Source organism: Arvicola amphibius, chromosome 7, assembly GCF_903992535.2.
Source record: "Arvicola amphibius chromosome 7, mArvAmp1.2, whole genome shotgun sequence".
Classification (NCBI taxonomy): Eukaryota; Metazoa; Chordata; class Mammalia; order Rodentia; family Cricetidae; genus Arvicola; species Arvicola amphibius.
Genome location: NC_052053.1, coordinates 128,146,812 through 128,290,990, shown reverse-complemented (window position 1 = coordinate 128,290,990; position 144,179 = coordinate 128,146,812). Strand labels below are relative to the sequence as shown.

Below are 144,179 nucleotides of genomic sequence, written 5' to 3'. Positions count from 1 at the left end.
ATTTTTTTCCTCCTGCCAGGAGCTAATCAATAAATCCTTTAATTATAATTGATTGAGTCTATGGTATTTTACTAGGGGTAACAAACTCCATGGCATTTGGAGGCCTCAGTGGGATCTCTAGCAGACCCTGGACTTTGGGTCTAGGGTTCAGCGACAGGCCACAGAGGAAGCAAGCCCAAAGTGGACTTGGCAGGCTCCAGGGAGCCAAGACTGCAACTTCCCCAAATTTGCCAGTTGAAAGCAAAATGAAAGTAAGATTGCTGGTCAACATGCTTCTCACACTTGGATCATCAATGAGTTGTTTCAGAGTCCAGATATTTGTAGAGAAAAAAAGGTAAGATCCAACAGGATCATAAACCCAGTCTCTCAGGCCAAGCGAATGCCTTACTTTCCTTCTGGTTTTGGGATATGAATGAAGATGGCCATCACATGTCTGAGTTCATCTTGTCTTTCCCGACTGTGTTTCTGTGCTGTCTTTTTCCATTGCTCTCTGTTGTCTGTTGGATTTATGTTATCAAGCTTTGTTGCAGAGATGGGGTTACGCTGAGCACAGCCAAACTGCCCCCAAGCTGCAAGCCACGTTTTCAGGATGCCTGGCTTCCTCCAAGGGAGCTCCTCACTGGATCTTGCTCTATTCTCTGTCCCTCTCATTGGCTCCTATAAGCCTGCTATGTAAGTCCCACAGGTACATTGGGTACTTCTTGATGCCCATCTATATACAATCCTTTTCCCTCACCCTGCTTCTGAAAGATATCTCTTTTTTTCCTGCTTGTTCTATCTCCCAGCTGGCTTCTGTCTCTGACCATTGAGTTCTGACTGCCAGCAATCCCTGAGCTCTGAGGCTGAGGGAACGTGGTCACTCCCGGGGCACAGCCCTCTCAGGCACTGTAAGGCCTCTATTCTGCTCCCTACTGTTTTGATGCACTACTGCAGTTGAGCTGCACACAGGATTTCTTTTCTCTATGTCTGCTTGTACTTAACTTGCTCTGGTAGCTCCCTTTGATCAATGGCTTCAGTTTTGCAGGGACTCGGATGTCTTTGGCATATGGACAATATTGCTATCAAAAAGTTAGCTCTGGAATTAGGGAATGGTCCCCTTCTCCTGACCTAGGCATCTTTGTTTAAAAACTTCCTTCCAAATCTCTGTCCTGGGTCAAAAGGTCATCTGATTCTAGGACAAGACCAAAAAAGGGAGCTATGTGCTTTACAGCTTCTAAAATATATGCTTTCTAAACCTTTAAAGTTCTGAGTTTATTGAATATGTTTAAAAATTTGTAAAGAAAACAGAAACAACCTGATACTAACAATTTCTGAGTTCCTATAGACATCTGCTTTATATAATTTTCTGTTTAATGGCTTCTAGGTTAAAGGTGCTTAAATTATTCTTCAACTTAATGAATATATATATAAACTTATTAAACTTTTCAGGTTGTCTTCTCCCATCTACAAACACAAACTGGTTATAAAATACACCTTCTGTCTAAAATCTCTCAGTAATAACTCAAGGTGTTCCTGTGTAAAGTTACAGTAGTTAGACTTGTTAAAAGTTAATATTCCTTCCAAAGAGGAGATAGGCAAGGTCACTGAAGCTTCCCCTAAGCATCCAGCCACTCCTCCCATCTGTTGATATGTAATTAGGCCCTATTTATATGAGGCCTCCACATTTTCTGGATAAACTGGGGTATACAGGCTAAAAACTAAAAATAAGGATGGGGTCCGACTATGCAGCAATGAGAAAGCTGCCATATTTGCTGGCAAAGGTTCAGGTATCATATAACACCACCATAAAAAATGTTTTGTTATAACAAATGGTAAATTTATTTGTTATTGCTACATCTCATGCATTTAAATCTGTTAATCAAAAAAGTATTTATATACAACATTTAGATGGCTAAATGTTGTTATGATTTCAGTCACAATAAGGCTCACTCTTCTGGGTTCTAGGGCCATACATGTGCAGACAAGTCCTCAGGCAGAAGTGCCTAATGGCCCCGGGAATCTTAAAGGACCCTCCATGTGACCCATGTGCATGTGTGATTGCATCATCCACGTATGACTCAGCTAAGCCCTTGCGTGCATGTGTGAGCCCCAACATCTGCATATGACATAGCACAGCAACCCCCTTTGCACATGCGCTAGGCAGCTTTTAAAAACTGGAATTGCCATCTTCCTCCCTCTCTCTCTGTACACTGACTTCCCCAGGCCTGTACACGCCCCCTCTAATAAACTCCTAAGCGGGTTTGTTGCATGTTCTGTGTTTCCTTCTCTCATGCACCAGGTAATTTCAAATGTAATCACAGATGTCTAGTTCTTTGACTTCTTCCCTCTTTTTTGGTTCCTGTTTACAAAACTGTTCCTCCATTCAAGGTCATGAATATTCAAAACTCTTTCTGGAATGCAAATTTGTTCCTCTCAGAATCTGTAATATCATTGTGGGGAAGGGGCTCTAAAATTAAAAGCAAAAAAAAAGTTAGTTTAAAGCTTGTAACAAAAACGCTAATAGTTAAAAAAAAACCTTTTTTTTTAATGTGTTACTACATGCTTAAATGTATGTAACTTTAAATCAACTCTTGTTATTTCCCCTTAAGACTAAAGCTGCAACAGGTCTCCAAGATATTTTAGATCAATTTTTTTCAGGATATATTTTTCTATGATGACTTTTGTCTTAAAATTTTTAAACAAAAATAATCCATATATCTAATAAATAAAAAATATTTGATAAATAAGGTTTATAAATCCCTAAGGTCTACTCAGGTAACAATATCTGACTAAAAGATGAATGTATAGCCTCTTTATCTTTACTAAATTCATTCAGTTTTAATTCATTAAGCTTTGGATAAACTGAGTCATACAAGAAACTGTGATATTCTGTAATGGTGAAAAATAAAAGGATAAAAATATTATTAAAATAATGAAAAAAAAAATAAGTTTCCAGTCTCTCTGTGGACTATCATGGTAAATACTGTTATGCCCAGTCCATGGGGGTCCCAAGAGAACCAGGGAGACCAACTCACCAAAATGCAAACAAGGCTCATTGTGTGCACAGTATAAGCCAGCAGGGCCCTCATCAACACAATTGGCACAGCAGCAGCAAGAGGAAGTGCCCTGACCTTCTAGAGGGCATTATTTAAAGGCAAAAACCAGAAAGGTTACATTAGCAGGGTGATGGGTTCAATCCAGATTGGCTTGTATCTAAGGACTTTTCAGAAATTTTATTTTCAAACCTGACCTGTTGTTTTTCAAGTTTTCTTATCGGCTGACCTATGGGTGGGGACATTCTGTGGTTATCTGTACTTTCAAGATGGCTACCCTGTTACTTTTGCCCCTAGCCATTTCTGAGGACTGGAATGTTTTGAGGGAAATAGCTCACACAAGACACAAGATGGAGGCGGAGAACAAAATGGAGGAATTTGGTTCTTCAATACAAATGTAATTCCTTTTCAGAACAAGCTTTAATTAGCTTTCTGTGTATATTTTCAAGGTTAACCCTGACCCAAGCCACTAAAAGTAAATTAACTTTGTTTAAAATCAGGTATACTTAATAAATTAAATGTTGACCTTCAACTCCTACGAGTTCTGTGTTTAATTAAATAACGCTTCCCCTGACAAAACTGTCAGCTCCTAGAGGCAGCCCTAAAGTCTCCTCTAAAGAAGATGGGTGGCACAGACAACTTCACCTCAATTACGGTAACACTAGACACTAGCAGAGAATAGCCCCGTGCCTTTCCCACCACCAGGACCCTGCTCAAGCTGCGGTCAAGCAGGACACTAAGAACTGACTGCTCCTCTTTGCCTCCCATGGTAGGTCAACCTCTCAAATGTCCCACCCACAATTTAAAAAAAAAAGACTTAAAGAGTTTCCCAGATCCTCTTTCTGGGCCTAGCAGTTGAGTCTGATGCTGCTTGTGTAGCTGTGAAAGACTTAATATTGTCCTGTGTAACCGCGGAAAACCAATGACCTCGCCCCCAAAACAACCATACAGGGTCCCAAAGGAAGCTTCTAGGTAAGTCTCTGTCATTTTCATTGATACAGAGGCCATTTAATTATACTTCTTGCTCAGATTTATCATCAGATCTCTGAAGATGTTGACGGGTTGAACAAAAGCATGCAAGCAGCTCTCTGATCAGTCCATTTCATAAGTAGAAACCCAGGCCTTGCTTTTTCCCGAGCTACTAGAACGTTTTTCCTCCTGAAAAAGTAGATTCATCCAGTTTACTTGCCAACAGGCTTCACATTAAAAGATGTAAACTCAAAAAACAGGTTTCAATGTAACTTTTCCTATTATTTTATTTTATTTTTTTTAAAAAAATTGCTTTTCAATGACTGGTCTCAATAATCTTCCCAGGCTTTGACTGCATTCCAGCCTGACTAGGCCTGACAGTAATATCCTAGCTCAGCTGAGAAGCAGTTACAGAAGAGACTACATCAGCCCTTATCATTAGCCAAAGGCTGAAACATTAGGTCCAAAGGAAACTAGTTTCCCTCTACCAAAAGGAGTCACTTCTCTCCTCTCTAGCATAAATCTCTTTATGACACCTATTTGCAAAGGAAGGCTCCTGCTGGTCTCCAGCTTCCTTCAGATTCCTACAAATACCTGTTAAAATCAGAGAGTCACAAAAATGATTACTCAGGATGGGGGCTGGGATCTGAGTAGATGACTTAATTGAGATATCAACCTTTAGCCCTACATAAACATGAATCAATGATTTGATTGATGTGACCTAAAGACAGTGGAGAATGTGACGGCTAAAGAAACTCCATTTTATGCTTGACATCCTAGTACTCACTAGCCATTTGTCTCTGACTCCAGTCCTTGGAAGATCAGTTCTCAGAAACCCCAACTCAGTGACCCCCACCTAGAACTGTACAGCCATAACCATGTACTTGTCATTATATGACTGTCTTTTTGGCTTCTGTAACTTGCTTACGTAGACACCCAAAGATTGTTTTGAGTAACCTTAACCACTTGAACTTGGCAGATCAGAACAGATTCTGCTTGCTTGAGTAGATATTGAAGATCTTCTTGTGGCTTTCCACTTTAAAAACCTCTTCCCCATACCTCTTTCTTCACAGCAATATCATATTTGACTTAGAGATTGTTCCTCCTGCTAGCAGCTAATCAAAAAATCTTTTCACTATAATTGGATTGAGTCTATGGTCTTTTCCCAGGGGTCACAAACTCCATAACACCTAAACTACTCAATAGCAGAAAAGCTTGTCCTCTCCCAAGTACCACTTATGAGGTACTGTGTTTAAATCTCTGCTATTAAACTGCAGCAAAGGACAAGTGTTTTCTGAAATATTTCAAAAAGAACAAAAAGACCTAAACTCAACAGCGCCCACCCCTTGGATCTGTGATTCTATGTCACCTTCCTACAGTGCAAATGGAGGCTTGTAAAAAGAGAAAGGTGAGAGAAGAGGCAAAAGGAAGTGCCAAGACCTTTTGTTTAATGAAATGCAAATGAAGCAGTTACTAGGTCACCAAGCACCAAGGATGCAAATTCTACAGTGTTCCTTGAATCTGCTCTTCTCATCCCAGATGGAGGAAGTTTTATATTGAGTGAGATGTAATATCAGCTCGGAGTTGGGCAAATCTAGCTTCTGCCTCTGACTCCACTCACTGATTACAAGTTCTATGAGCCTGAGAAAAATACCTAGTGTCTCTGCGCCCAGGTTCTGCTCACCGGCAAAACTCAGAACAATGCTGGCTGTTTCAGGCTCAAGAAAGCGGGGATGCTCTGATTATCTCAGAATCTTATAAAGCATTTTACAGGGTGTCATAAAAATTACAAAAGGGAGGTGCAGAAAGCAAAGGAAGCCTCTCAGGACACTGTTGACGATGTTTTGATGTCCATCGACTCAGACTCACGCTTTCAAAGACAAGCATTCACTATATCCATCCTAAGGACTATGTCAACACCGTGACCGGCTCCCTCTTCCTCTGATTCCTGTTTTCTATCCACTGTAGTCTGTTCTACATCAACTGCCTTCTCCTATTCATTGCATGTAATGCCTCCCGCTTTCCTATGGATATTTCTCTCTTTGCCATCCCACTGATCCCGCTTGCTTCTTTCATTTTTAAGCTGCTCAAGAGGAAGGGTCAGATGGAATTACTGCCTCAGAATAATCAGAGGAGAACCTGAGGCGCAATCTTTACAGGCCATAGACCATCAGCCTGTGGACAGCGGCCTGAGAACCTGGTGATCTTCCTCAAAGAGCTCAACTCTAGACAAAGGGGACATCTGCATATGGGACTTTAAAGAAGAAAAGGCTCACAAGCAAATCCTTAGAGGTTCCTTAGCTAGGATGGTGTAACATGCCATGGCCTGCCCGATAAGATGTGTGTGTGGATAGACAAGATGAATAGCTGCTTGCCCAGGGCCTGGCATAAGACAAATGGTCAATAAATCTTTACCCTGCCCTAGTTTGGTACCCATTCTTACTACCTTATCACAACCTGAATCCTCTCTAACAACCACATTGACTTTCCTTACATCTTATTTCTAGTCTTGTCACTCAAATCTGTCTCTCCTCTACTATCGTTAGATAGTATTGTCACCATCTAGTTGTTTAACATAAACTGAGTTGTTGCTATGTGCTAGGCATTTGCTTAGATGACAGAAAAGCAGAAATTAATGAAGTATTTATTCTACCCCTAAGGGACTCAAAGAACAGTGAGGATCCAATCACTGTAAATATATACTATAAAGGTTCATCAGAGTCAGAGAAGACAAACAGAATAGCAAATTCTTCCCTGATCTGCAAAAAAAAAAGAGGGGGGAGACCAGGTGGATCTAAAGCAATGTAACTAATCAGAAAATGCTGAGAAAGTTTGTTTCACAGACAGGACCAGGTCAGGAAGAATTTATAGTTCTCATGTAAGGAACTGGGGCACTGTAAATAGGAGAATCAAAACAGTACTTTTAGGTTAGTTTAAATTATTTTATTTTAAAAAGGGCTCCATAAATCACTGCTGAAAATCTGCTGTGTTAAGTAACCAATGATCCAGATTTTTTACAATAGAACTTTTTAAAATTTCTAATATGCAAACATAAATTGGTGACACAGCATTGGATACAAGACTTACCATTCAGCTTTTTATCATAAAGTTCTGACATGGAGTATATACAGAGAAAAACATTTCCTTAAGTTCATAGTTTGGGGAAAATAGGGACACTCAGTTCTGGCAAGGACCCCGTGACAAATGGCAGATTATGGAATGTACTCAAGAGCAAGCAAGTAATATGTCTTTCTTGAATCAGAAACAAAAAGAACAGGAGGGAAGAGGCTTTCTGTTTTTATAACAATTTTCTGAGAAACTAAAGGACGAGATGACTATGAGAACTATCTTCTAAGAGTAGGCCATCCAAAATCTATCGACCTCTCATGAGGCCTCACCCCGTAAAGGCTGCACTACCCAAAGAGGACCACCCTGAGCTTCAGGCCATGAATCACAGCAGACTCTGGCAGCAGACTTTGACCAATCCAACCTGTTTCAGTTACTTTCCTGTCTCAGAAGAGGCACCATGACAAAGACGACTTATAAAACATTTCATCTGGGGCTTGCTTACAGTTTCAAAGGGTGAGAGTATAACCAGCATGGAAGAGAGTATGGCAGCAGGCAAGTAGGCATGGGAGTTCACATGTTAAAACAACAACCACCAAACAGAGAAAAAAGAGAGAACAGGAACGATGGGACACTGGCCGTGTCACGTCTCTCCCAACAAGGCTACAAGGCCACCCCTCTTCCAGCTTCACCAAACACTTCCACCGACTGAGCACCAAGCATTTGTGCCTACAACAGCGTTTCTAGTACATCCATCACACAACCTCTAACACAGGACATTTTCCGAACTTATATGACCTGGGACATCCTTCTCCATGGTACACCTGAGATTATTATTTGACACCTAGAACATGAAGCTATTGTCCAGTGAAGTCATTGAGGGGTATCCGCAGAAGAGCAATGGGAACGACATCCACATGCAGGTCCCTGTGTCCTCCGGAATACAGTGGAACTCTGCGCCATGCTTCCGTCTTTGTCTTATCCTTCCCTTCACATTCTATGCACCACAGAGTCTGGAAGTGTGCGTACCTGTGTCTGTTGTTCTGAGATCTTCAACAAGCTTCTTGGAAGTTGTTGTCACTCACCCATATTTCATGGCACATCCCGAATTATTTCTTCAACATAGTCTTTCGTGATGTCCTGAGCAGTGCTAAGTGATTTTTCTGTGTGTTCCTTATGTTTGGCTTACAGTTTTGGTGACCTCATTTCCCATTCTAGTTTTTCTGACCAACAACTATGTTCACATACAGTGGAATTCGGTTAGTATCGAGATCACTGGCCACTGGTTACCAGAACCACCCAAATATATGCCCCGGTTTCCCCTTTCCTGTCAATACTACCTCTACATTTTTAGATAAAATTTTTTTCATATCTATCTTTCCTATTCTCTCTGTCTCTCTGTTTCTCTGTTTTTCTGTCTCTCTGTTTCTCTCTCTGTCTCTCTCTCACACACATGCACACACACACACACACACACACACACACAAAGTATACAGCAGAGGTTTCCAAAGCTTTTCTCACCACACAAATGTGCAGGGAAAAAAATTACCTTCTTTATTTTGTCTGTAACAATTTAATTTTCCTCATTAGCACCCACCTGCTGCGGGTATTAAGAACTGAGTTCACTCCTCTCTTGTAAATGAATCTAGTTCTCTCTGGAGACTGCTGTCTTTTTTTTAAAAAAAAATAAATGTCCAGCTTGCTCTCCTTTTCTTCCTCAAAAGGACAGCTAGATCTAATTATGTTTTCTGTTTTCCCCCTCCCTAAGCAGGAAAGCAAGACCTCATATTTATATTCTCAATCAGTGCTTTTCTTCGGACTAGCAATCATAGAGAGATTAGATACTCTTGAAATGTTGCTCTTCAACAGCTTCCACGGCTCTCAGTGTCTGAGAGTGAGCTGACACTGAGCAGCAGGAGGAGACGCCGCAAATAGCACCCTCTAATATCATAGCTCTTGGGCCAGTTTCAGGATCCTTGACCCTGTGTCACAATCTCCACGTGGCCCTTGGATATCAAGACCCTCAGCCCTACAAATGATATAGTCCCCTGTGCATGTCTAAGATATCAGAAACCTTAGCTTGACAAGTGTCACAGTCACCCTGAGACGTCTTAAATATCAATATCCTATGCCCTCGACAGTTAAAGCTCACCTGGGCACTAAGAACCTTGATCTTAGAAATTCGAAGCTCTCTGAAATTTTTCTGGTAACCAGAAACTGTGTTTTTTCTTCTCTTACTCCTTACAGCCTTTGCCTATTCAAGTGCTAACCTGATTGATTTCCAAGATCATATGAGGCCTGGCATGTCCAGGTTGGTATGACCGTAGACTCTCTATAGCCTTCTAGAAGCTCTCTGTCTTCTTAGCATCTCTCTGCTTCTACATCTCTTCTCCCTGCCCTAGTCTAGAGCTGTTCTGGTTCTCCTTCAGCTGTCAGTGGCAAGTCCAGAATGACTGACTCTATGACCTGCCTCTGTCAGGACAGCATTCAGGAGGCAGAACTGCAGGAGGGATGTTCAGGAATTGGGCACCTGTGAGCAAAGGGTATCAGTGCATATATTCCTTCCCTGTAGAGGAGTATCTTGTGTGGACGGCATCAGTGGGCAATCCATGGTAGAGGTGGAACACCGTCACCACCAGCAGATTCAGGCATGGGAAGACGACTAGTTCACAGACCAAAGTCTCCACCTAAGTTCAACTACTTCCTTAACTGTGAAGTAGCCACAGGTAATTGTTTTGGTGTGGGAAACCAGAAGCTAGGATCTAGGAACCCAGTGCCACTACAAGCTGTTCCATATCTCAACTTCAGTATCCCTGGGTATCAGAAGTCAACATCAGCTTCTGGGATCAACCTCCAAGGCCACCACACTCTTAGCTATCAGAAAGAGTTCCAAAAGGTTCCATCCAGGGGAATGAAGGATGGTTTTTCCAGACCACCAGACACATTGACATGGCACCCAAGTGATCTTCAGCTGTCAAGCTGATGGGTAATACACACTACAACTGAGATATCAGGTCACCTTAGCACCAGCGAGATCTTTAGCTGTGAGCCACAGCCAAACCCCATCTGCACAAAGTGGTCACTCATTCTGCTGCTATGATGCCTCCTCTGCACTTGCCTGCTACACTGCTGTCACCACCCTCTGATGTGCCTTTCTCAATTTCCAGCACAGCCCAGGCTATTCAGAACAGGCAAGAAAATACCAGCCCAGAAGTCATTATTCAACCTGCTAGTGCAAGACTAACAGAGGAAGCACAAACGGCTGTCACTGAGCCTTCATTGAGAAGCCTGGTTATAAAGCCAGGAAGGAGTGTTTGGATGACCACACTCATTTGGACAATTACAGCCATTCCTTGCAGATCAATCACAATCATTAAGGCTTGTGAGTTAGACCAACCAATCAAAGCTTTGCTGATAATCACAGCAGGTTCAGTGAGGTGTGTGATCTCTGAGAAGATGATAACAATCATCTGGTCCTGTGTGGGACTGTGTCTTCAGGAACCTGGGCAAACTGCTGCAATCATTGGCATCATTGTCGCAAGGCACCCATGGTTCAAGATGGCTTGCTGTCAGGCTGAGAACGCTTTTGTTCAAGGCTTTTGGCCCAGAAAGAGAGAGTAAAAGTGGTGATTTTTAAACTGATTTCCAGCAATGTTTTAGCAACATAATGCTTGCCCTGTGATCAGGGAAAGGTGAGTCTCCTGGTCTGACTGAAATGTGCCAAGAGATCTATTCCTGGGCATTTTCTGGCACCTGCTGTTAAATTCAGCATATGGTGGGATTTGTAGCTAGACCTCTTTTGTTTTTGTTAGTGCTCTGTTGTCTGACTTCAGATCATCATCGCTGTTGTTAAGGTGGTTGGTCCTGACTCTGGTGACTTATTCTGCCACTCTGAGCTATAGAGCCACCCCTACTCTGTCATAGCAACCCTCCATATTCAGAACTCTCCAAGTGATTTTCCATCCTCCCTCCTTCCAGGGACTGCAGGAAAATCTGGGGCTCTATCCAAGTGGAACCAGAATGAAAAACACAACCTGGAAGAGCTATGTCATGGTAAAGCACCCCTAGATACTCAATAAGAATTCCAAGATGAAAATAATGTTTTGAGGTCTTTTGTTGTGGGTTCTTTGTTTTGCTTTACAAATTAAGTTCTGTCAACACATAGGTATTGTTTTTAAGAATTTCTTCCAAAAATGGTAATGTAATATAAACTCTGCTCAAGCATTATGGCCACTCAATATAAACAAATTTGATTTTTTTCCTTTAACTTTTCATCATCACTAACTGGGAATATCATGTTAGCAAAAATAAAATTAAATAAAATAAAAGTCTGAAGTCTACTTTTAGAAATCTTAAATTCTAAGAGAAATAATTGTGGTTTAGATAAAAGTGTGAGTCAACAAAAATACCTGAAGTAAATACTTCTTTAGAGGGGAAAACGACTTACGATGTCATGGGAAATCAGTGAGAAGCAGAGTTTGTTGTGGGATATCTGTGCAATGTGAGAAGGTCTGTTGCTAAGACTGGTTTAATAAAGAACTAAACAGCCAATCGCTAGGCAGCAAGCATGGGCAGGACTTCTGTGGAGAGAAAGGAAGAGGAGGGGGGATCTAGGCACACAGGGGATTTCAAGAGACACAAAGAAGAAACAGGAGGTACAAGATGGAAGAGAGATAACACCATGTGATAGAACATATATTGATAAAAATAGATTAATTTAAGTTATAAGAGCTAGTTAGGAACAAACATAAGCTAAGGCCAAGCTTTCATAATTAATTAGAAGTCTCCATGTCATTATTTTGAAGCTGGCTGGTGAGAAAGAAAAAGACTTGTTACAAGAGTTATATAGTGAGAATATACCCAGAGGATGCTCAATCATACCCAAGAACACTTGCTCAACTCTGCTCATAGCAGCATTATGCGTAATATCCAGAACCTGGAAATAACCTAGATGCCCCTCAGTCAAAGAGTGGATAAGGAAAAGATGGTACAGTTACACAATGGAGTATTACTCAGTGGAAAAACAAACAATGATGTCATGAAATTTGCAGGCAAATAGATGGAACTAGAAAAGAACATCCTTAATGAGGTAACCTGGACCCAGAAAGACAAACGTGGTATATATGTACTTACTCATAAGTGGATATTAGATGTAAAGCAAAAGATAACCAGGCTACAATCCCACATTCTAACAAGAAGGACCCTAAGAGGGACACATAGATCTCCCTGGGAAGAGGAAATAAATGAGATGTCTTGGGCAAACTGGGGACAGGGGGTAGAGGAGAGGGGATGAGGAAAGGGAACAAGGGATTAGCTTAGTTGAATCTTGGGGGCAAGACAGAGAATAATGAGAGAGTAATGAAAGAGATATCTTGATAGAGGGGGCCATTATAGGGTTAAGAAAAAAAACCTAGTACCAGGAAAACTCTCAGGAACCCACAAGGTTGACCCCAGATAAGACTCCTAGCAATAGTGGAGAGGGTGCCTGAACTGACTTCCATCCAGTAACTGAGGGAAGCAGATGTAGAAATCCACAACCAAGCACTGGACCAAGCTCCAGGAGTTCAGTTGAAGAGAGGGAGGAGGAATTATGTGAGCAAGGGGGGTTCAAGATCATGATGAGGAAACCCACAGAGACAGCTGACCTGAGCTTGTGAGAGTTCACAGACTCTGGATCGACAGCTGGGGAGCCAGCATGGGACCAACCTAGGCATGTGGGTGACAGTGTGTAGCTTGGTCCTTTGTGGGGCCCCTAGCCGTGGGACCAGGACCTGTCCCTGACACATGATCTGGCTCTTTGGAACTTATTCCTTTTGGTAGGATGCCTTGTCAAGGCTTGATGCAAGAGGGAGGAGCTTGTTCCTGCCTCAGTTTGATATTCCATGCTTTGTTCATTCCCATGGGAGACCTTACCCCTTCTGAATGGAGACAGAGAAGTGTATTGGGGGGTGGGGGTAGAAGGGAGGTGGGGGAGGAAACCAAAGGAGAAGGGAGAGGTGAAACTGTGGTTGATATATAAAATAGATTTATAAATTAATTAATTAATTTTTTTAAAAAAGTTAGCTTTTGAGATGGTGGAACACAGGTATTTGAGAACAGGAGAATGTAGACAGTGTAGAATCAGAAAAGTCCTCTCAGGACTTATCCTCCATGAAGGCAACAGAACTATGTTTGCAAATAAAGTATTTCTAAGAGTCACATTAAACCCATTTCTAAGTACAAAACTATCCAAATGGCCTCATGCTGATAGACTCTTAAATAGGTTGAGAATAAGGTAATTTAAACACAAACACCAGTGGACTGGTCGCACCTGTTGCGTTCTCCATGTGGTCTCTACAGCTCCCTGGGCAGACGTCGGCCCCCAGTGTCCTTTTCATTTCTGGGCAGAATGTCATGACTGTTGTTAGCATGAATGCAGGCAGTGGTTAGCGTGTGAGTAACCAATGCTTGGGTGGGGTGGGACTGTTTCCTCTGGGGGAAGTGGATGAGGTTTCACTTAGTAAGCTGTCAAAAGCAGGCAGAAGCTGTATCATCTTCCTTCTTAGAAATAAACACTATGAAAATCTTGCTTCTTAAAAAGAACACTTTATATCTAACAGAGAGTCGGGAGTTCATTGGTTTATTTCTTTTATTTCCCATAAGAAAAGTCTTCCCAGAAGAATGCTGTACCATGTATGTAAGTAGCCAGGCATGAACCACTCCATCACATCAAATACCTTATTTCCTCTGCAAGGTATTGAAAGGCTCATTTAATCCAATGACTCAATTGGAACCTTTATAATGCATTTTATGTGACACACAATTTGTCTAGGTTTTAAAAGGCACTGGAAGAATACCTTTGTACATTTCAATGACCCTAAGAGAGTCCCCATTACTTTAGATTATATGGATATTGTGCTACAACCTGCCTGCCTAACTATAAACTTTTATCTCCAATTAACTTTTGCTTATGATGTGTTTAAGGCCTCAGAGAAGGTGGCAGGAGAGGGAATCACAGTGAGGCAAAGATTCCTTCTTATAATACAGCTGCTCTCAATAGTTTATAGATCTCAAAGGGCAAGGAGGCCAACAAAAGATGCACAAAGCAGGGGATCCTAACCTCATGTGGCCCCCACTGAGCCTGGGTGAGTACAAGCTAGCAAATTGAACTAAAAAAATAGAAACATTCCAGGTAAGCAAGGCAACAAAGAAAAGAGTGAACCTTGTTTCTCACATGCAGCAAGCACTGGCTCCATGTGCCCACCAAGAGAAGACCAAAATCTCCCAACCGCAGAGGGACATTCATTCGCACAGATGTGAATAGATGCAGAAATATAGTCCTAGAGTGTATACTAGTGTGGGCAATGGTGTGGGGGTGAAAAGGCAAGAAATAGCCAATCCAATAGTCAGGTAGCTGAGGTCAGCTTCATGTGAGGCTACAGAAACAGTAGGTAACGAGGCGCAACTTTTCAAAGAGAGCTGTGTGCACGGCACTTGTAACTCAGTGTTGCCTATTCAGGAAAGGGGTGCCCTTCTCTTAGTGTGGCTATCATGTGTGCCTCGCACCGCGCCCCTGTGTCTGCGCTCTGTGCGCTTAAACCCAGTTTGCGAGCTTTGGGCAAGGGGCTGGAGGTTAAAATACACAGACACACAGACAGACAGACAGACAGCGACATGGGTCATCCTTGAATTCCCCAAGAATACCCCCTTTATTGTGTTCAGGGGCAGACTATATAGGGGGAGCCACGCCCCAGCCAAACCCACCAGAAACCACTCTCCTGCCATCAGGAACTCCTGAAGGTCTCGTGCCCAGAGCAGCTGTAGGCACTCAGATCAGGGGATTACAAGAAATTCAGGATCTGGGGTCTCACTGCTCCCAACAATGTGAGCCCTCTTTCTTTTTTTAAAAAAGCATATCTTCCTGATGAGATAGAAATTCACAATATGCTAAGTTCTACAGGAATTTTAATTAGCACCTAGAGCCATGAATCAGCTTTCCAAATAGATGTTAGCCTCCATTGAGGGCTTGTTTTGCATAGTCTGATAATACAACTTGGAAGTATGATGATTCACTGCCCAACTGTAAGACACACCATGAATTCCCTTTTGTGGTGACAAGAGGTTCTTTGAATCCTAGACTATTTCTTATGATTTACATAAAGAGGATATCTAGCTAGTTCAGACCATCAGCAAGTTCACAGGGAATGAACGATTACTGAATTTGGAACCTTAAAAAGCACATTAGAATAAGCTGTGACTACTTGCAAACCACATAGGAATTACCTGGGGCTACATGCAAACCAACTAGGGTCTAGGATCCTTCATATACAAACATACTTCAGATATTTGCTTGAAGGGTCTAAGGTGTAGCCAGGGTTGTCCAGCTGAGGACATTACATAAAAACAGCAAACAGAAGCAACACAAAATAGAACAATTCATCTTACTTTTCAAATCCAAACCAAGTTAGCAAGCAGGATACATATAGCCTTCTAAACCAATATTCAGGATGTGTCTGGAGTCTCTTGTTTTTTTTTTCAAAGATACCCACAACAAATAAAGACCCAAGTCGTCTGCAGCCTTTGTTCTCAATGTATGTCACTGAAAACAGTGACTCACATCTCATTGCTATTTCCTCCTGCTATTCCTAAGTCCTGGTTGTTAGAAATGGGGCTTTCTTCTCAACAGTGCATGTACTTCATCTTGTTGACTGAGGCGAATTTTCATTATCCTAGGAGTTAAAACATTATTACTGCCAATTGCACCCTATGTGGTTCAGCTTTCCTATTAGTTTGCTATGCATAAACAAAAGATATTGCTCATCATTCAGCATCTCTTAGAACTACATAATCACTAATAAAATATGAAAAATATGCCTGATGGTCCAAGCTCATATATACACATACAATATACTTGGAGTGATGTCACCAAAACATCACAAGTACGGCAGTACTTGTTAGACCAAAATGATGTCATCTTGGAAAGAGAAAATAAAATAGGTGGGAAAAAATGGGAACTAGGTGTCAGTTAATTTCAAGTATTCATTAATCCTATAGGGTCTTAAAGTTTTAAAGATTTTGATTCCGTTCCTTAGCTGGATAATGGGAATAATCCCTTTTTCTAGGAAATTTATGCATCATAAATGTTAATCATGCATATTATCACCCAGGTCATTTCTCCCAACTCATAACTAAAGTATCCTAAGATGAGAAAAAAGTTGCAACACACTTCCAGAGACAACTGTGCCACATGAAATACTTTGGAGTTGCTTCAAACTTCATCCTTATATAAATTTTTAAACATGATGGCTGTTGGGGGAAGAGGTCATTCTTCTGGATGTGGCTAGTAGCACACATTGTAGCACATTGTCCATGTGTCTTTGGATGGCCCCACACCCATGTACAAGCAGGCAACACCCATTGGGCTCTTTCAGGTATAAAAGAAATAAGACCAAGCAAGTTGGTGCATGCATTTGATCCCAGCACTTGGTGGGCAGAGACAGACATAGCTCTGTATGTTTGAGGCCACCTTGGTCTACAGAGCGAATTCCAGAATGGAGTAACCAGGGCTACACAAGAAAACCTGTCTTGAAAAACAAAAGAAAATAAAAATAAAAAACCAAAATAACAAAAAGCAGAAGAAGAAATAAAAGCAGAAGTAGAAGAAATAAGATATTAAGATGAGAAGAGATCTTATTGGAAAGTTTAGGGTACCTATGATCAAGACACGCCGCACACATGTGAAGTCATTAAAGAATAAATTAGAGATATTCTAAAATAGTTAATTCAAAGTCAAGTTTTGTGAATAATGTACCCTTGAAGGATGATAACATGTATACCAAGGTATAATTCGCAATCAATAAAGAGACAGACCAAAAACTAACTCTGAGGCTATTTTAATGGAGGAATCTAAAGTAATTTCGAGAACTAATACATTTTTCAAATTAATTCGGCACTTCCCAAAGTAAACCTTTTGAAATAATAATATAATTTCAGTGGCTGTATCAATGTCCATTAAAATAAAAATAAGAAAAACCACCTTTATTCTCATTTTTCTCAAATAAATCATTGTCTAATTTCAGGCATCAACTTTAATATTCTACTCATCACATACACTTAAAAGCACCCTGATACATCCACAAAGCAAAGTTGAGAATTATTTCCTGTTATGTAAATGCTTTCAGGTTTTTATAACAAAGAATAAGGTTGCCGGGCGGCGGTGGCGCACGCCTTTAATCCCAGCACTCGGGAGGCAGAGGCAGGCGGATCTCTGTGAGTTCGAGGCCAGCCTGGTCTACAAGAGCTAGTTCCAGGACAGGCTCCAAAGCTACAGAGAAACCCTGTCTCGAAAAACCAAAAAAAAAAAAAAAAAAAAAAACAAAAAAAAAAAAAAAAACAACAAAGAATAAGGTTACATTGTTAAACATACAGATCCCACACAGATGGCTACATGGAGGGTATATTTCCACAGTGTAATGAAGACTAAGATACACATTTCACATTCTGACATTAGGATAAAACACTCACATAAGTTGGATTTTAAAAAAACACTTGGGTGGGCTGGAAAGACAGATGAGTGGTTAAGAGCACTGTCTGTTCTTCCAGAGGACCCTGATTCAATTCTCAGCATCCACATGGCAGCTCACAATTGTCTGTAACCAGTTCTAGGGGACCCTACACACACGGCAAAATACCAATACACATAAAATAAAAAACAAATTTTAAAAAAGAAAATTCAAAAAGTCATTTGGTTTCAGCATGATTAAATATGTCCACATTAATATCTGTCTATTCACTTTGCTGTGAACTCTTGGCCCCAAGTGCATTAACAAAAACAGTAGATGTGATACTCAGCTCTCTTTTTTATTTTCAGAAAGGTTTTCCCATGAGTACCAACCATACAACTGTCTTGAAGGGAAAAAAAAGGTCTCAGTCAGAAAGTTAAATTATAGAAGAATTTTTTTAAAAAAAAGTTAGGTTTACTGATTTAAGAGGCACTTGGTGAGCTTTCAGACCTCAATTAAGGCTGTGATTTGAGAAAAAGAAAATGAATTTTCCAAGCAATTAGGTGGTAATAGATCTAATGGCTTTGGAGGGAAAAGAATGGGTATATTTAACTTTGACAAGTGGCTGCCATGCATGCGTTATAGAACCTCTTTTGAAAAGTATTTTTGCTCCACAGACCAAAACACCTTTTTTAATTATCTGAAAATGTCTTTTTCAGGGGATTAGAAAGAGTACCGACCACAAAGGAGAAAGGCATTCTGCCGTACTGAGTCAACAGAGTCCATTTTTCTGAAAACGTCTCACGCTAATTTCATAATACTCATTTTAAAAGGCCCAAAAATATGTGCCTAACAATAAAGCACATCATCTCCAGAGGATATTTTACAAGAAAATGTGTCGGCCTTCATAAACTTCCACAGGGGACCCTTCTCCTTTTCAAAGAGAAAAAGCTGACATTGAAAACACAGTGGAATTTGGACATGAAAAGACGTTTTAGCAGCATAAGGATGCAACACAATCCACCGTATTCATGTATTTCATATGAGTGTAATGCCCTATCTACAGCTCATTCATGGGACAGAAGCGCAAACCCTAGTTACAGTAGTGCAGCACAGGGATTCCGAATTCATGGAGCCTTGTGTTCCTCATTTACATCCCTAAAGGACAGGCTAGGATTAGTTCATCTAAAAATAAACTGGATTTCTATGTGTTATTCCATAAGGAAAAACCATTTTTAACTGTTGTCTGTTCAGGGTACATTTGCCTGACTATTTAACTGAATCTGCCATGTAACCCCAGCTCCTCATAGCACCCAAATGCATGCTTCAAATCATGCAAGGGAAGAAACCCTCTATTTACCTATTCTGTATGACTGAGAAATAGCTTCTCTGGCTTTTGTGGCCTCTGGCCCTCATCTCCCAGAAGTCAGACTTATACCCACAAGATGGCAAAACTATTTAGCTTTGAGAGATGAGGGTGTATCTAGTACTAGGGTCCTTACATCATACATATGAAGTCTTTTTCTTCGGGGTGACTAAGTACAGCAACCTATTTAACTAAGTGAGAATGGCCTACAAAGAGGACTTCACATCTGGACAAGTGGTTATTCTACTAGAAACATAGCTAAAGAAAAAAAAAAAAAACAGAAGCTGGATGACTGTATTTCTGGCCTTTAACCGCCCATAGAGTGAGAACAGAGGAAACATCTTCAATTAATCAATGATTAATGAGTAGAACTTGCTACAGGATGCGGCGCTTCTCAACGGTTCCAATGAGAAATATTGATTTCTGGAGCCAAATCGTTCCAGACGTCGTCTATAGAATATGCTCAGCGGACAAAAACAACGGGTCACTTCTCTTGCCAGTCCAGCTGAAGAGTTTGCTGCTGTCTGTTACTAGTGGTGACAATGGTAGTGCTCAAGAAGTAGAAACTCCCTCACCCTCCACCAACAGAGGAGGCCAGAGGCTCTCAGGGAAGAAGAGTTTGCAGGAACCCTGGATCAAGGGAGCACTGCAGAATCAGGCAGGAGAACGTCATAGCAGGGCAGAGGGCCACAGCCATATAAAACACTGAGCAAAAACTTAATCAGCAGCAACAGCTGACTTGCTGAACATGGACATTTGTCAAGAATTGGACTTAATGAATCTTGACAACAATCCTTGTGGTGGTTTCTGTTCTTGTTTCCAGGTAATCCCCATTCAGAGACCAAGGGAGGAGGAAAAGGACTCAGACAGGAAGTGGTAGAACAGCAGTTGACTTCTGGCAATCTGACCTCAGGATCTGTGCTTTCTCCAGAACCCATAGAGAGCACTGGCTAGAGGATGGGGAACACCAAAAGAGAAAGCAAAGAAGGCAAGCTGGGAGAGAGATCAAATGGAGAAGTTCTCAAAGAGGCACAGTAGTGCTGCCAAGGTAAGCAGGTGAGTGTGTGTGCACACCTGTAATAGCCTGTGCTCCGCAGCTACCATTGTCTGTCTTTCTGCAACTGCAATTATACACAGTCCAGGCAGTAACCTGAACCAACTAGAAACACCCGTCTAACTAGTGTGGATAATTGCCAGCAAATTCAGAGTCACAGCTGCACGTACTTGAAGTCTGTACCCCAGTTCCTGCTCCAAACCTAGGAATCAGGAGCTCTACCACTAGGGCCCACCTGTCTGTGTTTACACAACTTCTCTAGAGGTTGTCTCGGGTGGATGAGACAGGCAATGTCTCCTGAAGAGAATCTTGGGTCAGACTTGGTAAAAAGTTGATTTACCTGATTTTCTCTTCTAATAAAAGGCCCAGGACGCAAGGCTAGAGGTTCAGGTTAAATATTTTCCACTTGAAAGAAGTTTACTCTACACATGGGCCAGCATAAGCAAGTTTTTGGAGCGATCTCTTTTCTACTTAGTACAGCCTCTGAAATAATTACTTCCCTGCCAGCCAGCCAGTCAATCTGACAAACCATAACCAACTCCAAATGCTTAAGATTCCATGTTATCATTCAACATAAAATACAGCATTATTTCCCTTCACTCACAGTTGGTATTCCTTCAGTTTGTCTGCTTTATAAACTACTTATTTAGTTTGAAGGCAAAATTTGCAAGAAATTTACCAACTATAAAGCAGCAAAAATTAGTGTGATGCAGAGCCACAAGGATTACTAGATTTAAGTTGACTCTTTCTATAATTTTCTTATTTCTCGCTTCAGAATGTGTTTTTCTTATCATAAATACGTTTTACACATGCCTTTTCATTGGGCTTCATTTTATACTCTTCTGGGGCTCTACTCCCACCTGGTGGTGAAAGTCAGAACTGACACCTTCAAACCACCAGAGCCTCACATCCAGAGATATGTTTAAACAGAAATTCACGTCATTTGATAGTCTACTAAGTCATTCACACATGGGTCTTTTTGAAAAGATCAATGGATCATAGAATTTTTTTCCTTTCTCACACACGTATGTGACACCACTCTCTATATCCCCACAAGAATACTCAACGGAAGTAGCCATTTTTTCAACATTAAACTCTTCATTATTTTTCTTGGGATGCCTGACAATAGAAATTAAATACAGGAAGAAAACACAACCATTACTATTAAATATAGAGTTGGTGATAACTACACAGAATTTGTGGTTGTGTTCCCACCATTTATTTTCTAATTACTGTGCTAGTTTACAAAATAAATGACACTAGGGAAAAGGCCCAGTTTAATCAAAATTTCATTACAAAATCTAAAACTTATAGCTCTAAGTTGACTTCTCACTGGACCCAAATTAAGTGTCACCATGGTGATAAATTTTAGTCATTCATCAGAACACACTTAGGGCTGTACTACCGGCTTATAAACATGATGTCAAGGTCCCAAGCCTGAAAATATAAAACCCTCATAAAGAAAAAATACAGGAGAGATGACAATTTCAACAACTAATTTGGCACTTGTGATATGTCAAGTTTCCCTCCTATCTATCATCTGTACATGATCTCAAGGATATTAGTTATTCATATGAGTCAAATGATGCCATGTTAGAACCATGTCTGATCAGTGTAGACCACTGGGGGCAATAATTGACTCACGCTTCAAGAAATCCTATTTTCATTTATCTGAGAGTATTAGGCATCAGCATTTTTTTCAGTGTTTGCTATATTAAGGATAACAACCTAATGAGATACTGAGAAACTGTCTTGTCCTTCAAGGCCAACCTCAAATTCCCGTCTCCAAAACCAGACGCACCAAATTTCCCCTTCCTCATTGATAGGATAGTGCTTGATTCCTAGAACAGAAATGTACATCATTATTAGGATTACCACGTGTGCATCTGTCTTTCCTATTAGGTTCTGACTTCTTTAAGAGAAGAATCATACCCTAATCATTTATGATCTCTAGCATCTAGCATAGCACCTATATCAGATGTCCCCTAAAAAAATGTTTGCTCAAAGATTGAGTAAATTAAGGTGAATGGTAGTATGTACAACATTGAACACATAATTAGAACTTCCAATCAGTTTGTAGTTTATCTAAAATTGCTCCTGGGTGAATTTGTTTCTTGTCTTAAACTCTCTGTGTGTAGTGCTTGGTTTGGAGCTTTATAGAGTTACCAAGAAAGAAAGACCATGCTTCCCAACTCCTGTGGTAAAGGAGAGCTGGGTGGCCTGTTAGCTCAATGCCCTTTGATTCTGCTTTTCAGTGGGTCCTTCCCCAGTCCTTCCCAGAAGGCACAGAACATACTGTGCAGCCAAATGAAGCTTGGCCCCTTTTCTTGCTTGACTTTATTTTCCCTTCTCCATGATAGCTTGGAAATGCCCAAAGCAAGGTTGGACATGGGCAGAATCTGGAAGTGGTCAACACACTGAGTTCCTTAAGGATATAAAGAAAACCTTCATGGTCCCAGGATATTTTCCTACCCTATAATAATAAGAAAATTCCCACTTCAACATTAGGGAAGTATAATTCATAACATAGCAATGAAATACATGCAAATGAGAATAAGAGGGTGGTGAGGGATTGACAGGTAATGACATAGAATGCCAGGTCAGACCCCGGGAGTCTCCAAGCTGCCAGTGCTGGGAGAGAGACTCGTGGTACAATGTTCTTGGGTTTGGATAAGGAACTTACAGATACCGTGCCTTTGTGTGTGTGAGATGAATGTAGCAGCTCTAATGGAGAGACCTCAGGCCAGAAAAGATAAATCAGAAAACCACAGCAGCACAGTCAGAAATCATTACCTCAACAGGACTCATGGATTCCTCCGACACACAGTCATGGGGACACCAACCAATAAGATTCTGAAAAGGCAAAGGGTCACACCAGGGAAACCAGTATTTTTAATATAAAATTTTAGCAATTCCTTGAGCATTTCCTACATGCATACAAATAAATTTTGATCATATCCACTCCTGTCAGATTCAGGGCCCCACTTCCAGTTCCTCCCAACTTCATATCCTCTTTTTTATTAGGTAATTTTTTTTATTTTTATTTTATGCATATAGGCTTTGTTTTGTCGGTTTTTTATGGCAGTTTTGTTTTGTTTTGGTTTTGACAAGGTGATATAGATATGAATAATTTGCATTGGTATGGATTTTAAGGTCAATTTTGTTATATGTATATGTATTTCTAATAATGATTAAGGTATTGTGATTGTGTAGTTAATTTTAAAAATGTAATGTATAAATAGGAAATATAGGTTAATGAATAATCATTGATAATAGTCAAGCTTATAGTCATGTTAGTTAGATTTTCTAGATATAGAGAGATATATTTCAGTTAGATGGGCATTTCTAATATCTTTCAAAGACTACAGAATATTCCACTTAAATGTTTTAATAACAAGGCTTTTCATGACAATGAGACACGTCTGCTCCTGGTAGCACCAATCTACTTCAAGAGGAAGATGGGCATCGAAGAGGATCCTGATGGAGTTTGATAGCCATTTGGGCAAGAAAGTGCTCTTGCCTGGACTGTTGCATAAACTGAACACAAAGAACCAGCAGAGAGAGGACTGCTGAACTTGCCTAAATGTGAGATGATCTTTCGGTGTTCCTGATTCAAGAAAGAGTCTGTGAGACATTCTGAAGGACACAACAGATAGTGACTGAATTGCCTTCGAAATTTCCTGCTGCATAGAAATGTCTGCTGGATACTTATGGGCCTATAGGCCGAAGATGGATGCCCCAATGGTACAAAAGAACTTTGGGTGACTGTCCAGGTAGCAAGATGTCTCTGTGATTTCTAGAGTTTGGAAGTTGATTATTTCTTGTTTACTTAGGTAATATTATATCCTTCTGGAGTCTTTGATGGAGTTGAAGAATAGATAGATATAGTTTTCCTTAGTTATGATAAAAGAAAGTAGATATAAATATTGTAACTGTAATTCTTACTTGATAACTGTTTTGTTATATGTAATTTTACTATGTTAAAGTGAAAGCTTTTCTTTTTTGTTTAAACAGAAAAAGGGAAAATGATGCAGGTGTGTCTTCTATCTATCTGATGATTTCATTGGATAATTAATAAAGAAACTGCTGGCCCATCTGATAGACCGGCCCTTAGGTGGGTGGAGTAGACAGAACAGGAAGAAGGAAGTGAGGTAGATGGCTCAGTCAGATGCCACGCCTCTCTTAAGTTAGGCAGACTGCCGTGCCTCTCCTCAGGGAGACAGACGCGATGAAGCTGCAGCCTAAGATGGACATATGCTAGAATCTTTCCGGTAAGACACCACTCCGTGGTGCTACACAGATTATTAGAAATGGGTTAAAGCAAGAGAAGTGAGAATAAGCTAATAGGAGGCTGGAAATAATGGGCCAGGCAGTCTTTAAAAGAATACAGTTTCCGTGTAATTATTTTGGGGCATAGGGCGGCGGGAAGCCAGCCCACAGCTAATCACTACAACAAGGTATTGCTGTAACTTTGGAACCTGTCCTGGAACTAGCTCTTGTAGACCAGGCTGGCCTCAAACTCACAGAGATCCACCTGTCTCTGCCTCCCGAGTGCTGGTATTAAAGGCATGTGCCATCACCACCGAAAGTATATGTATGAGCACCACATGCATACCTAGAGCCCAAGGAACTCAGAAGACATCAGATCCCCTGAGATGGGAATTATGGATGGCTGTGAGGCAGCATATGAATGCTGGGACCTGAACCTGGGTCCTCTGCAAGAGCAACAAGAGCTCTTAACTGCGGGGCCATCTCCCCAGCCCCTCTGCCCTTTTCATAACCCACTGAGTCCAAATTATGCTGCCCATATGTTCACGAGCAGGGACCATACATGCATCTCTGTTTCAGAAAGGCCATCAACTATCAATAACTTTTCAGTTAAGGGTTGGGGCTCATAAGCTCCTCCCTTCCTTTATGCTAGAATGTTGACTGGCTTGATCTTGCACAGGCCTTCAGTAAACAACCATAGCTGCTATGGGTTCATGAATATAATGGTTCTGCCATTCCAGAAGACACTGAAAATCCAACATTTTATACATAACATATATCTGCATATATTATTATATTATTGATTGTAGTTATTTTAAGCAGTCTCTTAAGATTAACTATAGATCTCAGATACAATGCCATGGGGATCCTGAGATGGTTGCAGGCTCCAGGAAGTTTCATCTCATCCCGTTTTTCAAGGGCCAATGAGGCTCAATAGACCAAAGCCCACAAAAGTCCAGGGACAGAAGCCACAAGAAAAAACCTAGATCCCATATGCAACAGGCCTCAGTTTACCCTTGGAAGGAAACTAGCTCTTTGAAGCTGAGGTGATGGCAGAATATTCTGGGAAAACAGTAAAGGCTAGAAATGTGTTATTGGTTTTTCTGACCTCATTCACAGAAGACGTTTATCTGCCAAATTGTAGAGAACTATCTAGTTAACCTCCTTTTCTTCCTACTTGGAAAGATGAAGGCATCACTGAAGAGGCACAAAGTAAGGAAGGCATTTGTGTGGGTTTGGATCCCCAAACCACCCTTTACTTAAAGCATGATCTTGGGGAGGACATTAGGCTGTCTACAACTCAGTTTTCCCATCTGTTCATGTAGACAAGAGTTTGTTGCAAATATTTAATGGTTCAAATAGATGAAGTGTTTTATAACCCTGTCAGGCACATACTACATCCTACCATTAAATGATTCCTTCAAGAGCTGACAATTAGTTTGCTAATGGCAAGTTCCTGTCGGTTTGTTCAATTAGGAATGATAAGGGGGCAGAAGTACCGCCTCGTGTGCACCTTCGCCTACTTCAGAATGTATTCTCCAATGCAGATGAGATTCATTCACTGCAGAAATGTAGCGAGGACCTTATTCTGCTTGTAAAGAGGGCCATGAATGCCTTTGTCGGTGTCTCCTAATGAGGCAGCTCTGCGCCTGAAACCCCAAGAGGGAAGACTCGCCTTCCGTAGCTGTTGTAATACCTTGCAATCCAGAGAGAATTCACTGGCTGCTTTCACTCCGATTGAGGCTTTACACATTTTCTTTCCCCAGTTGGGTCTCTTTATTCAAAATTATTTGCTCCAGATGTGTGTGTATGTGTGTGTGTGTGTGTGTGTGTGTGTGTGTGTGTGTGTTTGCTTTTCTTTTGAATCATGTTTTGTTAGGCTTTTTCCCCATCAGATCTCCTAGTTCCCTTAAGCCTTTGTAAAGCATCTCAGTCGATAGGGGCTGCATGGTGAGCCCCACTGGTACACCGGTTCATCTCTCCCTGTCAGGGAGCTTTTAACACTTAGAGCCACAACTTCTCTGTCTTTTCCTTCAATCCCATATTTCTTTCACTAGACCATGTGATTGGCTAGTATTCCCCTCCTTTGTCCTTCTCTCTCTGTCTCTCTCCCTCCCTTCCTCCATCTCTTTCCACCACTTTTCCCTTCCTCCCTCTCCCTCTTCTTTCCCTTTCCTCCCTCTTTCCCCCCCACTCTCTCTCTCTCCTCTCTCTCTTTCTCTCTCTCTCTCTCTCTCTCTCTCTCTCTCTCTCTCTCTCTCTCTCTCTCTCTCTCTCTCTCTCTCTCTCACACACACACACACACACACACGCTCTTTTCCCCCTCTTTCTCCCCCCAAACAGAATCTGTTATTCCAAGACCACCTTTCTTGGTGTATTCATTGCACTATATATTGCAATGAGAGCAGTAGTTTCATAAATTGCAGCCATAGGTTCATCTGCCCTTGTGTGCTTTTTCTTCTTCTGCTTAGTGTCTCCGGTAATCAGATTCACCCTGTTGCTTATATTGACTCCCTTTTGTTCTTGGGATATGTAACATCTGTTACTGTACCTATTGTACAGTACTGAAGTCCTATCCACTGGCACCTAAACAGCTACCAGATGTAACAATTAAAGCATCAATAACACACACCTGCATGAGTTCGAGCTCTTGTACTAACTTAGTAACACAAGTTGCCGCAACCTTACAGATTTACTCTCTGGCTTTGCAATAGCCATCTATATTTAGAGGACTTGAATTTTTCTTCCTGTGGTGATGTTGGAAACAAATAAACAAACGTTTTAGTGTAATTATCTGTATTTGGGGAGAAGTGAGTCTTTTGCACGCTTCTAAAACTCAACATTGAACTCAGCATTCAGGACATAGCGGCATTCCCCCTGCTGTTTCCTTATTGCAGCGACTGCCTTCCTACTTGAATAGCTTTTACAACATCAGGTATGACTCATTGGCAAACATTGCTGATATAAATTCATTTGCCTGGGTGCTTCCTCCTGAAGGTAATGATTTGCATTTCTGTAAAGGTTTGAAAGAATAGGAGAGGTTTAATATCTGTTATGATTTCCTGACTACCTAGAGGACTCAGATGAGGTCCAGGAGAGAAAGGTCAGCTCTTTAAAAATGAGCATGTAACTAGCTCCAGTCACTAGATGCACCTAAGTAGCACATTAATTAGCACCTTTAGACCCTAGAAGGCTTTCCAATCTCTACTCCCAGCTGCGGAAGCTGTCACTTCACAGGCTCATGAGATGAGAGCTGCCAGACAACAGCTGTGGATGGATTCTCTCTGTTTCTGTGAAACACAGTGTCTAATTCCATCTTACCTCTGTTAGTACATCTCGAGATGAGAAGGCTGCATGGGTCACACAGACATCTGCTGGTTCCGCGCAAATGCTCTACATGCTCATTTTTCCTCGGGACAACAGTAATGAAGGAAGGGTGACCTGGATTTAGCGATGAAGGAGTGGTGCCTCTGTGGATTATACAATGAAGGCCAGATCCAATGGATCACTGAGGGAGAACCCTGCAGGGTTCCTGGGATAGCAAAGTCAGGTTGGAGCCCTCAAGTCATAGTGAATAAAACTAATCATCAAAGAGAGAATAAAGCAACTGTTCTCCTTTTGCCAAAACAAAAACATAGCTTCACCACTAACAGTGGTGTGTTTATTTAGGACATTTTACATTTTTCTCTAAACATCTTTCAAATATTTGTAAACAGCAGAAGATGAGGTCACTGTCTTGTCTATTTGTTTACTTGGAGAGATGAGTATGCAAATTAAACGGGCCATATATAAACTATGTTTTCAAATTACAAAAAAAAATCAACTGCCAATAACTTATCTCCAAATGTGAGGTCAAAAGAAACTCTGAACACATGGCTATGTATAGTGCCTTAATTAGCATACAAGCACACGCTGGTCTCCAGGCTCTCTCAATACCACAACTACCTGTGGTTCTTCTCGGCTCTTCTTACCGCACCCCACCCTGAATTTCTCCAGCTCATGAACTTCCCTTCACCCAGTTTCTCATTCCTGTAGAAGCCTACTATTTAAGCTATTTCTCTTCATCTCTCTGTCTCTCCTCTCCCCCCCTACAATAAAAACTTTCCCCTCAACCATACCTTAGAGCTGTCATGTCCTCAGTTTATACACTAATAGAAGGGTTAGAAAGGAATTCAGTTACTGCATTTTTCTTTTTCCAAGATTTTCATGTGTATGAGTGTTTGCCTATATGTGTGCACATGCACCACATGAATGTCTGTTGCCTGCCAGAGCCAGAAGAGGTCATCTGATTTGTTGGAACTGGAGTTACAGATGGTTGTAAGTCACTATATGAATGCTGGAAATTGAACCAGGGTCCTCTGTAAGAGTAGTACATGCTGTTACCTGCTAAAACACTTTCTCACTCTTTTTTTTTAAATTCGACCATTCCAAGATGAATGTGTTTTACTACAAAAATTAGAAAGCAAATGTTTTCAATACCTAGCCCATGAAGAGATAATGCAACAAAACAGACGTTAATTTGTGTGATATAAATGTGCAGTTTAGTAATAATTTATCTTTCTGAAAAGTATCTTCCATTAGAATTTTGAAAACACTCAAAGCTACTATATTAGAAATATACCTCACAATACATTTTGGACAAGGGATATAGATTACATAATCCTTTTTAGTTGCTTCTATAAATTAATGCATTTTAAAATATCTCTTTGTTTTTTAGTTTTATATTTTGTGTCGGAGACTCAAACCAACTTGTTCGCAGTCATCTGGTGCTTTTGGCAGGATATATAGCCTCTGGTGGTTACAAACCGGTGTGGCATTTTGTCTCTTTGTTCCCAACTGAAAACAAATTTCAGATGAATTTTTTTAACCTTTTATTTGTTCTTTGTGGATTTCACATCCTGCATCCCAATGAAGCAGAGACAAAGACTCCCCAGTAGGTAGTTACATACACAGTCATGCTGTCTATTTCGAAGAAGTGAAGATTCTCTTTTGGTACTGCAGACAACCTTGAAGGAAAAGCATCTCCAGAGGAATATGTAACATTTCACTGTAGGATTTGGGAATGACAAGGTTTCCCTTTCTACCACACGGAACACAAAAGCACCCTTGGCCTCTGGTGCGAGGCATCAGGGATAATACTGAACTTACTTAGATGCTTGCTTCCTGCCCCTCCAGAGAACCTGTGCAGTACTGCAAGACACCTCACAGGCTTCATAAGGGTAAAATATTACCGACACACATTATAAGAACAAAACAAATCATTTTTAAACAAATTTCAGCAGTTCTCGAACGTAGCTTTCAAGCCAGTTCACCAGTGTTGATCGTCTCTGAGGTGAGTGAAAGCTAACTGATCAATACTGTGCTGCTGATTAAAGATGGAACAGGCTGCTTAAAAATATCCGTATTTTATAAGAAGTTATAATCTATATGACAGTGTGCACTTTTATTCTGAAAACAATACATGCATTATTAGCATATGTCTAACAGAAGGAAATTGGAGAGGGGACATTTTTCTTCACACTCCTGTGTCATTTGGAGAGTCTACAAAGGCAAGTACTTTGCTGTTTATACTTACATCAATAAAACTTTTGAAAGGATAATATAAATAATTAGCAGAAGTCTGTGCGAATTAAATGTGTGCTGTACCCACCTGCAGCAGCGCAAACAGTGGCAGCAGGCGGGGAGCTATATGGGGTGCTGGGTGAATGGGGCCCATCCTCCTATGGCAAATGTTGCTGGGTATTTTGAAAATTCTAAAGCATTAAGTAATATAAATGATAAGCAACCTGAGACAGATTTTGAAAGAAGTTTCCCTCCGGCGTTCCTTTTGCCTGGCCCAGCTCCCCTGCTTTCCAACCCCCATCTCTATGCCTCTTCATGACATTCTTGCTTTCTCTATCGTTAAAGGATTTTAATTGGAATTCTCAGTGAGTTGTACCCTATGTTATTGTTATCTACTAACACCTGTTATGAATCAGGGTATCGGAGCATCAGAAATCATCATCAAACAATCACCTGTAAGCACAGAAAGATAACTGTGCACCGGTCGTGTGTGGGTGAGTTAAGGCAATGTAGTACTCATAGAGATAAATCAAAATAGGGATACCAGGAACCCAGGGGCAGCCGAGCCATCATCATTCCTCTAGGAGCTCTGACAAAGACTGTCTTAAGGGACTTGTGGGGGGCAGAGAATGAGAAGTCAGAACATTAGCAGCAATTAATTAAAGTTCATAGCTGTATCTCTTCCCAGAAGAGCTAGAGATGTATATTTAGCAACAGACAGGGCCATGTCCCTCACAAGATTTCCTGCCAATGGCATACATCTGCCGGCTCATTTGCATATAGCAAAAAAAAAAGCTGAAGCTACAATTTGTGTTCGTGATAAATGGAGATTTGGAAGACATTTGCTATATCCTGCCTTTTGCTTACTTAGGCACTGGCCAAATACAAAAGAGACTACCAGAATTTGCTTAGGCAACATTGAACATAGGGGTGGGAGTGAGAAGCGGGCAGTGAGTGTGAAATATTGCCATTTCTATTGCAATCCTGGAACCATCATCATTTTAAATTGTGTGGTTGTTGCACACCAAGGCGTAGGAGCCTTTCCCAATCTGAAGGCGCTGGCAGGAGGCATCGTTTGTCAGGGAAGGAAAACACATAATTCAAAATGAAAGTCACCTGGCCTGAGAACGCGAAACAAATGAAACAAAACCTCGCCCTTTGGTTCGGGGCCAGGGAACCACTCCTGTCGCTCCAGTTACAGCAAATTGCCCTCACCATTTCTCACTTCTACCTCACGTCTAAGGTACCACACGTCTAAGAAAAGAACGGTATTAGGAGAAGGTGGCCACAGAACATTGTCGGGGCAGGTTTTGTGTGTTGATTGCCTCTTGTGCAGCCTGTGGTGGCCTCCAAAAGAGAACCTCTCTTCTCAGTCACCTTGCTGACTTTCTCTCCCGGATCCCAGGTTGCTGTGCAAAAGTGCCTTAGTGAGCATGAAGCACTCGGGAATGCCTGCTTGCTTCTCTCTCCTGACATCCTCAGCTACTTCTTTGCTGCACTTTCTGCCCTAGCTCCTCTCCGCACACACCCGAAGACTAATCCAGGCACCTACCACATGATAATGAGTTACCCATCCAGCCGTTCCCCCATCTTTTTGACAAATATTAATTTACAGCCTGTGGTGCATGAGAGATCTGAGAAGGAAGAAAACCCACTCTGCCCTGCATCTTTCTACTGTTCATATGCCTAAGAAATCCCACAACCTCTGTTCCTAAAGCAACCATATACTGATTGTAGCTCTTATCCGGATAGATATAGAAAGAGAAGGTATTCCACGGAAATTACAAATCTATTCTAACAATGCTCAGGGAGCGCTGCCTGGGTGCTACCCTCTTAGTCGCTAAGCAAAATGAACTAGCAGAGCAAATAGAATCTGGTGCCCATGGCAACCTGCACCAGTGCTTTGAACTTGTCAATCCGCCACAAGGAAATCACATTAATGGGATGTTTTTCTGCTACAAATAGCTTTTGCTTTCACGTTTTAATTACAGAGCTAGATTTTTTTTTCTTGATCTCTAAATTCTTCAAAAACATGTGCAAAAGAGGGGGGGGGGGGGTACTAATATTGTTCCCAAAATGTTATCTAGGTTCTGCATAGCTTCTGGGTGGAGGAAGGGGAGTAGATAGAAAAAGAAAGGCAAGGCATTTGTCTGTTTTTCCCACTACATATGACTGGGGCAAGACAAAGTCTTAGGTAAATACCATTTTAGCATTTTGCTTTATAATTTTCAAAGATAATTTTCTCGTTGGTAAAAAAAGGTGACAACATCTGCTCCACTGAAGTGTCAGAGGGTTAATGTCTGCAAAGTGGTAAAGACAACAATACAGATGATTGGTATGGACAGTTGATATGCCAGGTAGGGGAGCCTGGCTTTCACCTTTGACCCATGCTACCTCACTAAGTTAGCGTTGGCCTGCAAAATTCCCTGTAGCTATCTTTAATTGCTTGAGAGTGGACCAGGTCTGGACTGTTTATGAACAAATGAATAAGTTCATAAAAACGGCTAAATTCAAGCTAATTTCCACCACCAAGAGAGTGGCAAAAATAGGAGATGGCCACTATGTACCACTGCGTGCCCAAAAGAGAGTCCAGGGAAGAAATACCTAGGCAAGAAGAAAGAAAGAAATTACATGACTTCTTAAGCTATTCCTTAACTTCTTTCATTCTAACTGAACTGAAACTGGGCTTATGACACGGGGGTCAGAAACCACTCTGGTGAGAGTGCTGGCCCTACCTCTGTGCTCTTACATATTATGTTCCTAATTTTTAGAAGGATGGAAAAAACAAATCTATGCAACCCTTACAAGCTCACGTCCATGCTCTGACTTTACTCCCTTTGTAAGCTATGGTTGAGTGTAGAGGTTATAAACATAGACTACAATGCGGTACTGGACCCCTAGCTCTTAATTCTTAAGAAGGAAGACTCAGAGTCTTAGGAATTGGTTGCTTTGTTTGCTGGCTTGTTTTTTTTTTTTTTTTGAACCAATTTTATTAAGGTATCGTGGATACCCAAAGAACTGCTAAATGTGTGCAGTGTGATGAAGCTGAATATATCCCAGCTCACCTGGTTGTCATGGTAATTGTCCATTACTTCCTGGAAGTTTTCCTAGGGCATCAACGACTGGAGACTTAGACTAGCCTCAGCAGCTTCCCAACAGTCAGTGACACCTTCTCAGTGGAACCATTCTGTTAGACAAACCAGAGCCCAGAGAGCACAGGGTACAAGCAGAAGAGTTATCCTTACCCCTCATCAGTTCATAAAGCTTGTTCTTTCCTGCCATTTAGAAAAACTATGGACAGGCCCTATAGTCTTTCAAACCAACTTCATACCACAGAAAGTTCTCTGCGTGCTGGAGGCAATCAAACCTCTGACCACATTTAACCCTGAGCAGTTTTATCTCTGCTTCCGCCCTCAGGCAGAGACCTTGGATAGAAAAGAATGAGTTCTTTGTTCACCTTGGTAGGTCACTCAACTGACAGCTGCAGGTCAGGCTGAGAGGGGAAAGAAGTGCTGGGAGGCAGCCATTTTGCCTTGGTTCCTACTGGGCTGAACAGATGGAGAGAGTTTTTTTTTGCGGAGGACTCAGGCTGGCCTGCAGAAGGCACTTCTCAGGCAAATGCTGACATAAAGGCTCTCCTCTGCTACCCTTAGATGCTGGTGTCCTCCTGTAGAACTGTTCAGTTTTCTGCCTGGGACCCTAATCCCATAGGGCTGTCTACTCTTAGGATGGCGCCATTTGACTTTGTGAGAATCTTCCTCAAACAACCCATCCAGCTGCCTTCCACGGTGCCTATCTCTAACAAAATAGTGTTACGATCCTTCCCCAATTCCCTGTGTCATCCCTCTCTTTCCACACAGCCCAGGAAGCAGGCTTACAGATCCCCACAGGTTGGGAGGCACACACCAATCCACTAATACTTGGACATTCCCCTGAGACACATCGTGGAAAGGCTGGGTAGTGGAACGCAGCATTGAGGATGTCTTCTCAGGGGAACTGAGAATAGGTATAGGAGTAGCTAGGGGAGCACTGGGCCGGCTGCAGGGAGAACAGACTCCCATGTCTAGCCCGTTAAGATTATGGCACGACCTGGCACTTACTATGTGGCTCTCAGCGGACTGTTTTCCCCTGAGACAAACGGCGGCTGCATTTGACCTCCTGTTACAAAAGGGTCTCAGCTCTGTTTTAGGTTCTTGATGCTATGTAATAATGCATAAATGTAATAAATAATATTCATATTGGGCTGTTGCTGTCACAGCAAGATTAACTAGGAAAGGTGGCGGGAGCAAGCCAAGGGATTTACAGAAGTGGCGCAGAAGCCTCCTGGGAAAGAAGAAACCAAACCCCCAACCCTATGGCTCAAGATTTAGGGTTGATATCTGTGGAATGCCATAGTCCGGAGGTAGCTAAGACCAAAAGGTTCTTGACTGAAAGAATCACTGAGAGAAAAAGATCCATTGACCGAGGCCCAGCAGCAGTCAACTGTGTCATTGAGTGGCTTTGAGTGTGTCATTGAGTGTGTCATTGAGTGTGTCATTGAGGCAAGTCTGAGGGTGACGCATTCTTCTCAGAGCAGAGCTCTATGGACCCTTGTCTTTGCCAAACTAGGAAGTTCACAGCTTCATTCCCCCCTTGTCTACCACCACACAGGGCAGCGGGACGTCTGACTGGCTTATGACTCTTTCACTGTAAGCAAGAAAGTATGCACCAATACCCATAATCTTACAGCTCCTTTCCATCATGGGTTCTGAGGTTCCAACTCAGAAGGTCAGGATTAGCAGTAATCACTTTTACCCACGGAGCCAACTTGCTGACCCGGCCATTAGATTTGAAACAACTGAGAGCCGTAATCCACGATCTAGGAATTGTTGGAAAAGAATGCTCCAAGCAGTGCTAGTCATTAGATCAGATAAAGTGCCAGAAGCTACCAACCCCCTCCTAAGTGACAAAAGTCACTTCCATTTTACTTCCTGCCAGAAAGGCTGCCTGTTCATCTCCCTCCTGGAGATTTTGTTAGCTCCTGATCTGCTCTGCCTCCCAATTGTAATAGAGAAGGAAGCTGGAACTCACAGACCTAACTCACCTCCCCAAGTCTATGAGTGCAGGCATGTGCCACCACTCCCAGCCTGAGTGTCAGCCTAATGGAAATGATTGGTCCTATTAAGAATATATCCATATCGAGAGATTCATAGTTAGGATGGAGGATGAAGATTTTTGAATACTCAGATTGTTATTAGTGAGAATGTTCCACAACCAAAAGCCACTATGGAAGACTCATAGAAGTCTAAAAAAAAAAAAAAAAAACTTAGTAAGGATGTCCATGATTAGGTAATCTAAATTTATTAGACCACAATATTAAAAAAAATCTTATCAGATCGCCATCTCGGCTGGCTGACTCTACACAAGCCGAGGGACGATCCCTCTGTCCTGAACTGTTGTGAATATAAATGGTTGCTGTGATCAAGCCTGACTAATGAGGAATGAAAGCTGCTCCTAAAGGCTGTACCGGGTGGGGTTACAAATACAAGCCTGAATCTCAAGAAGAAAAAGGTCATATGTTTTTATGCAGATCAAGAACGGCCAAAGAAGAGAAGTCCTGTGCAGTCATGCATAAGTAGGAATACAAGAGCTTGGCAGGGACCACACATTAGGATACTGAAGAACTAAAAAGCCTCCGTCTCTCTCAGAACGACCCGACTAGCTGACCCTGTGGCTTCCCCGGCCTTTGCTGGAGGAAGTTCTGATTTGATCCTCCTTTACTTTTATGGCTCCCGTCCGAAGGGAAAAGGTGCCCACAAACCAACAGCAGAAACAGAGCAATGGACCAGAAAAGGAAAGGGGAATGTCAGTAGAATCTTCTCTTACACCGCACTGCAGTACCCTGACTGTAGGTAACTTTAAACTAAAGCAACACCTCCACCTAGTGGTGAAGCTGAGGTGGCAAACGCCCGTGTTTGCCTCCTCCCAGTCCCACATTAAACTTGGCAGCTGTTCCAAGGCTATACGCCAACTAAATCATGCTTGACTTGACACTCATATTTGTTTCTGGCTACTTCATTCATTCATTTAGTCCAGTAATAGATATTAACAACATTATATTCCCTCCAGCAATGCAAACAATTACAGACATTTGTAACATTCCAGCGTCTGCCGTGTCACAAGTGCTAATGCAACCAGCGACACTAAATGAAGAAAATTTCCATCCTTCAGGCAGTCGGCTGGATAGAATAAACTTCCCTCCGAGCCAGAGTGGTGAAAATGAAGAACATAGCCATTTTTCAGGAAAAAAAAAAAAAAACCATTAACAGCCTGGAGCAATATGTGTAGTATCCTCTCTGATTAAAACAAATGTTAAATTAAATGTGCAATTCAACCAATATACAGCAAGCGATTTTTTTTACAAGAAATGAAGACAGCATCAAAGTCTATGAAGTCACACTCTCTGCTGTGGTTTATTACAGAAGACTCTTCAAGTTGTAAGAAACATTTCACACTATCACCCAGTCACACTTAAAACTCGATGTCTGAGAGTTCAGGCTCCAGCTTCTTGTGACCATTGAGAGAAGCTTGGGAAAGAGAAAAAAGATGGTTTGGCAGAAAGGGGGGGGGAATAAAGTGACCTTAATATGCTGTTTCTATTTGGACTGAAATCAAATTTAGTGTTTCTGTACTTCAATTACATAAGAAACTGTATAAACTGCCACAAATCAAGCTCTAATTAAAATCTTTGAGCAACTGATAGATAAACAATTGCTTTTAGGAGTGTGATAGTTCAGAGGTCTGTTAGAAAAACATCAAAGAAATAGTATATCTGAGAATGAGATACAAAGAAAGCTGTGGACAGATTGCCACCAGCAGGGCCCAGAGTGGGAAGCTAGCTAGAGCCACACTGAAGGATACATTAGTGATCCTCGATGATGAAACGTTTCCTTCGAGAAGAGGTAAGGAGAGCCTGAGCCTTTGACATTCGCTGAAATAGTAAAGGTGGCCAGGGGAGACACGAGCTTCACGGTTGTCTGAGTACTGTTCAAAGAAGATGTAAGCCGAAAATAAGATCATAGATATTTAGTGACGGTCATCAACAAAATCCAGCAGTGCTTATTTCTGATGAGGATAATGCCAAAGCAGAGAAATTAGGAGATATTCCAGCAATTAAATGCACTTAATACAGAATCATGATCTGGAGTTCAGATCCCGGCGTCCATAGAACAGCCAAGCAGTCCTGTGCACACCTATAATCCTAGCTCTGCTATAGGCAAAGACAGGAAGTGCCTTGAACCTTGTTGGTTTCCACTCAGCTGTGACGTGTGAGTCTGGGTTCAGGCAGAGCCCTGCCTCAAGAGAATAAGAGAAGAATAATAGAGGAAAACACTTGATACCCTTTTCTGACGTCTGTTCGTGTGCAGATGCGTGTGTACATGTACACACATGGTAATATGCCACACACAAATGCACCACACACAAATAAATAAATAAATATTTATTTATGATTTTTGACTAGCATTTTTTAAAAAGAAGGAAGCCATGGGCGTTATTTTAGAAATCTACAGGAATAGACACAGTTGCCAAACATAATTCTTTCTAAAGGTGACTTCAAAAGATAAGCGAACAAAATTCAGAAGTGATATTATATAACTGAGAAGGAATAAATATAAATTATTTCGTGGCATTCTGGGAATTTCCTGAATCATATTAAACATGGTTTGGGGCTAGTTGGGGATTTGGCTCAGTGGTAGGGGATTTGCTCAGCAACTCTAGTATTGTGGATTTAATCCGGAGCCTTGGCAGAAAGTCATTCTGGTTTGAATCCCACCTGCCTGGTTATGGGACTATCAGTGCCATTAGTATTGGTACATATGACATACCTCTGAGAAATGTACCTGAATTTCTATTCTCCTTTCAGACTGCGGTCTTTATTTCTTCTAAAAATCGCTGGTATATATTGGTTTAATTGCACATTTAGCTTAGCATTTGTTTTAGCCAGAGAGGGTAATAGACACATTACTCCAGACTGTAGATGGTTTTTGCAAAATTTTGTATTGTAGCCGTGACAAATTACGAGTCTTGGTGGCCTAAAAGCAACACAAATGTCTTGTATTACAGCTTTAGACACCAGAAGTCCAAAACAGGCCTCATCGGCCTAAAACTGAGTTTCCAGATCTCGGGAGAGGATCCATTTTCTCCTGCAAAGCCAGCTGGGGGCAAATCACCCTTCTTGTGACCGAACGATGTCTGGGTCTGACTTCTTTTCCCCTCTGCCCCACTTCCAATGTGCCCACCCAGAGAGTCCAGGATCTTTTCCTGATTCTAAAGTCAGCAGATGAGAACTCCAAATTCTAGCTGAAGTTTTAACCCTTTCAAAACTGAGCATCATCATTTTTCTGGGAAAGAGAAGATGAGCATCATCGGGGAAAGATGATTTACAATATTTGGGTACTTGACCCTACCGTATATGTCACTCCTGGTCTTGGTGCTTCATAACTTCTTTCTGTACAACAGAGAACACAGTAAAATGAAGAATACAAACCTTTCTAAGACAGGGGAGTTGGATTAGAAAATAACAAAATTAGGGAAGCCTGTGGGCTGATTCCGCAGACCATTGTTAACTTCTTAGCTCTAAGGGAGCAGATGGAAGGCTTTAGCAGGGGAAGAACAAGGAGCTCTGATTAACCTCTTCAAAGAGTGATCTGGCTGCTGGGTGAGTGACAGAAGGGAAAGGGTAAAGGATACTTATTATTACCTCATAACCCATATGAAACACCATGGTGGTATTAATGCTGTAGGAAATTTTTAAAAAACTGTGAAATTCTGAAACTAATCTAAATTACTACTCTGTTGGAATGTCTACAAGTGTAAGCACAAGGGGATGAGAGAAACTAAGAGTCAGTCCCAGGCTATAACTTGGACAGCTATAAGGGTAGTCTAGCTGTCAGAACCATGAGTTACCTATTAGATATGTTAAGGTGTATTTGACAGTTGGATATGTGAATTTGGAGTTCTGAGAATGAGTCTTGTCTGAGGGTAGAAATGTCTAACCAGCAGATGTATTGATGATATTGAAACTATGAAATTAAGAACGATCATCAAGGAAATGAGTAAAACCAGGAGTAGAACAGAAGCTATAAAGGGAAAGGGAGGGGGAAGAAAAGGGATGGAAAAGTGAGAAGAAAAGGATAGAAAAACTGAACTAAAGAGAAGAGGAGGCAGGAAGGACCAGGACTGAGAGGATGCAGTGATAAGGAGGAACCAACATGACTCACTGAGAAAAGGTGAGGTAAATTAAGACTGTCAAGGAAGAGGGTGTTGAGCTGGGCAGAAAATGGGGCCTGAGAAATCTCCAACTTGCCATTTGATAATTTCACAGTGAGTGTAGGTCACTGATAAACTCAACAGAAGTTTCAGACATGCCTTGAGGATGGAAAGTTGTAGAAGTTTGTTATAAACCTAAACAAAGAAAAGAGGCAGCAGTTAGAAAGAGGGAAATGATGGCTCTAGAGGGGTTCCCAGGAGGCCACGGGGATATCCCCAGATAGGACCCTGGATAGTGGAGGAGAGGGTGCCTGAACTGGCCTTGTCCCATAGTCAGACTGATGACTATCTTGCATATCACCATAGAACCTTCATCTGGCGATGGATGGAGATAGAGACAGAGACCCACACTGGAGCACTGAACTGAGCTCCCAAGATCCAGTTGAAGAGTAGAAGGAGGGAGAATATGAACGAGGAAGTCAGGACCACAAGGGGTTGGTCCATCCACTGAGACAGTGTGCCTGATCTAATGGGAGCTCACCAAATCCAGCTGGACTGGGACTGGATGAGCATGTGATCAAATTGGACTCTCTGAATGCGGCTGACACTTGGAGAATACTGAGAAGCCAATGATAATGGCACTGGGATTTGTCTCTACTGCATGTACTGGCTTTTGGGGACCCTAGTCTATTTGGATGCTCACCTTCCTAAGCCTGGATGGAGAGGGGAGGGCCTTGGACTTCCCACAGGGCAGGGTACCCTGCCCTCTCTTAGGACTGGAGGGGAAGAGGGAAGGGAGAGTGGGGGAACAGGAGGGAAATGGGAGGAGGGGAGGAAGTGGAAATTTTGAATGGTATTATTTATAAAGCAATTTTTAAAAATTTTAAAAAAGAGGGAAATGAGTCCAAGGAATTTATTTTCTTAATTTTGTGTGCACATGTGTTTTGCCTACATGTCTGTGGGATGGTTTCTGATCCCCTGGAACAGGAGCTACAGACAGTTATGAGGTGCCATGTGGGTCCTGGGAATTGAACCTGGGTCCTCTGGAAGGTCAGTCAGTGTTCTTAACAACTGAGGCATCTCTCCAGTCCTAGGAATTGGTTTCAATATGGGAGAAATGTTAAGAGCAACAGACCTGGTTTCTGGTGTGAATTGTTACAGGGAAGTGAAAGTTAGTAACAAATAAGAAGGCAAGTCTTTGAATCTGACTGATGGGATCCAATGCACAGCTGGAAAAGTTGTCTGGAGATGGGAACAGGAGCAATTGCTGATGGTAGTGGGTTCGCCCAAAGACAAAGAAAGTGGGCTGTTCTTATACGATGATGGAGAATCCTGAAATTATGCCAGATAACACCATTTTCTTAGTTAAGGAAAAGTCACAACTATAAATAAATGTGCATCTTATCACTCTCTTTCCAAAGAGGTGGGAAGGTATTTCCCCAATTCTAGCTTCGATATTCACAGTTCTGTCACTTTCCAAAAGTCAGGTAACTACAGAAGTTAATGATTCCTCTAAGAGTAAAAGTTCAAGGAAGATTCTTACAGTTTTTACACCAGCACACACATACACACGCACACACACACACGTTTTAAATTCATGAATATTATGTCTTTATGACCTACATCCCCCTTTAGTCTGGAGCTTCCTAATGTTCATAACAAAGAGTAACAAAATAGCACCACTCACACTTTGCATCTTTAAGGTCATTGCCTTCTCCTCAAACTAGTCTTCTGGAAAATTTTCTTCAGTGCTCAGCTCTGTAGGGAACATTAAGCAGCACTTGCTCATGACTCAATGTTACAGTAGAGTTGAACTTTGCCTTTCCACAATAGTTTGTTCTTTAATTAGGTCTAGTCCAGAGTTTCCAAAGAACCTCACACAGATTTCCTCTTAATTGGTCCACAGAGACACTCCTTGTAAAAGTTTCTTGATCATATATTTTATAAGTGCCTCAAACTATAACAGCTTCTTGGAGATAGCAAATGTAAATTAACATATTAAATACTTTGAGAAGCCTTTGGATAACAAGGCACCTTCTGAAACCCAGTATTTGCTATCCTTGACTATGAAATTCTTACTTTTCATTTAATAAAAACGAAACACTTTGGGGGCAAAGATGGTCTGCAGCTATTCCTTTGCCAAAATAACAGTATTCAGTAATCAAATTATTTGAAATGTTTTGATAGTAGTATTCTAATACTAAAGAAAATTAGTGTGACATACACTTTATGTGTGTGCTAGTGAAGTTATTTTTTTGATTCATATATGGAGGACACATTCAGTCATTGCAACCAATCTGCACTCACACAGATACTGTGAGTGTAAAGCCACACGAGTGTCCAGGCCCTTCACGCAAGGACATCTAACTGCTAGGTTTCAACCACACAACACCCTAACTTCCCTAATTGCTGGTCCCTGCCTCCACCATACAGAGTAAGAAGGCCAGTCTCTGGACATGAAACCCCACCAATCTCCACCCTGAAAAGTTCCACCCCCTTCCGAAGAAGCTCTATATAAGCCCTGTAACCTGCTCAGTTTGCTGCTGGTTTTCACCCAAGCAGAGGCAGCCACCCTCCTGTTTCTTTCCCTAACAATAAATCTCTTGTGTGAGGTTTGTTATGTGAGGTTTGACTTTGTGGTATTCCTTGACTACTGGCTTCCAGGATACCTTTCAATTTGAGATGTAATGCCTACCATGAGAAGTACATTGAATGCTACAAAACTGAAGATTGCCTCCTAAAGACTTTCTTATGATCTACAAAGTACCTCCCTGAAGTCAATACTGCTAACATTTGCTCTTGTATTGCTCTAGTTTCCCTCACAATCACATGAAAGATTAGACTTCTAGATCCTTTATTTTAGACCACATCATAAGACCTCAACTGATCAGTGAGATGAATATATGTTAATTCTGGACCAAAAGAATAAGAGATTTTACATATTTAAGTGTGTGGATGCAGTAAGAGGCCAAAGGCTATCCAATATGGGAACAGGAAACATAACTCAGGTCCTCTGCAAGAGTAATAATATGTCTTCTTAAGGGCTCTACAATAACAAAAAAAAAAAACTCTTAATTTTTTTCTTGTAACCAAAGATGCCCTACATAGAATTGGCAGAGTAATACCCTTGGATCAGCATGGATACCTCATCATTTGAAGGAAACCTGGGCATCATTTGAAAGACAGACTTATGTCACTAAGATCATGCGTTGTTACTGCAACATTGACTGCACTGAGAAGAACAGAGATGAATGTATCATAATTTGCCCTGCATAGCAAAAGAAATGTCTCTCTCCACATCTTAGCTCTAACATACACAATAAACCTACACGACTAATCTATGTGTCAAGGAACTAGAATCAGTACTACCTGTCTTACTTAGGTTTTCTAATGCTGTGAAGAGACACCATAACCACAGCAACCCTTAAAAAGGAAAACATTTAACTGGGGCTGTGGTAGGAAGCATGGTGGTGAAGGTAGGCATGGTGCTCAAGATGGAGCAGAGAGCTCTATATCTGTATTGGCAGGGAGCAGACAGAGAGAGACACTGGACCTGGCTTGAATATTTGAAACCCCAAACCCATCCCCAGTGACACACTTCATCCAGCAAGGTCACAACTGCTCCAACAATGACACACTTCCTAATCCCCATCAAGTAGCACCACTCCCTAATGACCAAGCATCCAAATAGATAAGCCTATGGAGGGAGGCACTCCTATTTAAACCACCACACTAGCCAATGATAAGGTATTACAAATAACCAAATTTTCATTAGCAAACAGTACTTCCTATTTCTGCCTATAAAATACATAAGCAAGAACGATTCTAAAACCATTAGAAAAATGCTAACGTGAAATTCATTTAAACTTAAATTAAAAATGATGGCACATTTTTATAAAAAATTAAATATTAATAAACTTAAGTTGTAACTAAAAGTAAATTGTGAAATGTGAGCAGAAATTTTTATTTTGATGACTTTTCTTTAATGTATTTAATGAGTCATGTAATGCTTTTTTGGGGGTAATTATTGTGTGAAATTATATTGAAGTAATATGGAATTAAATTTAAAAATTGAATGAAGTGTTTGAAATATTGGTTAACGCTGCTAATCTAGTGAGTGATAATTACATGAGGTGGAGGTAGAAGAAAGACTCCATAATGAGGTCTTCTTGGGACCAGGGGAAGCACAAATAGACGGCAGAAGAAAAATAACAAGTCTGTAGGATCAAGGCTAAGGGAAATAATCCAGATGTAGATTTGACTCTCTAAAGGACTATGGTTTGAAATTCAAAGTCAATATTCAAATAAATAAAGGGAAATTAAGTTTGACTATGTCAGGGTAAGGCAAAGTAGGAAAGTATTGTCAGCAAAACATTTGATGAGATAAAGGAGCCAGGACAGCAGCCAATTCCAGGCAAAAAGTAATAACCTTGGACTTTGATAAAAGAGACAAAGATCTCCAATTAAGTGACAGTACTCGGTAAATAAGTAAGTAAGAATTAGGGGTCTTTGGAGTCTCTCTCTCAAAATGCCTAATTACTATATTTACAAACACTCAAAGATATTTTGATACATAGATTTGAAATAGTCAGCAACATTCACTTATTACCCAAATAGATGTTAAACTACCAAGGCAACAAGGCAAGGCTTGTAACTACACTTCAAAAAAGTCATAAATTATTATTTCATAAAACATTAAGATCGACACAGAATAGCTAAAACCATCAATGTTAAAACCTACCAAGGCACTACAATACTTAAGGTGAGCTTTGTTCCTAACTGAACCCAACCATGACAATTAGGGGTACAAAGAAAAGAGTCTGATGCTCTTTTGAAAACACTTAAACAATATAATAAACATAAAAATTAGACATTCCAAAACCATTAAGGCTTTTTTAAAGTGTCAATATTCAATTGTTCAGAGCATGTAAATTGTTCCCTCCAACCTCCTTTACACACTTTACCTCTTTAACACAGAGCTCTGATTTTTATAGGCATCCTTCTTATTCTAAAGAATTGACTAGATCCATCATGCTATTAACTGGCCTAAACAAGCTAGCCATGGCAGTCACACTCCTCTCTCCTGATTGGTCTGAGCATATACATGCAGTGACAGATAGCATCTCTGTTGTGCTACCATCATCACCAGAGAAGGAAGCCTGCACAGAGAGAGGTCAGAATCAAGAGAACCATGCAGGCAAGCTCTTGGCATTCTACTTTTGAAGATGCCTGACCTCTGGACTTCTTGTTTGAGAGGAAAATAAGCCTTTTATTGTTTGGGTAGACTTAATGGTAGCTTTGTTACTGGAGGCTGCAGGAATCATAACTTAAGTGCTAGATTTGAAGTGAGGGGGTCACTTTGTCTTGTTTCATTTCTTTAAAAGTATAATAAAATGCATTCACAAACACATGAAAACATTGCAGACTTTTCTAATTTATAATCTCAATTTCTTTCTGGCTTCCTCTGTTCTTTCATGGAGGTGTTTCAGCTTTTTTGCTTCATTTTTCAGGTTATACCTTTTCTTATATAATTTAGAGAAAAAGGTTTTTACATAAAAGGTGTGTGGTGATAATTTCTTAATGCCCATAATTTTGGTCTCACCCCTGTTAATAACTTCTTTACTTATAAGTTCAAAAGCATTTCCCTTCAGATATTTCAAGTCATTGCTTTTACTTCACCACCTTGGTATTAGTTTTTAGAGATCTGCTAAACTAAAATTTTGTGGGAAATGTCTTTGGATGTTATTGTCCAACCAAATTTTACTCATTGCTGTACAACACTTTCCAGGAGGAGGAGAGTAGAAAAAGAGGAGGGTCAGAATTCTATTGCTGTGAAGAGACACCAAGACCAGGTAATTCTTATAAATGAAAACATTTAATTGGGGCTAGCTTACATTTCAGAGGTTTAGTCCATTACCATCACGGCAGGAACATGGTAGCATGCAAGCAGATGTGGTGCTGGAGAGGTAGCTAAGAGTTCCACATCTGGTTCAGTAGTCAGTAGGAAGAGAAAGAGCCACTGGGCCTGGCTTGAGCATTTGAAACCCCAAAGCCCAACCCTCCAGCGATACACTTCCTCCAGCAAGGCCACATCTCTAATGTCACTCCCTATGAGCCTATGGAAGCCAGGCTCATTCAAACCACCACATTCTACTCCCTGCTCCCATAGGCCTGTAGAGTAGATGGAGCAGCGGGCTGCGTCCCGTCACCCAGCTAGCTTTACACCTGAAATAATTCATTTAACTGTATTCATTTAAACACTGCCTGGCCCATTAGTTTCAGCCTCTTATTGGTTAATTCTCACATCTTGTTTTAACCCATATTTAGTATTAGTAATCTGTGTAGCACCACGAGGTGGTCCCTTACCAGGAGAGATCTTAACCTGCGTCCATCTCGGAGAGGAGAAGCATGGCGACTGTCTATGGCGAATGCCTGAAGCGTCTCCCTTTTCTCTCCCAGAATTCTGTTCTGTCTACTCTACCCACCTATGTTCTGACCTATTGGCAAAAAGCATTCAGTGCAACTTCAAAAGTCCCCATTGTCTATCAGTTTGGTGGTTTAAATGTTTTCCTTCACAGGGTGGTGGTGGCATATGTCTTTAATCTCAACACTTGGGAGGCAGAAATTAGTGGATCTTTGTGAGTTTGATGCCAGCCTGCTCTACACAGCTAGTTATAGGACAGCCAAGGCTACATAAAGAACCCCACCCCCCCAAAAAAAAAACCTCCTAAACCAGAACCACATGACCAAAGCTGCCAAGTTCTGCTGCTTGCTAGGGCTGGAACATGGCCCTCTTGTTCAAACACATTTTCACCACCTGTTTTAATGGCTTCCTTCACTGCCTAAGCTTGGATGTCCTGGAACTCGCTCACTATACCAGCCTGGCCTCAAACCCAGAGATCTACCAGCTTCAGCCTCTATAGTTCTGGGATTAAAAGCATGTGCCACCATGCCTGGCCCTAAGCTTTTCTTTATATCCTTTCCACTTTTTTTTTTTTGTTTTGTTTTGTTTTTTGGTTTTTTGAGACAGGGTTTCCCTGTAGTTTCTAGAGCCTGTCCTGGAACTAGCTCTTGTAGATCAGGCTGGCCTCGAACTGAGATCCGCCTGCCTCTGCCTCCCGAGTGCTGGGATTAAAGGCGTGCGCCACCACCGCCCGGCCCTTTCCACTTTTTTTAAAAAATTCTTTTTCGCATGTTAGATTTGGTATGAAAGAAAATGGCCCTCACATGGAGTGGCACCATAGGAGGTGTGTACTTGCTGGAGTAGACATGGCCTTGTTGGACAAAATTTGTTACTATTGGCATGGATTTTGAGGTCTCCTATGTTCAAGTTCTGTCTGGTGTCACAATTCACTTCCTGTTGCCTGCAGATCAAGATGGAGAACTTCTCCAGCACCATGTCTGACTGAATGCTGCTATGCTTCTCACCATGATGATAATGAACTGAATCTCTGAAACTGTAAACAAAACCCAATTAAATGATTTCCTTTATAAGAGCTGTCATGGTTGTGGTGTCTCTCCACAACAATAGAACCCCTAACTAAGACAGAAGCTTAGCAGGGTGGGCCACCACTCCCTTGATTCCACTAAGCATCAGGCTTTTCGTTAGTTTGTTTATACATCCTGGTGCTACTTTTCTTCTCAAATTGTACACTTTATAATGGCACAAAATAATCCCACACTAGTTCAGAATTGTGTTTAATAAAGGGTTATTTATTTAGGGGAGAGTCACAGATCACTGTCCTAGATCACAATCCTCTGCAGGAATGGAGAACAGGAAGAGTCTAGCAGCCAGAGTGAGAGCCGGAAGCAAGAGAGCCAGCTTCCATAGTACTAGAAAGGCAGCATGAAAGCTTCCAAGGGAGTAAAGTAAGCAGCATACTTACCCAGCTCTGGTTCCTACAAACTAAAACAATGGCCAGCACAGCATGGCATGATACCCCTAAAGGTACAAGAGTGGCACCCAAACCTTAGCAGTAACAAAGAGCAGCTGTCTCATTGGTGTAAGACCTGCTCAACAAGAGGGAAGTGGTACCCAAAACCTAGGCAACTGCCAGGGCTAACGAGCTCATGGATCTTGGAGAACCTACTTTACTGAACCAACATAATTCCTAACTACATTCTAAATATTTATCCTTCTATCCAGATACTTATGTCTCACCCCTCACCAAAGAAATGTCTCCTTGCCCACAGATAAGAGACCATAACTTAAAATATATGTACATGTATATAATGTGTATAATATATAATAGAGGCTGTAAATTTGAGAGAACAAAGGGTGCATGGAAATAGTTGGAGGGAAGAGAGGAAAAAGTATGTAATTATAATTTTAAAAAATTCAAAAACTTAAAAAATTAGACCTGGATTGCTGATGCAGAATTCCATCAGAAGTCTGACAATACTAAAGTTTTTTATAATCTTCAATTCCTTTCTTGGAGTTAGTTGTTGCTACACACAATTCTTGGTGCTGACACTCCCTAAATGTGCTCTGAGAAAAGCAGTTTCCTTAGGAGTCACGTTTGAACTAATCCCCTTGGTAAGTAAAAGCCACAGTTTTGGGTGAGTTTAGTAGGCTCAGCCAGGAGGTGAACCATGACTAATAAAAGCTCAGTGTCAGAAATTAGGGTTCAACCTGAAGATCTGAAAAGCAAAACAGCTGGTCAGTCACTGGCTCTGACCTCAACCTCAGACAGAAATGATGATCCTGTCTCTAGGAATCTCAGAATGAGACTGTGTGTTGAGAGCTGTTTCCTCCCATTTTATAATCCTCTCTGGGGCTGGGATTAAAGGCGTGCACCACCGGGATTAAACGCATGTACCACCCAATTTCTATGGCAACTAGTGTCTACTGGGATTAGAAAAGTGTCATGTGGTTACTGGGATTAAAGGTGTGTGTTACCATAACCTGGTCTGTAAGACTAACCAGTGGGGCTGTTTTGCTCTCAGATCTTCAGGCAGTCCTTATTTATTAAAATACAATTGAAACAGCACCACAAGGAGGCGCCCAGGTGTGCTTGGGCATCTTCACTACTTTGTCATACTGCATTACTGTCACTGGGGTTTCTAGGGATAATTTCTCTCTTCAGTGGTTTATTCCATGGCCTGAAGAAAAAGCTACTTCTGTTATTTAACTACAGGAGTAAAGAGCAAGAGTTCCCAACACAGTCCCTAAATTTAATATTGTTAATTTCTAATTTTATTACACTGTGATCTGATAGGACACACAAAATCTCCATTTTTTTGTTTGTTGAGACTTGCGTCCTATGGCACAATCAATTTTGGAGAAATTCCATCACTGCTGAGAAAGATATTTCTAATCTATTGAGTGGAATAGTCTGTATATGTTAAATCCAGTGGTTCTCAACCTGGGGTCAAAAGACCTTTTCACAAGGGTTGCCTATCAGGTATTTACAATTCATAACAGTAGCAAAATTAGTTATGAAGTACCAATAAAATCATATGGTTAGGGGATCACAAGATAAGAACATAAAGGGTTGCAGAACTGGAAAGGCTGAGAACCACTATCTGTGCCATATTTTAGCTCTTTCAGTTCGGAATACCTCAGTGTAAGGTTTTTAAGTCCCCTATTATTATGTTAAAATCTATGTGGCCTTATGGCTTTATTGTTTATGAAATTGAGGACTCCAACATTAGGTACATATTTACAATTGTTATATATTCTTAATGAATTATTAATATGTAGTGTTTATTTTTAATTAGTTTTAGTTTGAACTTTATCTAAGGATAGTTACACTAGCCTGCTTGCTGCCAAGCATGATGACCTGAGTTCAATTCCTGGCAATTCTAGTACTCCACAGTGAAAACACAGAACTTCCAGAGGTTGCCCTCAGACCTCCACACATATATGGCATGTGCACTCCCAGAGATTTAATTTAAAAATCCTACATGTACACCTTTTAAAAATGTTAGAGACCTACTGAATAGTTACTGTTGCCAATGTCCTTATTCTACTTAATAATCTCATAATCTACTAGTGAGTTCTTTTAAATATTCAACAAACATTTAAAAAAACTAAAATTATCTCAAGAATGCACAAATCATTTTGGTGTTTAAGGCAGGGTCTTGATGCATGGTGCGGGCTGGCCCTAAATTTGGGATGCTACTGCCTCAGCTTCTGGAGGGTTGTGGTTACAGGTTATGTACTACCATGCCCAAGAAGGAATAATAAATTCCTAAGAGGATCAAAATAAATATTGAGAACCCACAATTGTGAAAAATGAAGATAATCAGGTCTTAGAAAAGGGGATACACATGTTAACAATATGAAAATAATTCCAGCAGGGCAGTGGTGGTACACACCTTTAATCCCAACAGAGGCAGGCGGATCTCTCTGAGTTTGAGGTCAACCTGGTCTGCAGGATCTAGTTCCAGGACAGGCTCCAAAGCTAGAGAAACCCTGCCTTGAAAAAAGTTAAAAAAATAAAGTAATTCCTTGTTAGAACTTACTTGAAAATGAGATCTTTTTGACAAATTCTTTGGCCCAACATTCAAGATATAGCTATTTCTATTACCAAGTAAGAGCAAATACAACTTCTAGGAAATAAGATCCATGAATATAATAAATTCATTTTTAAAAAATTCTTAAAAGTACGGCTAGTGAGATAGCAAAGCAGATAAAAATACAAGCTTGGGGACTTCAATTCAGAGACCCGGTACTCCCACAAAAAGCAAGGAATGCTGGTGGCCTGTACCTGTAACCCCAGCAGTAGGGGCAAGGGGATGGCGGGACACGAGAAATCTAGAAGCTTGAATAGCCAGCTAGTCTAGGAGATACTACAAATTCAACTCAGTGAGAGGGCCTGCCTCAAAAATAAATAAGAAGAGCAACAGAGGTCACCCAAACGTCAACCTCTGTCTCCACAGGCAAAGACACCTGCACTATTCATGTGCACATATACTTACCCAGAATTCTTAACAGATGAGAGGGCTAGGAATGTACTTAATGGTAGAATGAGTACCTCACATGCCTTGAACTCATTCCAAGCACTGCAAGAAAGAGTGTGTGTTGTGTTTGGGTTAATTCCCAAAGTTTCAGTTTTATGCAGTCTTTTTCTCAACCAGACCTAATTAGGAAAAGCCTTGTGACAGAACACTTGCTCTCAAAAAGCAAATATACAAAAATTAGTTGTTAAGACCTTCAAGCTACTGAAATATAAGATGGTAAAACAATGGAAATTACCAAATGGCAATAAAATACAGTGATTTCTGGCTAGACAATGACCCATTTATACACTGTACACCCCCCAGGACTGCATAATAAAATGACAACAGTGAAGATCAGGTTGTAAATATTTATATTTCTCACTCACACACAATATTGCATGAGACATTACTATTTTCATATGCATCCATAGGATTAACACTCATACAGAGTATAACATGGAAAAGTGCAGAACTAAAGAAATAACTCTAACAACAACAAAAGCACACATTTCTTAGGATTTAAAAATATTGCACATAAAAGGTTGCACAGAAATTACTGGCTGCTTTTATAAAAAGAATGAGGTATTAGTCAATCTCTAGATAAAGGTAAGTCCAAGAGTAACTACACACATACACACCAAAAAAAAAAAACCAAAAAACAAAAAAAGACCTAACACACACACACACACACAAACCTAGAAAGTCAACAAAAAGAAAAAGAGGATGTTTAAGTAGCTATGATTTTGATCAGACAAAATCATTAGCCCAGGACCAAACACAATCTCTTGGCAAATATTTCATCTTAAGTTCAGCTTAACTACGTGCAATACAATCATTCCTGTAACACCAATTCTACTGCAGAAGAGGCATCTTTTTGTGATAAATATCAAACCAACCACTTTCTAAAGCATTCTGTGGCAATTAGCCAGGAGCCTACTGTCTCCTTCACTGACTGACTCAATTAGTTTCAGACACTTAGTAACCCAACTCACAGGTGCTACAGGGCATGCGATTTTAAATTAGCAGAGGTTTCACTGCAAAAATTATTCAAGTTCACACAATTTATCTTTTAAAGTTTAATCTTGAGTATGTACCAGACAAATTGAATTTTGTTCGTGGATTTTTTTTGGGGGGGGGTGGCCAAATTAAATAGTTAAAGGATAGGTAAAGAAAAAAAGATCTTGAAAATGATCTTCTTTCAAAAGAACTTTTCCTAATCAGGAAAATTAATTAAGAGTTGTCTGCTAGCTGAATGTGATTGAATCTGTCAAAAAAATTTAATATATGGAATACCTACAACCAATGGCTTAATGTTAAGTGAAATCATGCATTTGTCAAAATAGTTCAGAGAAAACTGTTTTTTCAGACATGGTGAGAAAGAATAAACTAAGTGAGCTTAGTGGAAAAAGAAAGAACCAACTATTGTCCTGAACAGTCAGTATATGTAGTAACCATATTTCCTCTTCGTTGAGTGACAGTCCTGCAGTGCTTACTAGATCCATGAAATCTATTTTCAGTCTGTACTGTGTGTCGATTGGTGGTCTCAAAGCCACTAAAAGAAAACATTTTCTCCATATCTTCAAACATATCATCAAACAATCCACCGCCAAAAGAAAACTCCTGGAAATGATGCCGCTGTCTATTGGAGGCATCCTGGCGTGTCTGAAAGTGATTTTCAAAATGTTTCTTGGACCGAGTGTTTTGGTTTTGGCCAAAAATATTAAAGTCTTTAAATAAGTCATCAAAATTGAAGTTAAAAGACTGCTCAAAAGGACTTCCACTCCCTCTTTGTCCTTTGCCATTAGTGAAAGCACTGTGTCCAATTGTATCGTACTCTTTCCGCCTATGGGCATCTGAGAGAGTTTCATATGCTGAAAGAGATAAAAACCTTTTAGCAACTGAGACAAAATATTTAAAATTATGCCTATGTAAACTTCAAACATTATGTATTTCAAGGAAAAAATTCACATCATAAACAAAATATTACAATGAATATAAAAATATAAATTGTAAAAGAAGGCACCGACTTTGTTTTATCAACTTATATATCACGGATAAACATGGGGAAAATTAATTTGTTAGTCTTCAGATTATTTATTTGTGCAAAACTATCATTTCTGTTAAAGAAATTATCAAATGTATCCAACTAGTAGAAAATCAGGTTTTTCACTTACTAAATGAAGGAAATGTTTCATTCCAACTCCTAGTTATGGCCATTAACTACTTAATTTGCAGAATGTACAATTTGTTTTAGAACTAGTGTTAAGACAAAATGTGCTTTAGTTTTTAAAAGACACGGTTTGAAATGCAGATGCAGTAAAGACACCTTTAACCTATATTAAATTTACTATATTAACCTATATAAGCCTATTATATTTTATCAATACTTAGTAAAATACATTTCTTAAGTTACTTAATAAGAATTTGGGCTTTCTAATCCCTTTTTATACACAGTGATCTCATAAATAACAAGTAAGGGAAATAGTGTATTTCAAACATTTTTTAGAATTGTAAACCAATAAAATTACCTACTATAATTCATTACTTACTCAGCAGCCAGGTATCTATTCTAACAAAAGAATTACAAAAGCCTACGTCAAACTCTTCCATCTCCACACCATCTTTAAGAGCACACAAATTCTCGATTAGCATCACTCTTACTATAAATGCCCATGAGACTGCAGGAAGAATCATTTACTTACCTTCTGCAATCTCTCTGAATTTTGCTTCAGCATCCGGGCTCTTATTTTTGTCAGGGTGGTATTTCATGGCTAATTTGTGAAAGGCCTTCTTTATTTGTCTCTCTGAAGCAGATTTTGGCACACCTAAGATATCATAGTAGCTTTTTGAGGCCAGGATTAATTCTGTTATCATTAAAATGCAAATCGCAAAGACGAAAACTGACTGGGGAGTAGCCATTTCTAATATCCTAAAAAAACAAAAAAACAAAAAAAACAGGTGTTTTTTACCCAAGGAACGCATCTTAAGATTTCTAAAAAGCAATCAAATTCAACAAACCTTTGGTATATGAGACTTACAGCAGCATCATAACGTTATGCACACAGTATCTTACACTTATGATAGTGTGCTGTCAGTTTCTAATAGTAAGAATCTATTAGCAAGTCTTTTGCTTATCTGTTGAAAAGTTAAACTGATACTTTCTTAGGAAGGCAAGATTTCTATTTATGTTGGTAATGAACTTCTGTTTGCCTGTCTTGTTAATGATTATTGCCTCTTCAGAATCCTATTTAAGAGAGCCACTTCCTAAGTATAAGTTGGCCTAGCTGGCCTGATCTTCCTACCCCAGCTTCCTGAGTATTGTCTTCATCATATCCAGCTTCAGAAAAACTCTGTCTTCTCTGCGTTTGGCTAGACTCTCAGCAGCAAGGAAAGAGGCTTCTCAAATTGGTTAAATCTACTTATTCTTAAAGAGGTTAAACAATCAGTTTTCTTATATGTAGGATCCCAAATATTTAGAAAACATGGGTAAATAGCCTCTCCTTAAAGCTCAAAAAATAAAGCTGGGTGGTGGTGGCACACACCTTTAATCCCAGCACTTGGGAGGCAGGGACAGGTGGATTACTTTGAAATTCAAGTTCAGATGAGTTCCAGGACAGGCTCCAAGCTACACAGGGAGACACGCTGTCTCGAAAAACCAAAAGAGAAAGAAAGAAAAGAAAGAAAGGAGGGAGAGAGAGAGAGAAAGAAAGGAAGAAAGAAAGAAAGAAAGAAAAAGAAAAATGAAAAGAAAGAGAAAGAAAAGAAGGAAGAAAGAGAGGGGTAGAGAGCTCTCAAAATAAAATGTTAAGACTTACTAAGGCTAGGCTACCAGAGGAAGACAACAGTTTGTACTTTGGGTAAGTTATTAGGTTCTCCAGATTTCTCAGCGAGTAAACTGTTTCTCGTTAAAACAATAAGCTTTACTCAGAATTACTGATAATACTCCTTGGTTTGCTTTTTTCAATGCTGTACCACAGGCGCCCTTAATAACCTATGATGACATAACACGGCTGACGAAAAAGCACTCTGGCTTGTGGAAATGCCGGCCGTCCTCTCCTGTGGCCTCTTCTGAGCCTAATGAGCAGGTAGATTACTTTTTTTTCCCCTGAGAATCAGCCATAGTCACGCGTACCAGCCATAAAGTTCAACCTCTTGATCTAAAGACAGAAGCCGGACAGAGCGGCACACGCCTTTAATCCCAACACCCGGGAGGCAGAGAGAGGCGGATTACTTTGGAAGTCAAGGCCAGCCTGGACAACACACTGAGCTCCAAGGACAGCCAGGATGATCCTGCTTTAAAAATAATAATAATAATAATACAAATAAACCTAAGCGGAGCGTGCCGGGCGAGCTCCAGAAACCGCGGCTGTCCACTCGCCAAAGGGCGAGCCCACACCCGGCAGCAGGGCGCCCTGCCCGGCTTCCCGCCGACACCCGGGGCTGCTTCAGCGGCCTAGCTGCCCGATCACGGCGACTCGGCTCGAACAATGGCAGCGCCCTCGTCGACCCCTCCGTTCCGCTGCCCTCGGGGCGCCGGCCCGGCCGACGTCCGGCGAGGAAAGCCGGCTCCGGGGCCACCGCGAGCACGCGCAGTGCCGCAGCCTCCCCACCCCGGGGTCCGTCCCCTCCGCGCCGCCCGGCCCGGTCCTCACCCGCGCGTCCGTCCCGCTGCAGCTGCTCCACTCCGCGGCCCGGCTCCCTCTCCGCGGCCGCGCTCGCTCCGGCTCCCCGCCGCCGACCTGCCTCCGTCCCGCACGGCCCGCTCCCTACTGGCGGGAGTCCCGACCGGCGCGGCCGCCCCCGAGCCGACCTACACGAAACGCTCGCCCATTGGCCGCCGCCCGCCCACCTGACTTTGGCGCCTTACGCGCACGTGGAAAACTGTTGTTGCCGTTTGGGCCCCGCGTCACTTCCGGTACCAGCCTCCAGGGGGTGGTGCTAAAGTTAGGGGAAGCGGAAGTGAGTCGGACGAATCCCCACCCACCCAAATCCTTCCCTCCTGGGGCGGGGTGCCGCGCAGGCGCGATGGGCTGCTCGCGGGGCACAGGGCCCCCTCTTGGGAGAGGACCTGACTAAAGGCTCCTCCGCTGTGCAACCGTTTGCTGCAAGAATCGCCGCCGTCGTAATAAAGACCGGAAGCTGAGGTTTTTATCCGTTAGTAGCCGGTTGACTGAAGACTCAGCCTCACACTTAGGTGGTGAGGCAGTGGCCCTCGGACGGAACCAGGCGTGAGTCTGTCACCTGTTCGTCTATCATCCCTCAGTTCCCCAAAAAGCTTGAGCCCACGGTGCTTAACGCAGCTTTGCATCAAGTTTAAAATACTAAAGTTTGCACGGTGTGCGGGGCTTTTCTGCCCTTCCCGTGCTTTAGCTGACCCCCATTTCAACGTAAACTACATTTCAAGTGCATCTGAGTCCCTAATAGCGTTCCTGTGAAGTTGGTCACACAGGTACATTGTAATCCCATGTTTCTTCTGCGAAAACTCATGCCAAAAATGCTGGGCAACCTTGAGCATTCTGCTAGATTGAAAATATAACTTGTGTCCTGTTTGAGGGTATTCATACTCATCAATTAGTACGGAGAGCGTGATAGGTAAGTTTATTAAAATAAATTTAGGACAGCATGAAATATTTCAGAAACAATAGATAGTACTTAATTTATTCATAAGCCAAGGCAAGTGGTGAGTCAGATTCCAAAAGCGGATTAGCGGAGTTCAAACCGTGGTTCTCTTGTCTTAGTAACTTTTGCAGTCTTGAAGCTGTCAGCACCTGTTTCTCAGTTTACTCTTCTGTATGGATAAACAAAACAGTGTTTGGAGTATATGCTTAACATAAATATATGCGTGTGTGTGCATATATATATGAAAATAAGTGCAGGCAAAATATTTTGTCCCCATTTCTTTTCTCTTGTATTTAAAAGTAATTCCAGATAGAGCTAACCTGATTTATCATTTGCTTCCCAATTATTTTGAGAATACTATTTTTCTTAGTTCTGATGCTGTTATTCAATAATGGTTCAGTCAAATAATGTGAAAAAATTATAAGCCCAAGTAATTCACATGACATGCCATTATTTCTATGATCGATTTCCTTGAATCCTTTCCACAAAATGCAATGATACTTACTTAGTAAAGAGAAAGAAAAGTTCAATTCATAATTAGTTGCAAGGCCATTGTCATTGATGGTTCTAGCTTTGGAGTCAAAGATCTTTCAGATACCTTTGCTCTGTGTGGAGGACATCATTTCAGAAGTAAATATTTTTCTACTATCAGTATAAGAATCTACTACTTCATATGTATGCGTTTAGTGTTCAGCTTATATTGTGGGTAGGGCATGGAGGTGCACATTTGTAATCTCAACACTGGATGCTGAAGCAGGAGAATCAGGAGTTCAAGGACACTTTGGGCAACTTAGAGACCATGTCAGCAAAAAGAAATGTGGCTATCTTATAAATGTAGACAAATTACAGAAGAAAGTGAAACCAAAATACCAAAAAATTAAGCTGATGTCAGAAATTATTCAGGAAACAATCTAGAAGATTTCTTAAAGAGCATGGCTAACTAGGCCAGAAATGTAAGGCAATCCAGTCACCAATAATGATAATCAAAAGATTTACTTATAAAGGTTTACTATGTAGCTTTGCATGTAGGTACATTAAATAATTTGCATGCTGCGTTCTCCACATGAATTTATAAAACTATATATTTTCATTTTACATGGAACAAAAGCTTGAACTTGTCCTTTTTGCTTTTAAGTACCTTTTTTGGTTATGACTATCATACTTAAAACCCAATATATTATATGTTCAAGGTTGAAAGATTCTCCAGACATATTTTTCATTTGGTGAGAACTAGCAAAAGTAGGTCATCCAGGTTTCTACGTAAAGTTGCCAGTGTTAAAAGTTATTTCCTAAATACCTAGGCTCTTCCTTTAGGATCCTGCAAACCTAGCAAAACTTGAGGGAAGAAAAATGCTAATTTTACAAAGCATAGCATAATTGATATTGTGAATATAACAGCTATGTTTTGTGTAAGAAGCCTTATATTGTAACTTATAAAGGAACATGAAATTATATAATATATGCCTTGGGTTATGTTTTTTGGAATGTCACCTAATGAAATATAATTATTAGCTATTATTAATATACTTTAAATTTATTGAACTAATAGAAATTTTTTCTGTCGAATTCTGGCACTTCCACTAATACACTTTTGCCTATAAAACATGTTTCTATACATTAGAAACAACCCTAAATTCAGATTGTCAATACAGGAATAGGGTGTCAAGTTTCCTGATTCTGTCAACCAAGTGCTGGGATTTCAGGGTATGTCATCACACCCGGCTGAGGCTGAACATGTACACATGCTCAGCTCTTTCCTTGCTTCAGAGTTCTTTCAGAAAACGAATGCTACAGTTCCTAATCGGTTGGCATCAACACCTAGAAACGTTCAACTAAATTGAGCATAAGTAGAGCTCATGCAGATCCCAGTAGTAAAGAGAATGGAGTTATAGTGATTGCATTTTCAGCTAAAGCATTGGTTTCAGTTGACTTTTCCCTGAAATATTAACTCAAGGTGAACATGATGGTATACCCCTGGAATTCCAGCACTCAGCACCATGAAATTGGGGCCAGCCTGGCCTACACAGTGGTGAGGTTTTACAAATTAAACATTCATATTTCAGACAAGATGCAAATAAGAAATGTCTTTGGCAAAAGTCTCTAACCTACACTCGAAGATCACTCTTCCTGAGCTACAAGAACAACAAATTCTAGGAAGACTGAAGTCGTTGGAAACTCTTACAGGCCACATCAGCAGGAGAACTGGCGATCTGAAGAAAATGTTAAGATAATAAAGAACCGTTTCACAATGTATGATGTCACTATGATATAAAGAAGGTTTTAAAGGTATGATTTTTGCGTAAGCTTTTTCCAGCTAAATCAAATCATGTGTGAAGTGACTTTTATCCTGTAGATAACGTTCTCTGAAGCTATGAAAGTGTTCCAGTGTTATGAACAGCATCCTGCCCTTATAATGCTCAGTAGAAAAGAGAAAAGAAAGAGTTGTTTGGCTGAAGAAACATTCCTATTAATAAATGATTTTCCTATTATAGTTAAAACAGTAAAATTTATTTATAAAATAATAAAAAAGATGCAGTCAAAATTGGCTAGACTCTCACAGACCTGCTGCTGGCATATGACTTGAACAAGCTAGTGTGCTGACCCTCAGAGGGCTGGGGATGTAGTTTAGTGATAAAGCACTATGAGGCTTTGAGAGTCAACCCCCAGGACTGGGGGCAATAGGGTAGCCTCAGCCCCTAATCTGTAAAATAAGGGTACTTAAAATAAATACTGAGTTTTTTAGTGATACTTTGCTTCGAAGAGATTTTCTACATGATGATACATACTTAAGTAATAGTAAATGATGGCTGGAATGTAATATTAACTACTAGGTATCCTCAATATCTTTCCTGTGGTATACCCATTTGGCTATAGTTAAAGCCTGTACCTATAGAATAAAGTAAAATATCACTTTTAGAATTTTATTTGAACTGAACATAGCTGTCAAAAATACTTTTAAAGTTAAATATAAATATATATTTTAATATATACATATTTATGTTGCTCACCATTATAATACATTTAAGTGTCTTAGTACCCTGTGTTTTAAACCTATTTGTAAACATAGTGTGTGTTTCTATTTTTTTGTTTGTTTGTTTGTTTTATTTATTTTATTTTTATTTATTTATTTATTTATTTTTTGGTTTTTCGAGACAGGGTTTCTCTGCAGCTTTAGAGCCTGTCCTGGAGCTAGCTCTTGTAGACCAGGCTGGTCTTGAACTCACAGAGATCTGCCTGCCTCTGCCTTCTGAGTGCTGGGATTAAAGGCGTGCACCACCACCGCCCGGCTTTTTTGTTTTGTTTTGTTTTTTGAGACAGGGTTTCTCTGTAGTTTTGGAGCCTGTCCTGGAACTAGCTCTTGTAGACCAGGCTGGCCTTGAACTCACAGAGATCCGCCTGCCTCTGCCTCCCAAGTGCTGGGATTAAAGGCGTGCACCACCACCGCCCGGCTGTGTTTCTATTATTTTTATACCCAAAATAATAGTGTAACTTAATATTATACATTGCCTCCTAAGTATTTTTTAGTATCTTGTAAGGAAGAAGTTAAATTATTTTGTTAAGACTTTTATCTAAAATTGATGGTGATATAAGTAAAAATCTTGTTTGTATCCATATTGTTTTGTTTTGCTATGACTTTTTATGTGATTTTATTCCATTACTCTGCTGGTGTAACCCCTGCTGCCCCATCTCCCAGGTGCTTAGACATGTGACTTGAATGTGGTCTGTCACTCAGGACCGAGTTGCCCCAGCAAAGGCTCACTGGAAGGCAGTCATCTGCTCAATGATATGACAGGCCTTTCTTCAGATTCTCCTTGCAATTTAGTTATTGCCATTTCTTTGTTAAGTTTCAAAACTTCACTGCGGGTGTTTTTCAAACTTCTTGAACAAGGGAGGCACACCCTGGTGAAGCACTTATGCTCCTCTAAGGGTTGCCCTCTATCTGGCTCCCAGCCTTTCAGCATATTGTTAACTACCTTATAGATACAGGCCTGTAAGGGAGATAACTTATATCTTACATAAGTCATACAGATATTAGATAACTCTATCATCCATATACCACGTAGTTTTCTAGCTTAGAAATCTCATTGCTACTAAATAAAAGCCAAACTTATTACCATTATGGATTATGATTTATCACTGTGTTTATCCTCAGGATAATCTCAAACTTGTCCCTCCATCCACCTATGTCAACCTGTAGATTGCTTCAAGTAGAGAAACAGGCATGCACCACAGTCCTGGGCTGGGCTTGTTTTGTAATAGTCTAATCCTGTGTTGTCTGTAGCTGTGATGTCCTAACAGTCCGTGTGCTATTGTTACATCCTGTGTTGTCTACAGCTGTGATGTCCTAACAGTCCGTGTGCTATTGTTACATCCTGTGCTGTCTACAGCTGTGATGTCCTAACAGTCCTGGTGTTGTTGTTACATCCTGTGCTGTCTACAGCTCTGATGTCCTAACAGTCCTGGTGTTGTTGTTACATCCTGTGCTGTCTACAGCTGTGATGTCCTAACAGTCCTGGTGTTGTTGTTACATCCTGTGCTGTCTACAGCTGTGATGTCCTAACAGTCCTGGTGTTGTTGTTACATCCTGTGTTGTCTACAGCTCCCTCTTTCACTGGATTGTCAGCTTTTTCCAGTGGTTTCTGTTGTTGTTTTCTCTGTCTTCTATAATATGACTTTACAGTTCTTCTATCTAGAGATAGGCTTATTTTTCCTTCTGTAATTAGGGTAGGCTCTCTGACTGATTGATTGTATCAGTAGAATGTTGTGAATCTGACTCGGCAGTTCCAAATTTTCCTTGTCATTGTCCTGGCATCTCCCATGTCCTTTGGGAGCACTTAACTCTTGGATGACCAGATACCATGTAGGATAACCCCCACCCCCAATAACATCATGCTGGAAAAGCCCATTGCTCATGGGCTCTAAAGACTGAGACAACTGATCCTGAAGTGCCAGCTGCTCTAAATGACACCCAATGGAACAGAGAGAACCTTGCTGAGTACTTCTCACATAGCTGTGTGAGATGGCGGGCAGTGTTTGTCTTAAGCCGGTAGTTTGGGGGTGGACAATTAGACAACCAAAGCTATTCCTTCTCTCTGTCATCCTCGTCACTGCTACTCTTGACCATTTCCCCTCTAAAACATTACCCTTATGTAGCTAAGTACTTTCCTGGCTGGATTCAAATGTCTTTCTTTTCTTTCCTTTTTTCTTTCGTTCTTTCTTTCTTTTTTTCTTTCGTTCTCTTTCTTTTTTTTTTTTTTTGCTGTAATATCAGATCACCCTTAAGTTGCTTTTGTTGGTTATATTTGTGATATCAATGAGAAGTAACTAATGCAATCTGAGAACTTTTTCTTCCCAGAGAGATGAATATAAAGATTCAACCCACTTTGCTAGCTTTGAAGACAAGAAGGAGAAACCAAGGAACATGGAAGCATCCACAAGCCAGAAACAGCTCCCAGTTTACAGCCAGCAAGACAGTGATGACCTTGGTCCTAAAACCTCAAGCAATCCAGTTCTTCTAAAAGTTCAACAGATAAGTTCTCCCTCTAGAGTGAAACACAGTCTACTGCCACCTATACCTCCCTTCTAAAGAACTATAAAAGTGTTTATGTTGTTTAAATTCACCAATCTGGGCCCATTATTAAGAGCAGCAATAAGAAAATAATGCAAGTGCTTCATCTATTTGAGATTCAGTTACTTTTTTCCGCTTAAGTCTCAACCCCATGTATTAAAGGTATATCTCGTCTTAGCCTGTGTTGCTTAGTTCACTGTGACAGTTTTCTTATTGAAATGCAATTAATGTTTTATTTGGAGCTTGCAAGCATGGAATAATACGTAAAAATTATTTGTAACCTGTAAAAGGCTACAGAGGTGTCAGATACTAACATTGTTACTTGATTTCTCTTTATTCTTAGACCAAAGCTCAAAAGTCATATTTATATCCTATATTTACCCACTGAGGTCTAATATACACAAAATTCAAAATTTATTGCTCCCCTCAGCAGAATTGTGGCAGGGAGAGTAATCTTAGTAGTTTGTTTCATTGGATATGTACAGCAACAAGTCCTGTGAAAATGCGGGTAGAATTCAGTTATCGTCGTGATATAAAATGAGATAAAGTAAGCCCCAGATTTGCTCCTAACCCTTGCATTCTAAAATTGAAATATTTCCTAGGATTTGGAAGTAGTCTTTAGAAGTTTGTGAACATCTGAACATTAGAGTAAACAGGCCTCAGATTCTAAGTGGAAATAGGAGAAATGATGTGGGTAGATGGATGAAAGGGCAGGAGACAGGATGGAAGGAAGAGGGATGTGGATGAGTGGATGGCTGGATAGCAAATACTGGGAATTTATTTTAGACACTTATAATTTCTTAGGGTGTAACAAGGGCTCAAGAACTGTAAAGAAGAAATCAGGTAAAGTGTTCTACAGTCTCTGTACCAGGAACTTCTCCCGACCCCAACTGTAAAGAGAGTCTGCATAGTTATTTCCTCCTAAATAGCAACTGTTCCGTTCTCTGTGGCCCCTTGATTTCTCTTATTACCTAAAAGGAAAAAACTACTAGAATCATTTTATTCTTTGAAAATCATCTAGAGATACATGTAATTAAAACATAATCTCTATTTCTGGCATTTGGGACAGGTTGCATTAATATTTAGAATAAAATAGATAATAAAAATTATGGGGAAAATGTATCTGGTAGTACAAATGGCCCTTGATGAGCAGATAGTTTTTCTTGATCAATAAAGTGAATTTTCAAGATGTGCTGGGTTGAAAACATAAACTTTACACTATAGTGAACATTTCTCCCTTAAAAATAACTTAAGTACTATTTTATATTTAGCATTAAAACAGACTGGGTTTTTTCACTTTGAAAGACATTAAAATTTGTTTCTAAGTAGCCAACAAATTGAACCACTTTTCCGTAGCTGAGTAGCATTCGTGGAATCAGCTGGACAGACCTGTTTTAACAAGGCAAAAGTCAACATTTTGTAAATGCCAACATCAAATATAATTTATAATAAAGACTGTAAGCAATAGTAACTGTATGTGTATTAGAGTTAAAAATAAAACCGAGAAAGCATGCAGAGTATGAAACAGATTGGTTGCACTTCAGATCCAGAGTAGTGAGAATAAAGCAGCTTATTCTTCTTTAAAACTCTCTTTAGAAAATGGCTAAGGAGAGTAGCCAATAATAAGGAGATTGTGTATTGAAATAAAGAAAAACATCTGAGTTCTTGCGTTACAAGTGAAAAAATGAGTTTACTTCAGAGGAATGGGAAAGACTGGCTGGATAGAGAGACACTGCACACACATGGTGCTTATTTAAAGGTCTTGAATGCTGAAGAGATGGCTCAGTTAGTAAAGGTCTCACTGTGCAAGCCTGACAGTGAATTTGACACCCAGATCACACAATAAAATGGCAAGGTGTAGTGGTGTGTGCAGGCTTATAATCCCCGCGTGTGGGGGAGTGGACTGGAAACAGGCAGGAACTCACTGACCTGCCAGCCTAGCCCCATCACTAAACCCTTCTTGCCTGGACCCACACATGTTCATGCACACAGATGTACGTGGAAACAACCAGTAAAGCTCATGATGATGAACTAAAATTGTTTGCCCTATCTTCCTGCCTGGCTACTGGCCAACAGCACTTATTAAACTAATATGAGTGACAAATCTTTACAGTATGCAAGAGTATTGTCCCACAGCATACAATGAGCTGCTTTAATTTTAACTTTGTAAACAGTATATAGGTGGAGTATAACTTAGAGAGGTAATCCAACTATAATTACCTTACTGAGAAGAGACTGTATTTGATATATTTAGACAATAACAGTCTTAACCCAGCACATATTAAATTTTTTAAAAAAAAAACTTATCAATAAAAACCACTCTAAGAAAAACATCTCTGTCACTGGTAGGATGTGTGACTGCTGGCTTTTTTGTCTGTTTTTGTTATCATTCAACTCTCCTGCAGTACAGAAAGATAAGCATGAAGCACATAAAATATTTTAATAAGTATAAAATATTATATAATTTGCAATTTGGGACGCTGGCAACTGAATTTACATTCTTTAGATGTAAGACAAATGAGGATTTTCTGGGAAATATGATAAGCCCAAAAGAAAAAGAAAAGTCATAGTGGGAATTTTAACTCTGCCCTGCTACATCACTTTATAGCAGAAATTCTCAACCTTTGCTGCACATTAAAACCATGATGGACATTTGTAGTATGTGCATTGCTTGGGCTCCACTCCTCTCTGATTCAGGTCTGCTTTCAGGCCTGGGCATCTCTGCTTTTAAAGATTACCAAGATTGGGCCGGGCGGTGGTGGCGCACGCCTTTAATCCCAGCACGCCTTTAATCCCAGGAAGAGGCAGGCGGATCTCTGAGTTCAAGGCCAGCCTGGTCTACAAGAGCTAGTTCCAGAACAGGCTCTAGAAACTGCAGGGAAACCCTGTCTCGAAAAACAAAAACAAAAAACAAACAAACAAACAAAAAAAGATTACCAAGATTATTTTAGTGTCTAGCAAAACATTGGGAATCAATACTCCATAATAAAACTTACAGACAAGCCTCATTCATGAGTGCCAAGTTTCTCATTGGATTTTAAATTTCCTGTCAACTAACAATCAATTAAAGAGACAATATTAAGGTGGTGACTATCTAGGTCCATTTTGTGCTGTTATAACAGAAAATCTGAAATTAGGTAACTTAATAGAAGATTAAAATGAAAGAAACCACCCAAAAATGGGGAATGCAAATTTAAAAAAAAAGGAAACAGAAAATATCCAAGTTAGACAAATCCAGGGTTACTATGTTCTCACCAAAGGTATACACTAAAACTCTAACCCCAGTATCTCAGATTGTGACAATATTTGGAGATAAGTACTTTGAAAAAGTGACTAAATTGAAATGAAGCCTTTGGTGAGGGACTGGTTTGAAAAGACACCAGGGATGGGAGAAAAGAGAGGAAAAACAATGAGAAGACACAGTAAACAGCCATCTGCAAAACAGAAGCCTCAGGACTAAAATTACTTGATCTTGAATAGAACTGTAATACATTTTTATTGGCTAAACCACCAATCTGTGGTATTTTGTTACAGAAGTTCTAGAAGGCTACATCATCATTGTACAAACATGGTAGAGTATACTTATGTGTATAGAAAGCATGGTGACAATTCAATTATTCAAAGAGGCTTCTAGGTGTTAAAAGAGTCTCATGAGGTGTAGTAAACATGAGTGTATTTAGTTGCTTTTAGAAAAGCATGGCAAACTGTTTTACAATAAACATTTTTAGTAGAGGACTGCACTATGAAAGCACAATAAAAAATTCTGTATATGTATATAAGCTAGCAACTCATTATCATTGTCCAGTACTATGCATGTATACTATCTCCTACTGTCTACATATATAATAATTTTATGTACTGTACTCTCATGAGTCTGGCAATGTCGTGAGTTTGTTCAAACCAGTGTCACCCGGCCTTGTCCATAGTGTCATGTACTATGGTATTTTTATAGCTTCATCACTAGGCAATAGAACTTTTAAACTCCATTAAAGTTTTATAGAGCCATCATAATACATGCAGTCTGTCAGTATGCGATATTCAACAGTATATCCAGGAGACTCAGTATCTAAACAATGGGCATAGTTAGAAAAGTAGACGAGAAAAAAATAAATGAAAATAATGAAAGAAATAATGAAAGAAAATTTTTATAGATCAGAACATGTATTCCAAATGAAACAACCCACTGTGTGACTAGAACAGTAAATGGCAATAGGTACTCACTAAGGCAACATTAAAAACAAAACAATAACAACCCAAAAAGATTTGCAATAAAAAGCAATAAAGGAACAGAACCCAGAAAGGAACCCCTGAGCATGGTGAAGCACAGCTGTCATTGCAGCTACTTGAGAGGCTAAAGCAAGAGAATCCCATGCTTATGCATCAAAGTGAGATCTCAGTTGAAACAATGACTTAAGCTTCTTAACGGCTGTAATGTAAGCAAGCAGACAAGTAATCAATGATCTGAAAATTCTAAGTAGGGAGAATATCTAAGGTAGAATTGTTTGATTCAAGTTCTCATGAAAGTGCCTCTACTGAACCCTTGTTAAAGAGTCTGTTGTAAAATAGATTATAGAAAAATAAGTCTTGATAATTATTTTCTGGAATAATTTTAGATGGTAATTTATTATCCAGCTGATCTACAAAGAGAAATAGTAAGAAGATAATTCAAGACAGAATAGAGCCGGGCGGTGGTGGCGCACGTCTTTAATCCCAGCACTCGGGAGGCAGAGGCAGGCGGATCTCTGTGAGTTCGAGACCAGCCTGGTCTACAAGAGCTAGTTCCAGGACAGGCTCTAAAGCTGCAGAGAAACCCTGTCTCGAAAAAACAAAACAAAACAAAACAAAACAAAAAAAAAAGACAGAATAGAAGCAAAAGGAATCGTAAGTTGCTAAAAGTGGTTACAGTCCAACAGCACCTTTACAAGTCTAGAGGGCAGCCAGGACAGAATGTTCAGAAATAGAGTTCTTCAGGAAGACAACAATGGACAGATTAGCAAATATGTTGAACATCTTCATAGAAAACTCACATCTACTAGATAGGATTTAGGTATTGCCATTGAATTAATGATAAGCACAGATGAGCAAATATTCACACAAAATACAGAAAGTCAAACCATATTGGAGTACATAATTCTACTTACTTAGTTAAAGCAGAGTAAATACAACATAACCATTTTAAAAAATATAATCTTGTTAAGAAGTTAGGGGTTAACATGAAAGTGGTTTTGTGTGTGTGTGTGTGTGTGTGTGTGTGTGTGTGTGTGTGTGTAGAGCCATTTGGGAAGAAGGAAAATTGAGAATCCATCCATCAGATAGGCCTGCAGACAGGACTCTGGCACATTTCTTGGTTGATGATTAATGAGGAAGGTCCCAGCCCACTGGGAAGTGCTACCCCTGGGTAGGTTGTCATTGGCTGTATAAGGAAGCAAGCTGATCAGGCCATGGAGAGCAAGCCGGTAAATAGCATGATTACTCCATGGTTCTGCTTCAGTTCCAGCCTCCAGCTTCATGCCCTATATCTCTGCTTCCCTCAGTGAACTGTGACTCAGGTTATATAACCAATATAAATCCTGTCTTCCCCACATTGCTTTTCATCACAGTGTTTTATCACAGTAATAGGAAGCAGACTGAGATCTGTGCAGACGTGTTTGTGTACACATGCATATGGATGTAAAAGGTGAGTGTTAGGTATCTTTTTCATTTTTCACCTTATTTTTGGAGAAAGGATCTCTCACTGAACCTGGAGCTTACGAATCACATTCTAAATCATGACTTTCAGGAACTAAATTATAATGTTCAAGTTATGTGGTATTGGGAAACAAATGCACAAGATCAATGGTTTTGGATCACTGGAAAGCAATGTGTAAGATTCATTCTTGTTTTCTTAGCTACTGAACTATAATTCAAAATGAGAGGCAATAAAGCAGGACTCTGTTTCAGAGAGAACTAATCTTTAGTTTGCTTAGTCTGGACTTCCTATTATTAAAAGCAGGGTGTAATTAAATGTATACAATGGGCTGGAATATCATAAATGTGAAATGAGGTCATTTTTACTGAGTATTCAATCTTTGTTCCAGATAAAAATTAATTCACGAAAACTAGAATGTATCTGAATCACAAATGAAAAATAAGTGAATCGACTCAATAATTGTGTGGTTTTAAAATAAGGGCTCTTTGAAGTAATACAGGATGACAAGTCAATCACACTCTGCAAGCTGTTCAAAACATCCCCACAAAATCATTCAGTATAAAACATCTATTCCTTGTCAGTGTTAATTAAACAACAATTTGATTTACCTCGCTAATATTTTGTGTTTTGTTATCTGAGACCCTTTCAGCACATCGACTGCAGTCTACCTTCTAGTTTAGTTTCTGTATACTTGCCTTGCTGCAACCAAATACCTGACCAAATGCAACTTAAGGAAGAAAAGAAGGAATGAGAGAGGGAGAGAGAAATGGAGGGAAGGAAGATGGAAGGAAGGAAGAAAGGGAGAGAGAGAGAGAGAGAGAGAGAGAGAGAGAGGAAAGAAGGAAAGAAAGAAAGAAAGAAAGAAGAAAGAAAGAAAGAAAGAAAGAAAGAAAGAAAGAAAGAAAGAAAGAAAGAAAGAGTTGCTTCTGACTTACAGTTTGAAGGTAGAGTCCTCCAAGGTGGGAAGAAAATGATGGTAGGAAATTGAGAGAGCTGGTCAAATTGTGTCCACATTCAGCGTTTGAGACCTCAAAGACCATCCCCCAGTGACAGACTTCCTTAAATGGGCCATACCTCTGAATCCTTCTGAAACAGTTTCACCAACTAGGTACCAAGTTTTCAAATGGAGGCCATTCTCATTCAAACCACCACAGTATAGGAGAAATAGACCCCAAAGTTCTCCTCTTTCTCTTTCTTCGTTGCTAATCTGAGTAAGACTAAACTTTTCAGGAAAACAGGGACAGAGAGTATAAGTAAGGGTCTCTAGTAATGTCTGAGTCTCTTATACACACATAAGTTGTCCATCTATTCCTCTATCCTCACATACAGTTGATCACATTGTTACTAAACCTTGCTTTGTTGCAATTACCCTTTTCTTACCAATTTCTGTGATTCAGAGTCCCTAAGAAGTGGAGGCCAGAACTTACTCATCTTTGGCACCAAGTAGGGCCTCAATTATTAATGGAAAATCACCACAAAAATATATTGTGTTGTGGTCAGATTTGATTGATGGTGGTTATTAAAGTCAAATGCAAAATGCAATTTAACTACTTAATTAATGTTCAGTTGTAAAGTCTATCCATAAGAGAAACCTATCCATAAGAGAAGTTCAGTTATAAAGCCCCCCTCAAAGAGAAGAAATTCCATAGGAAATTAAGATCAAAGGAAGTGAAAACATTTTTTTTAAATTTTAAATAGGATGTGGTTGAGAGGTTTAGTATGGTTAAAAATATTCATCCATTCTTTTCAACTTAAGGGTCCACTCAGAAAAATCACAAAATATTTATTCCTGTACCAGTTGTTTTTTATCTCAACATAAAATCAATAAAAACAAGTACATGAAACTCAAAAACTTTAAAATCCCAGAGATACTAAAAGTGATTCATTGGCCGTTCCCAAACATTCCTTACATGAATGAAGTTTTAAAGTCAAGCCTTTGACAATTTCTCATAATTATCTTCATAATTATCTTCACCTGAGTGGTTAGTCTCCTGACTTGAAAGTTATTTTATGGCCGGGCGGTGGTGGCACACACCTTTAATCCCAGCATTCGGGAGGCAGAGGCAGGAGGATCTCTGTGAGTTCGAGACCAGCCTGATCTACAAGAGATAGCTCCAGGACAGGCTCCAAAGCTACAGAGAAACCCTGTGTTGAAAAAAAAACCTTAAATTTGCTTTGTATCTTCACAGGTGATCTATTTCTAATTGTTAGTAAATATTTCAGTTAGCCAGGATTTTCGTTTATGGCAAACCACCACAAAATTGTGAACATTTCATCAATGGACAAAATACAAAGTAAGTCTGGTTTAAAACACCTGAAGCTTGCCATTTTATCTTCCTGCCACAGATGTCTGCTGCCAGCTCCCTGGAAGTGGCACTGTACCCCACTTAGGATTGTTCTGAGTGAAGCAGTTGTGTGTTTAGCTGGGAAACTTCACCACGTAGAGACTCTGAACGCTGCGTCATAGCATTATGATTCTCTGCTCTACCTTCTGAATCTGTATCAACTCATTCTATGGAGCCAGAGAATTGTCATTCCTCAGAGTCTGGTTGTTTCACAAAATGCAGCCTCACAGTCCACAGAGGCTGAAGCACTCTAGCTCACTAGGACAGTGATGGACTACGTATGTGCAGCTGTTCCTCCAGAGCCATGGCTCCAGCGCTTGGTTTACTTCCCAGCATTTCCGGTGTGGGCTTTCAGGTCAATATGCTGTGGGTTTGCTTCACACCCAATTTTCACTCCTTGTCTTTTAAAAACAATCATATTTTATGACTGTGCTACTTCAAAAGATTCTCTGTACTGTAGAACTTGAATAATCTCACTTTTCTTAAGTTCTTGAAACACTTCACTCAAAAATTGCCAGAATCTTGTGTTTTCTTTGTGACAAAGTTTATAAAATCGAATTGTATTTTAAATAGAAACAAGGCTGTACTGATTTATCTTCATCTTACATTATTCTTGATATATTGCTTTTTGTGTGCATGAATGTGTTCCTGCACACATTCATTCATGCTTGCGTGCGTGCAAGTGTGTGTGTTTGTGTGTGTGTAGTGCATATGCATACATGTTTTCAGGTGCATGCGCTTATGCATTTCATGTAAAGAAAAAGGTTGGGTGTCCTGTTCTGCTACTTTCACTTAAACCAAACAACAACAAGAACAAGAAAACAGGATCTCACTGCTGTCACGACTGTCCTGGAACTCTGTAGACCAGGCTGGCCTTGAACTTATAGAAATCTGGATGTCTCTGCTTCCCAAGTGCTGGGATTAAAGAAGTGCACCACTTCACCTGGCTTTCCTTTCCACTTCATTCCCTTGAGACAGTCTCTCTGTGGCGATTTGAGCAATAAATGGTTCCTATAGGTTTATGTGCGTAAACACCTGTTCCCCAGTCCTCAACTCCCATCTCTAGTGCTTATCCTGCCCAACCCCATACATTCCAGCTGTGAGGTTTGAAGATACATGTCTGCCCATTCTACCCCTGGCAGACACAGTGCACTCCAGCTTTTACAGTTTATAATATATGTGAGGATGTTATCTTAGACACACACATGCACTCTGAGCAGTTGGGTGACAGGACGCACAGTCCTTCGCCATTGGCACACTCTTCTGGTTCATGGTGTCAGAGGACACCACAATCCCTGGTTCCACTCCTGCTGCACATTCTGTCCCTGATGTACCATATAGAACCCTACACATGAGGTCAGAGGGTATAAAGCTATCCTCCTTTGAGCCGGGCGGTGGTGGCACACGCCTTTAATCCCAGCACTCGGGAGGCAGAGGCAGGCAGATCTCTGTGAGTTCGAGGCCAGCCTGGTCTACAAGAGCTAGTTCCAGGACAGGCTCTAAAAAAGCTGCAGAGAAACCCTGTCTTGAAAAACCAAAAAAAAAAAAAAAAAAAAAAAAAAAAGGAAAAAAAAAGCTATCCTCCTTCAATTGCATACCATACCATGCCATACCATACCATGTGTACGCTGGAATCTGAGGTCAGAAGGTATGAGATCTCCAACCTGTCCAATTGTGTGTTCACCAACCATGCTGCATGGGCCTTATCTTATGAAGTTAGTGGCTGTGCTACAAAGTGGAGATCATCTGAGCTACTTCACCTATGACTCATCACCGAGTGTCTCCACAACTGAGCTTAAGCCAAGTGTAATGGATAATGCTGTCAACTCCACAGGATTTGTAATAACTTAAGGGGCAAGATTCTTGACACAGCTATGAGAGATTACTTAGGTTGGGCTAGTGTCTAGGCATGTCTGTGAGAGATGATCTTGGTTGCTTGAGATAACTAAAGAAGAGCACCACTGTTTCCTGGCTTGTGTTGTTAACTGTGCCAAAAAAGGAAGCTAGCCAAGCATGGGCATTCATTGTTCTGTTTCTCGACATTGGACTGAATATAACCAGCTGCCTCAAGATCCCATCTCCCTTGCCTGCCTTGCCAAGATAAGCCACATCACTGGGCTTGCCTCAGCCTTTCTTCTGCTACAGTTATCAAATATTCTAACACAGCCGAATGGAGGCAGGGTTTGCTCTTGATCAGTGTTTAAGAGTACGTCTACCATAGGCAAGGGAAGGTGGCCGACCCTTCAGATGGCTCCATCACCTTCACAGTCAGAAGGTAGTGGACAAGTGTGTGCTGCTGCTCACCTCCCTTCCTCTGCTTCCCCACATCCTGTTCAAGGAACGCTGCCACCCTCAGTGGTGCGTGTTTTCATCCCAGTACATCGAGACTCTCTTCCCAGAGACACCCGAAGGTCCAGGTCCCAAATTATTGCAGATTCTGTGAAGCTGACCCTGAGGATTAACCTTAAGAACATCAAACTGTGAGGCTTTCCCTCATGAGTTGCTTTCATGAGAGTATTTTACACACTGCCAACAAATGTTTAACTCATTCAGAAAATGGTACACAAAATGAGGGCCTTGCTGTGACAACCTAACCATGTGGTTTTCAGTCTGTGAGAACTGTTTTGTGGCTGGAATTCAGAAGAGTTGCTACTTTGGCTACAAAAGTCCTTGGATTTTGCAAGCTGACCTTAATGAGCTATTCTGATTGGGGAGTGGAAGGCAAGAGTTGCGAGGACAGCGGAGCCCACTTCAGAGACAACAATGACTATCAGAAACTGGGCCAAGAATTGTTTATTGGTATCCTGATAAAGAATTGGAGGAAAGTTTAATTTGAAAATAATGGACAAGGAGGAAAGTTTAATTTGAAAATAATGGACAAATCTGTTTGACGGGAAATTTCAAGGCAGCGCTCAGTCTGTGGCATGGCTACTGTTACTGCTCATCCAGGTCTACACTGAAATAGAAGAAAAACTAAAGCAGGAAAAATATTAAAAATTCATTTTTGTGAAGAGTATGAACAAGTATAAAATTATCAATGCGGTAGTTTCAAAGTAACTGTTATAGGGCTTAGCAGCATTAAAAAGAAACCTAGAATCCTGTAGTGGACAGGAAATGTGTGCAGGGAAAAACCGCAATCATCCAAAGCTCCGTTTCCTGAATGAAAACTCATTTGGAAGGAAAGCATAAACGGTCACAGAGACCTCCCCTGAAAGAATACTTCTCAGAAGCATCTGCCCGGAAAGATGTTTCTAAAGGGTCACCACTAAAAAGCCAATGCAGCTGTGGTCCAGGGTCGGGCTCTATCCCTGGATGATGGCAGCATTATTCACCTGTTAATGATTTTGCAGGCATGAGAGATACAAGATTGAAGGGGTCCTGGAAGCTTGCTCCACCATTCTAGAGAGCCACTGAGACCGGGCAACATTTGCCAGGGTGAGAGTTCCTGCAGAGTTCCCAAAAACCCACTGTTGGGAGCTGCAGAGGGAAAGCTTAAGTTTCAGTGGAGAACCTCAGGAGCTTGGAAATTCCGAGACCATAGGACTTCAAGCAAAGCTGTAGGCGTGATGTTGAGCTGGCCCAAGAGAGAAGCTGCGTGCATTTCACAAGGCAGAGCTACCGGAGAGTAGGTGTTGTAATTTAAAAAAAGAAAAGCACCACAAGAGAGAAAGAAACACTTGTTCTTTTAAAGAGACCAGGGACCAAAACCATAACAAACAGCATTCTACAGAGTTCACGTGGAGGGGTTTTTATTAGGGGAAAGGGAACCTAGAAAAAGGAACGGGGTGGGGGGGTGGAGGGCGAATACTGGCCTCTGGAGACGGGATCAGCAGAAGAGAAGAGAGAGTAAGAGAGAAGAAGAGACAGAGATAGGCAGAGTGCGGGGGGGGGGGGGGGAGGCGGCGGGACAAACGGGGACGGGACAGGTCCTCACGCATACTCATGAGATGGGGAAGGGAGAGGAGCTCACCAATCCTGCCAGTTTTGAATGGAGGGTCCCAGTGATCCAGAGAAGCAAGGCTCCAGGCAGTGCCTCAGACTGCCTGCAGGTAGGAGAAAGCACCAGGAGAGCCTTTCCCAGACAGGGAATCAATGTTGTAATTTTTAAAAATTACTGCGAGAGAGAAAGACACCACACAAACATGGAAGGGTTTTTATTAGGGGAAAGAAGACATAAAAAAGGGGAAGGGGAGGGGAGAGACTGATCTCTGGGGACAGGAGCAGTAGAAGAGAAGAGAGAGATGGGTGGGTAGACTGACAGGCAGAAAATCAGAGAGAGGGAGAGAGAAAGAGAGAAAGAGAGAGAGAGGAACAGACCCACACAGAGACACACAGAGATGGGAGGTGGCAGGGCCTTTTTAAATGGAAGCACAGTGAATGTACAGGTGGTGTTCTCAGTGGCTGCAGCTGAGGACAAACCCTGTCAGGAACCCAAGGGCAGGCAGGTACAGTCTACTAACAGTAAGAATTTTTTGTTTTGTTTTCAATGGTTGTTTTTAGCAGTAAGTAGGCCTCTCTTCTTGTAAATTATGGCATAAACATAAAAGCACTTCTGATGTTTGTGTAAATGTTTACTAATTTGTCCTTTTCCCAGTAGAGGGCTTAGGTGAAAGTAGTCAGCTCTGCATTTTGGGTAGATGTGCCCTGTGGCAAGGCTTGTATCTAATCGGAGGTCTCTGTACTGCAGCTCTCAGGACTCCACTGACAATCAGGCTGCATTTATGGATAAACAGACCAGCCTCTGCCTCAGGCAAAGGAGTGTCCTGCAGTTGTGAGTGGCTGACCTGAGCTATATCCAGCAATTCCTCACAGTGACAGAGAGGGATTTCAGGGTGGTCATTGGGAATCAGTGTTGCTGGGTTGAGACTGCACAGCATCAAACACGAGATGGGCTGATCAAATAACAGACTCCAATATTGAGTGATGTAGGTATTTGACATTCTCCAGCCATTTGCCCCTTAAGAGGGATTTTAGAGGCCGGGCGGTGGTGGCGCACGCCTTTAATCCCAGCACTTAGGAGGCAGAGGCAGGCGGATCTCTGAGTTCGAGGCCAGCCTGGTCTACAAGAGCTAGCTCCAGGACAGGCTCTAGAAACTACAGGGAAACCCTGTCTCGAAAAACCAAAAAAAAAAAAAAAAAAAAAAAAAAGGGATTTTAGAGGGATTTTAGAGCTTGCGAGTATTAAGTCAGATTCTGGCCCAGGGTGAGCTGGTCAGTTTCTCTTAAGAGTATCGCAGTTTGGGTTATGGCATGCAAATAGTCTGGACAACCAGAGGCTATCAGTTCCAGACGTGTGGAGAGATAGGTTATAGGCCCCTGCCAGGGTCCCAGGATCTAAGTCAAAATGCCCTATGCAATGCCCTGGGTTTCATGAATGAAAAGGTGGAACAGTAGGTCCAAAGCTGGGCCTCAGGTTAGAGTCTGCTTTAGTTCCTGGAAAGGCCTTTCTCTGTTTCGGTCCTCGTCAAAGGCTGTCTGTGTCTGGCAGAGCCGAGCCTTTTTCATGGAAACCTGATACCCCAATATCAAGAGCAGCTAGAGCAGGTGGCCATATTGCCTATTGGCAATAGAAGATCATCTACGCATGGGAGCAAGGGTGAATTAGGGTGCGACAGCCTGAATTCTGTTAAATCTCTTTGTACTACCTTGTCAAAGGGTGTAGGGCAATGTTTTTAACCCTTTGGTAGTTGTGTCCATGTCCAGGTTAGGTGGTCTCACTGGACACTGGACCAGTCTATTCAAAGGCAAATATTAACTGGCTCACTAGTGCTAGGGAAATGGAGAAGAAAGCATCCTTTAAAAATGATATCTCTAATGCCAAGGAGACTTCCTTGGGCCTATTCCTCTTTAGCCTGAACCAGATCTGATTCATTATACAGACTTACCTCCTATGGGCCTCAGAAGGACTCCGTTCTGGTGTTGGGAACACAACAGTCACTCAGACCTCTCCTGACTCCATGAGATGACCAGGGCCCTGAACGTTTGTCATGACAGGGGGCCCCCTCTATTGCAACCTCTCCCTGGCTAAAAAAGCCAGGAGGAAGGCTGATCTCACTGGGGGCATCCAAATTAGATGATCCACAAGAGAAAGTTACAGACAACCAGGGTGATTAAAAGTTTTAGTTCATTATCAATGGCCAGACCAAAAGGGCTTGTTCCTCTGGAGAGTCTCTTGGTGCCCAAACTGGGGGGCGGGGGGGATGGGTAACATTAGTGAGGGATTCACAGTGGCTTGGTAACACCCACTTTCTTTGTGAGGATCTGGGTAATCTCCAGACACTACGTAATATGTTTTGAACTGTGGACAAGGTCATGGACAGTCCCAGAAGTGTCCCTGTGAATGTGGCTGTTGGCGTGGAAGGCTGAGGAGTGACCAGTCACAAAATAATGTTGGGACAGGATTGCATTTATTGCTTTAGTCTTTTATATCTGACCACACGGAAACATAAAAATACCATTCCAGAGCACCACCACATTTTTAATTACAACTTTCAGGTATGTAGCCTGGAGATCCATATTTTTAGAAGACCCCATGGAACTCTTTGCATTGAAAAATCAGTTCAAAGGATACTATTTTACATATTTTACAATTACCCCATACTTCTCTTCCTTGATGATCTGAATCTGATGTAGTTATTTTATTTTTCTTCCTTTGTACCCTAATGTTGTTAGTAGTTCAAAATTTGATTAAAGGGGGACCAGTGAGATAGCACAGCTTGTGAGATTCCTTTTCAAATACTACTATGCTTGCCAGTATTCCTAGTCACTGCGGTTCCCAGAGAGAAATGTAGTACTCATGTGTTGTAGGAGGTTGCTTGTATGTTCCCAGCTGCCCAGAACCGAAATAATCACACAGAAACTATATTATTTAAACCAATGCTCAGCCTATTTGTGGAGGCCCAAAGAGGCCAAAGGTCAGAGAGTTTGGGACTTGTTTTTAGTTCATTCAAGATTATTCTGCTTCTAACTCAAACAAAGGTCCCACCTAGTTGTAAATCAGAGTTCTGCTCTCTCAAGACTACTGTAAACAGGTGTGGCTAGTTGCCAGACTAGAAACAGGGAAGTAGTTGGTTCCTACATAAAACAAAATCTAAGGATCCAACTCAGTTCTAGTTCCCTTTGTGGAAATAACTTGGGATTACACCCAGGGAGTAGTTTGCCTACAAAGTGTTTGGTCTAGGGCTTGAGTCAAGGGCATGAGAGATTAATGTACCCCATGGCTTTCAATTAGCATGTTAATGCAGTCCTTTTGTTCTACTCCTACCTTTTGAAATCAGGGATATATTAAGCTGCTGGAAATAAAACATGGACAAATTTTCAGTACTCACTGAAATACCCTCCCAATACTATGCTATGGTTTCTGAGTTATTATTTTTGTTCACATCTTTCTATTCTTTACTATATTTCTAAATTCCCACACCTCCACTCTGGAAGAAAGGTATTTTGTTAAGGCTGGCCCCCGACACCTATTAGCTCTAGCTTCTTATTGGCTATCTCTTACATCTCGATTTAACCAATTTCTATTAATTTATATTTTACTATGAGGCTTGTGGCCTACCAGCAAGGTTCCAGTTGGCAGCTCATGTCTTTCCCCTCTGGCAGCTACATGGCATCTCCTTGCCTCTGCCTTCTTTCTTCCAGCATTCAGTTTAGTTTTCTCTGCCTAGCTCTACTCTATCCTATCACAGGCTATGGCAGATTATTTATTAACCAATAAAAGCAATACATATACAGGATTTCCCACACAGTAATTCTAGAAGTCAACATCCCCTCTCCTAACAAAGTTTGTCCTCAGGGCTAAAGACATAAATTGGGGTTGATTATAATTGGTTTAGGGCTGGCGGTTCGGGTGAAAATAATGTAGGCTGAGGGATCTCTGGAAAAAAAAAAGAGGGAATTGGATGGGATAATAGGTAGATCAGTGTGAGCTTAATCACACTAATAATAATAGTAAGTCTACACTCTTTTGTCCTGAGATGAATTCTGAGGTCTGTGATAGCAGTTGCTTTCAGGGAAGACCCAACATGCTAGGGCACTGCTGAGGGCCTTAGGGAAGGCAGCCTGAGTCCAATCACCACACCTCATTCCTGTGCCATAGGTCATGAAACCTTTGAATGATTTAGCCGGGTTTCTGAGAACTTTCAATGTGAGAAAAGGGAAGTTTATAGAAGTAATTATATGCATAGTCTTTTAACCAGTAAGTAGGGATGGTAAGACTCTAGCCCTTCTATCTCTGAAGTTAAGCAATACAAATACTGATACCTGTTTATAAGAAAGCAACATAAAATTGAGTATCAGGAGCATTTTTAGATTATTTTTCTGAAATTTTAACTGGATGAAATATTCTACAAATAAGGCAACAAATATTAGCTAATCAATAAAATGCATCTCAGATTCAGAAGCAACTTATAGTGTGTCAATAGGTTTCAACTTTGTGTTGAGTTCTTTGGAAAAATCTAGGATATGATTAGTCTAACAATAAAGCTACTGTGCTTTTTTTTTAATCCAGAAAGTTATCTTATATTGGTTTATTTTTCTGTCAGGAAGTTAGATAAACTGGCCTCAAGGCAAGCAGAAAAATTCAGCTTATCTAAAATATAGATAAGCAACTCTTGATGGTAACTTTGGTGTGGTAAAGGAATGGTTTTATTAACAGTCTAAAGAGGAAAACAGAGTAACAGGCTCATCATCTCCTTCAAGCTTTGCCCTCTCTCACTACCAAAAGTAATCGATTGAAAAGCTTACACTTTACTGTATACCTTTTTGTCTTAAAGTCTGACAGGGACTCAAAGCACCTGGAATAACAAGCACATGTTCAGCTCCAGTTGTCAGCCAACCCTTTTAACATGTTTCCATTACTAAGAAGAAGGAACAAGCAGTCACTTTCATACATACATCATGATGAGCACCCAGTGACTAAGCTCCTCCCTCACTGCCTTCCATCATGGTGTCCCTTCTCCCTGTAAAGCCCTGGCCTTTCCTTACTTACTGCATACAATACACCTGCCACCTGCCTTCCTCCTCACAATCCGATCTCTTAAGACTCGGCTTAAAAGTTGTCCTATCCGCCACTCCAAGGAAGTTTTAACTTTGAGATCCATGAAGGTGCCCTCTTCACATGTAATGAAATGCTGGTGCTAAGCATACAAATGACACTCAGAAAGCTTTGACTCAATGATTTAAATTCATTTAATATGCACTCACCAAATATTTACTGAATGTCTACTAAATACAACATCTGTGCTACAGGTAAAAATATTTTCCCTTTTGTAGCTCCGAACTATATGCAGCTAATTAGATGAATTTTGTTGAAACAAAACATTATGTATTTAGTGGCTTAAAGCAAGTGTATTATGTCACAGTTCAATAGATCTGTTTGAATTACTGGCTGGGTGTTTTGTCATAGGTCTCTGAAGGATGAACTCAAGGTATCAGCAGAAACAGGATTTTATACGTAGGTTTGAGGAAGGAATGTGCTTTCAATTAAGTGTGATTAATAGATTATAATTAAAGCCATTATTTTGTACAATAAATATATATTAGTAAAGTAAAAAGTGCAAACATTTAAGGGTCTACTAGATTGATGGAGAATTCAGTTCAGTTCCTGCTACTACAGACTTAAGGCCTCCATTTTTCTGTTAACTGTCAGCCAAGAGTCTCTCTTGGTCCTTAAGAGTTGCCTAAATATGTGAACCGAAGTTTCCAGAAAACAAGCAGATAAAATCTGGGCATCGGTGATAAAGATTATACAAGGCTAACAAGTAGAAGCTCCTGATTGTAGAGAACTGGAACTGTACAGATCTGACACTAATTATGTTTTCATTTTTTTATTTTTATTGAGCTATATATTTTTCTCTGCTCTCCTCCCTTCCTCTCCTCTCCCCTTCTACCGTCTCCCATGATCTCCACACTCCCAATTTACTCAGGAGATCTTGTCTATTTTTACTTCCCATGTAAATTAGATCCATGTACATCTCTCTTAGGGTCCTCATTGTTGTCTAGGTTCTCTGGAATTGTGAATTGTAGGCTGGTTTTTCTTTGCTTTATGCTTAAAAGCCACTTATGAGTACATATTATATTTGTCTTTCTGGGTCTGGGTTACCTCACTCAATATGATATTTTCTAGATATATCCATTTGCCCGCAAATTTCATGCTGTCATTTTTTTCTGCTGTGTAGTAAATTGTGTAAATGTACCACATTTTCCTTATCCATTCTTTGATCAAGGGCCATTTAGCTTTTTTCCAGGTTCTGGTTATGATAAACATGGCACCCAACAGAGTCAGTGAACAACAGATTAGTGCTCTAATGTGTGCTAGCTAAATCCACATAAACCTGAGAGGGATTGGAAAGGAATTCTAGACACTAAAAAGCAAAGTTTAGCCACATTTTTTTTTTCAGATGGGCTCTGATTGATGGGAGTATGCTGCAGCTCTTTTAAGATAGGTCTTCCAGATTCAGTGGTATCAAAAACAAACAAAACAAAAACAAAAAAACCAAAAAACAAACAAGCAACAACAACAACAACAAAAAAAAAGTGTGGTATCAAAATAGTGGCCTTCCTGGTCCATGCTGCCAGCATGGACTCTGGCTCCTTCAGGTGGCTGAGCATTTAAATGGGGTCTGTGAGCAGAGTGCTGCAACTTGCTTAATGGCAACACAGACCTGCTATGTGCCTAAAAATGGGGCAATGTACATGGCTCTCAGAGGCAGCGAACATGACTCTGCCATGTTGGACTGGGCGGAGCAGGCAGGCAGGGCTGTGTTGGCCATAGCCACGCCTGCTTAGAATTTTAAAAAAAAGGTGCTTCTGGTCAGAAAATAATTACAGATACACAATAAAGGCATATTTAGATTTTAAAAAAGACCTCTAAATGGGTCACAGTATTGGATAAATGTATGCAGGCTTGTTGAAAGAGAAGAAAAAGAGTACAGTTATAAAAAAAGAAGTAACTTGTTTTAAAAAAATAAAACTCCAGACCTTAGTATGCCCTATGCTGTAGAATAATGTTTTTGTACACTTAAGAAATGTCACTCTGATTGTTTTAATAAAAAGCTGAACAGTCAATAGCTAGGCAGGATTTCCAGACACACAGGACATTGGGAAGAAGAAGGGGGAGACCCCAGAAATGCAGAACAAACAGCATGGGCATTACAAAGTAAAGGTAATTGAGGCACATAAAAGAACATAGATTGAAACATATGGGCTAATTTAAGTTGTAACAACTAGTTGGAAACAAGCCTAAGTTATCAGTCAAGCCTTCATGATTAATAATAAGTCTCTGTGTTTTGATTGGGGAACTGGCTTGGCAGGACAGAGAAAAACTCGCTATACCCTCAGGCTCTGGGACTGGGGGTAAGGACAGGTGTTAAGAGGTCACACAGTCAAATCTTATCATGACCCATGACTCTGTGGTTTACGGGAGATGGATTGCTGGACCAAGCTTTCTGCTCTGGGAAAACACACGACTGCATCTGCAGTTTTGAAAGATGACTACCTGCGCAAGACACTGGGTGAGAGGTTAGTTACAAACTGTAGAACCAGTTTCTGTAAAACTGACAAGCAGCAAGCTCTACAGCAAGGAAAACAAGAAAACAGAGCTGACAGAATGGCAGGAGCTGGCGATGAGAGATCCACCAAGTTTCATTATTGATTAAAGGTCTGGTCATTAACAAGGAAGGAAAGGGAGGGATAGGAGGAACTGAGTTACATGGAAAGTTCTGATACAGGAAGAAACCCTGGGCATTATTATTATTATTATTATTATTATTTTGGTTTTTCGAGACAGGGTTTCTCTGCGGCTTTGGAGCTTGTCCTGGAACTAGCTCTTGTAGACCAGGCTGGTCTCGAACTCACAGAGATCCGCCTGCCTCTGCCTCCCGAGTGCTGGGATTAAAGGCGTGCGCCACCATCGTCGCCCGGCAACCCTGGGCATTTTCTATTATCTGACTAACAAGGAATTAATGCAAAGGGTGAGGGTATGGTGGTGAACTCACTCCTTGACGAACATTTAGTTAGGTTCCTTTTATGCCTTTTCACAGGTAGCTGTCATGCTTTGAGCTCCTTAGGCCTAAGACCAGTGTTAGCAAAAATCCTCTAAGTCGTATAAAATGAGTACCACCCTTGATCACTGGTCACTCTCACCTGCCCTCAGCAAGAATGTGTTAGCTTTGCTTGTCATGTCACCTCTGTAGTCTTCCATCCAAGGGGCACCCCCTTTGCCCGTTGCCTCTAAATTCCACTCTTTGTTGTGTCAGAACTTGGACCCGATAGCTCACTATAGCAATAGTTCTGAACAAGCTTTTCACTGTTTCAACAGTGTCAGGGTATTTTAACAACGAAAAACCAACAACTAAAGTTACTTCCTAGCCCTTCTAAATTTTAATTTGTGGGGTACAAATTTTAACTATTGCGTAGCTACTTAATAGCTAATACACTGTTAGTGCTTTCCAGACATTATGGTGGACACAACCAAATTTTTTGAGTCCCCTCACATCTAACATGCTCTGGTTTTTGTTTTTTTTTTTTTTTCTCCTCTTTCTCTTTTTTAGGGGAGGAGAAAGTGTCAAGGTCACCCTATGTAGACCAGGCTGGCCTCTGACTTTATAATCCCTCTACATCCTTAAACTCTGTAATGCTGGTCCCCCTTAATTAAAAACTCAGTGAGTCTGGCAACACATGTAATGCCCTTTCTAAAGGGCTTTACAATCATCTTCATTTTATAGGGCTACAGAACCCTACCACCCTGAGCCCTGACTACCTCATCTGACTCTCTATTTAACTAGTTGACACTAGTTTGCCTCTCCGGTATACAAAACCCATCAGAATTTTGACGTGTTGATAACAGGGCCACCAGTGGGGCAGTATACGCTCACTTCCACAGGACAACATAACGAAAAATAGCTTTTTGGTCGAGAGACCGGGTAGCCTAATAGAAACAGACAATGAGAAGGTATCACCACTGCAGTATCACAGCGTCCAGCCAGTCTGCTCAGACCCAGCCGGCTTTTAAAGCAGTTCCCAGGGACCGGGGCAACACAGAGCACGCGCAGAGCCTGTAGACACTCTCAGCTGAAAACGGATGGCGACCAGCAACCAAGCCATTAGGGACTCTACGCTGAGATCCAGCACTGAGCTTAAAAGCCATGGACCTGCACGCGACCGAAGAGCCAGCTTGCTCTCCCGCCGCCACCGAGCGTCTCGCAGGCAACTCGCACCCGACTCCCTCCCACGGCCACAGCGAGTCGCGCAAGTCTAGGAGGGTTAGCAGCAGAAAGCCCCACCCAGCGATGCGTCATTTCCGCTGGGGCGGGGCGGGGCGCGGCGGAGGGCGGCGCTCGCCCGGGCGGTCGTCTGTTTGGGTTCCGGGCGCCGCAGCTGACGCGGACGGAGGCAGGCGAGTGGCCGCCGCGGCGCCCGTGACTGCCCGCGTCTCGGTGAGTGGCCGAGCGCCGGCGGGTGGCGGGTGGCGTCCGCGGCCGGGCGCGCTGGCTCCCGTCGCCTCCGGGGTCGCGGGCAGGGCCGCCGGGTGTTGTGGTTGGTCGCGTCCCGTCCCCGCCCGTGGGCCGGCCCTCCCTCCAGGCTCCTCGGCCCGGCTGCGCGCTGGGTCCCGGACAGGGTGTTCTCGGGCAGTTAGTCCACCGGAGACCTGACGGTTTCTCTGTCGTACGTCGTCCTTGACCGGGCAGCGTGCAGCTTGTGTTTTGACTCCTTGGCGATTTGTCTCTTCGTTCGCGTGTGATCCTTTCCCAGACCGCTGTTGCTTAAGCAGAATTAGATGTACGTGCCTTTTAAAAGATGAAGAAAACTGTCTGAGTCATCAGGTTGCAGTGCCTCTTGTCTCTGTCGTCTCTGTCATGATGCTGGGCGGGGGGCGGGAATAGAGGGGGGAACCTGTTTCCACGCCCAGTACAGTGATCATTTTAAGGGAAAGTAGTGACACTCCGAGGAATGTCTTAGAGATAGATGTTGACGTAAGCGACTATCATAGAATACGCTTTAAAATGCTATTTTTATTTCCAAGAACAGTGGTATTCTAGAACTACATTCTTGATTGTAAACAATGTATTTCAGGCAATCAGGATGGTGCATTAACCACAACGAAAGAAGGGATAATGGTGTCACTTGATAGTTTTTGCTAATCTTTGTATTTCATTTATCTTGTTTTTCTATTCCTACATCTCATTTTAAAATCTTTCTAGCGGTGGCCCTCCTCGTTAATGGTGTTGGGTTAATGTAAGGGTTAGTTCACTGATTTCTATTAGTAGGTATTCTCACGCAGAATTGATACAAGAACAGCCTGTACTTGGCGTTGTTTTCCTCAGCCAGTAAAAACGGAATTTGTTGCTCATTTGGGGATCCTACCTTCATAAAAAGGTCAGAGTTAGACTCTTGTTTCCTCTCAGTTGCGACTCTTTACCCTACTTTTCCTTTTTTTTTTTCTTCCCTACTTTTCCTGCATTTTATTCTCTTTGGTATCTATTGCGTTAGAAAGTTATTGCAGAATTTTATAGACAACTCTCCTTCAATGCTTTCTGGTTTACTTACATGCTTTTTTCTTTCTGTTCCTAACTTTGGATGCCACTCACAGCGCTAACCACATCGTTCTCCCCAAACCAAGAGCTTAACGTTTGAAACCAAAGTTGTATTAATAGGCCTGTGGATATCCCGAAGAGTCGAGGAAGTATAGGGTGTGCTTGTAGCTAAACACTTTTCAAAAGAAAAGGTCTTGAAGAGCTCCTTTTTGTTAGGTCCTATACATCCAATACTGCAGGCCAGCTTTTGGTAAACCCTTTTGACCTTACCGGTTCTGTTGTCACTGTGTGGATCATTTCATACACAAATGCAGTCTCTCTTTCAGCTATCATTTCCTAATTCTGTAAATCCAAAAGAGAAATCCAGTTTCCTTTATATTGATACACTGTCCCCTTTCCAGGCTTTTCATGTTCACAAGTGGCCCTTTTCCTCTGTGTTTGATTTGAAGGCTTAGAGTTCTCTCAACAACTTCTTATCCCACTGATGCTTGTCACCAAATCCAGTTTTTGTTTCTAAAAAATATTTTACTTTTACTTTTGATTATGTGTCTGTATGTAGCTAGTGCAAACATGAGTGTAAGTGTTTTCAGATACCAAAAAAAAAAAAGGTGTTGGATGTCTTGGGGAGTGCAGACAGTTGTGAGCTGGCAGCTGTAGCAGCCTGCTGTGGGTTCTGGGAATGGACTTGTAGTTCTCTGGAAGAAGAGCACACACCCTTAACCAGGGAGCCGTCTTCCCAGGCCCATTCCTTTTATGTATTTTTCTTTTTTTCTCCTCGCTTCAAAATGTGGCTCACAGATAGCCCATTTCTGCATTCTGGCACCATTTCTATATCCAGACCCTTGTTTTCTTTTTGGCTGTGTTACTGTGATTATTAAATGACTATTTATATATCTATATTTTGGGGTCTTTGGGGGATGGGTGGGACGTGATTTTACAGGATTTCTCTGTGTAACCACTCTGCTTGCCCTGGAAAACTCTCTGTAGGCCCGCCTGGCCTCAAACTCATAGGGAGATCCACCTGTCTGCCTCCAGAGTACTGGGATTAATTGTGTGTGCCACCCCGCCCCGCTAAATTTGTATATTCATTCCGCCCACAATTGGGCCCACACCTAGCATTTCCTTCAGTCCCTTGATGTCCTTTGGTTAAACTCCACTCCTTTCCCTGGAGTCAAAGTGTCTCTCATTCCGAGCGCACCTTTACTGTATGATGACCCGCTCTGGTCTGTCTTCCCTTGTCCCAGTTTATAGCAGTCTTCTCTTTCCATTCTTCCCCTACTTCTGCTGTGTCTTTTCTTGTGCTTGCGTTTCCTCTCAAAGCCTTTTCTATAGTGCTGACATCTGTACAGTGGCAGTGAAGCTTGTTGCTCATTTCTGTGTTAAGTAATTGTGATTGGTCGTTGTGGTTTCTGATAGGTGTAAGTAACGTCTTGTTCTGTTCACAAAATCATCTTTCTGTAGTGCTTCCCATTTGGGGGCTTTATGTTCTGTATTTTGATGCCAAATAGGTATATATATTCATAATTAGGCAATTACATCTTTAAAACTTTTTAAAGCATTTTTTGGTTTCTGTGTGTGTGTGTGTGTGTGTGTGAGAGAGAGAGAGAGAGAGAAAAAGAGGGGGGGGAGAAGAGAATAAGAATGAATGACTGTGTGGGTGTGCGGATGTCTCAGGAATTAGATCTTTCCACGATGAGTTGCAGGTACTGAACCCAGATCGTCGCTTTACCTACTGAGAGATCCCTGGCCCCAGATGACGGTCTGTTTGGAAAGAAACAGTGCGGACTGTATAATCATAGTCTAGATCTGCATTGATCTCTCTTCTGCCTCAGTCTTGGGCTGATCATTGTGACTCTTATATGCCTTCAACCACCTTCTATAAAAAGCTCATGCTGTCACCAGAATGTCGTTTGCTTTTCTTCTGTCTGGAATTCTTTTTAATCAAGATTCTCAGAACTCATTTCCTCACCTCATTGAGAGAGCCACTAAAATGCCAAAGTATCAGTTCTTCCTGTATAATTAGTATTCTTTGTGCCCTTCCCTTTCTGCCTTAATTCATGACACTATTGTGCGCACAAACTAATTAAAATGCATCTACTTGTTAGTAATTTGTGGTGATCTACAAGACTGTCTGAAGGTGAGTAAGTAAATAGGTCGTCCTCTTACTGTTGTGTGCCCCCTTTTATCTTGTGAAAGGTGTTTCCCTTATATTCGTTGTGGGAAGCTTTCACTTTTTACTATTTAGAATCTCATCACTCCTAAACCTCTCAATCCTTACCAGTAGGTTACATGTATATTAGAGAGCGAGTATGTGGCTAGGAGTATTCATTTCCAACATTTTAGTCTCCTTTATTCTTTATTCTTGGTTGCTTTTTTTTGCCTCTAATATTTTATTCTTCCTGTTATTGCTGGATATTTAGCCTTACTTAATTTCTAAATTAGGTCCTATATCTAAAGCTTGTTTGCACATTTTCCTGTTAGCTGTATGGGTGGATCGTCTCTCTAGGTAACAGTTCATTCTGTGGCATGTTTTGTAATCTGAGTTAATGTTCATTGGTGCTTACCCCTTGCCCAACATTTGGGAAGTGACTTTGCACTGGAGTTTAGTTGTCTCTGCTGGAATTCCATGTAGTTAACCAGCTCTGACCAGTTTCCATTTGCATAGCATCTGAGCACTGTGGTGGTAGTAAGACTATATAGATCAGCTGTTTTTTTAAGCATGACTTTTGTTCATGCTGGGCTCATGTAGCTGGAACCTAGAGCGTGCTAGGAAATATTCTGCCAGGTGAACTACATCCGTAGCCACACAGCATGACTTCTTGTCTACATGTACTTTATCAGGGATTTCTGTGTGGTGGAAGATGCCAGTGTTTATCTGAACCACATTCACAGCAAGTCCCATGAAGCTTAGAAGGCCAGGACAGAAAGGCAGACAGACTTGTGCCCCTTCTATCCTTCCTCTGTACAGTGAGCATGTTAAAATAATGTGTGAACCTACAATGTAGAAAAGGTTTAGTTCAGACTTTCTTCCCCTCTGCATAACTGCAGTTCTTGTTTTGATTTTCTCAGTACAACTTTCTACTTCTTCCTTATATATGCTACATCCTGAGGAAAACTGCATTGCTTGACTCTTGGAAGGTACTCATTGTGTTTTGTTGCATGCTTATTTATTTATTTATTTATTTATTTATTTATTTATTTATTTATTTGTGTGTGCGCGCTTTAACATTATCTAGAATTCTCTCCTCATCTTTACTTGTAAGTTTTCTTCTAGTTTGCAATTTTAATCATATGTATGCATGTTTGTATGTATGTATATATTTTTGATGCACAGAGTCTTTCCCTGTAGCCCTGATTGGTCCTAAACTTGTGATCTTCCTGCCTCAGCCTCCTGAGTGTTGAGATTACAGGCATATGCCACTATGCTAGCACTTTTGTTTTAACCAATCATTGGAGACGATTCCAGTGTTTTCCTTTCCTAGCATGCTAGTCATATTTTTTAAAGAATACATTTATTTTGTGTGTGTGTGTGTGTGTGTGCACGCATGTGTGCACGCGCATGTCATAGCACATGCCAGTCAGAGAACAACTTTGGGAGTCAATCTCACTTCCATCACATAAGCCCTGGGGAATCAAACTCAGACCATCAGACTTGGCAGTATGTGCCTTTATCTACTTAGCTATTCCACTAACTCTCACCCATATCTTAAAAAAAATTAGTGTTTACACTTAGAGTTTGTAATATATAGTTGTACCTAATCTAAATGCAGTTTAACATAACGCTGTGTGCTTCATGGGTGATATGAGTAACTTACAGTAACATACATAGTAACCCTAACTCTCCTTTGCCTTGAGTCGTCATCACTCATTTCTCCAGTGTATGAGCATTGACCCTCTAAACTAAAATCCAACCTCTGTTAGTCCGTGTGAATTGTGTAAAGTACGATTTTTATTGTGACGTCCTTGTGCATCCATATAACCTCCATCAGCCCACTCCATGCTCCTGTCTTATGCTCTCCTCACTGTCTCTCCTCCCAGCTTGTCCTGATGCCCTTTCCTTGCCGGAATAGCTCCCCTTTACTTTCATGCCATGTCTCTGGCCCCTCAGATTCCACTGTAAGAGGAAACTGATACCTTTTGTGATACTTTTCTGAGACTGGATTATTTTGTTTAGTATTATATCACCAGTTCCATGTGTTTTCCATCAAATGACATTGACTCTGTTTTGCTTTGTGGATGACTAGTACTCTATTGTGTGTCTGTATACTACATTGTACCTGGGTTGATTTCTATAACTTGGCTATTGTGAATGAAAATGCAGGATAGAAAGACATGGAAAGAGAAAGCCACTTCTCACTCTGGGTTTTGAAGAGATTGCCTATTTTTTTTCTTTGAATGTTTTCAAATTCTCAGTATGTTAAGGTCTTTGAATCATTTGAGTTGTATTTCATGTAGGACTCTAGCTAAAAGTTTCTCTATAGGTATCACCAGCGTTCAAAACACATTTATTTGCTTATTTATGTGGGAGGGTTGATGCACATGTAGTAGTCAATTGACAGTTTGCTGGGGTTTTTCTTCCTGTCCACCACGCCAGGGCATTTGAACTCATGTCTTCATGCTTGGTGGCAAGTGCCTTTGTGATCTGAGCCATCTCATTGACCTCCACATCCTGCTTTTCAAGCACATTTGCTACAGAGGTTATCTCTAACACGTATTTTCTGTCTCTTTCTCAAAAATCCAATGCCTTGGTTTATTTCTTGACCCTCTGTTGTATTTGCTCTATTAGCACGTCTCTTTTATGCTAATACTACGCTTTCATTGCAGCTCTAGAGTCATCTTAGAACCGAACACTAGGATGCCTCCTGCATTGCTGCTCAGGATTGCTTTGAGTATTTGGAATTTTAGGTTTTCTGCTTCATGAAGAATAGTATTGATATTTTGGTGGAGATGCATTGAATCAGTATGTCTTTTAGTAATATGGGCATTTTAATTATATTGATTTGCTGCTTTTATGGCCATGGGAGATTTTTCTTCCTTATGGTGTTTTAATTCCTTTTTTCATCAGTATTTTATATTTTTCACTGTAGAGGTCTATTACCTGCTTTGGTTTACTTACAGCTATTTTCTTTGGAGTTCGTGGCTATTTTGAGCAGAATTAATTTCCTGTTCTTTTCCTAGTAAGTTCATTGTTGGCGCATAGAACAGCTTCCTATTGAGTAGGCCTAGTAGTGCAAGTTTATAACCCACCTACCAGGAATTAGGAGCTCAAGCCTGGCGTGGCTACAGAGTGAATTCAATTTAGTGAGACTCTATCAAAATAAATTATCAAAATAAAAAGAGGCTTGGGCATATATCTCAGTGGTAAAGAGCTTGCTTAGTGTACAAGAAATTCTAGGTTCAGTCCCCAATACTAGGAGAAAGGTGGAGGTGTACGGGTAAAGAGAGAGGAGGGGAAATAAGGGAGAGTGGAAGTAGACAAACTCTTCTGATCTGTGTGGGTTCATCTGGTATCCTACTACTTTGCTGAATTTATTTTATTTGATCTAAGAGGTTTCTGGTGATAATTTTAAGGCCATATAAGTATAAGATTATGTCATGTATAAAGAATGATTTGACTTCTCATTTTCTTATTTGTTTCCTTTTATTTCTTATATTTACCTCATTATGCTAAGATTTCAAATAGCATATTGAGTAAGAAAGGTGAGGATGGGCACACTTCTCTCATTCCAGATTTCAGAGTAGAGCTAGTAGTTTTCCCTATTCAGTATGATGTTGGCTGTGCATTTGTGTGGGTAGACTTTATTATATTGAGGTTTGATTCTTTCACATTTAGTTTCTTCCAGACTTTTCTCATGAAGGTATGTAGCAAGCTTTGGTTTGACTGCCAACTCAAAAATAATGACATGGAGACATCTTATTAATTATGAAACATCGGCCTTAGCTTAGGCTTGTCCTGTTAGCTCTTATAACTTAACCCATTTATTGTCATCTGTGTTTTTCCTTGTGGCTTTTTACCTTTTTTTCATTCTGTATGTCCAGTTTCCTTTATGTATCCTTGGCATCTCTATAGTCACAGAGATTCATCTCCTACTTCCTTTCTTTCTCAGCCTATGCCTCTTCCCTGTTCATCTGTCCATCACAGTAATATTATGCCACACAGTGCTCAAATACCCTACAACAAAGGGATATTGAATTTTGTCAAAGACTGTCCTGCATATCTATTAAGATTATTGTCTGATTTGTTCCTGAATTTATTTATGTGCTATATTACATTACTAATTTGCCTGTTTATCTTTGTATACTTGAAGTGAAATGAACATGATCTGATTCATGATTTGTTTAGTGTATTGCTGAAATTGGTTCACAGGTATTTTACTGAACATTTTTTGCATCTTATATGTCTTAGTTAGGATTTCTATTGCTGTGAAGACATACAATACACACGGCAATTTTTATAAAGGAAAGGATTTAATTGGGGCTGTCTTACAGTTGCAGAGGTTTAGTTCAATTATGGCCGGGAGCCGGGCGGAGGGAAGCCAGCCCGCAGCTCTCACTACAGAATGGCGCCAACGTGGATAACTGAATCTACAGAAAGCTTGAGAAAGCTTGGGAAAGAATAGAGTAAAGCATGTGTTCTTGATAGCAGCAATTTCTCGGGTTTTGCTCTGCTTGCTAGAGGTAAGCGAGCACTCTCGTCTAAGAGAGGCTTCCTGACTCGGCTTTAGCTATAAAACTCTGCAGCTCTTTAAGAGGTCCTGACACCAAACACTTAAATGGTGTTGATGAAAAGCTGAATGCATGCTTTTCGGTTTTCAGCCGTAGCAGGAAAAAAGCTGTGCCTTTTTTTTTTTTTTTTTTTTTTTTTTTTGGTTTTTCGAGACAGGGTTTCTCTGCAGCTTTTTTAGAGCCTGGCCTGGAACTAGCTCATGTAGACCAGGCTGTCCTCGAACTCACAGAGATCCGCAAAGCTGTGCCTTTTTAAAATGCCGGTTTTCTGGGCCATCCTGCCAGGGCAAACTCTGACTCTTTCAGGCAGGCAATCCTACTACAGAGCGTTTGAGTGTGGTTTCTGAGTGCAATGCTGCAGCTTGCTTGCTGGCAGGGACCTTGAAACGCCATAGAATTGTGGCAATAAACGTGGCTACAGTGGGTATCTCAGCCATGAGGCTGGAAAACTAAGGAATGGGCTGGATCCAGCCGCCAAAGTCACGGCTTTAGTCCTACCGATATTGTTTCGTAAAGACTCATGTGGTCAGAAAAGAGAGAGAGATACATTAAAGAGAGATTCAAAGAAAAAAAAACCTCTAAATGGTTTACTATGTGTTAAAAATATATGCAGGCTAAAGGTTAAAGTTCTTAAAAGTAAAAAAGAAAAAAAAGGAAGTAGTTGGGTATGGTAGCACACACCTTTAATCCCAACACTTAGGAGGAAGAGGTAGATTGACCTCTATGACTTGAAGGTGTGGTAGCACACACCTTTAATCCCAATGCCTGGGAGGCAGAGACAGAAGGATCTCTGAGAGTTCAAGGACAGCCTGGTCTAAAGAGTTATTCCAGGACAAAGATATACAGAGAACCTGTCTCAAAAAATAAAAGTAAAAATAAACAAAATAGAGGTTAAAATAAGGTCGTATAAGATGGAAAATACACAGAAAATCTTGATACTGTATGCTATTATGCTCTCTTTGAATTGTTTGAATGCTGAGGAAGGAGCAACAGATGCTAAAAGATAATTGTTTATAAATGCTGCTGAACTAATCCAAGATAGATATTTTAAAAATACCTTGACTTCAGAATTTGGATCTAAGGATATGATACTTTAGAAAAGAGATTCTTTTGTTTTTACAGAAAATGAGACCATATGGATTGCTTCTATCCCAATATGTTATGATAGACCACGCCCTCCTGAAAGGTTGCTTGCTGTGAACACCCTCAAAAAATTACTTCGCTCAACTGCCAACTGAGATGAACCTAGCACACAGGTTACACCATGAAAGATCTGATTAACAGCGCCCCCATTCAGCAGGAAGCAGTTTGGAGAGAAATAACTGCGCCCATATTCCCAAATAATTGTTTATAAATGTTCTTTTACATTTAAAGGGGGATATGATATAGATATGAATAATTTGCATTGATGTGGATTTTGCTTTAGTGATTTAAATTTAGGTCAATTTTATATGTATATGTTTTTCTGATCTTAATTAAGGTATTATGATGGTGTAGTTCATTTAAAAATGTAATGTATAATTAGGAAATATAGGTTGTTAATGAATAATCATCGATAATAGTCGAGCTTGTAATCATGTTAGATTTTCTAGATATATAGATATATTTCAGTTAGATAGGCATTCCTAATATCTTTCAAAGACTGCAAAATATGGCATTTAATGTTTTAATAACTTAGATTTTTTATGACAATGAGACACATCTGCTCCTGCCAGCACCAATCTACTTCAAGAGGAAGATGGGCATCAGAGAGGCTCCTTATTGAGTTGGATAGCCATTTGGGCAAGAAACTGCTCTTGCCTGGACTGATGCATAGACTGGACACAAAAAACCCGCAGAGAGAGGAGTGCTGAACTTGCCTAAATGTGAGATGATTCTTTGGGGTTCCTGACTCATGAAAGAGTCTGCGAGAATTCTACAGGACACAACAGATAGTGACTGAACTGCCTTTGAAATTTCCTGCTTCATGGAAATGTCTGCTGGATACTTATGGGCCAGTAGGCTGAAGATGGATGCCCCAACAGTACAAAAGAATTTTGGGTGACTGTCCAGGTAGCAAGATGTCTCTGTGATTTCTAGAGTTTTGGAAGTAGCTTACTTCTTGTTCACCTAGGTAATATTATATCCTTCTGGAGTCTTTGATGGAGTTGAAGAATAAATAGATAGTTATAGTTTTCCTTAGTTATGATAAAAGTTAAAGTAGATATAAATATTGTAACTGTAATTCTTGCTTGATAACTGTTTTGTTATATGTAATTTTACTATGTTAAAGTGAAAGCCTTCTTTTTTGTTTAAACGGAAAAAGGGGAAATGATGTGGGAGGGTCTTCTGTTTAAGTTGATTTCATTGGTTAATGAAGAAACTGCCTGGCCCATTTGATTGGCCAGCTCTTAGGTGGGTGGAGTAGACAGAACAGGAAGAAGGAAGTGAGGTAGATGGCTCAGACAATTGCCCCGCCTCTCCTCAGTGAGACAGATGCCATGAAGCCAGCCACCAGGTCAGACGTGCTGAATCTTTCCCAGTAAGACACCACTCGTGGTGTTACACAGATTATTAGATATGGGTTAGTCAAGATGTGAGTAAGAGGCTAAAACTAATGGGCCAGGCAGTATTTAAATGAATACAGTTTGTGTGTTGTTATTTCAGGTGTAAAGCTAGCCGTGCGGGAGCCGGGCAGGACGAAAAGCAGGTCTGCCCACAGCTCCTCACTTCAATGGTGGGATTCAGGCAGACATGGTTCTGTAGAAGGATCTGAGAGTTCTACATCTTGACCTGCAGGCAACATAAAGTGAACTGGGTCCCACACTGGGTGTAGCTTGAGCATGTGAGATCTCAAAGTTCCCCCCTCATACACACACATCTCTTCCAACAAGGCCATACCTCCTAATAGTGCCACTCTCTATAAGCCAAGCATTCATACACATGAGCCTATGGGGACCATACTCATTCAAACCACTGCACTATGTATGCCAATAACATTATAGTCTTACTTTGTGTTCTATTTACATTTGGTTGTGATACCAAGGTAGTATTGACTTTGTGGAATTATTTTGGAAGTATTATCTTTTCTATTTTATGTACTAATTATATACTAGTTGGTATACTTTTATATACTAAATATGTCTAAAAATTTTATGCACATAAATAATACATAAAATAGGGAGCTTGTGTTGGTCTGATAGATTTGACTATGAACCTCTCCAGTTCTGAGCTTTTCTTGTTTGAGAAAAATTTTAATACAGCTTCAGTCTCATTGCCCCTTAATTGATTTGTTTAGGTTTTTTTGTTTTCTTTTTCAGTATTCTCTTGATTTAATCTTTTGTGTCATTAGTGTCTAGAAATTTATTTTAGATTTTCCTATTGATTGGAATATAATTTTTAAAAATATTCCTTAATGATCTGGATTTTAGTGGGGTCTGCTGTAGTAGGGATATTACATGTTAAGTATTTTTTGTCTCTGATTTGACTAATTTGCATATTCTTTGTTTTGGTTATAGCTTTGTTTTCTTTTGAATGAACCGACTTCTTTTCATTGATCATTTGTTGTGGTGGTGGTTGTTTCACCCAGGACTTGACTATTTTTCCTAATAACTTTGAATTTGGCTTCTTGTTTTTCTAAGATCTTGAAATATATTACTAAGTTATTTATTTGTTCCTACTCTGATTTGTAAATCTTGGTATTTATAGCTATGTACTTCACTCTTTAAACTTATCGATGCTATAGTCTATGTTATTGTAAGTTGAGTTTTTATTTTTATTTGATACTGTGAATTGACCTCCCCCCTTCTGCAGGCCCATTAGTCTTTGACAAGTATATTTTCTAATACCCATATGTTCATTTTTTATGTTTCTCTTGCTATTTATTTCTAGGTTTCTTCCATTATGATCTGATAAGAAGTAAAAATTTTGAAAATTTGGTTAAGGTTTGCTTTGCGCTCAATATGACTTTTTTTTAAAAAAAGGAAATTCCTTGGGTTGCTGAGAAGAATGTGCTTACCACAGTTGTGAGTGAAATATTTTCCAGAGTTATGTAAAACCCATTTGATCTTTGGCCAAGTTTTTTTCTGTTCTGAAGTACCTTGAGTAGGATATTAAAGTCATCTGCGTCATTGTATCTGTCTGCTTATGGCCATTAGGGTCCATCCATTTTTAAGAAATTGGGTGCACCAAGATAGAAACATGTATATTGCATTCATTGTATGCTATTAATGGATTGTCCCCTTTTATAGAGTGGCCTTTGTATTTTTGAACAAATTTTAATATCAGGCCTTCCTTGTCAGTTATTAACTAGCTTCCTCTACTTGCTTCCAAATACCATTTGCTTGAATATCATTTTTCATCGTCTTGCTTCCATGTTTGTCCTTGACAATGAAGGAAGTTTATTGCAGAGAGAAAACCAATTTTTTTTTCTAATTGGCAAGTCTTATTTTTGTTTTTTCCATTTTCCTTTTAGAGCAGTGGTTCTTAGCCCTCCTAATGCTGCAGCTCTCTTAATGCAGTTCCTTTTGTTGTAACCCCCAACCATAAAATTATTTTCATGGCTACTTCATTGCTGTAATTTTGCAAATGTTATGAATCATAATGTAAACATATTATGTTTTCCAATGGTTTGGGGGCATGACCCATGGGTTGAGAAACACTGTTTTATTAGTGACTGAGTCTCCTGTAGCCCTGACTGTCCTGAACTGCCTGTGTCACTAAGGATGACTTAGAACTTCTGCTCCTCGTGCTTCTACCTGGGGATGGGTGTGCGCTACAGATTTTCACAGTGTACAAAGGATTATTCCACAGCAGTGTAGGCCCATTGCAGGCAGCCACAGCTGCTGTGAGGTCATGACTGTTGGCTGCACTGCCCGGCAGACAGCATTTCCCAGGCCTTCTCCCTGCCCTTTGCTTCTTGCTCTTTCTGGCTTTTCTCCTGAAGATCCCTGAGCCTAAGAGTGGGTAGTACAAATGTCCTGTTTAGGACTAAGCACTCAGCTCTCACTTATTCTCAGCACCTTTGTTCATTGCCTGCTCTCTGCACCATATTCTGGACTCTTGTTCATTACAGAGAGAAGCTTTTCTTCTAATTAAGGTAGAAAGACTATGAATATGAAAATAAATGTTTTCAGATTTTCTAGTGAACGTACCGATGTTCTGGGTCCAGCCTGCCTTCGCTGGTTGCAATAACAAGTCTCCTAGCCAACCTGCACCGTTTGATTGATTTGCTCCAGCAAAGAATAGGCACTTGTTGGGTCCCTCAGCTATCCAAAGGGTCAAATACATTTTGCATGCAAAATGGCAATTACACGATTAACATTTAAATTCTTTTGGCTCTTTTTATCTTTGTCTCCCTTATGTGTTCTTATCCTCCCACTGGAATGTAACATTCTGTAACTCAAACTGTTCTGAGAACAAGAGAAGAAAATTTGCAAAAGAACTTTAAAAAATCCAAGTAACAGTGAGGTTTACCTGGGTTCTGCGACAGATGAGATTTTTACAGCTTCTCAGCATGTTCGTGTCCCCAGGTTATATCATAAGTGGAATTAACTCTCCTTTAACACATTCGTAAATTCATTTAACATATTGATTGCTTTGACTTGTAACATTAAGGAAAGATTTTTATATTGTAAAGTAAGATTTTCATCCTAAAGTATGTGACTTTTACTTGTAATATTAAGGGAGGATTTTTATATTGTAAAATAAGATATTCATTCTAAATACAAATCTAAAAGATCAAAGTATGTCACCAAAAAGTTTGTAAAAACTAACCTGTAAATATATTGTATATTCATTTTATTTATTTATATGCTATTTAAAGCTCTCTGGGTAAATATTAAATACACTAATATAAAGTTAAAACAACTTTTGAGATGGCAAAATGTCTTATTGGATAAAAGCATTTGCTGCCCCCTATCTTGATAACCTGAGTTTGAGCTCTAGGAAATGTATGATAGAATGAGAAAATCAACTCCCTCGTTGTCCTTTGACATAATGCACATGCTTGTACGCTAAACTTAATTCAAAAATTTAAAACTTAAAACTTTCTGACAAAAACATCTTTTGTTTATAAAAATTGCATAGAAAACCAGGATTTGATATTTAAAATTGAACAATTATGTTTTATCCACATGACTCTGACACAAGGATATAATGATGTGTTAGTGTTAGTGAGCTAGTCTGTGTATTTTCCCAGCTAAAACTTTTCCTTGCTGGAAAACCACATCCTTAGCTGTAGGGAAAATTATGAGAGGGAGAAGTATTCCTACTGGAGGCATTTTTGGTAAAGTATAAAGTGATTAAGAAACTCACTTTAGTAAATAAACGTTTAAATCTGCTTATAAAATTTGGCTTATTATACAGTATTTTATTGTGTTTGTCATCCACTCTTCTGGTTTAGTTCTACCAACAAATGGCTCTACAAAACTTTTAATTGTCAGAATTGGCAAAAGCTTTTGGGTTCCTTAGCCAAAGATGTTATTTTTTTTTATTTATTTATTTATTTTTTTTTTGGTTTTTCGAGACAGGGTTTCCCTGTAGTTTCTAGAGTCTGTCCTGGAACTAGCTCTTGTAGACCAGGCTGGCCTCGAACTCAGAGATCCACCTCCCGAGTGCTGGGATTAAAGGCGTGCGCCACCACCGCCCGGCCAAAGACGTTATTTTCAATCTAAGATCTAAACCTTTTTGAAAATACCAGTTTTCTTATAAAATAACTACTGGGCATCTTATGAAATATAAAGACTAGCCAGGTGGTGGTGCCTTTAATCCCAGTACTCAGGAGGCAGAGAGAGGAGAATCTCTTGTGAGTCTAAGGCCAGCCTGATCCACAGAGCGAGTTCCAGGGCAGTCAAGGCTGCAAAGAAAAACCCTGTCTTGAAAAACAAAAACAAACAAAAAAAAAACCAGAAAGAAAAAGAAAAGAAAAACTAAAGCCATCTTTGCTGAAGGATACATTACTAGGAACTTTAAAATATAAATTTAAAATTATAATTCATTAGTTTTTCCACAGTGAGCTGCCAAAATACAAAGAACTAAGTGAAAGTGGACTAAAACTAAGATATTCTTTGTCTGTTAAAAAAGATGAAACAGGAAAGACTCTCTTCAGTCTGGGAATAGAATTGGGGCAGGAGAGATGGCTCAGCAATTAGAACTTTTTGTATTTACCACTTAAAACATTGTCTGAGATACTTAAAATTCCCTTGGTGTATTTTTCTGAATATAAAAACAGTGCTGTTCTTGGCTCCAGCAAACTGCAAATGAAGATCATGCTGTTATGTCCTCTTAGTGATGGTGGTTTTCCGATGACTGTTTTCTTGGTCAGATGTTCTTCCTCCTTGAACCAAGAAAGTGTCACTTCTTTGTTACTCTTATCCAAAGAAACACACAGAGGTCTACATTAATTATCAGCTGGTTGGCCTATCAGCTCAGGCTTCTTATTAATTATCATTATTCTTGTCTGTGTTAGCCACGTGGCTTGGTACCTTTTATTAGCAAGACATTCTTATCTTGCTTCCTCTGCAGACTCAGCCTTTCCTCTTCCCAGAATTCTCCTGTTCTGGTTGTTCCACCTATACTTTCTGCCTGGCTGCTGGCCAATCATCATTTTATTAAAGCAATACAAGCAACAAATCATTACAGGATAAAGACCATTGTCCCACAGCACCCATGGGTTTTATTGTTTGGTTTTTTTTGTTTTGTTTTTGAGATAGCATTTCACTTTGTAGCCCTGGCTAGAGAACAGGTTGGCCTCAAACTCACAGAGATTCTCGTGACTGTACCTTCCAAGTATTAGTATTAGATACTTGGGCCCCCTCACCCTAGAAGTGAGTGTTTCTTTATTTAAAAAGACCTTTAAAGGTGTCCCAATAGTATACTTAGGATATATAGGCGCATGTATATACACACAATATTCGTATATTACTAATGAGAAGTAAGTGGACAATATTACATAGTGGCTCTTTTTTCCATTTCTTGAACATAAAATTTAAAAATGAGATTTGACTATGCTAACAAAAATCTATAAAAGTCTTGATTTCAAGTCAGATCTCATTTCTATCTCTGGTCACTAATAGTATTTGCTATCTGGGAAAAGGACAATTTTGTTAAAAAGAAATGAAAAGAGATACTATATTGTTATCTGATTCTTTCTATGACTATCCATTTACTTCCCAACCTGAAATCTAATGTAGTATTAACGTAGTAAGACAGATAAAATTAGTAATTATAAGTAAAGCATATCAGTAATTTAGATATTAAATACAAGTTTTTCCTTAAAGTAGAGCTTAGAATCCCACAGGAAGTTATAGCTATGGAATCCATCTGCCCTGATTCCCACCCTCAAATAAATGAAAATTGAAAACTAATAACTTATCTCAGATACTCCAAACATCAAATGAAATATTTCATAGAGTACAAATAACTGAAAACATATTTTCAGTCTAGTTAAAGAGTATGATTTTGGTTGGAAATAAGTTAAAAGGTCTGCCTCTCTTACCTGCTACCTTTCTTATTTAGACCATATAGTATCCTTGATTATTTTAACTTTATATATAACCTCATATTTATGTCCAGAGCTGCAGAGATAGCTCAGTGGTTAAGAGTTTGTTGCTCTTGCAGAGGACCTGGTTTCAGTTCTCAGCATCCACATGATGGTTCACAACTCTTTGTAACTTTGATATTCTCTTCTGACTTTTCATAAGCACTGAGTATGCATATGATTCACAGGCATATATGGTAAACACCATGTACATAAATAAAACTACTTATGTTTATACAATATACACATCATTTTATTTATTTCAGATACAGAAAATACAAGAAGAAGAAAAAAAATCAACCCAGATACTGGTGTCTGAAAGATTTGATGACATCCAAAGATTTATTTCTTAATGACTTTGCCAACAATTTCATGAAGACTGCCCTTCTGCTTACTCAGCCTCACCTTTATCAGATAGTAGGAGAGCAGTGATCTTTTCTAACAGTTGGTCTGCAAGGGTAACTCCAGACTGAAGTTCACAGAAGGAAACCACTTCCTTAAAGAAGTATAAGGTTGAATGACTGTCTAAAACTCCAGGAAAGTAAACAGAATATGCAAATCCAGGAATGTCTTAGAGTTTCTGTCTGGGTTCAAACACAGAGCAGCTTGGGGAAGAAAGGGTTTCTTTGGCTTACACTCTCATGTCACTGTTTATTGTGGAAGGAAGGACTTCAAACAGTGTAGGAACCTGGAGGCAGGAGCTGTTGCAGAGACCGTTGAGGGCTGCTTCATACTAGCTTACTTATCATGGCTTGCTTAGCTTGCTTTCTTATAATGCAGGACCACCAGCCCAGGGATAGCACTGCCCACCATGAGCTGGACTAGTCCTCTGTTTTGGAATGGTAATGTATATTCTGTGCTATTCTATGGTGGAAGTATATATAGTTTGCTTTTTGCTTTTGCTTTTACTAGGGTTGCAATTAAGAGGTTACCTTGAGTTTCACAAGAAACTTTGGACTTTTAAACTGTGTTGAGACTGAAAGATTATGGAAACTTTTGAAGTTGGACTGTATGGGTTTCACGCTATGATATGACCACAAGTCTTTGGTGGGGAAATGGATTGCGGTGATTTGATGAGAATGGCCTCCTATATTGGCTCATCTGTTTGAATATTTGATTCCTAGTTTGTGGAACTGTTGGGGAATGATCAAGAGGTGTGGCATTGTTGGAGGAAGTATGTTAGCAGGGCAGACATTGAAGTTTCAAATACCCTTCCTATTCCCAGTTAGCTCTCTCTGCCTCCTACTTGTGATTCAAGATATAATCTTGTACTTGTGATTTGAATGAAAATGGCCTCCATAAGCTTCTGTGTTTGAATGTTTGGTCCCTGGTTAGTAAAACTCTTTGGGGTGGACTAGGAGGTGTGGTCTTAGTAAGGGAAGTGCTTCTGGGCAAGTTGCCTTTTTCTTGGTCTTGTTGTTTTATTATGGCAGTAGTAGCCCAAAAACTAAGACAAAGCTCTTAGTTGCTGCCACCCTGCTTTTTACTTTGCCATGGACTCCTAACTAAACACCTGACCCTGTAATCCCCAAATTCAGCACTTTCTTTTGTAAGTTGCACAGCAGCAGATGAGTCCAGAATCTGAGAATGTTCTGAGATCGGAACACTGGAACCTGTGTTATTGTGCACCTGCTCTGCTGTCTTCTGTATTCCCTGGCTCTCCATTGGAATCCAGGTCTCAGTACTGTGATTTATGACTTTCCTTGCTCCATAACTACTAACATCTTACATAAGCACGTCTACAGTGGTCAGCCCGAATCTTATGTCCTCAGACCATACTCACTCATATTTGGTTCAAGAGAAAGCTGTTTTATTCTCTTTAAAAAGGGTTAAAGCTGTGTTTTGTGTTTGCTCACTTCTCAGAATTACATCTCTTCACAGGACATAGCATCTTCTTTGGTCTGACTTTTCTCTATCATTAAAAAAATAAATAAAATTTAACAAGCGATTCAGATCGCTTGGTGGTTGTGGCACACCTTTGCCTTTATTCTTTGCACTACAGAGTCAGAGGCAGGCTGATCTCTTAGTTTGAGGCTACTCTGTACTCTGGTCTACAGAATGAGTTCCAGAACAGCCAGGGCTATACAGAGAAACTCTTGTCTTGAAAAACTAAAAAAAAAAAACAAAAAAAAAACCTAAATAAAATTTTGTCAGATTTTGTCAAGTAGCTTTTATATCCTATTTTCCTAATTCATTATCAACAGTGGATAGCACTTGTATTTTTCTCAACTGTTACCCGTCCCTCACCCCCATGCCCAGTGCTAGAAACTGATTCTGTGTCCTTGTGTGCACTAGGTGAGGCTTGTGTTAGGTACCTCTGAGGTACGTGTGTAGCCCCCATTTTTACTAGTTAAAAGGTTAGGGCTTTTGTTGTTTTGTTCAGTATTTCACCCTGTAACCCTAGCCACTTATCCCATGAAGCTCATACTGGTCTTGAATTTGTAATCCTCCTTCCCTCAGCCTTCTGAGTGTTGGGACTGCAGGCACATGCCATCATACTTGGCCAAAATGTCTGTTTTATTTGGTGCATTTTAATTTTATAATTATTTTTATGATTTTACTGTTTTATTTATCTGTGAATGGCTTATAAGTCTCTTGTCCCTTTTACACTATTCCTATTTTTGTATGTTTTTCTATATTGTAATTACAACCACTTATAAGCTGGTGCACATAATTTCTGATGTGTATGTACTGTATAGGCCAGAAGTCAGCATCTGAGTCATCTTGTGTCACTCTCCACTTCTCCTGGGTCCTCAGGCTTGCACAGCAAACACCTTACCACCGAGCCACCACCCGTCTCCCTTAATTTAATGAGAAATTACTAGATAAGGGAAATTAGGGAGCCTCTTTAGTGAGCACCTATTACTAGATAGGGGAGATAGTCTTGACATGGCTCTTTCTTGCTCTAATCTGTGGGTGGCCTCAGCATTTAATACCATGTCCACTGTGGATTGAGCATCCCATAAATGATTCGCAGCAGATGGGGTAAAGACCTGACTCTTGTCTCCAGAGTACTTAAAGTCTAATGCTTCATTCTAGTCAAGAATTTAATAATAGTAAAAAGAGAAAATAGCATAATTAGAAGAACTTAGTAGGCAGTGTCTCTGATTTCTTCTCCTACTCCCCAACTTCTTACTGACATCTGCACTGAATGCTTAATTTTTTTGTTATTTTTAAAATTAAATCTTACCAGTCATATTGGAAATATATTATTCCATCTTTTTAATTTTTGTTTATTGTTATTTGTTATGTGTTGGATGTTTGACCTTCACGTATGCTGTTTACCTCATTTGTGTAGTACCCTGAGAGGCTTGGAGAGGGCATGTGATCCTCTGGATCTGGGAGGTGTAGATACCCGGGCTATGAACTGGGAATTGAACCTTGAGTCTTCTGCAAGAGCAGCAGCAACTGTGCTTTACTTCTGAGCTGTCTCCAGCCTTAGTCCGTCTTGTTTTGAATGGTTTGTTGCTGGGTACAAAGTCATGTGTATAAACTGAACTCTTTTTTTTTTTTTTTACAGGTAAGACTATGAATTATGGAATTTTTTAAGTGAAGCACTCAGGAGTGAAATGAAAGAATGCCATATAGAAAATAAATGATTTTTAAGTTATGTCTATTAATTTGACTTTAGATATATATATTTACTTCCTCAGTAATGCAAGAAGTCTTTGTGGGAATCAGAAAAGCAAACAGCTGCGTTTTGTGTGTTCCAAACATTACTGGCGAATGCCCCATATCAATGTGCACAGAGATTTTCACACATGTAAGAAAAGCTGTAGGTGGAACAGAGGTGAAGCGTGTTGCAGTAAGCACTGGCCCTCTCCAAGCAACCATGGCTTACATATTGGAATTTTGAAACTTAGCACTTCTGCTCCCAAGGGACTTACAAAAGTGAACATTCATATGTCCCGTATTAAAAGTACTTTGAATTCTGTTTCAAAGGCTATTTTTGGCAGTCAAAATGAAATGGTTTCACGGTTAACTCAGTTTAAGCCAAATTCTCGAATATTAAGAAAAGTATCAGATAGGGGTTGGTTAGAACAAAAAAATGTTAAACAAGCCATTGAGTCTCTGAAAAACTATAGTGATAAATCAGCAGAAAAGAATTCTTCTGTGGAACAGAAAAGCTACATTGCAGATAAAGAAGATGATGCAGGTAAACGGAGCCTTTTCCATTACACGTACACGATAACCACCAGATTTGGAGAGTCATTCCACTTTTTAGCGAACCACATTAATTCATACTTCAGTCGCAAGGAAAAAATGTCTCAAACAAAGGAAGTTAAATGTCTTCAGGACAAACCAGACCTTGAAGAAGAGAAATCCAGTTCTTCTGACCCCGACATCGTGACAGACAGGCCAGACTCAGGATCTTCTCTAGATGTTGGGGACAAACCTTCCAGCCCTACCCAGACGCCAGAGGTTCTTCCTGTGTCTGCAAAGCAAAGTATTGCTAACTTCCTTTCTCGTCCCACTGAGGGTGTGCAAGCCTTAGTCGGTGGTTACATTGGTGGACTTGTGCCCAAATTAAAGCCTGACTCAAAGAGTCAGCCAGAAGGACAGGAAGAGCCTGCTAAAACTGAGCAAGCTGTCAGCAAAGACAAGAAGGCAGAGGAGAAAAAACGTGTGTCTCTTCAGCGAGAAAAGGCAAGTTGTTTCTCAGAGTGGTCCTAAGAAACATTAACCATTTATAGGGTAACTTTATCTCCTAATCACTTATTTCATATGACCTTGTAGATTATTGCAAGAGTGAGTATTGATAACAGAACCCGAGCCTTAGTTCAGGCCTTAAGAAGAACAACCGACCCAAAGCTCTGTATTACCAGGGTTGAAGAACTGACTTTTCATCTTCTAGAATTTCCTGAAGGAAAAGGAGTGGCTGTCAAGGTAATGTCTAACTCTTTAAATATTTGTCTTGAAATATAAATTCTAATAAACCTTTTATAGTGGGGAATGCAAAGCCCTTCTCTTTTGAAAATTTTTGTTGTTTTAAATCATACAGTATATTTGGGAATTGCCTGTTATTTTATAGTACACACTAGGCTAATGAATTACTTTTATTCTGTGATATAAATTCTGCTTATTGTGACTTTATATACTTTGATTTGAGCATGTAGTGAAATGGAGCAAAAGTTTAAATATGTTAGTTACATTGCCTAATAATCGTCAAAATCTTAATTGCAGTGTAGGTATTTTTACTGTGTCATCACTTTTTCAAAATAAATAGCCAGGTGTGTCATACATCTGACCCCAGCGTTTGGGAGACCGAGGCAAAAGGATCAATAATGTGAGACCAGCTTAGGCTGGAGAGCAGGATTCTGTCTATAAACAAAAGACAGGAAAAACAATATAGAAAGCCATTGCTGTTTTTTATTCACCATCCCATGGTCCTTTTACATTTGAATTCCAAATTTTAACTAATCATCAAATCGGTAAAGCACTTAGCTTTCCTCTCCTGCATGGTCTACATACACAGAAGTGAGCAAGGTTTAGACTTCAGCAATTAGACCACTTGAGGAGAAAGAAGCTGAGTGCCTAAGGAAGGAGAGTCTCCAGGTCTATACCAAGTTTACTTGTCTGCTTAATAATTTGGAAATGTCATGAAGATATTGTTACAGTTTCATTAAATCCCTGTTAGTGCTTATATATTATTATTAATATATTATATATATTATTAGATATTATAGTCTAATTCTTATTAATTAATTAATTAGTTACTTTACCATACAGAAACTTGTTAGTTCATACTTTTCTACCTTTTATTTTCTACCTTTTATTACAGTTTTGCTAATTAAGTTTTTTTGAAATATACCCTGCAAGTTTTACATTTTCTAATACATATATACAGATTTTCAACATTTCATATTCCTAAAATTTGAAATTTATATTTCATATATAGATTTATCTTTTAGAGATAAGATTTTCAAATATATGTGTGCTTTTAATGAGAGTGTTCATGTCAGGGATAGCCAGAAAGGAGAGATCTACATTGTAACTTTTCTGTATTCTGGGCAATTGTGAGTTTCAAAAATTGCAAAAATTCTAGATTTTTTTTCCAGAGAGTTATTTTGCTCCTCTGCTGACATAGGAAATGGACCATCATCACTAAGTAGGACAGAGCTAATGATTATGAGAGTTTGGGAAAGACCTCTAATTTTCCTGTTCTTAGGGTATATTCCTGCACTACCACCATGCCTTGGGTCATCCAAACTAACTCAAGAATACAAAACATTATCTTGTTTTTACAGAAGGCTTAAATTTAGCATTTTTCCCCTCCCATACATTCTACTTTGAGAATTCTGCAGGTGTATTAAGTTGAAAACAGCTATGCAGGCTTCCTAGGCCTTCATTTTTTAACTCCAACCTCATGAAAATGCAAGCTTCACTGAGTTCTCTGTTCCTTTGTGACCCTTTCTAAATCAAGCCCAGCTTTTCTGTCCTTTGTGTCTTCCCAGAATCAGCAAATGTCTGGAGGAAAGAGCAAGGTTATCAGCTCCAGGCAGCAGTTACCCTCTCCAGATGGAAAGTTGCTCCCATGCTGTGTTAGCAGCTCTGTGGTGCATTTAGAACGTGGCCTTCTTGAGTTCACTAAGGTTTTTCTGGTTGCTCTTGACATGAGCAAGGACCTCTTAACAAATTTTGTATCCTAACCAGTAATGGAAATTTGCCTCTGTAGCTTCCACTATTGTTCAGATTCCTGTAGGGGTCCTTTGCAGCCCAATACTAGCTAGGACAAAAAGCAGAATAACAAAAATAGTATTTCGGGTTTGGTTGGTCAACAAAAGAAGCAAAGTGAGTAATGCATTAGAAAATTATTCAATGTATTGAACATTACATGGCTCAGCTTTTTTCTTAAGTTTATGTAAACTTTTTGACAAAATTACTACTAATTGTATTAAGAGAGTCATATTTTCTGTATTGAATATTGAATGTTTTCTTTTTCTAAAGGCAGTCTTGCTATGTAATTCAGGCTGGCTGAACTTATTCTGTAGCCCAGGCTAGCCTCAAACTCACAGTCTTCCTGCCTTAGACTCCTAAATGCTGGGAGTATAGCGGTGTGCTATACCACTTAGCAAACATTGAACATTTTAAGAAAATGTTTGGGAAGAGGCTGGTATTTTTTGGTTGTTTATTTGTTTTTGATCCTCAAATAAGGACAAATATATGCTAAATTGTTGATACTGACATGTCATAAAGTAATCATTTTTAATTACCTCGAAAGTAATAAATACACTTTCATTTTATGCTATACTCATGTCAGCTAAAAATATGTTTTCTTTTTGTTACGTGGTGTCACTTTAGCCGAGGCTCGTCTTGAACTCTAGGTTCCCCTGCCTTTATCTTCCTAATGTTGGGGTTCCACATGTGTGCTGCCATGCCAGCTACATTTTCCTTCTTGATCTGACATAAGTAACAAGGTATCTTTTTTTCTCAATGTAGGAAAAAATTATCCCGTATTTATTACGACTTAGGCAAATTAAAGATGAGACTCTTCAGGCTGCAGTTAGAGAAATTTTGGCCTTAATTGGTTATGTGGACCCAGTGAAAGGCAGAGGAATCCGAATCCTCACAATTGATGGTGGAGGAACAAGGTAAGGCTAGAAAAATGGCTTTTAAAACTACATATTTCAGCTTTAGAGATTTTATTTAAAGATTTTAATAGCGTTATCCTAAAATCATTTTTTTATTTTTATTTTTTGAGACCGGATTTCTTTGTGTAGCCCTGGCTATCCTAGAACTCACTCTGTAGACCAGGCTGGCCTCAAACTCACAGAGATTCTCCTTCCCCTGCCTCCCAAGTGCTGGAATTAAAGGTATGTGCCACCACTGCCCAGCCATAAAATCAATTTTTAAAACTAAAACATAAAGCCACTTTTATTTATGAATATAGAGGCTATATTGTGACATATATTTTGAGATCAGACCTTTGTCTGATTTGGGGTTGGTGAAGATCTCCCATTCAGTAGGTTGCCTTTTGTCTTAATGACTGTGTGTCCTTTGCTTTACAGAAGCTTCTCAGTTTCAGGAGGTCCCAGTTATTCATTGTTGCTCTTATTGTCTGTGCTACTGGAGTTATACGTGGAAAGTGGTCTCCTGTGCCCATGTATTGCAGGCTACTTCCCACTTTCTCTTCTATCAGGTTCAGTGTGGTCGGATTTATATTGAGGTCTTTAATCCATTTGGACTTGAGTTTTGTGCATGGTGATAGATAATGGATATATTTTCATTCTTCTACAGGTTGACATCCAGTTATGCCAGCACCATTTGTTAAAGATGCTTTCTTTCTTCCATTGTATAGCTTTAGCTTCTTTGTCAAAAATCAGGTGCTCATAGGTTTGTGGCCAGGTCGTCAATTCGATTCCATTGGTCAATGTCTCTGTTTTTATGCCAATACCAAGCTGTTTTCATTACTGTAGCTCTGTAATAGAGTTTGATGTCAGGGATGGTAATGCCTCCAGAAGTTCCTTTATTGTTAAGGATTATTTTGGCTATCCTGGGCATTTTGTGTTTCCATATAAAGTTGATTATTGTTCTTTCAAGATCTGTGAAGAATTTTGTTGGGATTTTGATGGGGAATGCATTGAATCTATAGATTGCCTTTAGTAGAATTACCATTTTTACTGTGTTGATCCTACCAATCCAAGAGCATGGGAGATCCTTCCATTTTCTGGTATCCTCTTTAATTTCTTTCTTCAAAGACTTAGAGTTCTTGTCAGATAGATCTTTCACTTCCTTGGTCAGAGTTACCCCAAGATACTTTATGCTATTTGTGGCTATCGTGAAAGGTGAAGTTTCTTTTGATTTCCCTCTCTGCTTCTTTATCCTTTGTGTATAAAAGGGCTACTAATATTTTTTGAGTTGATCTTGTATCCTGCCACATCACTGAAGGTATTTATCAGCTGTAGGAGTTCTCTGGTAGAGTTTTTGGGGTCACTTATGTACACTATCATATAATCTGCAAATAACGAAGTTTGACTTCTTCCTTTCCTATTCGAATCAATCCCCTTGATCTCCTTATGTTGTCTTATTACTATTGCTAGAACTTCAAGCACTATATTGAGGAGATATGGAGAGAGTGGACAGCCTTGTTCCTGATTTTAGTGGAATTGCTTTGAGTTCCTCTCCATTTAATTTGATGTTAGCTGTCGGCTTGCTGTATATTGCTTTTATTATATTTAGATATGATCCTTGTATCCCTAATCTTTCCAAGACTTTTATCATAAAGGGGTGTTGAATTTTGTCAAATGCTGAAAGCAGTTTTAGAGAATTATTTTATTCTATAACTTGAATTTCCCTTAAAACAAATTATCCATTTGTATTTTTTTCCTTCATAGAGGTGTGGTTGCTCTTCAGACTCTGAGGAAATTGGTTGAACTTACTCAGAAGCCAATTCATCAGCTCTTTGATTACATCTGTGGTGTAAGCACAGGTAACTATCATGTACTTGGGTGTGTCCCACCAGTGAATTACAGGAAGAGCATGAAGACTGGAGATTATGTCCTTCTGAAATGCTGGGCATTCTTTTCTCAACTTTAATGATGATTAACCCTTTGTGTCATGAACTTTTCAAACTTATTTTTTGAACATTAACCTTTTAAGTGTAAGCATTTAAAATTACTTTTTTATTATATTTTCAACAAGTCACATTGACAATAATTACTAAATCACTGTTTTTTGGCATAGTCACCATAAGGAGATGATGGCAGAAGGATGAAGTGGCAAGTAGCCAGATGGCACTTGAGTTAATAAGAAATTAAGGGTGGTAAAAGCCTTGTTTGTTTGTAAGGACTATCAACGAGCTGAATTATATCTCTATATATCTAGAAAATAACTCCTATGTTACTTATATGGTGGTTTGAAACTAGAACTTAAAGTGGCAAATGTGTCTTTGGTCTGCAAAGCTACTTTTAAATACTCCTACTTGGCATATGTATGAAAGGAGGTTTTATGTTTGTATACAAGAATTTTACTTGAAGTAATTGTTAATTTATTTTACTGTTTGACTCAGTTTCTCATCTTATTGTGCTCTTCACAAGGTTTATGTCTATGCCTTATTCTTCTGAACTGTGGTAACGCTAAAGACCACTACAAACAACCAGAGATCTCTCTCTATATGGCTAGTGTTAAGTGTGGCATATTCCCAGAGTGCACGCTAATTGTTCCCCTGCTGAAAGACTGAATGATGAGAACTATTGCAAGGATGATTCATGGGGTGATGCACATTGGAGTAAGGAACCCAGGGTTTCAGGTGTTAGCAAGCATGGAGAAGGAAGAAAACATTTCTTTGAAGAGGTCTCTTAGTATGTCATATTTGAATTTTTTTTTCTTGTAGATTTTTTTATAATATATAGTATGACTCTTAAAATAAGAAAATAAAGGGCTGGACGGCTCAGTGGTTAAGAGCATTGCCTGCTCTTCCAAAGGTCCTGAGTTCAATTCCCAGCAACCACATAGTGGCTCACAACCATCTGTAATGAGTTCTGGTGCCCTCTTCTGTCCTGCAGGCATACACTCAGACAGAGTATTATATACATGATAAATAGATAAATATTAAAAGAAAGTTTTTTTTTTAAAAAAAGGATAAAAGAAAATAAAGTACATGTCCAAAAGTAATTGACTTGACTCTAAAAGCTTCTCAAAGAGACATTTCCTAAGACTAGTGTTGTTTGTGGGTTTGATTTGACACATTCTCCATTTCTGAAATTTGCAATGGTCCTGGCAATTAAACATCTAAAGGTAATAGAAAGGCACTTTCCTAGTATTAGGGAAGCAGAGACAGAAGGGGATCTCTGTGAGCTTGAGGTCAGCGTGGCATACGTATCTAACTACAGGATGGTCAGGACTACATAGAGGAACCCTGTCTCAAAAAAAAAAAAAAGAATCATTTAACTTTTTAAAACAAATTACTTATTATGTTATTAGGAATATTCTCCAAATTAAAAATATTTTATGTAGTTTGGTCCATAACATTGTATTTTCAAGTTATGAGTTATCTTTTACTAAAATGATACCAATTAAAATAAAATTAATAAACTTTTCATCACTGGAGAGATAGGGATTAAGAGAGCACCGTCTAAATTTCTCCAGGACCAGGATTCAGTTCACAGCTCTCTTTAGCTCCATTTCCAGAAGAGCCAGTGCCCTGTTCTGAACTTCATGGCACCAGGCATGATGTAGTGTCCTGACATAAATACATTCAGAACCTAATATGTACGAAATAGAAAACGTTAAAACTAAGAAAGCATTTAAACTTTATTGTTGTTATTCCTTTACAGGTTAAGCAGTTAAGCAGGTCTTTGTTTTACTCGTATCCCAGCACTTCATTTCCTCTTTAGTTCAGAGTTAGGCAAAATAAAACCACTAGGTGGCAGAGTGTCCTACCATTACAACTGGTACATAAAATCAACTATTTAAAAGACCATCTTAGACTATCTAATTTCTTTCATCACATTGATTCTAGGGCTTAACTCAAGGGGAAGTTACTTAATGAATTTATGGAGTTCTCAAATACACTGTATTTTGTTAGTAAAACTTGCTTTTACTTGCCATTTCATCTTACATATAATCTAATTTCGTATAAAACATTTTGATAATATTTTTTAATTGCTTTCTTTGTTACCTTAAAGTCACTGATACCTTTCAGTGTCATCTTTTGGGACGTGAAAAAGCATTTTACATGTATTAGTCAAGTGTAAGGGACTTAAAATTGTAGTTATTATTTATGCTCATTTCACAGACAGAAAGCATCAGATGTAGAGTTTCAGCAGCTCGGTGGCTCAGAGTCATGTGTACTTGTAAGAGCAGTCACCTCACTGCTGATAAAGACTAAGAATGTTCTTTCCAGGGGCCATATTAGCGTTCATGCTGGGATTGTTCCACATGCCACTGGATGAATGTGAGGAACTCTATCGAAAGTTGGGATCGGACGTGTTCTCACAGAACGTCATTGTCGGGACAGTCAAAATGAGTTGGAGCCATGCATTTTATGACAGTCACACGTGGGAAAAGATCCTTAAGTGAGTTTTAATTCTTTTGAAAATATTTTGGTTATATTGTTGTTTATACATATTAAAATTTGAAAACTAAAAGGAATACAGAGAATAATATTATTCCTACTTATTGGAAATAACTACTATTACTGTTTTGGTGCGTCATGTTTTAGTCACAGATTCTTGAACTTGTGTGTGTAAGACTTGCATGTAGAAATTATAACTAATGTTTTTTAGTGTGTGTAAGAGTGCATATTTTCATCTCTATGTATGTTTATATGTGTGTGGTCACATGTATGTGTACACTCAAGTGGAAGCCAAAGGTTGATGTTAGGTGTCCTCCTTGGTCATTCCACGTTTTTATTTACCTGTCTACCATTCTGTGTATGATGTGTGGTCATGCGTGCTCTGTAGCACCTATGTGGAGGCCAGAGGGCAGTTTGTGGAGTCGGTTCTCTTCTTCCACCTTTTCATGAAGTCAGGTTCCATGGTTGTGAAGCTCATCCTTTACCCACTGAGCATTTTCCAAGCCTACTTTATCTTTGGGAGTAGGGTCCTTTACTAAAGCTGGCGGTCATCAGAATCCACTTGTCTTTGTCTCCCCATCGCTAGGATTACAGGTCCACACCATGCCTGGCTTTTATATAGGTCCTGGGTCCTGAACTCAGGTCTTCGTTTGTGGGCAGGATTTTACAGGTGGAATCCTCTCCTTAGCCCTCAATAAGTGCCTTTTTAAAAAAAAAAAAAATTATGAGGCGATATTGAGTGTAGATTGTATGTGTATACTGTTTTTCTTTGATGCCTTACAGTCTTTTCTTAAGTCATTACTCTGAAACAGAAGGTAATACTCAAATTTCTTTTCAGTTGCAATGAAATAAAAACTAGAAGTGTGGAGTAGAAATTAAAATCACCTCAAACTTAATGAAAGCTGCGGAACTTGTAACATCTAGTTTTCTTTTCTTGATTACATTTGTGTGTGTTTGTGTGTGGCATGTGGGTGAATGTTTGTGTGTGTGGTGTTCATGTGTTTGCATAAAAATGTGTACAAGTGCAGGTCAGAGGTCAACCTCGAGTATCATTCCTCAGGCACCTTTCACCCTTTGCTTGAGACAAGATCCTCCCGTTAGGTTGGAGCTTGGCAAATAGGCTGGGCTGGTTGGTTATGAAGCTCTAGGGTCCACCTGTCTCCATCTCTTCATCTCACCATTACTAGAAATACAAGCAAATGCCCAGCTTTCTGATTGGATTCAAACTCAGGTTCTCATGCTTCCTTGTGAGACATCTCCTTAGCTCATTTTGTTTCTCACATGTATTATGTATACCTGAAATTACTTTATACTTGTAAATTTGTGTCCTCCCCCTTGTTTTTAATTTTATTAAAACGTGTAACACCTTTGAAAAACCACACTGCGTTTCAGAGTGTGGCTATATCATATTTTCTTAACCATGTTTATATAGGATGTTTATGAATTTATATTTTTCTTTCTTTTGTGATTAGGATAAGCTGTGGTAGAAAACTGTAAATGGAGACTGCTTTTTTTGTTTCCTGGTCGCCCAGACCTGAATAATCACACAGAAACCATATTAATATAATTATATATAATATTATATATGAAATATATTATATGTGTATATATATATACATATATATATATTACAACACTGGCCTATTAGCTCAAGCTTCTTATTAACTAACTCTTATACCTTTAATTAACCCATTTCTATTAATCTGTGTAGTGCCATGAGACTGTGGCCTACCAGGTCAGGTTCTGTTCTGACATCTTTCTCCTTCGGCAACTACATGGTGTCTTCCTGACTGCCCACTCTCTCTTTATATCTGTTGGGATTTCTGCCTGGCTTTACTCTGCTAAACCATTGGCCGAAACAGCTTTAATCATCAACCAATAAAAGTAACACACATACAGAAGGACATCCCATATCAGAAAACTGATTTTAAACTTCTGCCAATATTTTTTACAAAATAATGAAACATTAAAGAAATCAATGAAAATAACCTATAATCCCACTAAGAACAAAAACTTTACATTCCTTTTTAGAACTTAGGGCCAAAAAAGTGTGTGCTTGTGTTCACATGTGTGTTCCTTCTCCGCACAGTTGGGATGATTGTGTATGTGTCCTGCACTTTCACTTAGCACCTGTCTCGGGGATCTATCATTGATATATTTGAAAGCATTTTGAATGGTTGTTCATTATCTCATATTATGAATATATTATTTTTGGCTTAACATATTTCCTGTTAGAAAAGGACACATAAGATGTCTTATTTTTATAGTTCACAAATGGACATGGATACCTTATATATCAACTTAGTCTGCTGATACCTTTAAAGGAAAATCCTAAACATAAAACCCTGTGTCAGAATGTTATACATGCTTTAAAGGTCTTGGGGAAAAGGAACACATGAATTTGGGAGGGAAGAGTAGTGGTAGGAAGAGGGAAGGGATTGGAGGGCAGAGAATGGGGATGGATTTGATCCAGACACAGTAATGCATGGGTGAATGAAAGTCTCAAACAATAAATCTTGAGGTATATGTTTGTATCTAGCTAAATTGTTCTTAAAAATGGGATCCTGGCTTATTCATCTGCCAGTTTTCTATTTCTGTTTTATGAAGCCTTTTAAAATACCAAATAATTAAACTTTTAAAATATATGAGTTTTAGAGTTTTTTAGAGACCATGAACCTTTTTATATTTTTTTATTACATTCTTTCTGTAAATTTTATGGATATTTTGCTTATTTTTCTGTCAGGGCAGTGCCCATTATATCATGAATATATTAACCATATATTGAAAACTGTGTTCATTGTTTTTTACATGTATTTATTGTGTATATCTGTGTTTGGGTTTTCATACCAGACTGTTTTCTCTACCTGTGGGTTCCTGTAATTGAACTCAGATCTTGAGGCTTGGCAGCAAGCATGTTCATCTACTGAGCCATCTAATGGGTCCAGAATACTTTTTGCTGTTGTTGTTATTTCAAGAACATACTTTATTTATTCCTAGTTTTTTTTTTTTTTAATAGTGTGGTGGTTTGTTTGTTTGGTTTGTTTTTTTTTTGGCGGAGGGTGGTGGGTGGGTGGGTGGGGTGGGGGGCCAGGGGAGAGAGACTATACCCTAGTTTACTATTTATTGCTGTGATAAAGCACGATTAACAAAAGCGCCTTAGGAGGAAAGGGTTGATTTGGCTTACACATCCCAAGCACAGTCCTTTGTGACTTAAAGTCAGGACAGGAACTCTAGGCAGCAACTGGAGCAAAGGCCATGGTGGAATGCTGCTTACTTACTTGTTTCTCATGGCTCACTCAGCTTGCTTTTTTATACACCCCCTAGACCACCTGCTCCTAATGGCCTGGGCTCTCTTCAGAGCAATCATTAACCAATAAAATACCTTACAGACTTACCTACAGGCCTCTCTGATGAAGGCTTTTTTCTCAAGCAAAATGTTCCCCCTTCCCAGATGATCCTAGCTTGTACTGAGTTAGCATTAATCACACATATGTATGCAGTTACCCTTTTGTGCACAAAGAGAGGCCGGAAGGTAGCACTGGGTACCACACTCTGTGATCTGCTGTCTTACTGCATCACTCTCCACCTTATTTCCCTGAACCTAAGGTTGCCTAGACTAGATGGCCAGTGAGCTTCTGAGACCCACCTGTCTCTGTCCTCAGTGCAGGGTGACAGGCATGCATAGCCTTGTCTCGCTTTTATGTAGATGCTCAGGACTTGAGCTCATGCCCTCTTGATTTTAAAGCAAGTGCCCTGCCCTTTCCCACTGAGATGTCTCCCCAGCCTCAGAAAATATTTTTAGTGAGTGATATTTTTAATGTAGTGGATTTACAAATGTTCATTAACCATGTTTTTCTTAATGATTTTTAACTTTGTTTTAATGCCTATAAAATTACTTTCTGTCCTGAAATCAAGTAAATAATTGTTATTTTCAGTTTAATGGTAAGCTTTTAAGTAAGTTGTCTATCTGAAAATGATCTCGATGTGTACTGAAATCATTTAGCTTTGTTTTACTCAATTCAAATGTTTGAGTTTACTTTTTTGTTTTCTTTTCTCATTGATTTGAAATACCACATTACATGACAGTCTATGTTCAAGTTTTCTATTAATTTTTGTTCAGTGTCTAAATTTTTAATTTTAATGAAATATTTTTCCCCTTTCTTAGAAATATGTTAGCTCTTGTCACCTAATCTTTTAAATGAATCTTAAGCTACTTTTGCCACACTAGAAAGATTCCATGGGAAATTATGTAGGAATTATCAGTTATAACACAGTATGTATTTACATCCTTCAACTTGTGAACTTACCCATTATTGCAGGTTAAATGTTATTTCACGTTCTTCTGAGCCTGCTAGGAAGGAATAATTCATATCATTTCTCATGAAGTCATAATACTATTTTAAGATGTTTCAGTAGATGTATAAAAGAAAGTTACAAAGCCAGCTAATGTACCACCAAATGGTCTTTTATTTTGTAACTTCTGAGAGTGTCTTCATGAATTTGCATGATACGTCATTGCAGTGTGATGCATTCATTCATTGGATTTCAGCCTCTTGGAGGTTTAAAGTTATTTTTGTTTGTTGTAGCACTATAACAGAGCTACAGGCAAGTATATAGTTCTTGATTGTTAAGAGATAAAATAGTTTTGATATAACTCATGTATGTTTGTTTAATAAAGGGATAGAATGGGATCTACACTAATGATTGAAACAGCGAGAGACCCATCATGTCCTAAGGTGAGTCTGAGATCTCTTAGGTAGACCACCACAGGGTCCAGAGAAAACATGTAATACAAGTAGTCACGAGAAGAAGCGTTCTATGGAATTTCTTTTAATCGATGTTATTGATTCCTTATCTATTAGGTCTTTTTATTAAAATATAGGATGTAATCATTAGATTAGTTATGTATGTAATAAAAGTTTACAAACGTGAATTGTGACTGAAAATATAAAAGCATATTTTATCATAATTAACAAAAATCTAGTGATTTAAGGAAAATTAAAGGTATTTTCTATCTTAGGTTTTTACAGTGAAGTTGTGTGTAATATATAAAATCAATAGGATTCTATTAATATATGAATAGAATCCCCGTTTTTAAAATTTGAATCATTTGGACATATTTCTATGTAGTTCTTCATTCATTGATTTGTTTGGAACCCCACAGTCTGAAATTGCTTTATCTTGGTTTAAACAGTAGTTTTTGCTTGAGGGTTATCATTAATGTGCCTAGGAATACCATATGGCTTGTATTTATTCTTGAACATCAAGCTGTAAGGATCCAAGGTCAAGACACCCCTCTTCCTGTTACTTCATCACTTTCATACCTTCATTTTGTTAATGTTATGTGCCTTTATGGCAACACTGAATTTGTGCAGAATAATGCTGTGACTTTACTAAAATCATAATACTTTCAAAGCATCTAGAAACAATGACTAATAGTAAATACACTATATTAATCTTTAGTGGTACTTATTGATGATAATATTGTGTTATTACTTTAGAATAATAAAATAAGCTAGACACATGGAATTATAGGACTGTGAGTTATTAAGTGACTATTAAATAAATAACCTCACAAATGAAGTAGATGCTGTGGAACACACTAGCAGTTCTCTGAAAGCATACATTTCAAGAAATGTAAGGAAGGCTACTTTGTGAGACCTCATTGTGAAGGCTAATAAGTAGGAGCATTCTTGGCAAAAGGACAAAGAAAATGGTCTATGCAGGCCTCAGAATTCCAGGAACTGCAAGCCTTCCTGAAGACTAGGGCCCAAGGGTCTGCGGGCAGCATGTGGGACGAGGCTGGAACAGTAGGCAGATTAGATCACACACTGGCCTCGATGGCCACGACAAAGAGATGACTTCATTCCTTGGGAGAGAACCCTAGGATGTGCCCTACCTACCCCCCTGTTCTTCTGGATCACTAGGCCTCTGTTTTTGTTTGCATATTTGCTTCCAAATTGTGGAAATTGTCAACTTTGTAAAGGAGTAGAGGTGAGTATGGGGAAACCTGAGCCATATCTAAATGTTCTTTGTTGTAATAAATAGAGCCACTACCCTTAGAATTCTTAATCCTCTTTTGTTATAGAAAGACCCTATGGATTTTAGTGGCTGGCCAATGGTACCCATAGATGCCAAGAATCATGAACTACTTAGAAAAATTTAGAATAGGTCCAAGCAAACAGGGCCCTGGCAGGGCTGGGCACAGGACAGAAAAACTTTGGCCTGTGACTTGAAAACTGAGAATTTGTGCAGGTCTGTGCTCTGGCTTTACTAAAATCACAATGTATTTTCTTTTCCCCATTCTTCTTTCCATTTATTGAAAATAGATTCTTTTCTCATGCAGTGTATCCTGATTACAGTTCCCCCTCCCTCTACTCCTCGCAGTCCTCCGCACCTCCCTCCTGTATGGATCTACTCCTTTCTGTCTCTCATTAGAAAAAAATAGGCTTCTAAGAATTAACAATCAAATATAACAAAATAAAATAGGAGATAAGGCAAATTCCATAGCATCAAGACTGAATAAGGCATCTTATCAGAAGGAAAAGAGCTCCAAGAGCAGGCATAAAAATCAGAGATGAACTCATTCAAGCACTTAGGATATCCATAGAAAATACTAAACTGAGCACTGTAATATATATACAGAGGATCTGGTGCAGAGCATGTAGGTCTTGTGCTTGCTGCTTTAGTCTCTGTGATTTCATATGAGCTTTGTTAAGTTACTCAGAGTCCTGTTCTCCTAGTTTCCTCCATCCCCTCTGGCTCTAATACTCTTTCTTCCTTGTTTATCACCCTCATTTGAAGTGGGACCTGGGAGAATGGACCCTATAAATGAGGCCGACTGAAGTCTCATGCCAGCTTAACTCGGAGCATCAGACAATTTATTATCGAGGGTTAAGAAACTAAAGTTGTCATGAGTTCAAGCTGTCTATAATCACAAGGACAAGCTGCAAGTGGCAAAAACATGTTTTTTCATAGAGACATATAAACAAATAATAGTTGTAATTAATAATCCCAAGTAAACTCGAATCCACTGTACTGGGAGGGCACGAAAGCACATCCAGGAACAGCCCATGTTATGGAGGAGCAGATATTACAACCCTTGTTTATTTGGAGTTTTCTCACAAGGTCTCAGAAATCTCACACAGCTTCATTCATGGACTATGTTTCAACGTGCCGTCTCTTCTGAGGGACTCTCTGCACTCTGAGAAGAGAATCTGTTGGAGACCTCCCATTTAGAGCTGTGTTTTCCAAGGACTCTCACTCTCTGTAATGTCTGGCCATGGGTCTACATCTTTCCCTGTCTGCTGCAGGAAGAAACTTCTCTGATGACTGAATAGACACTAGTCTAAGAGTATAGCAGACTATGATTAGGGGTCATTTTTTGATCCTTTTTTCTCTTAGTCTTTGGTTTTACCCTAGGTCTTTGGGCTGTGTAGTAGAGCTCTGGGTTCTAATTCATGGAGTAGCCTTAAGTCAAGTCAGACATTGGTTGTCTGCTTCCAGAAGTTCTGGGCCCCATTGCCCTAGCATATCTTGCAGGCAGGACAGATGGTAGATCAAAGGTTTTATAGCTGCGTGGTGTTTACCTTTCTCGATTGGTAGCCTGCTGAACACCTTTGCACATCAAAGACACCAGAACATAGGGTTGAAGGCTCCATGTAGGCATCAGTTCAACTGTTCCATGTTCAATGAGTTGTGTGAGTGCTATCCTCAGCAACGTCAGGTGCTGTCAGTTTGTGGAGAGCAGCCCATTGCCTTAGCAACAGCCTGGATTGTTCGGAGGTTTCCATGGGACCTCCTTGGCTAAAAACTCAATTGAATGCAGCCCAGTCCCAGTACTGGGATTCTTGATTGGTGACTAGAGATGGCCAGCTAGGACTCCGTATCCCCCATCATTAGGAGACTTCATTAGGATCACCTTCATGTATTTTATGAAGTTTCCACTGCACTAGGTAGGTTTCCATATTGTTCCTCAAGTGTCCCTTAATTCTGTCTTGTTTCTCCCCACATTCCCTCCCTCAACTCTATCTCTCCTCCCCCTCCTTACTTGATCCTTCCATTCCCTTCTCCACCTGCCCCTAGTATACCCATAAGGTCTATTCTGTTTCCTGCTCCCACAGAGATCCATGTGTCTCCTCTACTCCCTTCCTCTATTACTGACCTCTCTGGGTCTATGAATTGTGGGTGAATTATTATTTATTTAATAGCTAATATCCACTTAAAGTGAATACATGCCATATTTATCTTTCTGGGTCTGTGTTACCTCATTCAGGGTGTTTTCTTCTAGTTCCGTCCATTTGCCTGCATATTTCCTGATGTCATTTTTTTTAACAGATGAGTAATACTCCATTGTGTAAATGTACCACATTTTCTCCATCCATTCTCCTTTTCGGGACATCTAGGTTGTTTCTAGTTTCTGGCTATTATGAATAGAGCACCAATGGACATGATTAAGCAAGTGTCCTTGTGGAAGGATGGAGCATCCCTTGGGTATATGCTGGGTCTAGAGATAGATTGATTTCCAGCTTTCTGAGGAACCACCATATTGATTCCCTTACTGACTGTACAAGTTTGCACTTCCACCGGCAGTGGGTGATCCTTATTCCATATCTTTGCCAGCATGAGTTGTCACTTGTGTTATTGACCTTAGTCTTTCTGACAGGTTTAGGATGGAATCTCAAAGTAGTTTTGTGAAATTATAATATTTCCAAAACAGAATAGACTAATTTGTAAATAACATTGAAGTACTACTGCATTTGTTAATCTTTAAGTATTTGTTAATTGTTGACACTATTACATTAGTTATTACTTTAGAAATGTGTACCATTCTGAATCTTTTAAAATAAAGTCATGTACTTAATCACACCTTTTATTATTATTCTGATGTTTCGCAAATTATCCCACAGCTTATACCTTTCTTTTTTACCTTTGTTTCTCTCATAACAAACATGTAGTTTTTAGGGAATTTTGTGTTACACACTGATCGTGTTGGTCTTGTGGATGTATATAACTAATAGTATTTAGCTGGCCATGGCATTTCACACTTATAATTGCAGGACTCAGGAGGTAGAGGCAGGAGAATTGCACAAATTCAAGACAGCCTAGGTTATATGGTGAGTTTTGGGCCGATCAAGACCGCAGAATGAGGCTTTCTGCCTTTAAAAAATTAAAAAATAATAATTAGTATTTAGTTTTTAAAGATTCTAGATAATGTGGTTAATAGTCATATTGTTTGTTTTTTATCTCTTTAGGTAGCTGCTGTAAGTACCATAGTAAACAGAGGCCTGACACCAAAGGCTTTTGTGTTCAGAAACTACGGTCATTTTCCTGGCATCAACTCTCACTATTTAGGAGGCTGTCAGTATAAAATGTGGCAAGCCATTAGAGCCTCATCAGCCGCTCCAGGCTACTTTGCAGAATATGCGCTGGGGAATGATCTGCATCAAGTAAGTTGACCTGTGTGGCTGTCTTTAAACTCTTAAGTGTTTGAGTCAGCACTAGAGCAAGAGGGGTCTATGGGAGAATTTTGAGAGAAGAAAGGGAAAGAGGAAATGATATAATATTATAATCTCAAACAATAAAGATTTATAAGTTGCCATTTACTAATTATAGCTGACCTTCACAAGGACCAATAAAAGGAATTGCTTCATGTTTTTACATATGTCAAGATTTGTAACTCAAGACACTTTTTTTTTAAAATAAGGCTTATGATTTGAGAGTTTGGAGACTTGAAAGTTAGGAAAACCTCTGCTTTATATTGTGTGGTTGATAAACACAGTACCTGAACTGATGAAAAATGAGATTGTGTGCATAAAACTATAACAACATGATGAAAACTGATAAACTCCTGGAGGTGCAGGTCATCTGTGTGACAGTTTTGAGAAGAGCGCGATGCAGGCGAGAAGGTTGTCACATAGTCGCACGTGCTCACTCAGCTGGCTCTCTGTAGACACTACTCCACAGGCTCCAGCTCATTTATTACATGTTGCTCTACAGGAGACAGAGCTGCGTCCATTTTACAAATAAGAGATTAGAGTCTTTAGAACTGATAAGAGATAGACCCGAGATGGAGCCACAGTTACAGGATGCTGTCTTTGTTTCAGATGTATGGTTGGATTATCTGGAAAGTTGGATACTGTTGATCATTCCTTATCTGAATAGATTCATTTACTTTTTCCTCTATCTAGATTTTCACACTGTTTAAAACCTGAATTCATAACATATACTAAATAATAAAAATTAAGCAGATTAAAGTTTTGAGCTAACACTTCCAGTATACATATTTTTATAAAAGCTAAATTTTCATGTGACTTCCCACTTAAAATCAGTCTCAGTTGAAGGAATTATGATTTGTAATTTTCCTCTCTAATCATTGAACTATATGCATACTCTTTATGATAAATCAGTTGTGAGAAAAAAAGTTTATTTTACTGATAAAAAATTTCATAGAGCATTCAAAGCCCATGTGTAGATCTTCTCTGTAAGCTGTTTGTCAGCTATATAAACTTGAAATCTTCGTCATGGAGAATTTTAGTTTCCATCTATCAGGGTTAAAAATTTAAACTACTTTTCTTGATTTTGTTTTACATTTGGATAAGATAACATTTTAAAATGGTTGTCAATTATTCTATTTTCTTTTAGTTTTTGGAAGTAGTAATATAATCGCTGTAGTTAAAGCACAGTTCTTTAATCTCTGTAATCATTTTAAACTATCTATTTTGAATTATGTAAAGGACGTCCATTGTTTTTTTTTTTTTCTTCCACTGTGTCAGGATTGGTCTTGAGGTTTTTTGTTTCTGATATTGATTCAAGATTTATTAACCAGATACAATTTTTTTGTCTTGATATGTATTTTTATATCCATATCAATAACTTCCTCTGTTCTTATATTATTCCTACTGTGTTCTAAGTGAAATATAATTTAATATTTAAAAATACTATAATGTGGGGCTGGAGAGATGGCTTAGCAGTTAAGAGCACTACTCTTCCAGAGGACCCTGGTTCAATTCCCAGCACCCACATGGCAGCTCACAGCTGTCTGTAATCCCAGTTCCAGGGGTCTGACAACCATGGCAAAAACACAAATGCACGTAAAATAAAAATAAATAAATTATAAAAAATAGGTGTAATGGTAATAATATTATAAAAATACTATAATGTTTATAAATTGTAACTTTTAATATAACCATCAATTTCAGGCCTCCAGAAATATTCTCCTTATTGTCTCTTCCCTCCTCACCCCCATTTTACTGAGATGCCAGAAGTTATAACTCACTGATTATTCTAGCCCGGCACTGATCTCACATTCCTCCTACCTCAGCTTTTGTTTTATCTCAGGGGAGGCAGGTCTAATGTTTCACTAACTAAAGTGCTTTATTGTTCTTTTCTATTTTACATAGACTAGTAACATTTCTTTCCATGTTTGACCATTTTTATACTGACAACTATAATCTCTCAATTTATTGTCAGCTACTGATAAAATAACTAACCAGTGGACTCCAGAAACAATGACACATTTATCTTAAGATTCAAATGTAATCTATAACGTAAGATCATACTTAAGTAAACGCTTTTAGTTTTCTTTTTGAAAATCTTAAGCAGGAAATGGGATAGTTGTCTCCTCAAAAGATAATATTTTATTCTATTAATGGTCTTGACTACTTACACACACACAAAACAAAACTTGGAAGGAAACAAATGTTAGTTTCTGCCTCTTTCTTAACCTTTTTAAGTTGCCAAAGATAACATTAAAACATGGTAGTTTTATAACTCTCTCATACTATAGTCTTTAAATATATTATTATATATAATCTCATTTAAAATGCCCTTTAATGTCTACAGGTATCTAATTTTAGTTCCTTCATATCCTTTTGGGGTCAGGTAGACTATAAATTATGGAGTGGGATGTGGTATTGCCAGCCTTCAATATCAGTATTTTGAAGGCAGAGGCAGGCAGGTCTCTGTTAGTTCAATATCAGCTTGGTATACGTAGCAAGTTCCAGGACAGCCAGAGCTGCATAGTAAGACCTTGGAGAGAGGAGGGTGATGGAGGGTGTGAGCATCATACCCAGAGTGAGCACCAGCTATGTTTCCCTAGTTGTGTTCTCAGGACAAATGTCCTCTTCCTGGACTGAGCCAAAGAACAGAGATGTCAGTGCTCTTAGGACAGCCGCAGTTGTCCAAGTATTTGCCCTTTTATCCCAGATTTGGACCTTCTGTCGACTAGTTTTCTGTAGTCTTAGTTTCAGAGACTGTTAGTACACAGCATCATGGAAAGAGCCATGGGTGTTAAATGTTCATACCTATTGATAAGAAATATATCCGGATTTTTTTAAAATAGAGTCTTGCTATGTAGTGCTAGCTGTCCTGTATATTACCTGTGTAGCTGAGATTGCACTTAAACTCACAGAAATCCCCCTGCCTCAGCCTCCAGAGTGCTGGAGTAACAGTGTGTACCACCATGCCCAACAAAAGGTGTCTTTTAAAAGAATATTGTCTAATGAAAGTCACAACATAAAAACATACACCACAATCTTTCAAAGATGTGTAGTTAAGATGGTGGTGGTCAGCAATTCAGAAATGGAAATTAGACCATAAAGAGACAACTAACAGCCCTTTTAGTAAAAAGGTAGAAGGGAATAAGCAATGAAAAGATAAGCAGACTGCTTTTCTCAGAATGTGATGGCCTTCCTTGTGTTTCCCTGTAATATCAAAAGTATTATAAAAGTTTATATTAGTGATCATTAACATTATATATCTGCCTGCTAGTGTGAGCACATGCTAGAATATTGTTTGTGTCTGTGTGTGTGCGTGTGTGTGTGTGTGTGTGTGTGTGTGTGTGTAAAACAATCCACAAATAGACCTATCTACAATATGGCGCCTTTATATCTGATACAGACACAAAGAAACTAAAAAAAAAGATAGTCCTTTTGTGAGACACTGTGTTTGTGTGTATAGTGTATGTGAGCAGTCTGAATGAATACCAGAGGTTGACATCAGGTGTCTTCGCTCTCCACCTTGAGACAAGGTCTCTCACTGAACCCAGAGCTTACCAATTGGCTAAACTGGCTGGTCAGTAGGCTCCATGGATCTGCCTGTCTCTGCCCGACACAACATTTACCACCACCCCTGACTTTTACTAAGTGTTCGGTGTCTGAACTCAGGTCCCCTTGCTCCAGTAGCATCACATTTACCCAAGAAGGCATCACTATGACCCAAGGACACTCTTCTCAGCGAAGATTTGCTTTAACATAGTCACTGTTGTTGCCCCACCTCTCCCTTTCTCTCCCACAAACACACACCAAAAGTCACTGTCCATCTGCAGAAATCCCCGCACACTGCACTTCATCAAAATCAGGAACTGTTGCTTTGCAGAAATAAAGTGACTCACAGGAAGAAAGTAGACCATTGAAATCGAGATCATAGATCTACAGTGGGGTACATGTGGAAGCCATATAGGGAAAAGCCTATGTAGTTACTTAAAATATCTTTAGTCAGATGTGTGTTCCTAGATATTAAGCTCAGTATCAATATGGAAATTAAATACAGTTAAATATTGTTTGTGATTCATTCCATTATAGTTTGGTCATAATTTTAAATTTTAATTTATTCTTTTTACATTAGTTTTAATATTTATTATATTTTATTTTTATATTAATGTGTATTTTGCATTACTTTTGAGTTCTTCCAAATCATGTTGATACTGAAAAACACTGAGAAGAGTGCTTCTCAACCTTCTTAATGCTGCAACCCTTTAATACAGTTCCTCATGTTGTGGTGACCCCAACCATAAAATTATTTTTGTTGCTACTTCATACCTATAATTTTGCTATTGCTATGAATCGTCATGTAAATATCTGTGTTTTCTTAAGTGATGATCTTAAGTGACCCCTGTGAAAGGATTGTTCTACCCCATAGGGGTCGCAGCACATGGTTGAGAACCCCTGACTTAGACGTTCAAATGTTCTCCTACTTTGTTCAGGTTATAACTGTACTGTGAATATCATACCTACAAATTATTGTTTAAATTTCAATTAGTTTGATTATGTTGAACTTGTGAGATTATTTTATTATTATTAACTACTAACTATCCCAGTGTGTTTTAAAAAGCTGTTTAGTTCAGGGGTCAGCAAGATAGTCCAGTGGGTAGAGGTGTTTGCTACAAAGTCCAGTGACCTGGGTTCAGTCTTCAGGACCCATTATGCAGAAGTTTTTCTCTGCCCTCCACATGTGTGAACACACAATCAGTCAATAAATACACATGAAAATGTTTTTAGGTTTTTCAGTTTATCTTAGTATTTTTGAGCAACTTATACAAATCAATCCAAAAAAGTTGTTCAAAATAGGAATTACGACTTATTATCTTTGATGGTGGATTTCGCAGTTGTAGAATATGAATAAATCTGTTTGCAGGGCCCCTCTTGTAAATCACTCACTTTCCTGTTAGCTTCTCCCTGTAGGAAGTACTGAGTTGACTGCTCTTTTGACTTGTCTTTTACAGGATGGAGGTTTGCTTCTGAATAACCCTTCAGCCCTGGCCATGCATGAGTGTAAATGTATCTGGCCTGATGCACCGTTAGAGTGTATAGTGTCCCTGGGCACAGGACGGTATGAGAGTGATGTGAGGAATACCGCAACCTACACAAGCCTGAAGACAAAGCTCTCAAATGTCATCAACAGTGCTACAGATACAGAGGGTGAGTGTCTTCGTTAGGCTTTTTAGACACCATGGCCATGGCCACTTTTATAGAAGAAAGCATTTAACTGGGCTGGTTAACAGTTTCAGAGATTTAGTCCATTATCATCATGGCAGGACATGCAGCATGCAGTCAGACATGGTGCTGGAGGAGCTGAAAGTTCTATATCTTGATCCATAAGCAACAGGAAGTGAACTGTCTACCACACTGGACATAGTTTGATAAGAGTCAGCCTTACAGTGTGACTTTGTGGTTTTAATTTGCATATGTGATGATTAAGTACAATTTTCCTGTGGTAGGCCATCTGCTCAGACATAGTCCTTAGTGAGCTAGTCTCATACAGCCTAACTCTATATTTCAGACAGTGGTTCTTTTTGAATTTTTAGAAGATGTGAAATGTTGCCTCATTGTACTTAGGCTCTAGACAGTAACACAAATATCGGGGTTTAATTGTAATAGTTAACAGTGAAAACAGATACAAGAATTACATTGAAACATAATTATTGATCATAAATTTTTATTGAACTATAAAAACATAACAATTTTATATGGTTCACTCTAAGAAATTACTGATTAAAAGGTGAATATATATATAATATATAATATATATATGTTGTAAACTGAGTCGTGGGCCACTTCTCCCCGCCCTGCTTCCGGCTAGCTTTACCCAAAATAATTACATGGAAAATGAGGATGGTTCCCAAAAAATGAAAAGCAAAGGGAAGGCAAGACATTTTATCAGGGAGAGAGAATAATCAAACAAGGTCTTTAATTGAGTAGAATATATAAAGTATTTGGAAAGTGAATTGCAATTTGTAGATTTGTTCTTCTTATGGATTCCTTGAAACTATGTGAGTTGGGGTGATAAAATGAATGCATGTTAATAATGCGCCTAAAATGAAGAAAATTTTAAATGAAGAAAAAATGAATAGAGCATTCCAAAATAACTTAACTCATACCTTCTTCTCTTACCCACCCTCTCTCCTTCATTTTTGTTTTAACAGAAGTCCATATAATGCTGGATGGTCTATTACCTCCTGACACATATTTTAGATTTAATCCTGTCATGTGTGAAAACATACCCCTAGATGAAAGTCGAAATGAAAAGCTGGATCAGCTGCAGCTGGAAGGGATGAAGTATATAGAAAGAAACGAACAAAAGATGAAAAAAGTTGCAAAAATATTAAGTCAAGAAAAAACAACTCTTCAGAAGATCAATGATTGGATAAAATTAAAAACCGACATGTATGAAGGCCTTCCGTTTTTTTCAAAATTGTGAAGAGGGTATGCATGTGTTCTCGTAAGTGAAGGCCGTCAGGAGATCCACCAGCGTGAGTTTCTGTGGAATACTGAATGGATTCTGGGAAATCACTCCTGTGACAGGTGATGTTCTGACCAGCTCGCACCTCATGGAAGATATGTTTGGTTACAGACATCGTATGGGAATTAAGTATTTAAGATGTTCATAACCTTTAGGCATTTTATTACTATGCTAGTTGGTTTTAGTATCTATTGGTCTTAAATTGTTTGATGTTGAAAATTTATTAATATATGTGCCAAACGAGAAATGGGAGCGTTGTACTCTGTGCTTTGCTTTTGGTCATCTCAATCATGTGGAGTTTGTGTGACCACTGATTTCCTTTCCATGTACACCACTCAGCATTCCCTGGGTGCACCTGCAGCCCACGTGCTGCCTTTCACTGCAGCAGCATCTAAAGAGATGCAGAGAATGGGGTTTTCTCTGTTAGAGGACCTGCATGTTTGAAGTAGGAAAGCACTGGATGCCATTTTCTATGTAAAGAGGTTGGTGAATTTCCAGTGAGCTAACTCCACTTGAAATTGAAGATAACGGTCACTTTTCTAAACCGAGTGCTGTCTTCTCATTCACTGTTACAGAATCAGTTGTTTGATTTTACTGAGACAATATTCTTATCATTAACAAAAATAAACTGTTAAAGTGATCATCTGTGAAAGGCTAATGCCATTTTAAAGTTTTTTATTGCTCATAATGATTGCCTAGTTTTCTTGTAGTATTTACAAAGAAATGTTAGTCTATTTAGATTTACTTCAGTAATCCCTGTTTGGGTTTTACCGAAGTCAGAACTTGGTTCTGTAGCCAAATAAATTCTTCTTTGCTGTACTATTTCCTTTGTAAATCTTTACATTGTGTTGAAATTTCCCATGAAAAATGAAACCAAGGTGTGTACCCTTTGAATTATATACATAAACTAACACTGACCCTGTTGCCCGTGCTGTCACAGTGTTTGTACTGAGATGGGTGAGCACCGTGGAGTGGTGGAGGCTGTGGATATCAGCCTGCTGCTGTCTGCTGCATAGCAGCTTCTGGGCATGACCCTGAGGAGAGTGGACAGTTCGGGAGACTCAGCTCTTTCACTTGTAAAAGGAGAAAAGGCAGTGGTCAAATCTTGTGACTTCTCATGCATATTTTAGGAACAAATAAATAAGCTTCTAGTGATTTTAGAATATAATTAAAATAATCCTCTTTAGACTACAAATATAAACTTTTACATAGCTAGACTGACTATCATAAGAAATACAGAAACTACTGGAAATCTGCATATTCTGGCGATCCTTTATAATAGATTTCAAGCACAAGCCATCATGCAGTCATATAGGTGTACATAGTGAGGTTCTCTTGCTCTTTCTGGTGCTGCTCATGCTTTGCAGCATAAGTCCACTTTTCCTTGTTTGTGCTTTGTTAGTCATTGCCAGGGATACTGAGTGCCCAGTTTCTTTGTTCGGCCTATGCTCTTTCATCCTGACAAAGTATAGCCATTTGTGTGGTGTGCAAGTTTTTGTTTGTTCTTATCCCCCTCAGGTGCTTTGTAGAAAGAAGCGGTGGGCTGTGTCCCGCCACCCGGCTAGCTTTGCCCAAAATAATTACACAGAAACTGTATTCATTTCAATACTGCCTGGCCCATTATCTGTAGCCTCTTATTGGTTAATTCTCACATTTTCCTTTAACCCATATTTAGTAATCCGTTAGCACCACGAGGTGTGGCTTACCAGGAGAGATCTTAACCTGCGTCCATTGCAGAGAGGAGAATCATGGAGACTGCCTGAAGCGTCTCCCCTCTCTTTCCCAGAATTCTGTTCTGTCTACTCCACCTACCAAATTTTCTGTCTCTTAAAGGGCCAAGGCAGTTTTCTTTATTAATTAACCAATGAAAGTAACATAGACAGATAACTCTCCTCCATCAGTGCTTGATGCTGGTTATCCAAAGAACTGAGTAATTCCCTGAGATAACATTTCATTCTGGAATGAAAGCAATGCTCTCTGTGTCCAAAAGCAAGGAACCAGGACTCAGAATCCTGGTTCAGTGGTCCAAGGAACTAGGACCACTGCACACCCAGAAAAACACTGTCATCTTAACTAGAATGTACTTTCCTGATTCAAATCCAGCTTACTGAGCTGAATCTGTGATGTTGGGTTCAGTTGGAGAGGAAATGTACTTATGGACATGTTACCTCGGTCTTCATGACCTTAGAGCTTTTTGCAAGAGCAGATTATCTCAGTATTCAGGTTTGTGGACATGTCTCGTGTCCTTAGCCATACAGTGGCGCTCTCCTTGTGATGGCACCTCTGAAAGGACTCAGATGTACAGAGAGGGACTGGAGGAGATGATGCCCTACCTTTCTTACCTAGTATGCCGACATTGCAGCCATTCAGAAGGAGCTGTCTGTTTACAGAATGGCCACAAATGCCCACAATTAATTTCTTTGACAGGAAATTGAAGATGTCCTCTGTGTAGTTAGGATGCATAAACCATTTGGAAAATTCTACTTTGGTTCCATTCCAACAGATTCTTTTCAATTCATTGCACTGTGTTCTTTTTTGTTGTTGTTTCTTGCCAAGTTTAAATACAACAGAACTGTTCACTTAATTTGACTTTTTGAAGCAAATCTATGTCAGTTACTCTCTCATGACTAGAAAATAGGAAGCATATTAAAAAACAGTTTGTTCTGTTCCTGGCGGAGCTATCTGCCATCCAAAAAGTAGACACAGATTACAGATGCCCCTGGACTAGACTATTGCATGTGTTGGCCCACCAGTTGGATAAATGTATCTCTGAGAAGTCACATTGATTGCTTTGTTCATTATAACCTTTATTCAACTGATGTGAATAGTTTCAAATTCATCACACCTCACAATAGGCATTACTAGTTTGGTTAATTAGTTCGTTAAAAATAAAATACTGGACCAGTGAGATGGCCCAGTGGGTAAAGGCAGCTGCCTCCAAGCCTGATAATCTTAGTTGAATTCCCAGATAAAATCTGAGCCCTGATCACCATACAGGATGCATGTGCCCGTGCATGCACACACAGTCAAGAATGAAATAGAAAGGTAGGTGTGGTGGTGCAGACCTGTGATCACAACAGTTGGAAAGTAGAGGCAGGATAATCAGGACTCTTCAAGGGCAGCTTGGGCTACATGGAGAGTCCAAAACTGAGCTGGGCTTTGGGAGGCTCTGCCTCTGGGTGGGGGGAGTAAAATATTGACTGTGATGTTGATTTTCCTTCATTCTTAAAAAAACAGAAACTGTATTATGCCTTATTCTTTGCTTTTAGGCACTACATACTGTGAGGTGTTATAGTTAATATTGTCAGGATCACCTAGGAGGTAATCCTGTGAGCTTGTATGTGAAGACTTTCTAGACTAGGTTACTCGAGATGGAAAACCCTCAGCTATGATAGTACCGTCCTATGGTCTGGCATCCTGGACTGAAGAAGAAGAAAAGAAACTGAACCCTAGCATTCACCACTGCTCTCTGGCTACAACTGCCTAATGCACCTGTCTTGGGGCCTTCCTAGGCCATGATGAAAACGCATCAAGTTGTGAGCCTATAAGCTCTTCCTTACATTGCCCTTTTCAGATATTTTGTTGCAGCGACAAGGCAGTATACAAATACATTTTAAAGATTACAGTCTGATTTAATATCAACAGGTCAGGCTGTCAAAATGGATGATAGTCTAATAACTGACATTTAAAGCAGTCTTTGTAAGAACCTTGTAAGTTACTAAGAATTATCACTATTCTTTGTCACTGAGATGAAGGTAGTACAAATTGGTTTTTGACTGTCTTCTCAATACCATTGTGAAGTTAAAACTATAGTGTGAGTGTGTCTGTAATAATCCTTCCTGTATTTAGGACTAAAATTATTGTCATACCCTCTCAGAAACTTAATATCTACACACTTTTTTAGTTTTATGGTTTTTAGAGACAGGGTCTCTCTATAGCTTTTGGAGCCTGTCCTGGAACTAGCAGGCTAGCCTTGCACTCACAGAGATCCGCCTACCTCTGCCTTCCAAGTGCTGGGATTAAAGGCGTGCACCACCACCGCCTGGCCTCTACACACTTAAATGCATGATTCATTAATGTGCTTTTGAATGATCAAAGTAAATCTTTTCAAGGAAGAGTAACACAGTCCACCCCCCACACCCCCACTCCCCTGTCTGCACTCTATGTGCTAGAAGCCAGTTTGCGAGCTTTGGGCAAGGGGCTGGAGGTTGAGGAAACACGCAGAGACAGACCGACACATAGACCTTCAATCATGGTACCAAAAGCCCTCTTTAATAGCACCATGGAGGCTTAAATACCCTGCAATCAATGGCCAACAGATGAAAATCCCATCCTCTGATCCTCTAAGCTAGGCACAGCTTCTAGTAACTTCAATTAGAAGGCTCTAGACAGGGAAGAGCAGCTGAAGGCCAGGACTTAATTGGCCCCAACAATAACTTAGCAGTTAAGAACACATACTCCTCTTCCTGCGGACCTGAGTTCAATTCTTAGCACCCACATCAGGAAACTTGCAACCATGAGTAACTCCAGCTCTGGGGAGATCTCATACCTCTGATGTCTTCAGCAACCTGCACTCATAAACACACACACACACACACATTCACAAAATAAATACATAAAAATAAGTAAAATCTGTGTCAGAAGTGGTGGCAAATTCCTTTAATCCAGCACTCAGGAGACAGAAGCCCGCAGATTTCTGAATTCTAGGTCATTCTGGCCTACATAGGATTTACAGGGCTACATAATAGACCCAATTTCAAAGCAAAACAACAACAAAATCATACAAAAATAACAGTCAACAAGTACTCAGAAAGGATACCACATTCTCTTTCATTTGCAGATCATTTCCAATTTTTACCTATGTATGTTTATGTGGGAGAAGAATCTATGATAGAGCTTAGACATGAGAATAGAGTCCAGGGGAAGGGTAAATGCCAATGACCTGTGGAGGTCTCTCACTCACGGCCTCGCACCTGCCTGGGACCTCGGAGGCTTCAGGTGGTGAGACCCAGCTGCCCCTCGGGGAAACTGAAGCATTTTATCTAAACCATTAAAGCCAGAACCTGGAAACAACCTAAATGCCCCTCTACCAAAGAATGGATAAGGAAAATGTGGTACATTTACACAATGGAGTACTACACAGTAAAAAAAATGACATCTTGAAATTTGCAGGCAAATAGATGGATCTAGAAAACATCATATTGAGTGAGGTAACCCAGACTTAGTGTTGACAGAGGTTTCTGTCCTGCCCAGTCCTGCAGCTGTTCAGTCCCAAAGAAACATACAGAGGTCTACAATCATAAACTGGTTGGCCTATTAGCTCAGACTTCTTTTAACTCTTACATCCTACATTAACCCATATTTCTTGTCTGTGTTAACCACGTGACTTTGTACCTTTTATCAGCAAGGCATTCTCATCTTGCTTCCTCTGCATCTGGGTGACAACTGCAGACTGAACCTTTCCTTTTCCTAGAATTCTATTCTGATTGCCCTGCCTATACTTCCTGCCTGGCTACTGGACAAACAGCATTTTATTAAACCAATACAACTGACAAATCAATACAGGGTACAAGACTATTGTTCCACAGCAACCCACAAAGACACATATCATATGTACTCACTCATAAGTGGCTTTTAGACATAGAGAAAAAAAGCCCAAAAAACAAAACACAGCCTACAATTCACAATCCCAGAGACCCTAGACAACAATGATCCTAAGAGAGACATACATGGATATAATCTATATGGGAAGTAGAAAAAGACGAGATCGTCTGAGTAAATTAGGAACATGGGGACCATAGGAGCGGGTTGAAGGGAAGGGGACAGGAAGAGAAGGGAGCAGGGAAAAATGTATAGCTCAATAAAATCAATGATTAAAAAAAAGGTTAGCGATAGGCACCTTTATGAACTGAGTCATTTTACCAATCCAAAATATGTATTTCTGTGAGGCTTGCTTTTATTTTGTAAATTGGAAATGCTTTGTTATCTAAATAATATTTTTTGTCATCTCTGTAATTAACTTGTCTGTTGCTTTAGTCTGTCAATGACATATTATGTAATGAGTTGAAGTTTCAGGGTAAAGAATAATGCAGTGAGCAATGTATTTTACATTTTAAAAACATGCAGCTAGAACCAGGTGCAGTGGTGCATGCCTTTAATCCTCATTTGGGGAAGGCAGAGGAAGGCAGACCTATTGAGTTTGAAGTTAGCCTGGTCTACAGACTGGGTTTCAGGACACCCAGTGCTACAGAGAGAAACCCTGTCTTGAGAAAACAAACAAAACCCCAAAAAAGAAATAAACAAGTATAGAATAAAGTAGGTTTTATAAATATATAATTTTTCAGTTTCGTATATATTTTCTCTAAAGTAGACCTGGTCTTAGCACATGGAAGGTGATTAATTTTGTATTCACATGAAGGGCTTTAGCATATTGATAAATACAGTGCATAAATTAGCAACAGACTTCAGAAGAATCTTAATAGATGCCAAAAAAAGAGTCCTTTGACAAAGTTCAGTGTCCCTTCATGATAAAATCCCCCATAGAAACAAGGCATTGGAGACACATACCTTAACACAATAGAGGGTACGTGGCAAACCTCTAGACCTCATTACATGGGAAAGGTAGAATTTCCTCTCACACCAGGAACAATACGCACATACTCTTTCCACACTTGGTGAATATTTAGGTCAGTAAAGCCAGAGAGAAAAAATGGGTAAAAGCAGAGAAGAGAGAATTCAAATCATCCCCATTTGCAGAAAGCATAATTCCATACTGTAGAGACCCTAAGGACTTAGCCAGAAAACTCAGGTTTGGAAAACATTTTCAGACAAATAGCAAAATAACAAAATCAACATATAAAGATTAATAGCTTTCCAATATTCCAATAATAAAGTTGCCAAGAAATAAAAAAATCCATTCACAATAGATTAAAAACATAATAAAATATCTATAGAATAGCTAAGTAGGAGGGGGAAAAACTCTACAACGTAACTCACTGAAGAGATTTAAGGTAGACCTAGAAAATAGACCTCCCAGCTCATGGATTGGCAGAATTAATAGTGTGGCACTGGCTGTGGCATCAAAAGCAACTTGCAGGTGCAAACAACCCCTATCAAGATTCCAAAAACATTACTCACAGAAGCAGAAGAAATAATCCTTTCATTAATGTGTGCCACAAAAGCCTGTCCTGTAGCTGGAACTGAGGTCTATCATTTGACTCTCCGGGTTCTAGATCCTTAATTTCTGTGCTTCTCTACTCTGTCTTCTAAACCCTCTGCTGCCTTCCCCCACCTGCTCTTTTTCCTTCGTATCTGTTCCCTATCTTGAAGCAGAAAGCTCTGAATCCTCTGGTGGCCTAGATTTCTTTTTTATTAGAGTAAGTTGGATCATAACAAAAGGAAGGGTGTTGTTTGATGTTCCAAACACTTTAACATGGCCTCCAGGCCTGTCCCTGGCTTTGTGTGTCTCTCCAGCCTCACCTCTTGCCTCTACTTGCTTTCCTCTTTGCACTCTAGGGCCTTCCCGTTCTTTCAGTTTCTTAAAGGACCCACCCGTTGCTGGCCTCTACAGAACGCTGGGGAATTCTGTTGTTGGTATTGTTCACAGCAGCAAGTTCTCAACCTCATGCATTCAGCACAGAACCTTTGGTGAAACGTCCTTCACCACCAGCCTTAGATTCATTAGTTTGGCTTCACATTTTAAAAACCTTCTTGAGGCTGAGTTTTATTTACTTGTTATTACATTTATTTATTTGTTTGTTTGTTTGTTATTTACTTGTTGTTACTTGCTATTCTCGTTGCCAAACTGAAAGATCCCTGAGATAGGGACTTCAGCCTCTCTTACCTCTTACTTTTGTGTCTCTTACATAGAATCTGATACAAAATAAATGATAAACTTGTTGGCTCTTAATGCACCAAAGAAATAAATGTGCCCGATTCAGATCTCAACTGGAGCTTCTTACTATAAGAAGCAAGTTGATTAACCACTCTGACCTTCCTCAGGACCACCATTCAACAAATGTTGAACTCTTTTCTGTATTAATATTCCAAATACAGAAACTATTAAGTTTTATACAAGATTGTTTAATTAGCTTAACAGCTAACTACCCAGTGATATGTAAAATTTGATAATTAAAAAGATACTGGGTCTTCAGTAACAAATATTTTCTGCTTTGTGTATTAATAAAATATTTTTACAAAACATTAAAAATATTTTGTAGGGGAGGAGGGGGCTGAATTAAAAAAAATAAAAATAAAAATATTTTGTAAAGTAATAAAAATATAGTCCCACATGTCTAACTTGATATTCACTAAAACTAATTTTTATTAGTTCAAATAATGTTTCATATATACTGTGATGCTATTTAAGATATTGCCAATTAAACTAGTATCAAAACTGGAAATTTTTGAGATGTTTGGCTGCTAGGATAAAAAATTTCAGCATTCTTATCCAAAAATCAAGATAGCATTAATTGTGTTTTTTTTTTTTTTTGGTTTTTTCGAGACAGGGTTAATTTTTTGTTTTTTTTTGAACCTGAAGAACCCTTTAATCTATATTATGAGTTAAGAGATAATCTATCTCAGTACAAGGTTCTTCAAAATCTGAGTTATCCAATGACCAAAAAAATCCATAATAAATCACCAAATAGTGAACACTTACAGAGTTTTTAGACTTTGTTTAGCATTATTAGATGTTTTGATAGACACAGTAAGAACTTAGTATTTTTTAATTTAGTGAAATAAATAATAAAAATAAGATATTGAATTTTTGGAATACATACATTGAATATAGTAAATACAGCTGAAGTAGATTGAACATGACAACTTTGCAAAGAATATATAGCTTTGGCTGATGGATAAAATAATTAGTAATGATGATACATACCATTTTAAGTTTACTGACATTTTATAAATTAATGTGAGAATAGTGGCTATCATCAGGATATTTGATTTAGACAAAAGATACACAAATTGCTTAACTGGTGTAGAGAGCATTCCATTTGCTAGCATGTGGAGCTGTTTCATGCTGCCTGATGGTGGTGAGCAGCATTTAAGCTGGTTTCCCCTCATATTTCAACAGTCTTAATACAAATGCTCCACAGATGAGTACAACTTACTTTTTTACCTTAAAGCTTTTATTATTTTTAAGATTGCCATTGATTTTTGTTAACATTCCTCAGCATTAATTGTTTTTAAGAAATTTTATTGTTTCAAGTAATTTTGCTGCCCATTCTGTTGCCTACCCATGAGAAAAAAAAAATCAGGACTAGATACGTCTATGTATAAATCATTACTAAACTAAAATTACTTATACACAGAAGCAAACTTAATATCTGTCTAGTGAGTCTTGCCATCTCAGGGCACCTGTAACATTTGGAAAGAGAGTCACTTTTCTTATAAATCAGACCTTGAAGAAAGAAGACAATTGGACACCCATATGTCTAGAAATTCAAAACTGAAGACTTGTACTCAAAGTCAAGGTTTAAGCTTAGAATTCGTAGACACTTTAGAGGCTTGTGACAGAATGTGCTTGTGTATGGAAAGGTAGAATTAGCCCATCAACCCCAGCTCTGACTTGGTACCTGAACCTTCAGGGTCCTCAAGTACATGAGTTAAAATAAATACCTGAAACTGTAAACCCAGGTTCAGTCCCCACCTTTGCAGACATTGCCACACTCCTGCACCAGGCTCCAGGTGTGCACATCAACAGAACTGTCATTGTGGGAAGCAAGCAAAAAGAGTTTTGAAGATCCCGGTGGAATTCTTCAATCCTAGGACTCAAGGGTGGTCTAGAAAGAAGTGTGGAATAAGCCCAGAAGGAGCCAGCACGGGGCCTTCAAAAGCACAGTACTTGCTTGATTCTCTGGATAGTATACACTCTAAAAAACTGGAAGACGGTATACCCATTAGGATGGCTATAAAATACTGGAGGGTAGTACACCCATTAGGATGGCTATGCTCTAAAAAAATAATATATAAATGAATGAATAAATAAACAACTTTAAATGGAGGTACTCTCCAGGATCAGATAATGCTGCTCCCAGAAGCCATAGTTACTAAACAACAACAACAAAAAATTCCAGAAGTATGTATAAGATACTTCCATGTGAAGTATGGCCATATAGTCCCAGAGAGCCTTAAAACAATACAAGGCATTGCCATTTCTCTTGATTTCCCATTAGAACCAGGTCTTAAGACATTATTGATAAAGATACCTCATGGTTTGGCTGCAGTACACACATCTCACTGGAACTGAACTGGAAACATTCTTGTTGGCTAACATCCATAATATCAGAAGGGCTATGCAAACTACTGGAGGAGAAAAGTTGCCAATGGTCATACCCAGCTACCAGGCAATAAATACCCACATGTGCAAGAGTAGCATGATTGTTATGGGGACAACCAACTGCTTTCTGATTAGAGCTGAGTCCTGTTCCTGAGAAGGACTTCATGCCTGGTACTAGAAATCTGTTCAAAGCCCCATGGATGTTCAAAGACCTCCTGGTCATAGGCCATCATGAGGAGTTTACTACAATTATTTTGATAAATGGATTCGCACTTAAATATTTTCTAAGTACTTACGTTTATATTCATAGAATAGTGCTGCTTTTTGCAGTGGGCAGTGATTAGTGCAGAGACTCATAACTGGTCAAAGACTAAGAATAAGTGATTTTTGAGTGCTCAATCCTAACAAGAACATCTATATGACCACTTCCAGGGGTCAGAGGACATCTTGAAAGAGAGGGCAGCAAAAATGTAAGAGCTGAAGAATGGCAGGAATGTTCTGAAATGCTGTCCTCTGGGCATTGCAATAAACTCACAGCCGCTGTTGTCACCTGCCCAAGACTGGCACAGGATTTACCCATCAACATTCCATCCCTAACAGGTGGGGAAGGGGCTTATGCAACACCACCCCTGTTTAAAGAGAGTTATTTTTCTCAGTGATTGTCTAAACTCCAATAAACAACCCCACACCAGTACAATCCTAATTAAACACACAACAGGTCACCAAAAGGACATGGAAGCAGAGGGCGACTAGTCGAAAAGAAGGGGTTAAGCAAGAGATGGGAGAGACAAGAGCAAGTAATGTGTACATTTGATCATAAATGTGCCCTATAGTTGTAATAAACTGACAACCAAACCCCACACTCATATATGTGTAAAAACTGCCCAAAATGTAAAGACATGTTGGTAAGGATATGGAGAACGTGTCATCCTTGGGCACAGCTGGGAGAAACGTAAAGCATTGCTCCCACTGCGGGAAACAGTACAACAATTACTCAGAAAATTTTAAATATTTTGTGACTATCAAATGTCACTGTGTATGCAACTAAAAGAATTTAAAAGAGAATCTCAAAGATATTCATATACCCATGTTGTTTATAGGATTATGAATGCCAAGAGGTAGATACAACCAAGTGTCTATCAACAGATGAGCAAGTAAACAGATGTGATTTGTGTATACAGTCGAGTATTCTGTCTTAAGGAAGGAAATTCTGACACAGGCTACACTCTGGATAAATTTTTAGTACATTGGGCTAGTCATAAAAAACACTGTATTGTTTCATTTATATGAAATATTTATAGTGGCAAGATTCATAGACCCAGCAAGGGCAGTAGTGGTTACCAGAACCTGGGGGGAGAGGATACTGGGGAAGATGTTCAGTGGACATAAAGCTGCCACTTTGTAAGACGAAACAGTTCTGGAGACAGATGGCGGTGATGATCACACGACCTGATACTGCTGAGCTGTAACTGGAAATGGCTAAGATGCTGCATTTTATGTTGTGTATTAAAGCAGACTAAGTGAAAGCTTAAACTAAAGCTGAAGAGAAAGGTACAAGCAAGAATTATGTCAGTGTCTACTAACCTAAGACCCCTTTTCTTCTTAAAGTGAAGCAAAACCGTCAAAGATTAGACATTGGTTCCCGAATCAACCACTCATTTATGCTTCAGTGTTGTGCACAGGAACTCTCTTTCCTCCAGGGTGAATTCACCTTCATTATACCTGTCATCTGTGCTCCTGAAGCCAGCAGTGGAAGGTGCACATTGAGAGACCTTTGGTATGTCTATTTTCCCTGAGAGGCAGTTTCTTGTTCTTGATGACCTTATCTCAAAGGCTGGTTGCACATTGACCTTAACTAGCCTTAAATCTATTCAGCTGAACTGCCATACATTCCTGTAGATAGAAACATTGGGAACTGATGGAGGCATTGGCCAAGGAGCATGCTTATTACTGTTGAAAATGTCCTTCTTTCCAGCTCGGTTCCCTGGTCCTTGGGGGTAGGGAGATATTGAGCCAAAATGAAGATATTGGTGACTCACAGGCTCCCAAGAGAAGAAACTCCCACATGGCCGCCACTATGGGACACGCTTTCTTCCACTTGCTTGCATAGCATCTCCTTTAGATAGGTGTCAAGGAACTGTGTTGCTAAGCAGCAGGCAAGAAATGAGTTTCAAATTTCTGGTTTCATCTGACGTGTGCCCACATGGCATCAGGCTAGCACACAGAGGTCTGTGGTTGGAGAGCAGATGGCAAGGAGAAGCATAGGAAGCAACTGGGGTCATGTGTCTGAGGAAACTTTCCACGGCTCCTGGTCATGTGATGTGGGACAGCACCTCTGCCTGTTACTTACATGGTATGAACATGCAAGTGTGTGCATGCCATTATTATCTACAGTGAGTAAACACCGCCCACAAGGAATCACTAAGAGCTGGGTCAGCTGAGACCATGGCAGGCAGGCAAAGGAGAAAGGTGCAATTCTAGGTGGGGCGCTGAGGGTGGCCCGTCTTGTCTGTGGGAGCTAAGTGTGCCTGGGTGTGAAGGTGGGCACTGCTGAGGCAATTCACACAGGTATTTCCTCTGTCCCACAACTGCTCCTTCATCTGGTGCCATTTTTTACCTTGCGACGATGGCGGTTGATCATTTTGCAAAACCAGCTACACCGAAATGCTCTGAGACATCTGGCTATGTTGACTGAGCACCTGGCCATTAGCAACCTTTCTTCTCAGCTGGGGTCTGTCAAGCCAGAACCAAGCCTCGCTTCACTGAATCCCCTGGCTCAGGACCTCTTGGAGGCCACAACCAAGGAGTAGGCCTGGACTAGAGTCATCTCAAGGCTTGACTGGGACAACTGAATCCACTGATTCAGTGGATTGAAAGAGAATTAAGCTGCAGTCTGGTGTTTGGACCAATGACCTCAGTTCTTCAGTTTGTTGGCCAGAGGTTTCCCTTAGAAAGGGCTTCTGTCTTCATAGGGCATCTCTTATGTGGCAACAGGTGTCTCTTAGCCCAAGAGAGCAAAAGAATAAGAAATCAAGACAGTTTTGTAACCTAAGATCAGGAGTGATAACCAACATCTCTGGCAAATCCTGCCCCCTAGAAGCACCTCACTGGGACTAGGCTGAAGCTGCACTTGCTGCTTGGAGCTGAACTGCTCCCAAATGCCTGTGTTGAAACTCAGTGCTCAGCTTGGTGGAGCCTTTCCGAGTGGAGCCTAGTAGGAGGGCTTCAGGTCATTAGGTGTGTGTCCTAGAAGGAGATCTAGAAGGAGATCTCTGTTTTGCTTCCTGGCTTACAGTGAGCAGGCTTGCCATCACACACTCTCCTGCCATGGTGCGCTGCCACGCCAAGAACAATGGGACCAACTGGCCGTGGGCTCTAGTCTCTGAAACTGTGAGCAACATAAACACTGTGTACGTCGATTATCTTAGACACCCATTATATCAATAGTGTAGTTTTGTGTAGTTCTTGGTGTTTGTTACAGTGATTGACGTAGCTCTCAGGGTCAGGGAGAGACTGCACCCAGGTGTGAATCCAGCGGGCAGTCAATACAAATCACCTTATCAGCTGAGCTTTCCTGTCAGAACAACTATAATTTTAACAATCTGGGTCTATAATGCCCTTTCAAATAGATGGGCTTTTAACATCACTATTGTCAACGTATCTCTGTCAGAATCTGAAGATAACGATGGCACAGGTCAACGCCATTCCTGTGGCACATGACTTAGTGATGCTAACATAACTTCTTAAAACGCTCTTATTTTTCTGACCTGGAACTCACCAATGGTTCATTTGAGTTTTGTTAGGATGTGGGCGGTGGCAAAGGAAATATTCTGGGTCACCGCAAAGGAACACAGCTAAATCAAATTTCTGTGTTCACCTGGTCTAAAATGTTTGTCTCTCAGGGTTGGAGGAGGGGGAGATGGGAAGTGACTTGCTGGTGGGCACATTCTTGATTTCAGAAAACTTGAGGCCAAATTGCAGGGCAAAGCCTCCCGGGGAGGTCTGCAGTGTGGATATGGGTTAAGCAAACTTGGATAAGAACAGAAGGCAAAGGAAGCAACAAGGGAAAGAGGAGGGGATGCATTCTAGGAAGACAGAACTGAGAAAGGAAAGGCAAGGCGAGCCTACAGCTTGTTCACTCCAGGTGCCACTGGAGGGCTCCACGGCTCTCTGTGGAGGTGCTTTAACACAGTGACAGACTCTGCTTCTCCAGGGAAAGAAACACACTTGTGGGCTGTCACTGGCGGGTAGCATGGCACAGTGGTCAAGTTTGAATCCTGTCTCTTCTGTTGGCTGTGTCACCTTTCAAAAGACACTTCACCCCACTTGCCTCATTTTCTAACGAGGACGATACTAATACACACCGTATGGACTTTCCACGAGATGGAATGCTTTAATAAATGCAAAGTGCTCGTAACAGCAGTGAGCTCCTGCCACGTTCTATTGTTACTGAGTGATGAGGGCAAGAGACTTACCTTCTTCCCAGTCCTCTTTGCTAGAAGGTGGAGGATAAAGGATGGGCCAGAGGACAGGCTTAGACACAGGAAGGATAACTGGGTTATTGTGCGTGTCCCTAGCAATACGCAGTCACGTCGCCATGTGTGGAGTGCCACCCAGCAAGTCACAGAGACTGCTTTCGGAACTCCATTTGCCCACTCGGCTGGTTTCCTAATCCTTTTTCAAGCCTTTCTTAGGCTCCATCTGTCTGATTCACCCTGCAGTTTATTTGTCCTCCAGGAGAATAATCCCTAGCAATGTAGGGTTACCATGTTGTTGAAACAAGCAACGTGAAATTAAAACTACACAATTTCATGTGAGTATAACTATTATATAATATAATATAAAATATATCATTTAATTTTATCTTCAGGCTGTCAGTGTGGTTCCTGATTTTTCTTGGCTGACTTTTTAATTGAAACATGTATTTATTTGACAAATATTAAATATTGCTGTTCAAACTAGCATTTCCAGAGCATTTAGGAAGTCCTTATTGTGAAAGTTTCTTCTCTAGGTAGACATAAAAGATGTCTTCCCATTCTTCAAAAGACCCCAATGACAAACCAAAAGTTCAACCCCCACGAAAGGTCACCCTGGGGACTCCACGTGTTTATTGGTCTTACTGACAGAGCATAGGTAAAGGATGGCTTACAGGAGCATGGGTGACCCCGGAGCAACCACAGTGAAAAGTCTTCAGCCTGCATGGGTAGTGACTCCTTATACTCACAAAGCTGGAACTCCCCATTCAATTAGTATCCCTAGTACCTCCTGAGACCACATGTAATTAGGGCAGAATTGCATACAAATGGATGATCACTGAGGGTCTAATACCCCCCCCCCCCACAAACACACACACCCTCCTCTTATGAGGGAATGTTAACAGCCATCATGGGCAAGCCTGATGGTCTCTTGCAAGCAGACATGGCCGACGGAATGAAGATAGCTGCTGTAGATCTCTGAGGACTATGTTCCTGCAACAGTCCCATACACGCTCCAGTGCTTAAACCGAACCACAGAGCAACCCTGTGTGTTAATGTTCTACAAACAGATAAGGAGAACTGTGCCTAAAGAATCTGTCACTTGCCTGAGATTCAATTATGACACTTCTTGTCCTAACTGGTCTCAGAAGAATCAAGACTGGCCTGGGCTGCACTAGAACCTCATTCTGTCCGTCATATGTTGGCTTCATGGACCAGCACTGAGGCCTAAAAAGGGAGCAATTCTAAGCAGAAGGTGAAGGAATTCTACGAGACATATCTTTATGAGACTGTGACAGAAGGAGGGAACAAGACATGTTGCTTCAGTGCCCAGTGGACAGACTGCTGTGTGGAGACCGACCAAGAGCTGAAGAGGGGTGACCATGAAGTTTTTACCTCACAGGTTTGTTGTACAGGATTCAGTGAATGTGGTCAGGGAGTTGCTGAGGCCCAGTCTCAGTAGCGGAAGTGAAGTGACAGAGCCGGGCATGAGAAAGCCAGGCAGGGTTGACCTGTGACTCTCCGCAGTCATGTGTAGGGTAGGGAACTGAGATATTATCACATAGGAGGGCCTGACGAAGAATGGTGTCAGTTAGTATGACTAATTCGCAGCTTCATATCTGTTGATGGAAAATTAAGTTAAACGAAATAAAGACAAATTGTTCTTGAACCACTGGAATTCGTTTGGAGCCAGATATACAAACAGACTATTAACATACAACTAAGCACTATTACAATACAACACACAGGGACCCAGGAAGGAATTCACAAAGAGGTAACAAATGAGTCAGGGCTCTGAAGGTTGAACTAGAGCTTGCCACATGAAAAACGAGATGGAAGGATGTTCTAGATAGAAAGATTCTCACATATAGAAGCTTAAGAAAATTCCCATCATCAGTGGATGAAAAAGTAAGTTGTGAGTAGATTGTTAGGTATACCAGAAATCTTTGATTTATTTTTAGGAAACAAATCAAAACAAAGTCAGTCTATATCTTTTTTGGTACCATGTCATCATTTGTTTCTCCCTCCCTCCCTCCCTCCCTCCCTCCCTCCCTCCCTCCCTCCCTCCCTCCCTCCCTCCCCTCCCTCCCTGTCTTTCTTGATCTCTTCTTGGAAAATATTCTAGAAAAAGACGTAGGAGTGAATACAGAGGTATGAAGCACACAGACAACCTGTGGCGGAGTAAGATCAAAAGCTCAGAAGAGTGACAGAACTGAGAAAATTGTGTCGCCAATGACAGCGTAGCAAGAGGTCATTCTATTGCTTGAGGATATGAAGGGGCTCCTGTGTGGTCTGCCGTAGGAGAAAGACAAGAGCACTGTACACTCGAGTGCGTGCGGGTTGAAGCTTAAGTTCAAATTAAAGTTACAGAAGGGCAGAGGAGCTGTAGGG

General features: G+C 39.9%; 2 protein-coding genes and 1 long non-coding RNA gene across 7 annotated transcripts; 2 read left to right on the top strand and 1 right to left on the bottom strand.

Annotated features, from left to right (window-relative positions):
• Positions 1-51,053: 51,053 nt before the first annotated feature.
• On the bottom strand, positions 51,054-54,797 carry Dnajb9 (DnaJ heat shock protein family (Hsp40) member B9). The gene is made up of 3 exons (XM_038336664.1): positions 54,645-54,797; positions 52,695-52,921; positions 51,054-51,863 (listed from the first exon to the last, which is right to left on the bottom strand). The coding sequence occupies exons 2-3, from the start codon at positions 52,909-52,911 to the stop codon at positions 51,412-51,414; spliced, it is 669 nt and encodes a 222-aa protein (XP_038192592.1). The 5' UTR covers positions 52,912-52,921; positions 54,645-54,797; the 3' UTR covers positions 51,054-51,411.
• A 197-nt stretch (positions 54,798-54,994) lies between these two features.
• On the top strand, positions 54,995-62,647 carry LOC119819189. 2 transcript variants are annotated; one of them, XR_005286240.1, is made up of 3 exons: positions 54,995-55,220; positions 57,675-57,897; positions 60,968-62,647. It is a non-coding gene; the product is annotated as an uncharacterized LOC119819189 (long non-coding RNA). The 2 variants fall into 2 exon arrangements; XR_005286239.1 differs by having other exon boundaries at positions 54,995-55,584.
• Positions 62,648-66,016: 3,369 nt separating this feature from the next.
• On the top strand, positions 66,017-127,952 carry Pnpla8 (patatin like phospholipase domain containing 8). Of its 4 annotated transcripts, none has more exons than XM_038335630.1 (10): positions 66,017-66,857; positions 102,513-103,639; positions 103,730-103,879; positions 106,433-106,584; positions 108,328-108,422; positions 110,838-111,009; positions 115,687-115,744; positions 120,263-120,457; positions 125,512-125,707; positions 126,712-127,952. In XM_038335630.1, exons 2-10 carry the CDS (start codon positions 102,602-102,604, stop codon positions 126,984-126,986), a joined length of 2,331 nt encoding a protein of 776 aa, XP_038191558.1. In that variant the 5' UTR covers positions 66,017-66,857; positions 102,513-102,601; the 3' UTR covers positions 126,987-127,952. The 4 variants fall into 4 exon arrangements, with proteins under 4 accessions (XP_038191558.1, XP_038191559.1, XP_038191556.1 ...); XM_038335631.1 differs by having other exon boundaries at positions 66,018-66,857; positions 102,646-103,639; XM_038335628.1 differs by lacking the exon at positions 66,017-66,857 and adding an exon at positions 82,529-82,650.
• The last annotated feature ends 16,227 nt before the right edge of the window (positions 127,953-144,179 follow it).

What these genes read in the sequence shown, in the direction of transcription:
- Dnajb9 (XM_038336664.1), bottom strand. Translation starts at nt 52,911, where the DNA reads ATGGCTACTCCCCAGTCAGTTTTCGTCTTTGCGATTTGCATTTTAATG. An exon ending in ATTCAGAGAGATTGCAGAAG is followed by an intron (nt 51,864 to 52,694) that starts GTAAGTAAATGA and finishes TATCTCTTTCAG; the next exon opens with CATATGAAACTCTCTCAGAT.
- Pnpla8 (XM_038335630.1), top strand. Translation starts at nt 102,602, where the DNA reads ATGTCTATTAATTTGACTTTAGATATATATATTTACTTCCTCAGTAAT. An exon ending in TGTCTCTTCAGCGAGAAAAG is followed by an intron (nt 103,640 to 103,729) that starts GCAAGTTGTTTC and finishes ATGACCTTGTAG; the next exon opens with ATTATTGCAAGAGTGAGTAT. An exon ending in GAGACCCATCATGTCCTAAG is followed by an intron (nt 115,745 to 120,262) that starts GTGAGTCTGAGA and finishes TTATCTCTTTAG; the next exon opens with GTAGCTGCTGTAAGTACCAT.